Raw genomic sequence first — 143,026 nt, 5'->3', positions numbered from 1 at the left:
AAAAGTGAATTAGCAAGTCTGAAAGAATATTCTACATGAGTGCTAGGAGTGGAGGTGTCACAGGAATACATGAAGTCACAGGGCCTCACACAATAACATGTACACCCATACCCAACCTACACACATATTAAAGCCCCTTCCATAGCAGCCAGCTCTCCCCCTCATTTCCAAAACCACAGCTCCCCTTTTCAGAGTTTGGTTAGCCTGGGCACAGCAACCTGATCCTGCTGAGAAAGTCTTATAAAAGAAAGCAAATAAAACAACCCAATCAAAAACACCTCTCCTCCACAGAGCTGAACATGAAAGATTTCTGCAAACAGACCAACCCCTGCCCGAGGTCTTATTAGTGTTTGAATATAAAGGCTTGGTGAGGCTGCATCATATACACGCATTAGAGGCTACAACAGCCACGTCAAAGCACTGCACAGTCTAATGCACAGCAGCTCTTATTCACATGGTGCTGAGGCACAAGTTGTGCAATATCAGAAAGCAACTTGGACAGCATCTATTAATCTGTTTTCCAGCTCAATCTCCTGAGAGGGATCTCTGTCAGAAAACAAACCTCTCTGTTTGAAGCATGGCCTCCAGTTAAACTTGTTCAACTTTTGCCTTTCTCTGTACATTTTATTCTCTCCCACTTTCCCCGCTCCACTCCACTTTTCTTCCCCTGCCATGTCTTCCTCCTTCTTTCACTGCTCTTTGCTCTCATTTGCCATCGCTTTGTGTTTCTTTTCTTTACACTCTTACATCCCAGTGCTTCGATGCTGGCGTAAGTCTCAGTTTTAAGCTGGGCGAACCCAGGGTAAGCGTGTCTTGTTACAGCAGTCAAGGCCCTCTGATAAAGCCCTGTATTGTGAAGGATAATCCCTCAGAAACAATCCGGATTTTTATACAGTGCCCTCTGTTATTTCTGTAGCCTCATGCACACATAGAATACAATTCAGCTCAACTCACACACGCCATCTTTTTTTCTGACAAATAAACAAGTACATATGCAAGCACCGGCATGCACTGCACAATAAGTGGATGAGAAAGTATGCACATATTTCACATCAAATTACCCTTTTGGTTAATTTTGTGCATACTGCTTTCTGTCATTAACAGCAGAAGCCAAGACGGTCTCACCTACAGCTATGATAACATGACTGGAGTTTGAGGGGACAGGGATTTGTAAATGGGGAGTTGCTGCAGCGCTGTAAAATGTCAGTTAAGTCAGTATGTCTATCACTGTCATGTTTTGTTAAGGCAGCCCTTCTGTAGCTGTTCACACTTGGCTGAGCCCTATTGTTAAATAAACAAAGCCTTGTGTTTGGTTGTGCTGCGGATCAGTGAGGCGATCAGGCACTCACCTGAAAAATTGGAGAGAAGAGAACGGAGAATAGAGCAGCAGAGCAGCACACTGCAAGAAATGTACATAACACATTTAAAGACATAATTAATACCATTGAAAAAATAGACCATTTGCACACAGGGCTCGACAGCAACAGTTGCCCGGATGCCATTGGCAACCATTTTTTTTTAAATTGGCAACCAATTCTTAGCCCTTTGTTGCCATCAGTTCTCTTTAACACAGAGAAAAAAGGGAACGCACGTAGCAATACATGTAGCCCCCATTTTTTAAAATTGGTTACATTAAGAATATTTGAATATTGCTACAGTCAGTTGGTGTGTTTACTGAGTAAATTAAGCTGTTTGACTGCAGGGTGAAAGGTTTGACATTTACAGTGATGTGTGAATTGATTCAACTGAAGAACCAGATAAACCTGAAGGAATACAAAAGGTTTTGAGCATTTGTACATTTTTGGGTCTTTTATGTCACATTTTATTAGGCTGAAGTATGAAAGTATAAATTCATAGTATATTAACTATTTACAACATGAAGTAACTAAAAATGTCAACCATATCTTAAATGACTGCAACCATAAGCTGATGCCTGGCCGTCAGCCTGGCTACTACTTTTAAAGGTTAGTGTTGAGCCTTGGTAAAGCAGGATTTGGTTCATCAGCAAATTTCACAAGTGAAATGAGTAACACTAATGCCAATTAGGTGTTAAGGGAACCTGGTACCTTACTGGGACACTAAAATTGAAGTTTATTAATTAAAGTTATTTGTTCCATCTGGGATTTTCTTTTTCCATGACAAGTCAAAATACTGTATATCCTGCAAAGAAGGCCTGTTGTGTGCAGTCTCACTCTCCAGTCTTTGATGTCAGGCTGGCCACTCATCAGCACTGTAAACAAATTAAAGGTTCCATATTATGCAAATTTTCAGGGACATCCTTGTATTTTTGGTTTCTACTAGAACATATTGTAACATAACATGTTAATCTTCAAAAAATGCATTCCTTTCTTTCTGCATACCTGTCTCTTTAAGCCCCCTCCTGAAAAGGCGTAGTCTGCTCTGATTGGTAAGCATTTCCAGGTCTTCCGCATCTGCACTCTTGCCATCCTTGCACGGTCATGGCAGCCTGGGAATGACTGTAACATCACTGTAATGGCACTTCCTATACTGCGTCGGTATCAGATGCCAAGGCCTAGGATAAAGCGTTGGTATTTGACAAGTTCTGTAACAGTCTGTGAGTGCCCTGTGTAAGCATTGTCTTTTTTTTCCTCAGTATTTAGAATTACATTACATTATTATCTATTTTTTGACATTGTTACTGACTTGTGAAGCTTTTATCTTTTTTTGCAGTGTGTGAGCTCAAGACAGCTGTTCAGTGTCTAGACGGGTAGATATACCACTGTGGTTCAGGTCTGGGATTCTCTCTCTGTCACTGCCATCATTCTTCATCTTACAACAGGAGGTTTCCTTCACCGGCTTTTCCCACTGCTGGCATCATCTGTCACCACAACCAAGGGGAAGGAGAAACATAATTACAGGACAGAGGTAACCGTAACTCCACCCCCCCCCCCCCCCCCCCCCCAAGGTTAGCACTAATAACAATGTTAGCCTGCAGCCGTGATTGTCAGACTGACATTGTTCAACAATTACACCAAATAACTGTAAACAATACATCGTAAAAAAGCTGTTGTATTCACCTGCTCAATAGTTAGGTGGAAATTCATTTATTTTAAAAGACACTAAGAAAATAATAATGAGTTCTTACTGTTGTTAAAGATAATATCAACAGAATGAAGGAACTTATTGTCCTCTATCTACCAATTACACAAGTTCTCTTTGTCAAGTGATGTTAGCATTACACACACAAATGACGCACTAGTTTGCCTCATTCATAAATAGGAATTACAGGAATATTGTCAGTTGTCTGCTGTGCATGCTCATTAAGCTTCTAAGCTATATATCATCGCACTTACATACAGAAAGGTGTAGATGAAAGAATGCACACATAGCAGCAGAGAGAGAAAGGCTTGCGCTGTATTTAACAGTTTCATGGGCTTCAACAACCACGTTTCATTGGCTCTCTGATGAGCTACAGTGTTTCAATGTGACCTCAGCACCTCAAGTTTTTAAATTTTCTGTATTATTCATGCTGGTTCCTGGGGAGGACTGTAATTAGGGGACCACTGCACTGATAGCTGTGTCCTCACTACTGCAACATTCTCTGCTTCATGGTCTAGCACATACACCCGTTTTATGTCCCCCATGCAGTACTGTACTATAAACTCTTACATGATCACTCTTACACATTTATACTTACATTACAATACAATACAATTCAATACAATACAATACACAACAACATTATACATCAAGACGGAGACAAGAATGAGTGAATGTTAAATTTAAAGTTCCTTAAAATGAGAATATGCTATTTTTGCTGGATTACAGGAAAATGGCACATCAGATTTCCCTTAGCCTGTAGCCTGAGCCTATATGGCACTGCATCATGTTTTCTCCACTGGAAAGGCACCCTATACAGGGCACTTAATCATATTTTATCCACTATAATAGCACCATAGATGGCGCTTAATCACGTTTTCTCTACAAGAAGGGCATCCATGATCATATTTTATTTACCATAGGGCCCCTTTTGCTACCAATATAGGACTGGTTATATCAGATCAAGCGAGACTCTCACAACAAAATCCCTGAGATTATTGAAAGGGGCGTGTTTCTATTTTTTCAGTACATATATAATCTTATTCTATTTCACATGCAGACAAGCATAAATTATTCTCACATAAAAATGGATTGTCTTACCAACATTACCATACTGTCCACACACACACACACACACACACACACACACACACACACACACACACACACACACACACACACACAAACACACACACACACACACACACACACAGAATTTCATTAATTCACACACCACTAGTTTCTTTCTCACAAACACTATCATTCTTTCTCTTTGAAATACTGTATATGCAATCCTACTCCCATACACAATAATGCCCTTTTATATACAACATCCATATTTCTCATACAGACCAGTGCTCTCACATGTATTACAATAAAAGGTAAAGTGGTATATTGCACTCCCACTACAGGGGAGTTGTAGTGTATATGAGATATTATAATGGTATGCTAAAAGTAAAATGCGTGGCCTAAACAAGCCCTTAAATACACACCCAGATTTGCATACAGGTATGTGTATGCTCATACATTTTAACGCATTAACATGTGGGCAAAAACACAACTAAAACATACACATGGATGCTAATACACAGACGAAGACACATGCGTATACCAAGTGTTTTATGCACATTAGATGTTTTCTGAAGACATACTGCTTACAGTATGAGATCATCTCCTGAGCGCTTTAGAGTGAGCGCTGAGGTCAGTTGTATACATCTAACTTTATGAGGTTCACTTGAGTAATACACTGTGGATTGCTGAAGTGATGAATAGGCTGTTTTCATGATTCCCCGGCTTGTATTAACATGGGCTGAGTGTCATGTCACTATTGCATTACCACTGCATGTGAATGTGTGTGTTGCGGGAGGCTTAGCTCGTTGACCTTGGAACCCGGGATCGTCCTCCCACTTCTCTGCTGCAGTCGTCACTGACACCTCACAGGTCCTAACTATTGTTTTTATTCCCAGGATCTTGTTTTTGCACTCCAGTCTGCCATCAGCAGCCTGCGGGTTAAGGAACAAACATGAACACACACACACACACACACACACACACACACACACACACACACACACACACACACACACACACTCACACGCTAGACATCTCTCATCCTTCAGCCCCACAATATAAACAAAGAGGTATCTCTATCGACAACGTGTCTTGTCTAGGTTCTGGTAGATAAGCTTGCTTTATTGAAGAATGTTATGTCAAAGTCTAACTTGCTTGTTATGATTCCTGCTCAAATCTTTCAGCTGTCAGTTTTACACTTGTACCTGGAAAGACTATTTAAATTACTTCTGTTTTGTTTTCCAGGTGACAGAGAGATCATTAATTGAAAACACCTAATGCTCAACAAAGAGAAGCTGCAGGTAGCTAAGGTCACCCTCCCCTAAAACATTCAGCTTGACACTAAAATAAACACACCACGCATTGTGGCGCCAGGTCTTATCAAGTAACCTTTACCATAGTATTGTAGTTTCCGTAACACCTCACCCTTGCAACGACAACAATATGAACTCTGAGATGGTAAATAGTGGCATGTTTTCTGCTCAGTCTGATGTTTGTCATGACCGGTTATACGAGGCAAGTGAGAAAAGATCTTAAGCAAGATGGTTGCTTTTCCTCAAGCCCAAGAACATATAATTAAAAGTAAATGCTTTATATTAAGGTCCTTATAATAAGCGTTAGTTAATAGACAATAAGGCTGTATGAGTCCTATAAGTTGCTTATTAACATTATTATGTTACCACGATGATGTGATAGCATCATAAACAAATTTATTGTTATTAGACTATAAAAAATTTATGAGCATAAAAAAATGCGTTATTATGCACATATACGTAACTGTTCAAAAGTACATGGAGTGCCCCGGTAACTCACCTGGTAGAGTGCATGCATCACCGCTCTGTTCAGAAATCTTTAAACATTGTAAATAATTGCATCATTAAGGAATTATTAACCCTATCAAGAGATTGTTCTCACTTCATATCCCGTAGCTGCAAAGAGCTAACCTGACTCACCAGATGGTATTTATGATGCTATTGTTGACACTTATATAGTCTTATTGACACATACTAATGTCAATCAGCATCTTTCGGAATTATAAGACCCTTATAACATATACTAGCGCTTATTACAAGGACCTAAATATAAAGAGTTACCAAGGATTTTTCTAGCAAAGAAATGTTCAATTCTGCTTAGTAAGTTTGATTGTCCTTTTACAAAGCTGACAGAAGATTGTTTTCTATAGATTAATGCTACTGTTAATCTTGTAACCAAGACATTTCTGAGAATTATTCTTCCAGGGAGGTATTTCACAACACTCTCATACATGCTCACACAGTGACCAACTCAAATATGAGTCTCTCATTCCGGTGTTGTTGCCAGAAAAAAAAAAGTTGGAATTGTACATTTCTACAAACCACAGAAACATTATATTTAACGTTTTTGGCGCCCTTCTACGTCTGTATCCAAAGTACTAGGCTTTCAACTGACTCCAATGTCAAATTATTTACTTTAATATTAGACTTTCAGAGCAAGTGCTCCGGAAGTCAGGTGACGTAGTATAACAAGCCTCAAGCTCCACTTAGGGAGGGGTGGGCTAAACACACAAAACTCTTTCGCCTGGGAAGTGAAACTTAATAACGTAACAGACGTACTTATTTTAACCCAAACCACAATCTTCTCCTAAACCTAACCAAGTAGTTTTGATGCCTTAACACAACCATGTAGTTTGGATGCCTCAACCTAAGTAATGTTAATAGTTTTTGTTTGAATTCACAACATTAATCATGCATTGAAAACTGCAAATGTGACATCAAAAGTCAGTGTGTCGGTATGTGACGGGTACGGAATGAGAACGGGTTGCAGGGGTTCAGAAACATTGATATTCAACATATCTGTGGTCTGCAGAAACGTACAATGCCAACAATTTTTCTGGCGACTGGGTTGCTCATTCTTTCTCCCTCTACAATTCAAATCATGTGCGCCTCAATAATATACTACAAACTAAAGACCATCTTGCAAACACCAAATCTGTCCAGGGGAAAAGTGATGGAGCTTCCTCAGACTACACCCATATTTGAACTCTGCTTTCTTTTTTTATCTCAACTTCACACCTTTAAAGTTCCGTGACTGCATCTTGCATAGTCATGGAGCCAGGGGAGTAAAGTTGGGCAGAGTCACAACTTTATATCCCCCTACTTCTGGCCCCCTAACGTTTTGGGACTGTATCTGCAGCAACCTTGCACGGTTTCCACATTATCACAGTGATGGAATCTGGCCACAAACATATAAACATCTGGCAAAATACTCAAAACCACCTCTTTAGATAGTTCCTTCTATAGTAGGTGTCTCCAGGACCACATTTTACCATGATGACACACACAAAGAAGATGAAAACATGCAGCATTACTGTTTGTATAACCAGTCTTGATTTGCTAAGTGATGCTATCTGTATCAGATAGGACAATGACACTGTCCTCATCAGATAGTATGTTTACTATCTCATCTGTACATACCATACCATATGCTGGACTGATAAATTAGGTATGTGTTAGGAGCTGCACCAACATCACATGTCTACACAACTACATATATTTCCACATATGGCAGTGATGGTGGTCTTGCTGTCCACTTGCAATTTCTATCAGTTCTTTGTAAATCTGTTTTGGGGGTAGATCTCTTTGGTTATTTAATGAGCCAACATGGCGTATTGAAACATTTTAATCCCTGAAAAGCAGAGGGAGAAGACAGGGTAAGCTGGAAGATTAATCGAACCAGGAACATGCAAACGAATGCCTTTCACAGACTCATATCAGGACACAATGTGTTCACATTCAGTCTTAATGGCTGCAGCTAGTGTATTCACTGAATAATTACTATAGGAGATTCAGAAAATATGCATAGCAGTTCAGGCTGGGGGAGCAAGTCTGCACTTGAGCATACTAAAGAGCCGATTAATCCTTTTTAATTCTATTAAGAATTGGACTACAGCTGGATAAGAGAGCAGCAGAGTTCCAGAGACTACGTTTGTAATGCCTTAGAGACCCACAGCGAAAAAGCTCTTACTTAACAAAAAATCATTTGCAAAGAAATTTCTTTTCCTCTACACAGTTGAATCAATTCACAGCCTTAAGCAGCTTTTACTTGGTAGTAAACAGAAAAGGCTGAATTTTGTGAGAGCTGCAGGAAGAGGTGTGTTTTACATCTCCATCAAAAGGACTATTTCCTCACTTCAAACAGGGGCAGAGTTCTGCAAATGGAATTTGGCTGAGCTGCAAATGCCTTGATGATGTTATCAATGTCAGACAAAAATATGTGTAATACAAGTGTCCTTTCCACAGACACAGTAGGTGAGCTACGTGCCTTCCGCCACACACTTATCTTATCCGTGTTGATTTGGATCAGCACTTCCGAGCATCCGCCTTGCTATTTTTGCACCTGTCCGATTTCACAAAAGTCATAATCTAATGAAGGAATTCCCCAAAGTTAAGTATGAGGAAGAGGGAGAAAGTGAGCTGTTTCATTCACAGTGAAGCATATGGACTGTAATGGCTTTCACCTGTTGAGATAAGAGTTCAAATATGCCCCATTCTAAATGACCACAGTGCCGGCCTACTGTTCCCACTGTGTGCACAGTCACAGCAGTGTAAATAGTGAGGCCCTTCTGCCTGGACCTCAGTAATCTGAACATACAGAATTCTCTGCTTGTCGACCCCCATTCGTTTCCATTAGGGCCAAAGGGTTAGAGAGGAGGATGCCAGCCACAGTGTAAACAAGATGTCATGTTTAACAGGGTGTGTAAGCTCAGCTCATTGGAGCAGCCTACCTCTCACTCAGCTCAGTCACACACACCTAAACATTAGACAATAACAAGGAGTGCGGCAGACGCAGATAGACAAGAACCTGTCACACAAGCACAGGCATATACGTTGTTCAGGAATGAAACGTGTCTCCTTAGTTACAGTATTATGAAACAAAACAGGCCTGAAAACCACGATCACATTCCTTCCCACCCTGACACCCCACGCCCATCACCCTCACTTTCCCATATCTGCAGCCGCCATTTGTTCTGCCAACTTCTTCAATTAATTCTTCCCTTTATTACTGCACCAGTTTTCCTGCTCTTCTGACCCCCCCACCTCACCCCCTACCCCCTTAACTCAGTGATATGCACAAACCCATTACTGACGCTCTCCCTGTCATTCTTTGCCCTCTCTGTCTGTTCTGGGCTGCTCTTTATTCTCCTTCCACAGCCTGGAAGCGCGAAAAAAAAGAAATAAAAGAAACTGCCTCAGACGCCCCGACCTGTATCTGGCTAAGCATCTCCATGGTAGCATAACCCCCTGAAACAGCCAATCACGCTCCATTGCCCTCAAAAAGGACTGAGAGAAGGGAAGGGGCAGAGTGAGGATGAGGGTGTGAAGGAGAGCTGCAATGAAAGAAACCAGGAGAGCACTGGAGTGGAAGCCTCCAAACAAAACAAGAGGTTAAATCACTTATCATTTCAGTGTTTACGTTTTGTTTCAGCCCAGATGTCCTTACCTCCCCACAGAGTCTGGTATCCTGTTATTAAAAAATAATTGTAGCTGTATGCTGACTGACTTAATGGCTAAATGGCTTACTTTACCAACTCTGCTGCATGTTAGTAGTTAGAGACAGCCAAGATGACATAAATATAGTGACATTATTAAGTGTGTGTCGGGTGGGCATTACTTTTCATTTTGCAATATCAGAGGACAGAAGAAATTAGGAACATTCAACATTTATTTTATTGGTTTGGTTTTTTGAGTACAGTGGTTATTTCTGCCTTTCTGGCATTCACAGACGAAACAAACAAATAACAATAACTGGGAGGACAAAAAATATAGCTTTCTGATATCTGTGGCTCAGTCTAGTAGTTACAACAGATACAATAGTAACGCTCGGTACCTGATTGACATAAACGTAAATACAAACACTTAATAAACATGTAAAAACTGTCCAAAACTGGAACTAATACTTTTGAAATTCAATGTGGTTTATAAAATGGCATAGCTATTTACATTCATTTTGAATAATTATCATTTCAAGAAAAAGCAAATATAGTGTATGAGTCTGACACAATAAACACTGATTATTCAAAGTTGTGACACAATATATATAATGATTATAGTTAGAAGGTTCCATTATGTACGTTCAAGTGCTATTAATGAAGATGCACAGGAGGGCCGCTGGGGTTGCAGCCACGTCGGCTCTCCTGTCAAGAGTGGCATAAATCAAGGTGCAGCTCAGAGATTGGAGTCCGGGGGCAAAGGTCAGAGGTTACAAAATTCAGTCAAACCTCCACCTCTGAGACAATGTCAAAGTGGTTAGTACAGAAAAGTTGCAGTGGTGAGGAAGGGAAGTTACTTGGTCAGATTCCTCCCCATCACTACCTCAATTACAAAGAAAGAAAGATAACATTGTATTACAGCTCAAATACTGTTTTTTTTTTCTTTGCTTACGTACAGGTTTTTGTTAAGTCATAGCAATGTAGGGCAGTCGGATTAGAGCAGTGGCACATCAGAGGGTAAAGATGGTTCGAAATTGATGCCAGTCCTTGTTCCTTATCACTTGTTACAGAGCTGTCTTTATATCTGAGGTCTAATGGTGCCAGTTCACAGCTGCTGGGTGATTTATTCCAAGCTGAGAGGAAGATCAAAACAACAGAGGAGGCTGGCGTTTTTTCCTCTTTCACCCAAGACCACAGTGACCAGTTCTGCTTAGAAACTAACTAAGGGCACTGACCAAATGCCTCCATCACAGAAGAAAACTATCAACATTAGCAGCTTCTAAAAGTCCTCTTGAAAAATAGACATTTTTCTTCTTTTTTTTTCACATATAAAAAAATATCTGTAATATTACTATGCAGTTCTTTTCACTGGACGGGTTTGACTTAAAGTCAAATGTGCTTCTTGTGTTTCACATGTGTGAGAGTTTGAACATTAGATTACTGTGTGAATGTTTGTATATCAGTATGCCCATGTGTTAGAGTACTCTTTTATCATATGCTTCTCTTAGACTGATTCCCTTTCTTAAAAACTCTCCTCTCTGCTCCGCGCCTGTGCTATCTGACATTCTCCCTGTCTTCCTGCAGTCCATCTTCTCTTCTTTTCTGATTCCTGGAATGATTGCACGTGCCTGCTAACAGACAGTTTGCTGACTGGACAGTGGGCTCTCCAGGGACATGCTAGTTGGAGACAGGTCTTGACGGGCGCAGGGCTTAAACATGGAGGAGATGTAGAAGGCCTGCAGGCACAGACACAAAGCATGTCAGGAAATATACACAGACCACACACGCTGTCAATCATTCACTGTTTATAAACTCCATGAAAGATCAGAGTGAGGAAAATGAAGAAGAAAGCCTATTGTTTAAGCTCCAACAGAGAGCAGAGAGAGACAAATCCATGTGAAGACAGAGACAACTGTTATTCAAGACGATGTGATTTTCCACGTACCACCCAGTATGCAGTGAGCCCTCCTTGGATGAAGCCTGTGAGGACATCAGTGGGGTGGTGACGATAGTCAGAGATGCGGCTCAGGCCAGTGTAGATAGCGATCATCACTAAGAGGAACTGTATTAGTGGGCGCAACAGCCGAGCCCCTCGCCATGACAACCGTGCCTGCAGGTAGAACTGCAAGAAGGAGGATAAATATTGTTATTATGTTGTTAGTGACTTTCTGAGTCATTATTTCTACAGTAAAGTGAATACATGCATGTGGGTGATGCGGTTTAATGTATGTCCCAAAAACATAATTACATCTTCCAATTGAATTTCTATAAATAGAGACAGCAACATGGACATCCTCTCAGTCTGCTTCCCAGAGGCTAAAGAGAAGCTTGGCACGAGTCCATTAACACAATCTAAATCCCGTTTCCTCCTTTTGTTCATCCTCATCTCCTGCCTCAATGCTGCAGAACAGAATGGATGTTTGTGTCTGTAAAAATGGGGTCACGGGGCGAGCGCGATGCTGATGCAGGGCTAGCTTTATGAGGAGGCCCAAGGTCTGTCTGGACACGTCAACCACCAGGGAGCACGTGGCCTACATTCCTGCAGTGATGCAGACCCTCACCAGGTCCTTTTCTCCCTCTCCTATCCCAACTGAGAGCAGGTGTCAGTGTTGCCGCCTTAAACACGAGCAGCTGGCCACGGTCCGGGTGGCATGTAGCTACAGGTTTGACACAATCTCTCCAGGTTGTCTACAGTTACAGCTTGCATACGAAGCTGTGAGTTTGTGTCTGCAGCGTGTGTATGTGTGTCGAGAATCAACAGAGTGAGGTGAGGAGAGGAGAGGAACAGGGGTAACAAACACTGAAATGCTTGTTTTTTCTCACACCACTTCTTCCCTTCAATACTTTACCCTTTTACCCCTCTCATTCAGTCTCCCACTACTCATCCTTGTTTGTCTCCTTCTGGTCAGAGAGGTGCTGCTTTTCATTTGGACTGATAGCATACAAGTGCAAATAGGGAGGCAGTTGTTTTCTTTCGTCCTCTCTTTGCACAGCAACATCCTCTCTTCTTTTCAATAGTTTTGCTATCCAGTACACATAAAGATATTAAAACCACCTAAAATGATAATTTAAGGGTTAATGAGGGGGGATACATGAGGAATGTGGACATTTTCTGTTTAATAATGTGCTTTTGTCTCTCTCTAACTGTCGTTTCTCTCCCACAATGCACCCATAAGTACTGGGCAGTGCAGTGTGGGAGCAAGATGGGGGGGTTGAGAGGGTGTCTCTTGCTGAAAGAAGCCTGTCGATCTCTCAGCAGGCATATTCAGCCCTCCGCACCCTCCTCTAAATGAGACCCACAACAAGGCCTCCTCTGTCTGCGTAGTCTCTTCATCTATTCATGTTCCCCGTGGAAAAAACATTCTCCCTCATTCTCTAACTCCCCCAGCCCTCTCTCCCCTCCTCTTTCTGTCTCACCGGCTCTTTCAGCATGGAGCAGGATGCCTTTGGAGAATTGCTGCTCTCAAAGATCTCCTCCCTCACGATCAGGAAGTGTGAATATATTTAACAGCACATGTGCATGTTTGTGCATGTTTAATTAGCTCATCTAGTAAATAGTTGCATACAGTTTTCTTGGCCTCTAAGGAGTTGGTGTTGTTGTTTCTAATAACTGAAATGAAAGTTGTAAAATTCCCTCAACATTTCTAAACACAATACCAAATACTGTAATTATACAACAAAAGCTCAGGTGAATGTGAAGGTCACATTCTACTGTAGATGTGTTTGTGTGTGAGTATTTAAAGGGATATGTGACTTACTGCCAAGTAGAGCATGGTGTACATTGCAAAGGAAGCATGGCCGGAAAAAAAAGACTTCCTGAAAGAGAAGATCAATAAAAGATGCAGAAGGTTACACATTAACTGCATAACTCAAGCTATTATATACCCCACCCTTAGTAAAGAAACCAAATCATTTCTGAACAGAAACACTCATGCGCACACACCTCGCTTCCTCCACCATCTTCTGATTAGGCTCCCTGCAGGTGACCTGGGACACGTAGCTGCCCGGTGTGCAGTTGATGGACGCATAAGTGATATTACAGACAGACAGGAAGTTGGGTCGCAGGCGTCCCACACTGAGCTTGGCCATATTGGTTAGAGACTGACCCACACAGCAACCAAACATGAAGCTTCCCAGCTCCTTGTATAGGCATGAAACATAGCAGTTTCCGACAAAAGCCCGCGAATGTACACCTCGGAAACGTACCCTGTAACATTCACCCAGTGCGATCTAAGAAGGAAATAAGACAAGAGAAACTGGTTAAGATTTGTCATACAGTACAGCTACACAAATACTGGAACAGTGAAGGTATATTTGCTTTTGGTTTAAAACAAACACATGCTGCGTTAAATCATATTAAAGTGAAGACAACTTTAACTTTAAAGCTGTGCCACTAGTCATACCGTGAGGCCAGTGATGACAATACCACCAGCAATGAGCAGGCCGTCGGGGATGGCCTCTCTCTCCAGGTAGGGATATGTAATGCTGGAGTCTCCACAGAAGAAGCCTCGCTTGTACGGAGTCACTGCCTTCAACTCACACGCAAAGAATGGGATGGAGGCTGATGAGATGTGGGAGAGAAAGGGAGGGGAGGCAGGCAAAAAAAATAAGAACATGGCTTGATGAATGTCTGTGAGCAAGATACAGAGATAGTTGGTACAGTCAGCGAACATAAAGGTGGCCTTCTCCTGTCTCACAGGAGCATAAGGGGAGCAGCTTTAAAGAACATCAGTCATCTGGTGACATGATTTCCACAGTCCCGGGGGACGAAGCATTCCACACATAGCTGCTTACATCAGAGGAGCAGCGAGAAGGAGAGATGACAGAAAGATAGACAGACGAGGAGATGGGCATGACAGTGGAGAATTAAGATGAGGAAGAAGGGAGATATTAGAGGGTGTGTTACACAAAGAATTTCAGTGTGCAAATAAGAGGACAATAAACTCACTGTAGGAAGAGCAAGGTATTGTTTCACAATAACTTTTTGTTCTAGTGGAAAGCAGTGACTTGTAGTTCAATCCACCTAATCCTACATTAACATTTGTCCTGCATGTGTGTTCACTGCATTTCCTGGCTAGTCACTGATTATAAGAATTCTGTATCAGGTGAAAGTGGGTCAAGGTCCGGCATGCTTAAGCAAACACGCCTCACAGCCTGATGGGGAAAGTTTATTGAGTAAAAGTTGTGTAATATTTTAATGATGACATGAAGAGAGACAGTGTGTTTTAATTCCCAGGAACGGGGCTTTTATTCTGTGTTGTACTAATAACCAAATAGCTCTGTAAAAGCCTGGCTGGCCTGCTCAATTTCTTTGTACCGTATCCCATGTCCCCTTGTCACCCCATGGAATGCAGAGAGAACATGGGACTAATCATTAACCTCTGTGCTTCTTCCTGTCATCCCAGGCCTGCTGGTTGGCTGGAACGCACCCAGGCCAAACCACTGCTCCTGCCAGGGAATCTCTCAGACTACGTGACTGTGTAGTGTACAGGGTACACACACGAAATTAGGCCAAAAGGAACAACACACAAATACACACTCAAACAATAGCACGCAAACATGTCTTCAAGCATGATAAAAGCATGATAAATCAGCAATTAACTGGTAAAGGGCAGGGCATAAATATACCTGCTATGCTGTAGGTTACTATGTTCTATTTAAGTTTAGTCCACACACTTTGTATCAGTTTCATTATTATTCTGTCTGTTTGCTATCACAATCATACAGTCATACTGCTCATTCAGCCTTACTGAGCTGATAAAGGATAACAAGGAAATAATCTATACGTTTGAGGCTATCGGCACAGAAAACACACGAGGAAGCAACTTTTCAACAGTTATATGACTACAGCTGATTAAGAATGTTATGCTGTAGTTAGAAATGTGTGTTAGTGACCTCTCTAGTCAAAGTCATGCTGCCCTAACAGAAGGACAAAACACAGATAAAAGCCAGCCCGTGTCCATTTAATTTAAGAGGGAGGGAAACACGTTGCAGGCAGATAGCAGAGACTGTGACGCCAACAAAGAGAGAGAGAGAGAGAGATAGGAAACACCTCTCATCTGACCCTTATCTCTCACTCATCTTATTCAGTCGCCACGTCTACAGGCGTCTCACACACCTAGATGAATTGCATAAATGTACCTTATGCAACACACACGTCCAAATACAGGTCACATATGGCTGTTGTTTGTTTTTTAGACAGAGGAATTTATGATAATATAATGAGAATACTACTATGAGTCAATTCTTTAGTCAAATATTATATTGTTAGAATCTTACAATGTATTCCTATTGAATTTTCTGGACACTGAGTTGCCACCATAGTTGTATTATACCAAAATGTGTTCTTAATGTACATTACATTTTAGGAACAGTAATATTACAGAAAACTCCTAGCTTTAAATAATTCTCATTAGTTTATATTAGCTAAGATTGTTGGAGTATTAGATGAGTACTTAGGAACAGTCTTTTTTCTTGCTGATTTAAAAATGAAGGGTTCTCTGGTTCCTTTCTGCCACCTGCATAAAAAACCCACACATATCTTAATCTCCCAAACGTAAGCCTCTTATCTGTATATATCATACATTGGTGGAGACCTGCAGAAATATGATCTGGTTCATCTCTGGTTCAAATTGAGTGGGTGTGGATATTTTTTATTTGGTTCTAATGCAATATACACTCCAGTATGAAAATGTTTTAACTGACAAACAATACACAGTCGCACCTTTCTGGCTTGACAAGACTCCTGGTGTGCTGTGCATGTGTGTGAGTATGTGTTTTTCTATGTCAGTATATCAGAATGGGGGACAGAATGATTGTGTGTGTGAGTATGAGTATGCACTCATAACGAAGGGCTGACAACACTTTGTAAGCCATTTTTGAAACTTTTTTACAAACATGCTGCATTTTCTTCTGAAATTAGTTTTTTGATCATATTATTTTTGTTCTCAAATGTTATGAAGCAAAGTACAGCATTTGACATTTATTCTGCAATAAATGAACATCTTTGGATATAATGAGGTCAATTTTGTGGCAAATATTGCTTTCTGTACTATCCGTTAGCTGGCTTTCTCTGCCCTCTTCACAATCCACAATATGGACCATCCTCTCTCAATAATCAATATTTTGCTGCTCTGGCAAAGAAGTAATGGACAGATCCTCCATTAAGGGCCAAACACTCTGCGGTTACAGTAGGAACATGGACTTTTTAAGGGATCATTTTCAATACATATGGCGGCCTAATGGGAACCATGAAGTGCTGAGCCAGATAGCAGCTTATTTTATGACCTCAGACCTGCCAGCGCTGCTGATGGCTTGTGTTGCTTTCCCATTTTTTGCATGAAGTCAAATGGACAGACTCTGCACTAATGGCCTGAACCAAAGATCACTCCACTGTGGCAGAGCATTTGCAAAGCTTCTGAATAAAACTAATCCACCAAATTTACCTCGACCTGAGTCGAGCCACAAATTATCCGTGCTCTGCAACAAAATAAATAAAAATTGTGCGACAACCCACATGCAAAGCCATCCAGTATCTGCACAATCCCAAATTACCAGCTCCTGTGTCACAGTCAACCTCTATCCTTTACAACTACATTAAAACAGTTTTCACAACAAGACATGAAATCACTCCAGAGACCCTCACATCATCTGTCAGGCAGCTGTGAGCAAACCTCTGCACCTGGCCAAGACTTGCTCAAAAGAGAGCCAGGCCACGAAGGCCTGCGAGGGGACCCAAAAGGAGAAGGAGGAGTGGGTCGGCTCATACAGCCAGGCCAAAATGTGCTGCTCGCTGGGCCTGACACTCAAAGCAGGAATGCTTTCAAAATAGTCAAAAGGGACAGAGAGAAGGAAGGGGGGAAAGAAGAGAAGGAGGGAGGGAGGAGAAGAGAAGGAATGAGAGCAGAGGGGATATGTGCCTCACTCTGAGAAACTCTGCTGGTTCTAATTTACACATCTATGACCACAGCCCAGAATGAGCTCACTGTGAGAGGAGAACAACAACAACTAAAAAAGACATTAAAAAAAAAACTATGGAGAAAGTGATTAAAGACAGAGTGCAAAAAAAGATGACAGTTATTCATCAAAATGCTTTATGGTCAAACTTAAAACTAGGCTAAAATGCATGGCCAGGAGGCTCGAAAATTGACAAATGGGGGTGAGGGTGGTAATACGGGGGTGAGAGAAAACTGGTAAGATTGAGCCAATAGAGATGCGGCAAGGGTTTCTCTACAGAGAACAGCAGACGGAGGCGATTAGTGGTGGTTCTGGAATGTGAGGGTCAGAGATCTGGGCTCTGCTGGGACCCGCTCTGTAAACACGACCCCACGTCAACCAGCAAAATATCCTCAACACACATACAGACTCAACACACACATAAAAACCACACTGGGATGCAAACAAACCAAAGCCACAGCCACATAGACTAACAGACAACCAAACAAACCGCCGAAAAACCACCAGTACATAGAAAAAAAACTAACCAACCAAATAAACCATGCAAGAGCCAAACAATCCAAAAGACAAGCATTGAGTCAAACAGCCTCATTATCGCAGACTTAAATGAACTGCAGCTGTCAGACAAACAGCCTCATAGATTAGCATGACAGTCAGCCTAAAGCTATATCTAAGCTACAGTAATGAGCATCTGCTTCATCAAACTCAATAATGTTGGGACGGTGCAGGCCTCGTTCTACATTTGCCCTTTGATAGAACTGGAGGACAGACTATCACTGTAGTGACCTGTCAACATAGGTCCATTTGGCCTGCAGTTTAGAACAAGGCTGAGCCTGGGCATCAGCCCAGCTTTCTACAGCACCCTTCAGGGGTGGTCCACCCTCACTGGGCCCCTCACCAGCTTGCATGGACCAATGTTTCCCAGCTAAATTTCAAGCTGCTACTTACAAGTCAGCCTTGCAACAAAAAAAATTAAGCTGGTTAACTGAACCCTAAAGTGTTGTAATTTGAATCTTTGGGAGCGTAATTCCTGTTAACAACATTACAAGGAGCAGTATGATGGCCTGCCTAAAAGGCTCATAAATAGCAGTTTCCAGTTGGGCTAGGTAGGCTTGTATAATAATTGATGCAATAATGGCATAAACGACACAAAGCTGTCTGGATGAGCTAGTCTTTATCTGTTCTTTCTTCTAATCACTATTCAGTTTAAGTCAGGTAAAGGCAAAAGCCACGTCTTTCATTCAGCTGATATATAAAAAAGTCTTTGTTTGAAGACGTAGTCCGGGTAGAGACTGTATGCACCATCACACAGGCTCAAGCACATAAAAGAAAACACAGAGACTGTTGTACTGTCAGGCAGGTAACACTTAAATGGGAGGTGAAGTCATCTGCACTAAGGCTGTGATTATGATTGGCAACCATAAACTACCACAAACCCAATTAAAGTACTGTGTGTGTGTATGTGAGTATCCTAGGCGAGGCACTGCAGTTTTATTTAGGCTATAAAGCATGTTTCATAGACAGAGGTAGGTTCAGAAGGTGGTGCTAGAAGGTGGTTCTTCCTGTGCATCCTCGCTGGCCATATCCAGGTAGTGGAGAGGTGGAATAAGGGTTAGTGGTGGCCACCTGCACTGACACACATCCGTTTTTCTTCCCATAATTAGCTGGATTGTTCTGAGAGACTCATCTGTTTTGTCTGCCCTGATGGCACCACAAAGATGAATCAGAGATGAACAAAGAGGGATTGAGGAGCCACAACAGTCTTCGATCTTTGTTGACCATCTGCTACCGTCAGCATCTCTTGCTGCTGGACCAAATACCCACACTTTATTTGTCATGGCACACCCAAGCTTTGTAATAACAGGCATATTTCCCTTTCCATCCAACACTCAGGTCAAATCAGCTGTTTATATGAAATTCAAGTGATCTATGCTCACAGATTCGTCCTATTTTAAGACACATGGTGGTGCATAAATCCACTTCTTATACTGTGGCATGTCCAACTGCCTTTATATGGCTTTACCTTCCACGGACGCACCAGGAGAGTTCTTGCTTGCCCCTTTGACTGTTACTGTTACAGCTGGTCAGTGGAGACACTTCCCACAGCTGCTTCTGTTTTCTCCACACTTCACCGACCTGCTTCCTGGAGCCCGGCTCTGGAGTTCAGGGCAAAAGCGGTGAGGTCTGAAGTGGGCTGTCTGTCTGCCTGTCTGATTCAGCAGGAACATAAAAGACCCGCCACTCTGGTATGTACCTTGGAAACTTTAAAGGGAGCTCTCCGGTGGGTTTCGCGGTGGGAAGGTAAGGGTGTGCACAGAGAGGTGTGGGCTGGCAGTCTGCAATGTGAGAACGACACAGGGTTGTGGTTGAGACTGCAGGGGAGGTATTTGGCATGGAGCAGCCTCATTGTGGTAGTACTGTATGGCAAGAGTTTAGGGCTGCAGAGCTGTTTATGTGTGTGTGTGTGTGTGTGTGTGTGTGTGTGTGTGTGTGTGTGTGTGTGTGTGCGTGTGCGTGTGCGTGTGCGTGTGCGTGTGTGTGTGCGTGCGTGCGTGTGTGTGTTTTGGTTTGCAGAGGAACATGCAGTTGGAGTAACTTCAGAGCGGAGCTTGAGAGAATGAAGGGAGGGACGGCCCCAGCAGGTGAGATTTGACACAATGATAAAATGGTCCCGATGATGGGTAGCCATGCCTTGGCGCCAAGGGGGGCTGTCTAAGTCTCCTTATGGGGGGACAGACTGAAGAGGACGAGTCATTAGTTCTGAGAGACGCAAAGGCGGGGCAACAGGCTGTGTTCAGATTCAGGTAGATACTTCAATGGTAAGCCTCTCCAAACTCATTCTAGCTAATGAGCAGGATTAGAGTACTATACACATCTTTGTTCACTCATTACGGCTAATACCTATGGACCACCCTGAGCACTTATGGAACTGTCATCCAGGAGAAGATTGCAGCTGCCTCATTAAAAGTACATTTGAAGCTATTTTCTGTCTGAACCGTCTATCCTTCTCAGTGCTACTTCCTCACTAGGACATAAACAGACAGCTGTGGTTTAGATCCCTTAGGTGCCCCTGGTCTGACCTCTGACCCCTACTGTAGATCCTCAACCCTTTCCCCAAGCATCACTCTACTCTCCCACCCCGTGGATGTTCACTCATTCAGGCTCTTACTTGCCCCTTCAGCCTTAAGGCTACTGAGACATTTAAGGCCTGAGCTGGCTCTGGTGTGCTAATGGTTGAAGAAAGAAATATAGACAGCAGAGTATGTGTGCCCTGTCCTTTCAAGGAAAGGTGCAGCTAATGGATTCATGAATCTCTGCTGCAGTGCTGTCAAATGGGAAGAAGATGTATTCGTACACTAACGAGAGACATAGAGAGAGTAAGCAAAATCACTTCTTCCACTGACTAATGATTTGACTGAGCCATTTTTAATGGCTCTCCATCTGTCAGCCGCAGAGTTACGCCAGTGTGTTCCATAACTTCAGAGTGTGTTTGATCAGGGCCTAAAACACGCAGCAAAACAGGACCGGCGAATTTGTCAACAAACAGCACGCACATGGCAGCTGTAGTAGGGTGTCCGCAGTAGGAACCGCAGTAGGATGACACATACACACAAACACCCACACCCACACTTTTACTCATAAGCACGCACTTACATAAATACACACACACACACACACACACACACATAGGAGACAATTTAATATTCCTGGCCCTATACACAGCGACATGCTGTGACGTGTTGGCCTCTTGCTGTCTCGCTCACTTGGCAGCTTTCTCTGCCAAAAGAAAAGAACCAGGAATCCTCTAACATAAACCCGCCATCCGCCCAAAACACACATACAGACGTAAAACCCACACACATACATGCCTTTCTACATTGCTGGAACACCTTCGGTCTCAAAGTGGAGTTTGTCTGAATAAGAGAAAAAGAAGGGGACAAAAGCAGAGATAAGCTGGAAAAAGGGAGACCTTTTAGAATTCAGATCACTTAGGTAGATACCAGTCCTTTTGTCCTGGCATGCTGCTTCACGTCTAACACAAGAACACACACTCACACTTAAAAGTGATCAACCGATTCTAGCTTTCTCTTTCTATATTTGATAGTGTCCAAAAGCTCCACTTACTATGTAATGAAATCACTTTCTTGTTTTAAATAGAAAAATGCTGTGTTAATCAATGTTAATCAAATGTGAATCATATTTAATCTTTTTTTTATTACTTTAACCCAGTCTGTGCAACATCCTGTGCATATCAAGTATGAAACTATTTCCCAATTGACCTCGACAAGAAGGTCAATAGTGGCCATCATCAGGTCCCTCTAAGCTGTATAAGCTAATTGTGGGTTTCCAAGTGCCACTTCCAATCATTTCCCAATTACTCTTAAGAGGGGCAATAACTGGCTTTATTGGGGTGATGACAGAGTGAGGACCACCTGTGCAAGAGGGAAACAGCAGTGCAGGCTGGAAGGCCTGTCCCTGCATGCTCTGCAGATATGACAAACACCCGACGACTCCTGACCTCAGGGTGGCTGGACGCTAGATCTAAAATGCAGCCACAGGGCGCAGAATCTGTCAGCTCTGTCCTGGTCAAACCCCTACAGTCCCACCAGGAACGCACACACACACACACACACACACACACACACACACACACACACACACACACACACACACACACACACACACACACACACACACTTAGACACACAAGCAAACACTTCTGCAACTTACATGGAACTGACACTAAGCTGAACCAGAACCATCCATCTCTGTGCAGCATCCATCACGTAAATGTCAGGACAGCATCGTAAACAGCACTGCCTTATGCTGGTGTGCAACAATGTTAGGCAAGCCCAGCGTTGAGTAAGAGTATGATCAGGTAACCTTAGCCAAAGCCTCAGCTAATGGCCTCAGTATCCCAGCATTCCACAGACAGATTAAAATTCATTCATAATACCACGCCATACTAACTTTATGTCGCCACTTAATTGTGAAGTAAATACCGAAGACCTCAGATCACAGTGGAATCCCTCTTCAGCTGATAACATAATGAGGATGCTTCAGGGTAAAATTCCACAGTTACAGTAGTGAAAGAGCCCCTTCAACAGGGTGAATAATGCCGACGGGTCAACTGTCTAAGGGAATCTGATGATGGCATTTTTAAGGGAAAATTGGGTTAGTCAGAGATAAGAAGGTTTAGCTTAATAAAGGGCCCAATTCATCTTCAATAAGTGATGGCATTTACTGTTGAAAGCCCACAGATGAGTCAAGGCTAGTCTACTGCTGATAACTGACATGATGGTTAACAGAGCAGAGACAGGCAGGAAGCAGTCAGACATTTAATAATTAATATGATCTCCCAGTAGCAAGAACGAATGCAACAATACATTTTATGGTACTTTATCTTAATGCTGTCATTACTGTAGTGATAAACAATTGACCACATGTGATCTTTAACAGGAAGAGTTGCAGTAATTGATCTGAGACGATAACTAATTTTTTGGTCAGCACATCTGATTGTGCTTAAACTGTAAAGTGCTGTTTTTGTTAACATTACAAAACATTGTTTTCATCTCAACCTCTCAATAATTTTAGAATGTTGAGTCACACATTGAAAACGAAAACAAAGCAACCTATCAAATCAAATGAGAACTTTTGTGATTGTTAAATTGATAGCTAGAAGAATAACTAATTTAATTTTACAAAAGTCACAAGACACTAAATCCTCTCAGCTCTTAGCAGCTTGAGGCTCAGTGACTCAGTCTCAGTGTTGTAATCTAGTCAGAGGGGGGAAAAAGAGGGGTCAGCGCACGCAATTTTGTGAGAAAGCAAGTGGCGTGCTTAGTGGTTCATCATCGAAGAACTGAGAGAGACCATTTCCTCTGTTGTGCTGACAGATGCTTGGTCACTAGCCACTTCCTTAACCCAAAACAAAGCTGCTGAGAAGTGTGCAGCGTGAATAGCTAATAGCATACCTGCAGGGGTTAAGAATAACACTGAATGAAACAAACTGCCGCACACTGTTGTTGTGTCTGCCGGCTTACTTCCTATACTTTAACTGCCAATGAGGCAGAGACCTGTCAATCTGCCTGGACGGGTTCTGCCTCTCTCGTATTTGCTGCAGGTCCGAATAAACACACAAACACAACACCGATGTTCCCTATCATAGTCATGTGAGATGACGGCATGAAACTGATGTAATAATACAATCTCACGCTTCACCGAATATCAGAGTTGTTGTTTTTTTTACTTCTAAAGTGTCCAGTACAATTCTGAGGTACTGGCATTCCCATTTTGTCAGTAATTTCTGCTACAACCTTCAAGAGAGAAATATTACTTCTCTACGTTTCTGTGACAGCTCCTGTCACTAGATCCTTGCCAGATTGACATTTCACATGAATATGACACTATCCTGTAGTTTGAACTAAACACACAGATCAGTTCTACAAAGCACAGCGTAAACACACTACAGTGCACCATTAAAATACTGCCTACAGGTATATGCAAATAATATTTGACTTTGGCCACTTCTGATCATGTTACTGCTAATAATTCTTCCTTTTGGTCTTGCCACATTTATGTAACTTAAAGGATTTTTCTACCAATGAAAAGTTCAATCTCACTATTACAGTACTGTAACGTGTAAGTATCAGCTAGTAAAACCATGGAAAACCTATCTAACATAATTACAATTATGCGGCTCTATATTGAATCAAAACACAATTTGACCAAATCCTAGAGGTCTCTGATATTGTGTGAGCATGTTATGGATAGTGCTGATTATGATCAGACAATTTGTATCATCTATATAGTGTTTGCCGCAAGCTTGTTTTTCTCCATTATAAGTTCTTGTATAAAGTCTTTGGATTTTGTGAGTTTGGGTTACACAAAATAAACAAAAAGGTTATCAGCATTGTGATACAAAAGTAGTTTCAACCAAAGTATAGACAGTAAAATGTCAAAAAGGTTGATGGATTACTTCGTGACCAAAACAAGAATTAGCCCATATGTCAAATAGAATCTATTGGTGGCCTATACTTTCGATGTTAACAGAGAAACTCACTTTGACCACTCCTTTATTATTATTATTATGCCTCAGAGTTGTTGTCCACATGTTGTTACTGATGTGAAAGCTGTAGGTTCATTTAATTGAGTTATAAACCTGCACAACATCCCAGCTGAGCACTACATTTCTTGAGTGTCTGTTTTTCAGTAATGCTGCAGTGGGAGAGGCTAAAGAGCTCAGTGAACAGAAGTAATTGTCGTGCACTAGAACACAGACATGTGTTTTATCCCAATTCCCACGTTCTTTCTCCCGGGAACTTTGGGAGAGTTACCATGGGAACAGATGAATTCCCGGGACAACTCTGCTCCTGCCAGCTGAGCCCCCCCCCCCCCCCCTACTCCCTCCCTCCTGCCCCCACGTGCACCGAGGGGAACGAGCTCAAAGTTTGAACACTTTCCATTTGACTTCTGGAAAAATGCTTTGCAGCTTCATTAACTTTAACAAATCCCCATGCAATGTGCTTTTTTCCCCTCCTTACCCCCCCCCCCCCCCCCCCCCAACTTTATTTAACATCCTTATAACCTTTACTGTCTATAGGTTAATGATCTACACAGCTCGTGTTGGCAAAACAAGACAAGCTGACACAAGTGTGTGGGGCATTTACATTGGAATTGTGGCAGTTACACTGCAAATAACACAACAACTGTCTGTTTAAGGTCAAAACCTTTTCACAGAAGTAAAAACATCGGTATTCTTACCGACAAAAAGGCATATTACATCCAAACCGACAAGCATCTTCCTCTTGGTGCAAAACGAGCTTTCCTCCTCAGGTTGGGAGAGAAAATGCTTCCCACCGCCGTTCTCCTTCCCGTCACCGGCTCCTCCACTGTCAGCTAACCGCAGCTGGAGCTCCGCGTCCCGGGGCAGCGTGTTGCCGTGGGTACCAGTGGAATTGAACTTCTGCATGTCTTTAGCTTAAAAAAATGACAACTTGTTCAAAAAAAAGTAGTTGCAACGGGGTCCCTTTAGTTGCAGTAGCTCGCTGGTGAATTGTGGTTAATTCCAAAACTTTTCAGTCCGTCCGTCGTCGGTGCAACAAATCCATGTCAAGGAAAGTTTGACAGCAGCAGCAGCAGCAGCAGCAGACCCCGGTGGAGGTACACGGCTGTCATTAAAAAGCAAAGGTGCAGAGAAAAAGGAAGATAAGTGGAAATAATGGGGGAGATACACAACCGAGAAAACTGCAACTCAGTTACACCTCTCAACAAACTTCTCGTGAGTGGGGAGCGTGTTGTACTCTGCTCTCAAAACGTCCCGAACAGAGCAGCATTCACGGCAAACTGCACGAAGGTAACAACAAAAGCGCTCGCTTCAGACTTTCAAAATAAAGCTCCTGTCCGGATGAACGTCGGGCTCGCCGCTGGTCGGTTTACTGTGACGTTAATTTTGGTTGAAAAATCGTACTGTTTTCGGTGCTGTCTGGTTTAACTTGACACTAGCAGCAGTGCGCGGTAAAAAGCCAACAAAATCAATGTGTAACGATGAAGCCCGGAGCTCACAACAACATGTTCGATCCAGCTGACCTGACAGCGGTGTAACGACCGGTCCTCTTTACGGAGATGTTCCCTAAGCTTTCAAACGGCCCCACCCATATGAGGGTAGGCTACGGCCCAGTTTCTAAACCCTCTCCAGGCTATTTGTATGTAATTTAGTGTTTTTAGGTATTTTATTATTTATTACTGTTTGTTTTTTATTTACTGTTTGGGTCTTATATTAACATTTTTTCACAATTTTCATGTGAAGCACTTTGTGACTTTGTCTGCAATAGGTGCTATAACAAATACACTATTGTTATCATTATTATTAATACCAATGGGGAGTTATGAGATTATTATTATTATTAATCTATTTTTCTTTTGCACAAAGCAACACATTTCAATATCGGTATCTAGTGTTACAATTAATGTAGGGCAACATAAAGGTGGTTTCATTGTGGTTTAGCTTGAGAGAAAAATAATAGTAGTGTTAAAAAAATTAAATCCTGTTTATTTAGCCTAATTCACCTACATTAAAGACTGCCTGCTAATTAGATCTTTCCACAATACTGACATGCTGTTTGATTGACTGCCAATGCAGAAATACCAGACAAAAAACACAAATCACAATCTAAACAACAATCTTTCCATTGGGAAGGTTCTGAAAAGTTTCTAAAAACCTTATGAAATGTTGCTACAAATTGAATTGCTTAATTCAATCAAGCAAGCAATCGAATGCTAGGGGCTGACTATGCTGACTTGCCAATATAAGTGAAAACATTTGATTTAAAATTTGGTTCTACGCCTATTTTCATTAAATATTACATTACATATGTGTAATTCATTTATTTTATATAAATATTTGAATGCAAAATAATGACTTCTTTTTCAATAACGTCCCTAATTAGACCCAATGACTTACATTAAATACCAAAATGTATCAAGCACACACAGAACATACTTCTTCAAATAGGATTTTAGTGAGTCATCTATTTTATACGAATATTTTTAATGCTTTTTCTATACATATTTTTAATGGGAAATCCCCATTTTTTAATGACTCCCATAAAATGTGACCCATTCAAACTGAATAACAGAAAGTATGTCATTAATTCACCATGAATATAAAATAGAAGAAGCACTAAAATCCAATTTGAAAACGTCAGCATGGTAGCCTATTAAATATTTAACTTAAAATAACTCCACTGTGGTTCTGTGTTATAAGTAATACCTTGCTCTGTGTGTGACTGTGGGTAAGGTGTTTCCTGCCACCTGGTGTAAAGACAGAAACACAGCGGCTTCAGCTTCTCAAAGGTTTCTCAACATTTTAAAATCACAACTAATGATTATTTCAATTGTTGATTAATTCATGTATTGTCTGGTCTATAAAATGGCAGAAGACAAGAAAACAATAGCGTTTCTCAGAGTTTCTGAATTACATTCAATGCCCAAAAATGAAGAGGGGTAAATTAAAATAGATTTTTTTTTTCTGGCACTATGACGATTATTGGACCATTATGAAACACATAGAAAATTTAAATGGGCATTTGATATTTGAGTGGAAAACAGATAATATTAAATTGCAAATTGAGGATTCCAGGCGAACAACACTTCAATTAAAGTTTAGATTTAAAATGGGAAAAGAAAATTAGTATAATTATATAAAAGTGTCCTTTTTTATTGAAGTGTACAACTGATGAAATGTGTGTTGATATTTACACAAACCCAAAATAGGAAACAAAAGTGACAGATGGAAAGAAAAAGAAGGAAAATAAGTGAAAAAGGGGCAGGTTATTTTCATTTTAAGTCATTCCATTCTCCATTGCAGTTTTTAGACACACTAAAGACATGTTTACTAATGTCATTTCCAACAGCGACGGATTGGATGTCAGAGTGGCCCACATATTAATTAGTAATGCAATATAATGTCCTTTCTATCATTTTCATGTAAGCACCTTTGAAAACATTTGCCTTCTTCACCAGAGCTGTTTCTTTTCCTGTGGCATGTCGGTGGAGGATCCCTCAACAGACAGTGGAATACCAGTTTCACATGTGTTTTAGGATCATACTGCGTTACAGGTTTACATTCACTCAAGTCAAGAGCGATAAAGCATATTGTAGTTGAAAGCCTGACATTTTCTGCTCTTCTTTGTTTATCTGTCTGCTTTGTGCATTATTGATTTACATCCACTAGATGGCTGTATTTCATCATTTAGTGGCCAGAAAATCAGGGTGAAGTAAACGCACTGTATATCAACAGTAGTCAATGAAGAAGGATCTAAAATGGCTGGAGTCCCAATGATTCCTCCTCTACTGATTTAGTTTAATTGTGTGATGTGTTTAAAAGACCCATATTGTAAACAGTGAGAGTTCAATTTTATATATATATATATAGCATATCTAGGTGTCGAGAAAAGTGAAAAAGAGTCATAGTATAATATGTCGAAAAAAGTGAACAAAAAGTCAGTATAGTATGTCGAAAAAAAGTCGTAGTAAACAGTATTAGTATAAAGTCAGCGTATCATATGTGAAAAAAAGTAATAGTTTACAGTATAATGTTGAAAAAAGTGAAAAAGTTATAGTAACATATGTGAAAAAACTGAAAAAGTCATAGTATCATATGTGAAAAAAAGTCATAGTATACAGTATTATGTCCAAAAAAGTGAAAAAAGTCAGTGTATCATATGTGAAAAAAGTCATAGTATACAGTATTATGTCCAAAAAAGTGAAAAAAGTCAGTGTATCATATGTGAAAAAAGTCATAGTATACAGTATTATGTCCAAAAAAGTGAAAAAAGTCATAGTATCATATGTGAAAAAAGTCATAGTATACAGTATTATGTCCAAAAAAGTGAAAAAAGTCAGTGTATCATATGTGAAAAAATCATAGTCACAGTAGTATGTCAAAAAAGTGAAGAACGTCATCGTATAGTAAGTCGAAGTTTTTTTCATTTTGTTGAAAAAATGAAAAAATGTCTGCGTATGGCGAAAAAAGTAGAAAAAAGTCAGCGAATCATGTGTGGAAAAAGTCATAGTATACAGTCTTATGTCGAAAAAAGTCATTAAAAAAACTGTCATAGTATAATAGTATGGAGTCCCACTGATTCCTCCTCTGCTGATTTGATGGCATTGTGTGGTGTGTATAACAAGACTCATATATTAAAAAGTGAGATTCTCATTTTTATTTTAAGCATGTCTAGGTGCTATATAAATACTGTGAAAGAGTGCACAGAGAAATGCACAAAGCCTTTCTTCAGAAACTGTGCCTTAAAACAAGCCACCAGGACTTACCAGGACTATACCATATACAGTGCTGCTACAGCCTTGAACACTAAAGCATGTAAACATGTTCTAGTAGAAACCCCAAACACAAGTATGAAAATTAGCACTAGGTGTTAAATAAAGGATTTTAACATTTGGTATAGTAATGCTTTGATCTCCACCATCACTGCTATATGTTTAGTTTGCTTGTGTTCATGTTTATATTTATGTAGGCCCTGTCAAATCAAGTCAAATTCCTTGTAATGAAAATTGCCTGGCAATATACCTGATTCTGATTCAGATTCTGATTTGTTGTGTTCACTACATGTATTGTAGTAACTGACAAATCAATTCTGAACTGATTTTCCACCCTACTTTAACATTATGTGTCATTGTTTCCGCTATGAATTTAGCCCACGAAGGTATCCATCCTCACCCCATCTGATAATTTTGGATGAAATTTCCTTTTGAATGATTAATTTCACTGGATTTCCTCTGTGCCTCTCAAATGAAACTGTGATTCATTCAGGGCCTATGCTGTTAGGCCGGGCTTTTGTGCCAAAAGTTTTTCATTACCCGAAAATGCATAAACCATCGTATCTCTCTCTCTCTTTTTTACACCGTGTTTGTCATCACATGTGAAGAACCACTGATTATGTTTCAAATTTGCGCATGACTCGATATTGCTGATTCCCAAAAAATACAATTGCTCTTCTGCTTTTCCAATCCGATTATAATATGTTGTGCAATATGTTGTGCCTGCCATTACTGAACTACTGTAAAATACTATCCTACTATTCTGTAGAGCACATAAAAGCCCCCAACCAGTGTAAGCTACAGTCAGTGACATGCCTGGGAATGTTGTTTGTTATTGTGTTGCTTGACCATTGTCAGTCATAAATGTCCCCTACCACAGGTACAATTTTGTCTTTGAGTCCTCTGTTCAGACTGATGACACATTCTGAACCAAAGCCCATCCTGTTTTGCTGCCATGAAACTTTCCCCAAGCAAAGTACAGACAGAGAAAGCGAAACCACATTTATTGACCTCAACCAGAATTTAGATACAGGTGGGAATTTTCAAGAAGTGCAAATAGTAAACAACATATCATGACATTTTGTAAGTTCAACTGTGAATATGACAGTTAGAGACACTTTTACACACTAAGGGTGTTATTTCCTCCTGTGATGGAAGAGATTATCACATCCTAATGCACATACATTTCATCCTAGTTTATTTTTGAATACTTTGTATTCATTTTATCTCCACAGTTCCTGGTCTTATTAGCCTTTTTACACAAGCTTTTAATGGGTAAAAATGGGCAGAGAAAAGAAGTTGCCAAAATGTAGCATTCCTGTTAAAAAGTGTCTCCACTTAATTGTGATTATTGCTTAATTGTTCAAATAAACCCTTTCTCACACCAATACTCAGTATGTTAAATATAATTATTTTACCATACTATAAACACACAGAGGGAGAAAAAAGGGGAAATCTGCCAGCCCCATCCAAACACGCAAAGTGTCATCATAAATAAGGAACTGAATGATTCAAGTTCTTCACTCCTTCCTTCTCCTCTTGGTCGAGAGCTTTGTTCCTCCTTTTGGTGTGAAGTGTAATGAGTAGGAGTACAGGGCCAGCCCCGATAATCTGGGCCTTGTTTTCAGTAACATTCAGGGGAAAGTACCACCTGGATTCCTCTTTCTTCTATAGATAACACGGCCACGTTAGAGCAGAGTCAAACATCAAAACGTCCTCATCACATGCACACACTGAGCTCAGGAAGCGAACATACACACACACACTTATTTGCAGAGGAAACTCAGGACCTGTGCAGTCGTCACTCTTAACATCTGTCTTCCTGCGCTGCCCGGGCTCAGGCTGCTCTGAGCCTTGTCGGACTGACGATGCCACAGCATACCCAGCATTCCCTAATCTATGTCCTCCTGTTGTGGATTGCCATCCTCTCCGTTGTCCAGGTTGTGTTCATTGTCTTCTTCTTCACAGCTGGACATCATGGCCTGGTGAGGACTCTTAAAATGTACACAGATGTGATTTTTAGATTGTTACAGTATCTTATGGCTGTTAAAAATGAGTTTTACATTATTAAATTGTACATCACTTTTACCATAACTGCTTCACTTTTGAATGATTTAACAGAGTATAGGATGCATGTCAGTAATGGTATGGTAAAACACCTGTGCAGTGCAGCTGTGCTTTGCTTTCTTTTGGGGGTAGTGCAGCTGGTGAGAAAGACACCCCTGCCTGCAGCTGGTTGCAGAAACCACTATTATGACTCCCAAACAGTGAAAGCTTTTGCGTAATGCTCAGATAGAAAGTCAAAACCCCCATACTCAATAATACCCAATGATAAAACAAAGAAGGACAATAATAATATTAACAACAATAATAATAACACATTACAACCATAGTTATGGCGGCATAACTTGTACATTTAAAGCAAATATAAGTCTAAAATTAAGCAAATGTGTTGCTGTTAGTGTTTAGCATAAATATTTTGCAGGAGAATGCTTTTAGTAAACACTGCTTTGCATTCAAATCTTTTGATTTGATTCTTCAAATTCAACAATGACAACCTACATTCACTGGCACTTTTGTTTTTCAAAACCATCTTGTCACACTTTTTATTATTTACTTGTTATTATGAGTATATTTTTGACCGTCTGTTTCCTTCTCCAGTCTCAGAACAGTAGTGCTGCAGCAACAGTGCGTAAAATGCCATTCCAGGCAAACAATACACCTTTGGTAAGACAACCGCAGCTTCTCCTGTTGACCTCATTGTGTTGTGTCATATATTCTCACAGTCCAAATACACACGCTTTGGTGATTGAGATGTTTTGCTATTGCTATTAGTATTTTATGTTTTGCAATCCTATTATTTCAGAATGAACATAAATAAAAGAAGAAGAAGAACATAAATCTTGAAGACCAGGCAGCAAAATAATTTTCTTTTGAAAATGTCAGACAGTCTAACCTCTTTCCTCACTTCTTGGAGGAAACACAGTGACGTCAAAACCACATTCGGGGAAATGCCACTAAACTAAACTGTTGTGTCTTTGTTTTCCTCCTGAAGTGTATGATCTATTCTGTTTTCACTTTTAAGATGGATGTGCTCGTTTAAAAGAACAAAAAAAAAAAACAGACTTCTGTGTAGCTGGTCTGTGTCACAGCCACGTGGGCTATTATAATGTATACAGGTATACTCAGACGATATAAGAAAAATAATGTGTTTTTGAAGGTAAAAGCAAGTTAACATGTTCTTGTAGAAACCTAAAAATACAAGTATGAACCTGAAAATGAGCATAATATGTCCTCTAGTAGTTTGGGATTAATGGATCTCTTGCTCTTTCAACAGTGTCCCTCTGAGCAACGCAAATGGTTAATGCTCAGCTATGAGGCTGAAGAAGGTAAAGCTATTTTAAGTATTTCTATACGCAGCGGAATTTGAAAGGCTGCAAACGAATTGTACACAATGAGTCACTCACCACAGGATATTTTGAATACAGTTTTAGAAAAAAAGTTACTATAGCAAGTTTTATGTCATCAACAGGGAACAACAGGGGAATTAAATGGACAGAAAAGACTGAAGTTCAAGGCCTGGTCTCATTGGAAAAAGGAGGAAAAAGTCTGAAAATACAATGCGATGGATCTTACTTCCTATATCTTCGGGTGACACTGACTTCATGTAATGCAACATGGGGATCGCAGACCAAAGTCAGTCTGAAGTGGGAAGACAAAGATACGCTACTACAGGGTGGCATTAACAGAGACACATGCAGCACAGGCTTCCTCGGCAAGGTAAAGGATTTGATTGCCGGAGGCACCCTGGAGGTCTTCGTCAACCTGCCAACTGATGAAACCATTGATGTAGATGAAACTCACCTGGATATCATTTACATGGCCATGTATTAAATGCAGCTGTTATACGATACTATATTCTTTATCCCTGGCATGTGCCAGGGCATCTGTCCATCTCTGGGGCCTGTTCAGATGCAAAGATAGTAGAGTGTACTTATTATTCTCTTGTTACCAAACAGTCCTCTATCCTTGCCTTTGGATCGCCAGATCAGCATTTCACTTTACTGTCCTCAAAGCAATTTCAGTCAAAAGCAACTGGACTGGTCATTTGTCTAGGAAGACGTTTCACCTCTCATCCAAGAGGCTTCATCAGTTCGTGTACGCATCTGACCAGGCTGGGACTGGTCCGACCCAGCCTGGTCAGATGCGGCCTGGACGAATGAGAACATTCACAGGTTCACTTTACTGTCTTCCTGCAGTCAGAGTGAATGACGCATAGATTCCTGCATGCATGATGAGAGGGCTGAATTCAACTTTGAACACCATCTTTTACTTGCAGACTGGGTAGAAACCTCACCCATTTAAATTCTGCTCTATTAAAAGAAAAAAATCCACCCTAAAACAGAATTTACACTGATTGAATGTCCATTTTTTTTGTTCATTAAAGTAAATATACTATAGCGGCTCCAGGAGTGGACTATTGTTGACGTCATCACTACAAATCTGCTTCTCTGCCGTTGTGCTTAAGGGAAGACATTTTCAAATTTAAAACTCAGTTGTGTAACAGTCATCTCATTGAAAATAGTTATGCTCAAGGAGCACATTTTAGTGAGTGAAGCAGGTATTTAAAGTGAACCAATTTTCTTTTTTCCCCACTGGAGTTTCCTACATATAAAATGTGTAGTAGTCAACTACAAGAAAGTTTAATTCTGAGGTGACAGACCTATGTACCATAGCTTCTATATGCTACTTCATTTATTTCTTGATATGTTTTGAGATACATGAATTATATTATTTATGCTGTATTTATTTATTGTTTGGACCTAAAATAGCATATAAAGATATAAACTGTATTTAACAAGATTCCATGGGCAGGCGAGCAAATAACTTATGAATGTATGTCACTGTGTGGCAATGTATGTCATTGCGAGGCATATTGTAAGTAAGTCACTGGAATGTATGTTAAGTATTTCCTTTATTAATTATTGTCATTATTTAAAAAATGATATTATGGAATATAATGAACCACGTTTACATCCTATTTAGATAATCTTAATTTGAAATGCAAAATGAAAAGGCTGGACAGAATTGATCTCCTTCACTACCTGTGTCACACATTATGACACCTGAAATTCAGTGTGGTTTTGCGGAGTTTCATGTCTTAAGAGATTTTGAAAGGAAAATTTGGCTTCGTCAGTGGTTTTCAGTTGTTTATATTGCAACAAGGAACTGCTCGCACGCGGTATATTAGTGTGAATATGCATTCAAAATAGCCTTTCTGGGAAAACAACATATTTACATTTGACTACATCGGCATACTGTAACTGCTGCCCTGATAACATTTTCTTATTAAAAGCTAAAGCTGTTAATGCTCTTGTTTATCCACACTGAATATTTGCACTGATGCTGGCATCATTTCCGTCTGTACAGTTGTTTGGTTCTTTTGTGCTTTGTTTTGTTTGTGTTTTGTGTCGTATGTACAACTACCCTACTGAATTTTAGTTGAGGAATCCTTTGAGTCTACCAAAGCAGAATGCCTGTTTTTCCTTTCGGAGGAACACTCGGCTCAGATTGCTGCAATATAACTGGCTGATTGATGAGGGCATATGTGACGCCAGAATACTAAACAAGTATACTGTAATAGCGTAATATATTATAATAATATATTATACTATATGGTGTACAAATAATGAAAATACAACATGAATATAACATGGAAGAGTTGTTCTTAAAAAGACAAGTTTTATTTAATTTAATTTATTTCTTTTTTCTCTTTTCATTTTTCATTGATTTACAACTTGATGTTTGTTGTTGCTCACATTTTGTTTTAATAAATAATTCAAATTGTGATAATGTAATTTGAAAATATTAATAAAATAATGATGTTAAAAAAAGGTACTATATTGTCATCATACTGTTTATTTTACTTTAAGTGTTTAGAAGCCCCAATATGGAGCCAAACAGAGTGAATGAAATTACAATGAGGTCATGAGTCATTTCCATGACCCTGGGTATAAACTGATAGTGAGAGTTAACAGTGGGACCCCGCAAATAGTGAGACACTAATAGAAAGACACAGCGGGACCCTCCCCGTCGTATGCTGTCGAAGAATATTCCCTTCAGACTCTGATAAAGCAAAATAAAAATGTGTACCTTACACAAACATCAAACATTGTATCTGACCTACATCACAAGAATAGATAGATAAGGCACACAAAAGTTCATTGGAACATGATGTTAGTCATCACTGCCAAGATATAAACTTTCCACGTTACTGAGGTTTCTTCTGAAAACTTCTTTTACCCGACCTCAGCACATAGTCCCAAATGTCTATTAGCTGTTGCCACCACAGCTTTCGATTCCTGAGGAGGAGAGGTCCAAGATGTTGAATTCAAATGCACATAACAGACCCATTTACCACCCACTCTGTCTCATTTATTAGAGGCAGCTGCAAGTTTGTTCCCACCTTTGCTTTCCACTGCCACACTTATGAGGCATACAAACAAGATATCCACGTAAAGATTTGTGGCAGCTTCTGCGAAAACCCTCATTTCCACCCAAACGACAACTGAGGGACCTTGTGTGTGGTGTTAGACATGTTTAATAACATGATCTTTCAAGCTCACGAGTAAACTGCCAGTAAAAGAAAATGTCATATATAATAAGACAAGTGACATCAAGATATGTGAGACTGTTTTTGGGAGAGGATATCAGAACTCCAGCCACTGGATGTTTTACCTTGATCAAAAATGGCATTACTATCAAAGATATGTCAGTAACTCGGACCGTAGATGTAACGCTTACAGATAATGTCTCAAATTTCTCCACTGTTTTCTACCTCATCTAGACACAAGGGGCCAGTATTTAGCTGTGGGCTGCATAGCATGACCACCTTTCAGTTTTGTTGCAGAGAAATCTCAAAGCATCACACATTCATTGAGAAAACGAAGCTTCTAAGTGAGAAATAGGTAGTGATAGTAAGGTATTTGTAAAACAATATATATATATATCTGCTCTATCAATGGAAACTTTTTCATATATGGAAGTGTGAAAAATGATTTTGAGATCATAGGCAAATGTTTACTGAGTACTGTCATCCCACACAAATGATCAGTGTAATGTCTAGACCAGGAGAGAGAAAACCCAACAGCATGTATCCCAACCACAGCTGATACAGCTCCCACTCTTTTGCTACGACAGTCTCTCACACACCTCACAGGTCAGCCAGCGCTGGAAGAAAATGACTCACGCATGCACAGAGAAGCGTTCATGAAAGGAGACTGTATAAAACGGTGCCAAGGCCACCCGTGATTTGACAGACAATATGTTTACTCATGAATTCGGACTATGTATAGCAGAAGCCTGAACTTTAATTGGACTAAACTCAGAGTGCTTTTTTTTTTTTTTTTTTACAAAACAAATACAAATTTGAACAAAACTTGCAGTAGCCTACATAAATGCCTGAGGGGAATTTAATTTGAGGTTTACTTAGTCACAGTCCTGCTACAGTAGCCTACATGTTCACCATCTACCGCTCTCCGGGACTAGGGTTGGAAAGTGAGTCAGCCCCCCACTACCACTTCCTTTTCAGTTTACAAATATACAACACTGTGGGTGTTTTCAAGAGTGGCTTCTTCGAACAGATGCTGCTGAAGGGAAAGCGTAACAGTGAGTACAAAAGAGAGAGAAAAAAAAAGCTTCCAAGAGTGATAAGGCTTTTTGTTTGTGCCGAGCACATCAGCGTGCTTACCACTATGGTGATGACTAGCAAACCTTTATCTATAGCATTACAGTATGAAATAGTATCAGCAGGAAACCTTAAACTGCTATTACTGTTGTTTTTTACTTTACATTTGTTTAAATGTATTTACACTACCTGAATGATGTTAAATCTATATTTTTCTATTATTGCACTACATGTTTGTCATTGCAATATATGTCTGTTTTTGTATCTTGTTGTTTGCACCCTATGTTCATTCAGTCATTCTTTTGTTTCGCACCAGGACCAAGAAATTTTGCTGCTCTATGTACTGTGCTGTAATGTACTGTATAGATGCGTAAGAATAAAGTCCGCTTATTTTGTCTTAAATATGGTGATCTAAATGTGTGGAATACACTTTTAGCAGCTATTGTCCCTCTCAACCCTCAAGCTCAAGTACATTTGTGTATAAGTTATACTGCTGTACTGCAAAAGTGCAGATTCTGTTCAAAGGTGGTAGACATATTGAAACTTTGCTGTTATGTGTCACTGTGCTATTTAAAAAAATACTTTCTCTTCAGTGTGAGTCGTGTGGTCGGACTGGAGTGCTGTTACTGAGAGACAACTCGGCAACGGCTCCTGCATGGCCTCAGCTGACACAGCAGCAGGAAGTGAGTTCAATTCGGCTACATGACGGCCTTATAAAAAACAATGGGATTAAGAAAACCAACAAACAGGAGGTTTAAATCATTATTTGTTTATTTGTATACATTATTGCACATAAATAAGGCAGTATCAAAGGGATTATCATTCATTCTACCACTGGAGGAATAAATAAATAGTGTGCAGTGTGTGTTACAGCAAGAATGAAAATAAATGTGTAAGGTGACAGTATGTATGTTTTTAATTTTAGCATGAACATGACAACGATATGAAGATCAGGAAGACTGAAAAATCTACCTACGGTATGATTAGTACTTTTGTAACATTCAGATGATTATGTTTAAAGTAAGAAACTGAAAAAAACCCTGAAAAGCTTTGTAACCCTGTAAAAAAAATACTTTAACAACTGAAGGGTTTCACCCCTCAATAGGAAAGCCACCAGCATGAGGTCTTCACAACTGCCTGGCCTTCCACACATGACCTACTTTTTTACAAAAACAATCATTCCTTCTTGAGAAGAGTCTGTTACAATTATTCTTATCTTTTATTTACTGTTAATTCAAATGTTCAGATTCATGGTGAAAAATCAATTTGATATTTATATCATATATGCACCGAAGATGTTCTCAAAGGCTTGGTGTCGCAAAATGTTTGAGGTATTGCTCACTTCCACAAAAAGGGCATCATCTCTGGTGAGATGAAACACTCCACCCAGGTAACTGTTGGATTGTATTTGTTTGCTTTGTTTGTACTTTGTTGAGTATTTTCTAGACCTCAGGAGGGGAATACTATCTCCGGCATATAGTTTAGTTTTCCTATTAACAGAGTGATGAAATGACGCAACGTCTAAGAAGGAAACCTTGGAATAAACATAGTAATAACCCTCCTTCTGAATGACAAGACTTCTGTTTTTGTAGTCCATTTCATAGAGGAGAGGCTCTGCGATCCTGCTCCATGCCATGATTTTCTTTCCATGAACCACATCTTGTCCATCTGGGGGTGAAAAACAACAACAATGTGAAGTCTACGACAAAAGCTACAACAATATATGTCATTTATTTTCTACTTTGGTAATAAATTGAACACAGTGGTAAAGGAACATCAACACTGGCCTCACCTGTAAGATGTGCAACCGGTTTGGAAGGAGAAATAGTGAGACTGGGATTTTGAGTGGGAGAAGTAACAACTTGACCTGTGTGGGGAACAGACATAATGTCACTGATACAAAAAAAAATAACTGTAGTTGTATTTATTTCTTGAGTAAAAAAGTGCTGGGACGTACCTGCACTGTGCTTGAAGAATGATTCTGAGGTGTTCTGCAATAGAAATAAAAGCGGTTTATCTGTCTGTTGTGAGTATGCAAATGCACATGCAAAAGCAATGATATGTGACCAATGTGTAAAAAAACAACAGTCTTGCTAAATCCAAATTTTGTTGAAGGACCCCTTTTTGTTTTTATATGATGTTATCTTCCTGCAGATGAAAGTAGTACAGGTCTGTCCTTCGGGTGAGGAGCAGAAAGTAAATCACAATCATGCAACAGGAAATAGATCACTTCCTTTTCTCCACTGCCCCTTGTATATACGGTATGTATATAACCTTGTCAGTGTCAAACCAAGAAAACCATGTCACTCTCCCCCTGTCCCATGACTGCTGTCCTCACACACACAGCATCAAGCGAGGACAGGAAACTGAGTCACAGCAATACAGTCAAAATACTGACCATTAACCATCCTGGAACATAGAGTCTTCCGTCCGAGGACGTCAGTGTTTTTTTACATAAATGGGCCGTACTTCTCCATCTCTACTCTCTTCCCGATAATAGTGATATTAATTTCATTGTCAGCAGTTTTTGGGAGAAAAACAATCATTCATATGATTAGAGTAAATGTCAGTTTCTATCACTAGACTCCTTTGCGTCACTAAACCCAAATAAGATCCTCACACTTAAGAGAAGTGTTGTATACTGTAACGTGTAGGCCTGCCCCCCCCCCCCATTTTTGAAAAAAAAAATCACACCATAACTCAAGACACTATGGGAACATCTGTAACCACAAATTGACATTTAGACAGTGGAACTTTCCACTTTGGTTATAGTTGGCCTATGTATGTCGGCACAGCAGGCACTTTCCCACACAAAGCATGTGACTCTATGATATACAAAATCATGTGAATATTGGTTGGTAATTAATAAAACTCCCAATGTTGAAATTTTCGTTACTACAGTAGCTTTCATTACCAACACAAGAAGTGCGCTGCTAATATTTCATGATCCAAAATGTGAAGTTCCGAGGTCACCAAACATTGTATGTTACTATCTTTGTCGAAAGATTTTTTTTACCCTAAAAGCATTAAATTCTCTTCAAGTGAATCCACTTTGTGCATTGAAATATTAAAGCATATAGAAACTGAAGATGTTTAGGAGAAAAGTAGAAAAAGTCCCATTATGAATACTTACAACTAGTGAAAATAAAAAAGTGATTTGGGTTGAAGGTCACGGAAAACAAGTGTTAGAAAATAGAAAAACTAAAATTGAAAGTGAGAATAAACTCAAGCTGAATGAGATCTTATGGGGAAAGTGAGATTAGAAGGGATTCAAGAGAAAAGGAAATGAATACAACACACGATGAAATGGTATTGTAAGCAGGTGTAGACTCAAGAGACGGGGTTGATACTCACAGATTCAGGATGGTAGAGATTGTAGATGAAGCAGGCTTCTATGGCCATGCCACACAACGCCATGCTCACCAGCAGAATCAGCACGGTCTGCGTCGGCCCGGCACGCTGTCGCCCCTGACTCATCCTGGGTGGCACTGGAGGCTTGGTAGCATGGGTGTCCACTACATACACAGAAGGATATCCACCTGACATGGACATACCTACAGTTCTGTCTCTCTGTAACTATACAACTATTCTGTGAAGAAATATCTTCCAGAAGTTGTCAGAGCGTGTTGCTTCAAAAGGGCGGCAGAGACAAATAGACTTGAGAGACAGAGAGGGGTGAAAAAGTAACAAAATGGGTGGGCTCACTTGTGGTTGGTTCAAGTGGAGATGGCTCACGAGTAGTCAGATAAAGAACAGAGTCAGATACAGAACACTTGAGATGTATCACCACGTGCCTGCACTCTGGAACATCAAAATGATACTGTACTTGATGCACATTTTTCCAATGCCATTGCAGAAGCTGACAATCGATCGCTCACAAAACCATAAGGTAGAAGGCGAAAATCACTATGTGGGTGTCCAAGCATTTCAATCTTCCCTTTACACCCTCCCACTTCACTGCATGTTGAAATATCTTCATTCACACTTCCTCTCTTTTATACACTCTTTCTCTGTAGTCTGACAGAAACAGATATTGACTTAGAGTTGTGGCAGAAATGTGAGGCACAGGCACGCAAAAAAGACAAAATACTGATGTCACCAGACTCAGCTGGTTTAGGGTGAGGTCAAGTGGCTGATCTGATCATATATGTGTTTGTTAAATTAACTGAGGATGCATTGCAGGGTGTTTATGCTGTACATGTTCTTCTGGATCACACATATGGGACCATTTATTCACCTCCAAAAAATAATTGTCTTTGTTTGATTGTTAGAAACATGTAGGGCAGTACATAGTAAGTACATTTTTGATGATTTGATGATTTGATTATTTGAATATTCGGATGTTCGTTCGTTAGGTAGGTAGTCAGATTTCAATTTTGAGATTCGGATATTTGTTTTTCTGAAAACTGTAGAATAACAGAATACTTAAAAAAATGCCTATAGTTAAACCAAAAGACGTGTTGCAACGGTGTTTCCATTTCAGCGCGAGTGTGAGGGTCTTTACTTCGTTTTGCTTTCATTTAGTTCAGCATGTGGGTTGTACCCATACCAGATTTTCTGTAAATTGTTCACTTACCCATACAGTATAAAGTTCCTCTTCTCTTAATACATCCATGATGACAAGACTGTGCGTAAAACATTTGTTAGAAGATATTAATAATGTAGAAACAAGTTCATATTTTGTGATTTAGATTTAGTAAGAATCTGTTAAAAATGATTAGAAGTGATAAAAATAAAAAAGTAAAAACTTAACTGTACAAGCCTTCCTACTCCAGGCCTCAGCATGCATCATAAGGTTCATAATAATGTGAATTGCACCTCACCCCACCTTAGTTTGCATGTGGCTGCGGTCCAGACTGCAGAGTGCTAATGGTCGACACAGATAGTGGCTCCACTCGTTCAGCTTTGATCCAGGAACTTTACTGTGAGACTATTTAACAACTGTTTGAGTATGAGTTGGCAATTGCAGATATACAGTTAACCTGTTTGATTGTATATGTGTAGCAAAGAACAAAGTTGATGAAAGTGGATTACATGGACTATGCACTGCGAGAGGATGATGAGTGTTTCTGCAGAGCTCTGTTTGCTGGCGTGTTTAATTGCGACTGTAGATTTGACTTTCGGTTTGGGGTCAAACAAAGACATGCAGTTTACATTTCTATTACCTGCTGGCATCACAGAGTGTTTTTACCAAACCGCAGCGAGGAACGACAGCTTGGAAGTTGAATACCAGGTAAATCTAATTTTCTCTCTATCTTTCTGTCTCTGTTTGTCAGTGTAATGTTGTGGTTAACGTTTTGAATTGCTTTATTTTGTAAATGAAATTTGTGAATAATGTGTAACTGAAAACTAACTGAATGGGCTTTGGACTTTGGTCGTGCATGCGGAGAGATAAGAAAACTGCTGTTGTTGTTGTTAAAGACACTTGTCCTGAGATAGGGCAAAGAGGTAGAACAAATCAAAATGATACTCCTGCTGCTAGACATACTGCAAACACACAAAGTACTTAACATGCATTCTGCACACGGACAAACACACCTTTAAATGACAAAGACATCATACATATATAGGCAGCATAGTTCATTTCAAATGCAAATTACAAATACTTTTTTTTTTGCCAGTTGCGGGCTACAAATTCAAAAGCACAAATGCTGTTAAGTCTCTTGTTGTGCAACCTCAGTCATTTTATGGCAATGACCTTTGCATTGCTTCACAACAATGTCATCATGCTGCTCTCTCTGGCAGCTGCAGTTACTGTGAAGTCACAGTACTGTGGTTTCTGCACATGAAGTCAGAGAAGAGCCTGATATCATCACTGAAACAGTTCATACATGATGCTGCGAGGGCCACAGCATTGATGTGAAGGCTTTTTATCACCTCTCTGCTGCCTTTTTCCAAGCAATTACAATAATAACTGCCTGTGAGGTTGAAGGCTGCTTCGTGATGTGAAGCTGTACTTTCTGCCACAATATTGTAAGAATATTGCAGTCAAAACCTTGAGAAAGTCAATGAATCCCTATGATGACAGTCAAATCCGTGTCTGACATTGAGCTTTTCTTTTACTGCCGGGCAAAGAGCAGGCAGTAGTGGGTAACAATAAAAATAATTTCCCTACTGTACTATGATGGAGTTAATTTGAATATTAGCAGTTGCCTAGCTAGTCTGATTAAAGCTTGAGCTGGGAACTGCATGTCTGAAGTGAAAAATGGGAGTGAGTTCTGGGTATCTGTGACTTGGAGACTATATTCTGCTCTCCTCTGTTTCTTTTACAGGTGATAGCTGGATCGGGTCTGGATGTTGGCTTTGCCCTCGTCTCACCCAGCGGATACCGGCTGGTCTCTGACTTCAGGAGATCTGATGGCATTCACATGTGGGTCACCTAAATGCTCTCCAAGAACCATCTGCTTTTGATGTGATGCTCAATCTCAGTAATACTCTTTACCTGTATTGATAAAACTTATTACCGGGTACAGACCGAGGGGCCCAAGGGGTCAGGGGTCCTCACTCACAAATTGTTGCTGAAAACCCCCCCAAATGACCCACAAAGGGATGCTAAATGACCACAAACATACAATACAGACAACCTAAAATTACTACAAACAGACACAAAATGACTAGAGAGATGCAAAACTACAACGAAAAGACGATCAAATGACAATAGACACAGAACAATCAAAAACATAGCAAGTACAAACGACCAAAAATGATTACAAAGAAGCATTCAATGAATAAAAATGGATGTGAAACGACTAAAATCACAGAGACGCAAAACAACCACAAAATAACCACAAGGATGTACAAAACGTCTAAAAATAGACGTAAAACAAGAACGATGAGACACAAAACCAAAACAAACTACCCAAAATGATTATGAAGAGACACAAAACAACCACATAGAAAAGTAAAACATCTAAAACTAGATGCTAAATGACTACAAGAAGATCCAAAATGACCTACATAGACATGCATAGACTAAATATAGAATCAAAACAATCACAGAGATGCTAAAAGTCGACTGTTTCTTGTTCCTAGTATGGGGGCCTCTTACAGTACATGTCTGTGCCCAGAGGACTATTGTCTCATAACCCCATTCAGTGTGTTGTTTCAACCATGATACTGTTGAGAGTAAACGTCACCTGTTTCCAAATTGACACATTCTTTTTTTCTGCAGGGTGGATCCCACCGAGGATGGAGACTACCGGTTGTGTTTCGATAACAGCTTCAGTAAATACTCAGAGAAGATGGTCATCTTTAAAGTGGTCATTAATAGTGTGAGAAGTGCAGACGGAGGCCAGAATGAGTGGGCGGAGGTCGTGGCCCTGGCAGAGAGCATGGTGGACTACAAACTGGAGGACATCAGGGTGAGAGAGAAAAACAAATCTGCTGCAGCTTTGATTCCCCTTCAGAAAACACTTGAATATCTGATGTCATCTCCTTCTGTCTGCCCTCCTGTTCTTCCTCTTCCAGGCGAGGATGGACTCTGTGTACCAGCACCTGGAGGGGAGCCGTCAGGTCCTGGCTGTCTTGCGGGCCTTTGAGGCGAGGGACCGCTACCTTCTGGAGGACAACCTGTGGCGGGTGTCCTTCTGGTCCTGCCTCAACCTGCTTGTCATGCTCACTGTCGCTGTCACTCAAATCTACACCCTGCAACGCCTCTTTGATGACAACAAGCGGGTCTGCAGGACATAGTCACAACAAAACTGTGTCATTAACGTCCAGCCAAGAGAGTGCAGAACCTGCACATGCTGCCTACACTTGAAAATGCCCTGCCAGCTGATTTCAGAGGATTTCAGTGTGATTTCACAGCTTTGGAAGTCTGATTCATTATTGATGATTTGTGAAATTTTGAATTCCAGTAAGCGGAAGTAATATTTGAATCATTCCTGTTGTGGAGAAACATTTCGGCATTTCTTTTGCATTATGGGAAAATAGTGGCATGTCCAATCTCAAGCACTGAAATAATAATTCTTATGAGTGGAGTTAGCCATACCTTTTGTGAGTTATCAATTTAGCTAGCTAACCTTCTAGACAACTTATGGCTATATCAAATACATGTATGTTTTTACAATTTTTATCAAAGCATAATTCTTTATAATCTAGCCTAACAGGTTGGAACTGTAGAGTGTGACAAACAGATTAACGACATTAAACATGAGGTTGAAGACATGGTCTCCATGGAAGTGAGGAACTACAAACTAACAGGCTGGAAAATGGCTTCAGGGAAACACAGTAAATAATGTAAGTGGTAGAAGATACCTTTAGTTTTTCTATATCTGTCTATCTATATATATATATATAGTACTATATACTATATATATTTATATATATATATATATATATATATATTAAAGTTCTTGTAGAAGTTAATTACTTTGGTAAAATAAAGCACATTTACAAAACAAAAATATAGAGTATAAATAATAGTTCTTAATTATTCTGTGTTTATGTGATAAAGGTTTAATCTTTAGTTTAAGCCTTTTATTATAAATATTGATGACACATTTTAAAGAAAATATAAGGAAGTGATTCCTGGGGACAGGAATGACCCATGTAAGTACTGTAATATGCACACACAGAAACACATGGCTATGACTGTGCCTATATAAAACGTCACAAATGCAGTACTAATGTTTGTTGATAAGCTAGAAAACCACAGCTGTTCTCACAGGAAAGTTGTTTTATTTGATTTCAGACTGCATTTCACATGGACATTTATGACTCTAGGCTGTTTTATCAAACCACAATAATACCTAAAAGAAACCTCACCTACTGAGTGTATTTTTTTTGCTCAGCCTCAGGCTGCTAAAATATTTATTTCACACAGTCAAAAAAACACAAGAGTTGATCTCCCTGATCCGGTTCTCCATCTGGAGGTCAAATAACGCAGAAGTCATGCAGATGGCAGGTTAGTTTGGGCAGAAACATTCACTACTGGACCATTATTGGATGTATTGTAGTTGTTTGGTTCATGAAATAGCACTTATTGGTTAAAAACAACAGTGTTTAGGCACATTTAAATCACTATTTTCCCACACTGTTGAAACTTCCTGGGACTGATAAGCCTCATCATTAACATTTTCTGTCATTCAACATAGTTCACCGGTCATGCTCCACCACTTGAGAGGCATTTTTCTTGACACATGCTACAGTAATAAAATAAAAAATAAAAACATTCTCGTCTTTATGACTTGGCATTGTATCTATAATGTATCCTTAAGAGTTCAATCATAATGTATCTCAAATTATTTTTTGTTCAAATAAATATTTGAGTCTTCTGGGACATTACATGAAATAAAGTAAGAATCAGAAACTACCTGGATTAGTTCAATTAGATTTCACACAATATCAACTGTAGAAATGCAATACATGTGTAGTGCACATAGCTATTTTAGACAGCATCCTCAAATAACTTATTTTGATACCTCAATAACTAAAGCTTATATACGGACAGTGTCAGATTACGTTTGTGGCCCTATAACAGCAGCTTTAGTTTTTTGGACTGAAAATAAGATGTGCAGCTCTTCTGTAGTCCTGCCGTTGTCACGGATTGAAGTCATTGCACGTCCACTTCAGGCTGGTCAAGGTCACCACTGGTTTCGACGGGGAGCTGGGCGCCTGTTCAGGAACAATCAACCAACATTAATCTCTTAACCTTGTGACATGCACTTTGACAAGTAATACTGCAGGAGTCAGTCACTGGAACAGCAAGGGCATTTGTAATGAGGCAATCTGTTAGCGAGGGCTTAGAGATCATCCTCCACACCCAATGTAGGATATGACTAGAACAATCTCAACAGGGGCTTTCTATGCATTTGGGGGAAACTGAATATGTGCCTCTAGAAAAATCCCCATTCCCTTGGAAGTTGTAATGTTTTGTTTTCTTACAGCAGCCATACCTTTGACTTAAAAGGGTCTCTGCTAGGAAGCCCTTTTTCTTCTGGTGATCCATTTTAAAAGTCTGATTTAAAACGTTTTCCCTGTTTATAACTTTAGAAAAGGTGAACAAAGTTTTGCCAGGATCATTTTGAATATTTTTTGTGTCATCTGTGAAAAAAACTAGTTGTTTTTTTTAGTGTTTAAGATTTATAAATAGAAGTGTTAGTGGTGCACTCTTGTGGGTGAAATGAGTATTACAGCATACACAAAAGGTATATCACAGATAAAAATATATCTATTTGGAAAAACAATCCTAGCAGAAGCTTTTCTTTCATGTTTTTTAGTCATTTACACAGGAGAGAAAACAATTTAGATCATATTTAGAAAACAGATCACCTGGGGAAAATAATTCTCATAGCCTCTCAGGGCTTCCATACCCTTTTGATCATTGTCAAAAAAATTCCATTAAATCGCTTTTGACTCAATGCTGTAAGACAAAACAATACAAGTTACAAGATGGGTAGTTCATTTTAAAGGCAGTGTAAATGTTGATACATAAACAGCAGCAACAAAAGGCTATTACTAGGACAAGGTTTGAATAGGATGAGTCGAGAGTAAGGAACAGCTGCCAAGCCTTCCAGTAGAGGGTTGCCATAGGAACATTTGCAGGCTTCTGTCAGTCTATATTGGTTTAGATGTAGAGATGGAGGCAAGTGAGGAGAGGAAAACCAGGAGGAACGCTACGCTATCTCCAAGAGCGAGAAGATGAAGCGGATCACACAGGACACAAGGAGACACCAACCACCAGAGACAGTCCCTTTATTGTACACAACACCTCTTTATTTACTCTCCACCCTAAATCAGTTCATGTTGTTTATTCAAATCAATTAATTGCTACAGAGGCACTTGAAAAGGGTTTGCAAAACAAAAAGAAAGGATTTTTACAGGTTGGTTTCCAACCCCTTCCACCAGATCCTAACAGAGGAGGGGAGGGGAGGAAAAGAGGAAGGAGGCAGGAAGAAATGCAGTATTACCACAACCTATTGTATTACAGGGCATTACAGTCAATGCTTCTCAATGGCAGGCTGAAGTGACAGGCGCAAGTTTTATCGCATGAACCTGTTTTTTTTTGTTTCAGGGGTTATATGTGAAGGTAAATATATCTAAAAATTCCGGGCTGTTTTATATGGTTATTTTAATCTTCTGGCACTGTCACTTGAAGCCAGACCTGTAGAAAAATACAGGGGAAGAAAAAGCACACTCTGTCTCAAGAGTCTGTGGTTTGGGACAGTTTGAGTTCTTTACAGTTACTTCCATCTTGTCAGGTTTAATTATATTTCTATCCTTTGCTGTCGCTTTTCCAGACAGAGTGTGCTTTTATACACCACAACTCCCACCACCACTACTGATCAAACCTAAGAACAGAAAACATCCAAGTAGCCCAACGTCACTCCCCCCTTGACCAGTTTCCCCCTAAATTGGTTTTAAACGGTCAAATACCCTCAAAGAGCAATCAAAAGATATTCATTATCAAATAATCACAGCTGTGTAGACTGTGTCCAGCCCCAGGTACCCTCCCAACACACAAGACATTTTGACAGCTACTCCCTGTAGCAGAACCCCAAATAAAAGTCCAGGAGAAGCTGTACAGATGATGTAAAGAGCTGATACAATTGGAACCAAAAATATCAAAAGAAATGATAAATGCCCAGGTTATAAATAATGCATCAGGAGATTATCTCTTTTTCCCTACATCCAAAGTTGTTAGTGCTTCCTTTAATATGACAACTACATTTTAACATGTTGGGCTTTGATTAAAATCAATAACACGTTTTTGTCACCAACCCAGCAATTAACTGAGATGCAAGCGCCATCTCCTCAGTATAGGCCAGCTATATACAATGATATTTTTAATGCATGGAAAAAAAACTAATTGCAATAATAAATGTCCTTGACATCTAAGCCCTGAACGAGATGTGCCAACTCCTAAATGCTCAATACCATCTTTATACTCTAAATCACGTCCTTGTCTACTACACCCCACCGCTTCACTGAGTTTTATCCTCTCTGAGAGGAAACTGAACTGTGCACTCTGCTCTATATGAATCAGTAATCAAGGAATGAACAAAGTCTACCAGAAGGCTGAAGTTCTCATTGGGGTTCAACTGAGATTTAAGGGATTATAATGCAAGACTTTAAAAACTCAAAAGACAGCATCTCACAAAGTGCAGACAGCCTTCAGCCTGTCGCTCTCCCTCTCACAGGTTTTCTGTGCATAGTGTTCTGTAACGGTTTACAACATCCCCGTTATGAGTGGCTTGTTGTGAGGCTACATGGCTAGAAGTGCTTGGATTATAATGGTCAATCTGACTGACATCTTTTCATTGTGGAAGGATAATTCACAGGGTGGGGGGCTGAAGCTACTGTCAGTCTCTTGCGACCCTGCCCTGCGTCTTTTTTGCGATTAGGATTTCATTTTTAAAGCTACATTTATGATGGTCATTAAAAAGGACAAAGTCACTCAAATAAAATAGCACAAGGGGAAAAACGTAATCGACACCACCAAAGTAACAACAGTGATAATAGCTATTGTTTTTCAGCATGAATCAGTTAGGAAATGAAAAGCCAGTAAAACATTAACAACATGTTAAATGTGTATATTACACAGCGATCTAGACTTGGGCATCTTGGCCAATCTAAAAAGGGGGAGGGAGGGGAGAGGAAACCCAGCCTGTAACAGTTAATAAGTTATTTAATGAGCGCCTGCTGGGAACCTTGTCAGAAGAAATAAACCAGTTATTATGATAAAAAAAGGCTCTCAAACTGAACTTGACACATCATCTTCTAGCGAAGCTAAATGCATCCCACAGATCAGCTGGGTAGTATTTTCTATTACACAGTTTCCACAGCAGTCAAATGTCATATTCAAGTGGTAAAGGGCTTTCCGTCGTTCATGTGCACTGATAAAGATGGTATTAGCAGCTTATTACATTGCTTGAAGAGACATATTAATATGGCTGGACGATGCACATTATGCACCATTATAAGTCAGCCCCTCCCCTCGAGCCCCCGCCCCTGGCCTTTAGTGTGCAGATACACACTCCCACACACAAACACACACACACTTAGGTGGGCTTGGCCACAGGTCTAGTCTAGCAGGGAGGGCTCGGCAGGGCGGATAATGGTGGGCCGATGAGAAGGAGCACCAGGGGGTCTTCGGCTGCAACGGGGAGAGATACAGAACAAGGAGTGAGACTTGCTCGCCAAGAGACAGCAGAGAAACCAAAACAACCCGACAGAGGGAAAAAAGGAAAGGGGAGGACAGAGGGAGAGTGAAAGGAAAAAAAAGAGAGTGAGAGGGGATTGAATGCCAAGGAATAATATTAAATATAGAGACGGGATAACTGGTGATCTTGAGAAATGACAAACCATGCCTGTGGCTCTTGAAAGACAGTGGATGATGAGATGTCAGGGGCATAACATTACAATAACATTGGGAAAAAATTGCATAATATGCACAAAAAGTATTGGTAATGGCATCATAACAGGAAGTCGTACCTGGGTACGCCGGGTGGGACGCGGGCCGGCCGGGAGGGGATCTGTGGGGGTGCGCTGAAGGGATCTTGGTGGCTGTTGAAAGAGTTGATGGCTGGGCCTGGGCGAGAGGGGATTGGTGGTGCACCAAAGGCGGGCGAGGGGTTGAGCGGAACTCCAAAGGCAGGGGAGGGATTCAAGGGTGGTCCTGGTGTTGGGCCCCGAACAGCAGGCGGACGGCTGGGGGCCGGGGCAGCTGCAGGAGGCGGCCTGCGCTGAGGGGTTGGACTAAGAGGGGGGTACAATTAAATAAAACTGACGTTGTAATAATCATCTAAAATATCCCATCAATCCCATTACACTTAAAAAAAACCTTGTTAAATTCAGTAAGGCAGGCATAATACTACAAGGTAAAAGATTTGTCTTTTTCTCACTGTTTCTAATCTCATATGTTTTCACTGTTTAAAACTGTGTGTTATTAGATGCTGTGTTTTCCAGCTGATATGCCTGCACCTCAAATAAATGTTAGTTAACACTCATCTCACCTGGCGTCTTGGATCCAGGTGTTATTTATGGGCGGGGGTACTGGGGTGGAGATGGTGCTGGTGCTGATGTCACCAATAATAAGTAGTGCCTCCTTGAGTGCATGATACATGCGCAACATTTCGTCTCTACGCTGGGCCTGGTCAGCCGATTCCTCCATGAGGCTGCTCTGGTCCCCAGACGAGTAGAGGTAGGCCAGCAGCTCAGAGTGGATGAAATCCTTTGCCTGAATGGAAGTTAGTAGCATCAAAACACAGAGGGTGGCAATGCAAAAAATGGACAATTTCTACTGGTGCAGTAGAAGTCAAAAGTGAAATGATCAGAAGGTTCCGAAATTGTGTTTGAAAGAAGCAACTATATAAGCACAAAAGTGAAAACAACGAATCGATTGAAGATATTTAATCCTTAAATATAATATTGCAAAACCATGGAAAAGGAGCTGCTGGATTGCTAGGAGCCATCGAGTGAGCTCACCACAACAATAAAACCTAATAAATGGACAGTGGACAAGTCAGTGTGAGCATGCACCATAAATCCTGTTAATTAGTGTCTTCAAGTTTTTTGACCTTGGGCGAACATGAAATGCATGACCACTGCTGCTACTAAAATGAACAAGAAAACAAAACACTTAACTACACTGCACGGCTCTTTGGTGCAATGACATTTAGACCTAATTAAAAAGCACTTTATTTGTTCTCAGCTCAGATCACAGGTTTATCAGGTGCTGTGTTACTTTTATGAAGAATATAGTAATAGGATTACATCCCAGTGTGCATAGCTTATGGCATATTACCTCCATATCTATATTGTTTGTATAAAAAAGTTTTCCAGGCAGAGATCCAGCTACAGCTAGCATTTAGCAGAGCACACAGCCTTATGTGTGAGAAGATACACTTACACAACTAGGATATACTCTGTACTATAAAAAGTGGTGGCCATGGATCAATAAAAGCCTTCTTTTCTGTAAATTGTCCACAGGTGAAATGTGGATCTGAAAACACTGTCTGTTAATGACTCACACTGTTGATCATGAGATGCATGATGGTCTTGGGCACGAGATCTCTGGTGGATTTGTTGATGATGCCGATGTACGAATCCACGAGGTTGCGGATGGTTTCCACCTGTCGCTCCAACTGAGGGTCCATAGAGAACGTGTCTGCAGGGGCAGCATCTTCATTCTCCGTCTGACAAACACAACACACGAAGATGAAGTATAAATATATCATAAATACATCTGCGTAGTTTCTCTATGTAGAAGTAGGAAATTATTTTATGTTTTCCTAAAAGCGCATACATGGAAATACAGAGGTGCAGGTGTTAATGAATGTAATATTAAGTTATTTTTGGCTTTTGGAGAAACAGATAGCCTCACCCAACCACCCACATACCTGGTCCTTCTCCGGATAAACTCCTGCCCTAAGGAAGGACGCTTTCCAGCTGTCCACATCCTCTTGAGAATCACAGGCCAGTTCTACTTGGCGAAGATCCTTGTACACGTTCCTGTTAGGACAAACAAAAGAACATGAGAACACACACAAAAGGTACATGTGCATTCACACAGGTTTTCACTTCTCAACATAATCCTGACCTCTGTTCCGTGTTGAAGATTGCAAAGATGTGTTTTGTGGACATAAAGCCTTTCTCCACATCTCTTATCTTCAGGTTATCCAGGGGCAGCATATACTTCTTTTCTTTTTCCTAGCATGAGGCATACAGAAGAAATAAGTTATATCTCCAAAAAGTGACTAATTGTATATTTTAGTAATGGAGATGGAAACAGTTTTCCACCATTGAGTAGACATGATGGAATGCATTTCCTCTGTGTGGACCGCCACAAAGCGGGTGGGATGCATGATGGGGGAGAGGAGGAGGAGGAGAAGAAGAGGGAGAAAAGGAGGAGCATAAGGGAGTTCTGGGGGGGATGGGGTACCAGCTTTCACTGTTGAGCAGAGACATCTGGAAGCATTTACGTCTGCACTAACACAGAAAGCAGCGCAGGCCCAACAGTTACATCACTCCCGGCTCCACACAATCTCGACCCCCGAAACACACACACGCGCGCACACATATACACACACAAAAGATCAAATACATAACTGCACATGCAAACACACATAAACGTACAAAAGCCTGATTGAATTAAACTACATCTTGGGATTTGGGTCTATGCAAAAACATGTACTCATACAGATATGACCAAACACTAATTGATAGAGGACTCATGTGCACAAGCTCCTACACACATGCACACTTCTAAACACACACACACACACACACACACACACAATCACACCCCCCCTCCCCCCTCACCCCACCCCCCGGCCCCCGTAACCCAGTACGATTTCCTGCAAATTCCAAAGTCAGAGCCCGGCTGGAACATTTCAGCCCGCCTGCCACGTCAGTTTGCCTCCACCATCCTCCCTCTCTCATTCTCTTTCTTTCTCTTTGCTTTTTCGCTTAAAGTCAAGCGACATAAGAATGCACGTTTCCAGTTGGTGTTTGGACAAACGGAGGCCACTGGATTGGAGTTCATCTTTAGCTGTGGTTTGTAGTGGTGTCTTTTAGTGGGTCTTTTTTATTTCGCTAGAAAAATGGATATGACTGAGGCCTTAAGAAGAAGATCAAGCGGTGAGTAAAGCAAGTACAATGCTATTTGCACTTATTTCTTATTAACTAAATCATTAACTGGATCATTTTATTTTAAATCACATTAACTTTATTCATCAGTGCACTGGCATGTCTGTTGCACTGAAAGATCTTCCCCGAGTCCTGGAACACAACATTTAAAAAGATCTAAAGTATTAATAAACTGTAGAGTAGAGTTTGCTGAGTGTGCACATAGTGTAGATATTTAACCAAGAGTGAACGCAGTCCAACTGTGATTGCATTTATTTGCTTGAATTGGTTGAAAGCAATGTTAAACAAGGTTAGATTTTTCCTATTAAGCTCCATTTGAAATAATAAATGTATAAAATTTATTGTGCGATTTCAGCAGTCTGGGTTTCAGCCATTTCATGTACGTGGCTTTTTCATACGTGCAATTGTTTCACTGGGGTAATATTTGCTCTCTGTGCCCTTTGTCCTACTGTCCTAGGGTAGCGACCTGCAGCCGTAATGACCTCGAGGTCCTTCCTCCCATCGGAGTCCTCCTCACCCCCCCGCCTGCCCAGTGTTCAGACTACCTGTTCATCAGGCTACAGCTGAACAGTAGTCTGCACATTGGTTAGGCTGGGCCGGGACTCACACACCTCCAGCTCCAAATCTCAACTTGGGATAGTTTATCCCAACACTGCCAAATGCAGTATCTTAATTTTTATGCACTCCTTTGGTGCTGGGTCATCTTATCTATCCATAGTGAAATACAGTTCTGGAACAGAAATTCCTCTCACCTCCTCATCTTTGTACCAGGAAAGGGACTCCGCAGTCAGGACAAACCAGTACTCCTTGGATCCTCCTTTCATGATGCTGATGTTGATAGTTAGCCAGCCTTTCCTGATCACCTGCACAGCGAGGAGAATATGTGGGGGAAAGAAAAGGGTGGTAGAGAGAGGGGGATACCAGGAGGATGAAGGAAAAGAGCTTTGTCAATCAGGCTTATGCACTGGTGACATAAGGGCCCATATGTGTTACTGGGATGTGACTGACATTAATAAAATCTTACCTGCTTACCTGCTAGGTTACTGTCAATTTTCTATTTTTATATTCCACATTTTTGTGTCTATGCGTGTAATATAAATATGCACTAACAACACAGACGTATGGAAACTTATTGCGTGAAGATTATAGAGTGGCAAAAGGACATTAATACATGCAAAGAAATATGGCTAAATGTATACAGAAAGCATCAAATTGTTTAATTGAACATACTGAAAAGGGACTTAGTGGTTGATCTTGTTCAACTCAACAGATAATAAATCATGAAACAAACAAACAGGACCTGATGGTGTCCAGACAACGCCCAGAGTCAAAGACCAAAGGTCGACGGCGGTATGTTAGTGTCAACGGGTCAGACAAACCTCGCCTATGTACTAGTGTTTTAAAACAACAGGGTTGGTGGGGTTAACTGGACTTGGATATACAACTGTTAGGTAAAAGATGCGGAGAAGTGAGCGAAAAAGACAGGCGTAAAGGAGGAGGAAAGAATTGCAATGGCTAGATTTAGAGTTAGCTGAACTACTAGAGTTCATAGAGGGAGATACAGCTCAACAGCAAAGTGAAAATCTAAAGTGCTGAGATGGAGAGAGAGGAAATGCATCAGACTCCGAGTTGAGTGAATAACTCTAAGGGATATAAGCCAGGCATTTTAGAGGAGCCCTCTTAGCTACTATGTCTCTCCATTTGTTTTTCCACAGACCTCCATACAATTCAAGTACAACGGGTGAAAAGTGTGCTCTTACGCTAAGTGAAGCTAAGAGGAAATTCCCATTTCAAAACGTCTGCTCTAGATCTCTCTTCTGCATTCCCTCTCCATCCAGCAGAGAACTGGAGTATGTTATGGGGGGAAAAGGTGAATTATTTCAAAAACGCCAGCATAAACACAGGAGAGGAGGCAAAAATTACATAGAAGCTAGACTTGTAGTTTGCCTTAGCGAGGAAACAAGGACTTTAAAATCCCTTATGTTAAAGTTAGTTGGAAATGTTATAACCAAGTTTAAACTAAGAACGCGGACACAATGTGAGGTGAGGTTTTCACAGATGGAGGTTTTGTTTCTACAATATTTGCCAGTAGCAGACAGCTATCGAGACATTTTCAATATCTGTAAATGTAAGTGTTGCAAGTGGTTAATTAACAATGTAACAAATTGAGATGAACTCAAAGGAGGCAAAAATAGTAAAATGAATAGAATGATACATGCCAAGTTCAATGTGTCAAGATAGTAAGTAGGTAAGTAAAGAGATCTTAACAAGCAATTTTGATCAAGTAATTTGAATACATCCCAAAGCCATGACCAGTCACCACACAGAATAACTTGGAGACAGGTGGGTTTTTGGATATGTACGTATTTTCAGTAGGAAAGTATTTTAACATGCAACATAAAATAAGAAAATAAAAAAACACAGAAAATTTCAAAGAATCAAAACATTTACTGTATTGTTGATTTAATCGCTCCCCACTCCCTTCCCGTTTTGTCCCCGGGGACGTTTACGATGATTCTCACAAGGCAAACTTTTGAGTCACCATGCATGAGTCAGCAGCAGAGGTATAAACCCAAAGACATGAGAACTGACGCCATTTCACAGTCAGTAGTGGAGGATTTCCCTGATCTCTCTGTGGTCCTTGATAGAGAACACACTGCATTGCGAAGTGCCACAATCTTTTGAGCGAGTAAAAGAATTAAGGTCTTGTTTAAAATATTTGGTGGAGAAGAAAATAAATGTTAGTAGCAATCCAGATGTGTGCAATTAAAGAAAATTACTGTCTTATTCAATTAAAATTACAATAACAAACCTGCCGTGTGTTACTGTTAAGTCAGTTCCAAATTACTGGCAACTGCATGCTAATGCTAGAATTATAATTGATATCAATTTGATCAGTCTGGAGACTCTACCTTCTCCTCGTTGACCTCTCCCAGTCCGCCAGGCTGCAGGGGGGTAGAACAACTGATTATGCGAGGTATTGACTTCTGTATTTGCAGGGAACTGTTAATGCTGTTATCTCACAGCATTCGGTCTTTTCCACTCTAACCATATTGGCTGACCTGTGTGTGATTGCCTCAGTCCTTGTGCATGGCCTACCCCTGCTGCCCCCAGGCAGGGTGCGGTTTAAATCTTTGGGGTACTTACCAGTATCTCACCCTGCAGTAATAGGAAGGGGAGGGGGAATTACAGCAAAGGGGGCAGTATCATATCAAAGCCAAAAGAAATGAGAAAGCGAGCAAGCAAAGATGAGGGACAGATGAGACAGGAAGAGGGAAATGGGTAACAATGGGAGAGTTGTAAGGAGAGAAGAGGACTCAAGAAGTAAGACAAGGTGAGAATAAAGGTGAGAATGAAAGTATCACAAATAGGAGAAAAGAGAAGGCAATAATCCATGAAAGAACCAGAGAAATACAGATGAAGAGAGAGAGAGAGAAATAAATAGAGAGACAGAGAGAGGGAGAGAGCAAGAGAGTTACATGCAATTAGAATAAATTCAAGTTTACCACAATTTGGTTTTATCATATTTGTTGCTCAGTTGATGGGTGCAAAGTTCCATGCACATTCAGAAATGCTTGTGAGTTAATTGGAAGGCAACAAAACAACCAACACAATTCTTTGATTAATTGTTGTTTCGCTGTAGAACAACATGCCTGGGTCACATGCAAACAGCAATTAATAATAGCCATGGAAATAAATGCTTGTTTCAGAAAAGCAGGGTGGGAGGGAGTCTTCAGTTCAGTTCATTAACTCTCCCCTCACTGAAATTGCAATCTCTAATGCTGATTAGCAGTATTATAAATATACTATATAAATATAAATATCAGTCTGTATAAAAGGTATGAAAGTATCAGCTTTACAACATTGTCGACAAAGTACAACATGAGGATTAGAAATAAATGTGACTGGGTACAGTCAGTAGTTAAAATGACATACAGGAGAGGCATCGTTAACAATTACATAGGTCAAGATAGATTAATGGCTATGGGCTAAATCATTGCTGGAGTGAGTATTCACAGGCTTGACTAATAGGCTGGTAATTGGAGACATCAATCAAGGGAGATTAAATCTGGGATTGGTGAAAAGGCCAGAGCTGAGTGATAAAACGTACCTGGTTGGGTATGGCCCTCTTCTTGTTTGCAGCTGTGTTCCTCTGCTGGGCGCTGTCATTGCACAAAAATGGATAAAAAAAGAAAATAAATATTGATGACAGGATTCCAAACTCAACCTTAAAAATATACACACTCAATATCCATGTGTCACTTCTGTTCCAATAATATGCTATTCATTTACAATATTGTGTTCCATATGTTTTACAGCCTTTGATCTCAACTGTCTGGTTTTAGTGCAAAAGTCCACGGTATTGCTACAAATAAACTACTGCACACATACATAAAGGTTAAAGTGGCTTGTGGAGGAATTTTAGCGACATGGAGGGTCAAACTGTCTCTCACACATACTTTACACACAACCCTACATCCTTTCTGTTCGCCCACCTGTTGTTGCCGTACCCCGGGGGGCTACCATCATCCAGCCTTCTGTAGTCAAGACTGAAAGTGACGTCATGAGAACCGTTAAACAGCCCTAGCTGACCTTCGACACAGTACAGCAATCCACTTGCCATGCAGAGGCCTGGCATAAACCCTCACACACGCACACACGGGGGCTTGCTTTGTTACTTGGTCAACGGCACGATTCACACAGAGGATGAGAGCTCAAATCAACTACATGCTACTGTAACAATAGGGACTATGTGAGTTCACTCTTATACACTAAACCCAACCAAAAAAAAAAAAACAGTGAGTGCTTTGCAGTGTGCAAATGAGTTTCTGTTTCACAACAGCAGCTACAAGCGAATGCAGTGAAGCACCAACACTGCTCTGTCCATTGGTACAATAAGCACAGTGGCAGTCAAACAGCCTGCAGCAGACAGGAAGTGTATCTGTCAAGCAATCAAGCATGCTCACTTGACTTTGTTTGGAGGGGGAGCAGTGTGGTTGCATGCAGGGTGGAGAGAGGGGCAACCAATGCAACCTTGATCAGTGTGGCATCCACCTCCCCCACAGGGAGACACATGCTCTGATGTGGCTGGATCACTAATTTGCATGCTACTTCACATTGATACGCCGCTGTTTACAACATATGCAGTGTTTCCTCTAGTTTGTTTTCAGTCAGGAAGCCAAAGCAGGAAAAGCTAACACTGAGCTACTGTAAGCTGTTTTATGTAGTTTCCTTTTAGTGAAATGATCTGAATTAATTTGAGTTCCCTCTGGTTAACAGTTGTAGTGTGTGTTTAGAGCATTTATTTTGAAAACTAAGAAGAAAGAACTGGAGATATCTGTGCTGCCTTTGTCGAGGTTGAAGTAGTAAAATAGTTTCCTGTCTGTATGAGGTCAAGTAGCAGATATCCACGTTATTGTCTTATAATCCTCATAGGTAAAGAAACATCACGCTGAAAAATACAATTTGATCCAGAAAAAAACAATAACAATGCTTTCTTGCTGTGTTATAATTGTGTTCTGTGTAAATACAGTCAAAAAGAAAACAAAAGTTTGAAAAACTACATTGACGTGCAAATTAATTGTATGCAGTCCGCCGCCACAGAATGTACATAGAGGAAACCCTGATATGACAGTTTATAAGCAAGGCACGGTAGCTGGGTTCCACATGTATTGGTGGCTGAGAGTTACAGGATTACAGGTCTTTTCAGTGTACCTCAGACAACAGGCAAAATGTAGTTAATTGGAATCACGATGTCTATGCTGAGACTGGGGGCCCAGCAACAAGCTGTAAGTGCAAAAAGTTGTGGGAGGTGGGGGGTACATACTTAGCAAAGCCTATGAAGTCCTCATGATTGGTGTTGATGTAGGACAGCTCAATGTCAATCAGCAGCAGAACCTTGATAAGAGGCAGAAAATCGTGATTAGGATGGAGAGTCTCAATTAAACACCACTTAGAGAAGGCAAGAAGGACGAAGTGCTTGGACTCACTTCTGATACTTTGCACTTATGAACTAAAACAACCCGTAGAGAGATTACATTTAAAGCTACATTTAGCGAGCAGATAGTTACACCTGTATAAAACGACTGATGATCAATGCTGATGATTTATTCTAAAGTTTCAGTTTATAAACCCTACAATTCAACCTGCCTCCCTTCCTGCCTGAACAATGAACACTTGCTCTGTTTGCATGCATGGTTGTGTGTGTATATACTATAACAGTTCTCACATTTGGGCATTTCCCTAAGTAAATATGGGAGTTTCTCCCTCTCTTGTGTTTTCAAAATCCATAGCATATTTATATTATATTGTGGAAAATATTGATTTGGAAATGTAGTTGTGACTCTATCTCCTGTCTGTTCCACTAGGAGCAGGTGCTCTGCTCCTCTGTTAGCCAGGCTGTGCAAATAGTCAAGGCTTTTCTTTTTTTCAAGATTATTTTTTTGGCAGTTTTTCCAAGCCTTTTTATTACAGAGGACAGATATGAAATGGTGTGAGAGAGAGCGGGAGACATGCACCATAGGGCCGCAGGTTGGAGTTGAACCCGCAGCCGCTGCCTCAAGGACATGAGGCGACTTCTCTAACCACTGAGCCACTTGTCAAGGCTTTTCTTAATTTGAGATCTTTTAATGTGGCCATATCATTTTCACATGGGAAGTCTCTTTAAGAGTCAGGTTACATTGTATTTTTATGTTTTAGTTGTTTCCTTCCAATTCGTGATACAGTTTTCTTTTTGCTTGTTGATAATAAGGTTTTGTTTGACTGGGTTGATGTTGTGGTCCCAGAGGGGACGCTTCTCTGGCTGGAAGAAAACTGGTTTCTCATTAATTCTTTTTCTTTTGATGTCTTGACATCACTGAATGCTCTCTGATTTCAATTTCTGCACACTATTATATAAACCTCAATTTTCACAAAATGGTTCTTCAAAGTGGTGCCAATCAAGGAACTGGTAATACTGACTGACACTGTCAACTTAAACCTGAAACAAACAGAATGAATCATACAATAACACATTTTCCACCATGATGCAGAATTGTGCTTAGCTGTGGTATAATTCTAACAATGATTAAAAACAAGAAGTTGGAAAATATGTTTGTTGCATCTGTGGTTGATACGTTATTTTTCTCTAGTATATGCAGATAAGAATCTAACCACTTGAAACAACTTGTTTTGAACTCATTTGTTCAAACTATTCCTCATCAAAACACCTGAATTGAAACCTAGATGGATTCCCACTTTTTAAGAAATCATTTCATCATTCATCTTACTTTATTATCCCTGCATAGGAAAAAGATAAACATCAAAGGCAGACCTGAGTGCACTTGACGTGCTCAAGAGCCACTGGTCTATCTAACAAACCTCCATGCGACTCACCTGGTCCTTGGTCTTCCCTTCTCTTTCTCTGACGTGGGTGGTGACAATCCTTTCAGTCTCCTCTCTCAGTCTGGGGTAGGAATTTAGCTGAAAGGTAACACAAGACATAACTGCAGCACTGAACGGACACACACACGTGCACACACACACACGCACCTACATGTGAGCTTGCGCTTAGTAAGACTTACCAATAAGTTTCAGAGAGAAACAGTAGTGAGAAGTGAGAATAAGTAGAGAACAAAGAAAAGGGAAAGAGGTAGTCAAGTGACATTTCAGTGTCACACATATTCAAACAACCACAAACCAACAGACACATAAAAATAGACATTAAATACATAGTGACTATCTGTTTTACAAGGTCATAAGGTATAAACAATCAGCCAGCGATGACATTTTGACTTAAGAATCAATGTGGCAATGCTGTGAGTTTACCATTGCCTTAATCATGCATTTGTTTTTTGAATATCACATTTTTTTTAAAACAAAACATTTAAAGGTCCCATATTATGCTCATTTTCAGGTTCATACTATAAGTTGGGTTTCTACTAAACATGTTTTTAATGTTTTAAAAACACAGTATTATTTTTTTCTCATAATGTCTACCTGAATATACCTGTATTCAAACTCGCTCAGTTTTAGCACCTGTCTCTTTAAGACCCCCTCCTAGAAAAGCCCAGTCTGCTCTGATCAGTAAGCATTTCCAGGTCTTCGACATATGTCCCTCTGCACAATCTTTGCAGCTGAGGAACAACTGTAAAGGCACTGTGTTCTACTTATATTTAGTATAGTTGTGGCATCACAGTCATACAGTTTCTGAATAGAGACTGTATATGTCTCTGTGGATTGACTGTTTCATACTTTCACGGTACTTATATAACACATCGACATGCTTTGTAATAAATAAAATAAAAAACACAATGAATTTTCACGTTTTACAATATGGGACCAATCAATGTGGTACTACTGTAAGTTTGACAATGCCTTTAATCATGCAAATTTTTTAGAATATTAACTGACCAACTTTATATATTTTAAACAGAGTGATGCCCAAATATATCAGTATAGTCATCTCTAGCTGATAGTAGAGTATTAATAGTATTAATATTAGTGAAGGCAAGGGAAAGTGACCGAATGGGGGGAGGCAGCAATAAACCCCAGAGACGGAGGGGAATGATGGCTGTGTTACTGTGTGTGCATGTTGAATAATTCAGCGCAGTCCTCTGTCCACAAGATGGCAGTGGAGCACAGTTGCTATGGAAACCCTCCATTCAAGCTGCCATTGCACCCACCACAGAGCTCGCGGGCTATTCGTAGCCCCCCCTCCCCTTAACACATCACTCCCTTTCCATCCGTTTCAGCACATAGCACTCAGCCATGTGGGTCAGTGAGGGAGCTTAGCTGGGCTCTGCCCACACTGACAGACCAGGGTCTTGGGAAGAGAGACGGAGGAAGCAATGTGGCGGTGGAAAAACATGCTGTAATGAGTTGACGCTGTGTTCAAACAGCATGTGAGAGCTGGCTGATGTAAATTTCAGACGTGATGTGTAAGTCAATGCTCAGTCTGAGTGGCATGGAGATATCCAGAGGTGGGACGAGTGTACGGATGGGACAATACACACATTCGAAGCAGTGGGCATGGATGGCATGGGTGGGGATGGGACTGATTTCACTGGGGTGACCATTTTACTGGGACCACAGAGATAGACATTTAGAGAAAAGGAATCTCTTTTCATGCCGTAATCCCAGCAGGTGTCCCTGGTTACCTTAATGGCGCACTTCATGACGAGTGCGGTGAGCTCAGACACCACAAGGTCCACACATTTGAGGCTGGGCTCTTTGAGTTTGAGGATCTGCTTTTTGACTATCGCCTCGAAAGCCAGGTCAGGGGTGAAGAGCCCTGTCCTGAAAGGTCATGGGGTCAGATTGCATGTTGTTGTGGTGGTAAAGAGAGAGAGTGATAGGCAGAAATTAAGGAAAGAAAAAAAGTGGACAGCCAGGAAAGAGAAGAAATAAAAAGAGAGCGTTTGTTCAGTTAGTCATTTCTAGTTGCTGACAGTAAAATCAAGCAGTGGTGAAGGACAAGCCACAGGTCTTTCACATCCTCTTCCCTTACTAGCCAGTTCCTCTCAAACAAGGTCAATATGGTAAAGATGGACATGTCAACTCCAACTCAAGGCCAAATTACATTATAATACCATACCATGTTTTCCTGGCTATGTGTAATGTGTACTGAGCTATGAGACCTGCAGCTTGTCCAGGAGAGACCAAAGATGCTCAGACAGGTTGAGTCTCTGAAACATCTCATATCCACGACGACACGTCACCCGTCACAACACTCCACAACACGACAGCGCTGCCTGCACAAAGGGCTAATCGGGCTGGGTTGGGCTGAGGGTAAACCACAAAGAACGTTTCTTTTTTTAAATACAAGAACTGATCTTTTCTGGATATTATAGGAAGCTGTTGGCTAATGTTCTGCGTCAGCGTACCCTCTGCCACACCCATGGTTGCCCCCGCCCTATGTCTGGGCTGGGTCGGGAGATGCTGGACACCTGCAGTACCTTGTTGGAGCACTGCCTGACTGTGTTGATGAGCTCCTGAATGACCAGATCGATACATTTGAGACAGGGCGTTTTCAGCTTAACGATCTGCTTTTTCACGATGACCTCAAACGCCAGGTCTGGAGTAAACAGCCCCGTTCTGAGGATTCACAGAGAGACAGAGGCACAGCGGCAGACAGATGGGACGATTAACAGACATGTAGGTCAACAAAACAAATGAATAGACAGATGATTAGGTACACAAAAAGGTGACTGAAGAGATTATAGACAAAGACAGAGAGAAATAACATACGGTTAGGCACAACAAGGGGGAAGATAAAGTGCCAAAGAAGGCCATGTATAAGCACACAACTACAAATGATATAGGACAGACAGGAGTGTATCAGTGAAGAACACATAGACTAAGATATCAAAACCTCATAATAATTGAATACCTCAGCAGAGAGAAACATAAAAGGAGTGGGTGGTGTTGCAGAAGGTAGATAAGGGGATTGGAAGAACACTGAGACAAAGTAGAATAGAGGGAATACAGTTCACATGCAACGGAAAACACTTGGCACTTTGAGTCTGTGATGTCAAGACTTGATTATATAAATTTGAATAATAGTAGAAACAGCTTTCATGAAGGAAGAAAAGTTAAGCATGTGGGTACAGCAGTATTTCATTATTGAACTCTGTGGATGGCTACTTTTAGAGGTAGGCAGGTTTTTTGTTTCTGCTCCACTTGCCTGACACCGTGGACGTTCTTGATTGCGTGACTGATTTCTCGTCTTAGCTCCTTCTCGTCAAACACAATCTAGGAAACAGAGGGAGAAGATACAAAGTATTCTTTAAGAAATCTAACAATCCTTCAGTCTTTGTGAAGACCAAACAGTATACTATAACAATAATACTTCATGGCACACCAACCTTGACGAGTTCGAAGGGGAACCGTTCATGGAAGATGCGGTTGATCTTGGCGCCACCTGACAACTCATTAGTGTCCACCTGGTCCCCAGAGCCCTCAATGCACTTTTCGAAGTCCACACCAAATTGCTGCACCATTCTGATAGGGGTCAAGCACAAAAGATATGTGGTCGGTGTTGATGATCCCCTTGCAACTACATTTAGAACATTCCTGGAGATCCACTTAAAATAAACTTTGTTCAGGAATGTTATTTCATCTGTACAGTGATGCTACAGATAAGGCAAGGCATCTTTATTTATACAGCGCATTTCCTACCAAGGCAACTCAATGTGCTTTACATAAAGACAAAACATTTTTTTTAAACAGAATAAAAACAATAAGAACAAGCGTTCTGAATGAGCTGCAGCTGTTTGATACTTTTTTGGGGGGAGTCCTGTCAGAAGACCTTTACAGTAGTTGAGTCTATTGGAGATGAAAGCATGAATCAGCTTCTCCTGATCAGTTTGGGACATAAAATCCTTAATTCTGGCTATGTTTTTAAGTTGATAAAAGGCTGATTTGATATGGCTGTTGAAGGTCAGATCTGAGTCTTTGAGCACGCCAAGGTTTTGGACTTGGTGTTTACTGACAGCTGGTTGGTAGAGCGGGTCGGCCAATGTCTTAAGGGTCGGCGGTGCGATCCCCGCCCTGCCCTACTTGTGTCATGGTCGTTGTGTCCTTGGGCAAGACACTTCACCCACCTTGCCTCGTGTGAATGTGTATGTCTGCTGTATGTTTAAGGAGGTGGTTGGAGGGGCCGTAGGCGCTAACTAGAAGCCACGCTTTGGTCAGTCTGTCCCAGGGCAGCTGTGACGACTATCGTCGTTTACCACCACCATGTATGGTTTTGTGAATGAATGGAACCTGGACTCTATAAAGCGCCTTGAGTACTGCAAAAGGCACTATATAAATCCAATCCATTAAAAGCAATGATCTCAGTTTTTCTTGATTTAACTGAAGGATATTTTGGGTTGTCCAATTTTTGACTTGCTCTAAACAGTGACATAATGACTCTATTGGACTGCAGTCAACTGGAGACAGTGCGAGAAATATCTGTGTTATGTCATCTGCATAACTATGATAGTTGACATTGGAATTCTGCAGAATTTGACCCAAAGGCAGCATATATTGGTTGAACAGAAGGGGTTCAAGGACTTACCCGAGGAACAGAGGTTTCTGTTCTCACATCACAAATTTTGCTGTCGCTATTTACCAATTTATTTTATTTCGTGTATTTTACCAGTTTAGTTGTGTTTATTTACCAAAACTGGTAATAGATACGCAAATCAGCATGGCATAGTTGGGCTCGGTGCGGCCAAAAGTACTAATGGAAAAGCCCTATGAGATGTTTCAGTGCACTTAACCTCAATACTATAAATTGTTTAGCTTCATTAGCAGACTCACTACTCAGCGAGTTATGCAAGGGTATTAATGTTGATGTCACAACCTCTAGGCACAAAATTAAAACTATTATTTGCTGCTTAAGTGCTGTATAAATTAAAATATGATACAGTCAAAAACAGCCTTCATTTTACCAGCATTGAGTTACACTGTTTTCATGAAACCCTTGAGTTATTACAAATATCTGCTTTCAGGCGCAGTAGCCCTGTTCAGTTGGCATCCAATATGGCTGCCACAAGTTATATCACCCTCAAAATCTGCTATAAATACGTCATGTATGCTGCATTGTAATGAGCAGCAATAGTCAAATGCACTCACTGCAACAAGGCCTTGGTCTTGCGTGTTGGGTCATCTGGACGGAAGTTCTTGTACTCTTCCACCTCCTTCTCCAGGGAGAGAAGCTGACTTTGCAGCTTACTGCGCAGACCAGGCAGAGTGTCCCTAATGTGGTTGGTCAATTGCTAGAGATAAACAGAGGCAGTACTATTATTTTAGAGAATCAATAGCAATTATATTTTACAATTTATGAACAAACAATTGAGAGCAGACCTGGTTGAGTGTCTTTTGTAAATGTGGTGTTCCCATACGCTCTGCCATATGTCTGTAGCCAGGGTGGGACAAAAAGAACTTCCTCTCTGCAGCCATAGCAGCGCCAATGTCTTTTTTCCCATCAATGTCTTTCTGACTGCGGTTCACAACACCAATGTAGCCTACACACAACAACACAAAGTCACTCTAGAGTCAAAAATCAAGTCTTTGAATGTGTTGTTGTTTGTATAATCCTCACCTCTACGCAGTGGCAGGAGTTTATTTTCTAAGATTTCCTTTGCATCTGTTCCTTCGTCCATCAGGTCCAGTTTTGTTATAACACCAATGGTACGCACACCTGCACAAAATTATAGTGTAACTACAGTTAATCAATTCAAAGTGATGTATCTCAGACACTTCATATCATGCAATGTTTTTTGTTATTATGCCTTTGATGCCTTTATTTGGATGGAACAGCTGAAGGTTGACAGGAAATGGGAGCGAGGGAGAGAGGCAACATGCAGCAAAGGGCCACAGGTGGGAGTCCAACCAGGGTCGCTGCTGTGAGGACTTCTAGCCTCTGTATCTAGGGCGCCTGCGCTAACCAGTGAGCCACCGGGCACCCCATCTCGTGCAATGTTTAACGTTATTTTACAGTTTCATGGGATAGCTTATGAAAGTGTTACATTGTGTTTGAAGGCCTGCCCTTTGACATCTAAATTACTAGACAGTTACATGCTTACCCTGTGGGTCCACCTCCTTGGAGATCTTCAGAGCATCTGAGTTGGCCAGGTCAGTGTTGGCAGGGGTGACAGCCAGGATCAGACAGCTCTCCTTGGTGATGAACTGCATCAGCATGTCCCTGATCTGATGCTCGATGTCTACGGGCTGGTCTCCAACGGCAACCTTAGTCATTCCCGGAAGGTCGATCAGGGTCAGGTTCAGCACTGAGTCACATGAATGGAGAGAAGTCATAAAAGAAGATGGGAAATGCAAATAAGATTATTTTTCCATCGGCTGAGTTCAGGTAAATAATCCTGAGTGCAGAACCTAAAATAATCCTACATCATTTTTAACAAAGCAGTATGTCTGGTTTTATATGACATATCATTAACTCAAGCTTTGATTTGAGTGGAAACACAGCTAGTGATGGATGTGAGGCGAACAGATGTTTGATTAATCAAGAGCATTCTCAATAAAAGGGCAGTCACTGTGTTGGCATACAACAAGTCCTATTCATAGTGTTTGCATGGCAGGATAAAGTATTGCATGTGTCAACTTAGTTTTCCTGCCTTTTCATAAAACATCAGACATCTACACCATCAGCCTCAATCTTACATGTTAGTTGTTGTCTGTGGTGGTAGGGGGACTTTCATCTTGCACGTGAGACACTTGAGTAGGCAGAATTTTAAGTTTAATTTGTCGGTTGTATTACTTCATGAACACAGAAACACTATTGTTTTATTACTTACATGTGTCACATCTACTTGAATAAATAAACCTTTTTTTGGCATACCAAGATATTTCCCTAAATTTATTTCATACAATTGTGCTTTTATAATCTAATACAAGCAGAGATATTAAAACGGATAGATACCACAGTATAAACAGTAAGGGAAATCTCTGATGGTTGACAAATTGTCTTGTCATTGTAACATCCAAATGTAGTTTTCATAAGAGCCGTGTTGTGATGACATTGTGTGTCTTTTGCAATAAGACTTGCAATTACCATTTGGGGAGTAGACCCTCAGGTTAATGGGAATGGGAGAGATGCCTTTATTGGAGCCAGTTATCCTGTCGGTCTCTGCCTCAATTTCTGCTCGCACCTCATCAAAATCCACAAACTTCTTCCCTTTGCAGTGCAGGAATTCAGCATATTCTACACAAAGGGGAAAAGTGACGGACACAAGGGAAGGGTGGAGGGAGAGAAATGGACAAAGACAAAGACAGAGCAAGAAAAAAGAAAAAGAGAATATTACATTAAAGAGATGAAGGCAGCAAATAGCAGACAGTGAGCTTAGCTTGAGGCACTGTGACAGAGAGGCCATGTGCAGGGCATTGATGAAAGGAGACTGAGATGTGGCTGTGCACAGGACTGGTACACTCACCTGCTTTATTGTTGACCAGCTGCAAAATAAGAGGTCTACGGGTAACAATGCCGTTTCCACGTGGAAGAAAGTCCCTGAGGGCGAGAGACAGACAGAGGAAGCAAAACATCAATACCAGAATTGTACAGAGTAAAATGAAAGGAGGAAAATCAAAACAGTGGGGAGCATGTTGGGTAAATAGGAGAGGCTCAGGACCAAGACAGACAAAGCAAGAGAAAGACAGAAAGAAAGATTGATTATTCATTAAACTCAATGTCCTTTTCCCCACAGCGTGGCCTCTGGTAAATTGATGGACACAGGGGAATTTCACGCCTCCAACTTGTCTCATAACAAATCAAATGTGACAAATTCATTTTCTCTCATCATTAGAGCTTAAGAGATCAATTCATTCACACCTTTCCCACCGTAAGAGTGGGTAAAATCCACCCTAAAATAGAAGTCACAGATGGTTTATCGACAATATTCTACACTTCAGTCCACTTTTGATTTATGAATATGAACAAGTCTCTCCTTATTGCTGAACTAAACAGACTGTAATGATAATGTCATCTAAGGACATATCCTAAAGACAGTGAATAATGGAACAACTTATATGATACAAGACAAACAAACTTCTACACACAATAAACAATTTTGTGATCACAAAAATATTTTCTTTTGCTGCAGCAACTTGGAAATGGCTGCTGGTTCACATGTAGTGTTTATGGACAATGTTTCAATAACAATTGTATACCTGTTCAGTTGCCTGACAAAAGAAAAATATGTTAATTTAAACTACTATATAGTGAGTTAGGAGCATTAAAGCACAGTATAGGTGACCACAGGGCACATGACACTGAAAGGCTGTGTAACTGTCCGATTTTACAACACAGCTGTTGTCATTAACCTGTATTCATGTTGATTTTGTCAGATAACATAGCAACCATTAAATCATGTTCTGATTTGGTCAGCTGGGCTGTCTGTTCCAATCTTTACCAGATTTTGGCAGTGAGTAGCAAGTTTTACTGCCTGCTAACTGAAAAGAGATTTAGCCAATGTTCAGGTGTTTTGAGAAGGTCCACCTGCAGCCCGTAGCAGCTCACGCAGCGTCTACGTCACGCTTACCTTATCCTGTCACCCTAGCCCTAAACATAGCCAAAGGGCGCACTGTGTGAGGTGCTACAGGCCATAGCTAGACCATATTTGTTGTGGACGAAGGTGTATAAAAATGACCTGGAAACACTCATTTCGAATTTGGGGTGAATGTTATTCATGCCTGGAATTGCTTTTTCATTTTAATTCTGATTCAGGGTGAATTCATCCTTTGTTGTTGACATTTTGTAATGTGGGTGTTTTTCAATTGATGAATTTGTTACCTGTTGCTCACTTTACTGCCTGTTCCAAGGCAAGGCCCATGGTTTCGGCTAGCCACTGTTAACTTTCGTGTGCACCCAGGCTGTGTCAATACAATATCACCCATGATAACGCCTTAACCACACGAGCCTCAGGCCTGAGACTTTGACATTGTCTTACTATGTGCACATTCTTAACTACAAATAATGTGGTGTGATTACACAACGTAATGCATTTTCACAAAGCATGAAATGACCGTATATAAACATGGGCAAGTACTATTGGTGCAACGGTGCATTACTGAGACACCAACAATGAGACCTTTTTCACAGTTGGCTTGTTTGTTCCTCTTACTGTGACAGGGTACCTGAAGAATTTTTAATCACATGACCAAAGTTGCTTTGTCAGCCCTCAGATTAGGCTCCTCCCCCAAGTCGTCTGCACTCCCCTCCCAATTCTGAAGGCCCTTCATGCTCCACAAACATGCTACATCTGGTGGTAATCACCAGCCCCAGTCCTGGAACAATCATAGCAGAGCATGTCACTAACCCACATTCTCCTTTTCCTGCCTACTGCCAGACCTACAGGCCTGGGGGGACTATGGCGATGCTCAGCCTGCCTGCTGACTCCAGACTGTAAGCAATGTGTCAGCCACAGGACAGGAGAAAAGAGAGGAGATGACATACTACATACTGCCTGCTATTCCCAAACTGTAGTGATGTGGTGAAACAGTGGGGAACATCCTGGATGTTCCTTACATCAGCAGAAATCCACAGGTCTGTGGTTCAGCACTGGTGCTGTGTCATGCACATTATGTGAAGCATGCAGGCATTTGTTCCCACAGCGGACGGACAGTATAGAAAGCTCTGGATGAGGACTGAGAGTGAGGGAGATAGAGATAAAGAACAAAGTGACTAAAGGCTGAGGGAAAGGACACTAAACAGACATGGAGAATGGTGAAGCTGCTGAGAGGTCACATCAAGAATGACCTCTTTAAGAAACTGCTACTGATGCATCTCTGCAGTTACAGGGGACTCAATTCAAACGGTGTCTCATTGGCTCTAGAAGTTGCAACTGGTTAAGGATTCCCAGCAAATAAATAAAAAGTCAATAAAGTTTTTTTTCAAAAAGAAAGCAAAAAAGTTCACATGTTCACAAATGCTCTTTTGAGAAGACGTAACACAGTAACACAACAGCAAAATTGTACCAGTCAGTCTTTGCAGAGAGAATTGGATGACAGCAGAGGCATAATGAAAAGAAGCAAGAGGGCAGGATTCCATTATTGATGGGCTGTAAATGATAGACGAGGCTGAGCAGATTGTGTATCATTTCATGCATTATGGATGGCCAAGCAAAAAGCATCAGTCTGTGAGTCCACCCCCCCCCCCCCCCCCTCTATTACAAGAGAAAGCAAAAGCAGAGAGTAGGGCAGGGAGAGATGAGGAGAGCCAACTCCCCTCCCCTGCCTGCGTGCCCTGACAGCCTCTGCCTAGGACAAACTGGCAGAGCAACTCTGAGGAGCCACAGCCCTCAGCTGATCCTCCTTTTCCTCGATTCTACAGAGGCCTGGCAGGGCTCTCTTTTAGAGATGGAAATCAGTGTGTGAAACTCTGAGGTTGTAGTATGCTCTCACAGGAGGGTGAAGTACACAAAATGTGTTTGTGGTGCTGTGGGACTTATCCCATGGGTCTCTGGTGTGGCAACGAACGTATAATTATGGCTACCCACATTCCCGCACCACATTCTGTCACTGTGGGTACCAAGAAGCATCACTAGGCAGCAAAACGTTTTCAGACACTACCAAAATCCAACTGCCGGGTGGAAAATCATTTTGCTCTCTGTCTCTTGACTGTATGTATTTCTTGTATTACACCAAAGCATCCAGACATTTCTGTTCAAATTATTTTATGTATCCAGAGAACGTCCACTGCTACAATGCAAGGCATTAAATTGATGCTAAAACTCATCAAATAGGCTTTAATAATGGTCATGTTTTGGTAGAGGTGGGACAGCAAGACTGAAACATGTTATTCTTTATGGACAAACACCGTTTTTAAATAATATCTCATACAGCTTAGGACAACTATTCCAACACTTCACTCCTAGTTGCTCAGTAGTCTACTTGTTACAGATCTGATAACAACCTCCACCCAGTCCAGCTTGCTGTGATAGATATGACGCCTTCACTCCCCGCTGGGACAATGACATCGCATCACAGCCAAAAATTGAGAAATGCTACTTGTTTCTGAACTGAAAGTTATTTATGATCCAATAAGGCATATATCAAACTGCAAACAAGTAAAACAATACTGATAAGTTGTTGTTTTTTTTAAAAGTTCCCATATATTGCATGTATTTTACGGATCTATTTGGTTTTGTCACTAGCCAGTATGCAGTATGCCCCATGAATTGAATGCAGTCACTACTGTTGTTAATACTTACACCTGCGTGTCTCATGAGAAAGGTGTATTAAATGCTTGTCACCAAATGTATAGGTTAAATGGTTTTGTTGTAATATATTCAGAAAATACTCAAACTGTCAGCAAAATGTAGGGTCCCTCATTAAGTTGCCTTGATGCAAGCCTAAACAAAGTAACAACACACAAACACACATGGCCCTACCAAGAGACAGGCACATTGACTAACACAAGAGGCTCTTGAGCCAGAGTGATTTGATTAGCTTCTTCCCAGCAAAGTATGCAGACCAGCCAGCCGGTGTGTTAACAAACTTGGAGGGTACAGAGGCACAAATCACATCAACAAGATGGGTCACACAGGACAGCAAGCAATCTCAATCCATTGGTTAAAAAAGGACTATGACAACTGAAAGACATTGCATTAAATATGGTCTAGCTCCAATTTCCCCCATCTGATCATGACATCAGCAGTGAGTTCAGGTGGGAAATAAGCAGCATTTATGCTCTGAGTCTGAGTCATGCAGTCTATGTGTGAAATTTTCCTTTGTTGTTGGTGCCGCAAAAAGAGAAAAGGATTATTTTCATGCCTGGGGGGGCACAGGGATAATGCCAGGCTTTCACACACACAACATGCACATCACACACACCAAAGAAAGAGACCATTGCTGGCAGTAACAGTAACTCGGTGCTCATGGTTAAAGACTGCTGTCACCTTAGAGAATTTGCTAATCAATTATTGTTCAACACTAAACACTCATGGTTATGTGCAACAGATGACTGAACATGGTATTGGGATTAGGTACCGGCTGCTCCTGAGCTCAAACAAGCCCTTAGATCAACAATGAGTCACCTCTACATTAGCGGGCCTGTTGCTATAGTGATATGCAGCACCTCTTGAGTGCTTCCAGGTTAAAGCAAGACTCGACTTTGTAGTGTTTGACTTTTCTACTGTTCCACCTTGTCTGACCTAAAATTCACCTACACAACAGCAAAAGGCAAACAGAGTAGCAGCTGTAACTTTTATGTTTGTCTAGAAAGACGGTAAACACTAAAGTGCACCACTCACATACTACAAGTGTGCGCATGCCATACCAGTCCTGTCAACGGGCAGGAGTGAGGGGCCTGCACAAGCAGTAAAATTGAGGTCACCATGAAAAGTCTCATGTTAATTACAGCCGATATGTGTCAAGTACTGTCACCGTGCAAAGTCCCATTCATTTGAATTAATGTGCACCAAGTGGTAGTCTAATCTGTGTGTGCGTTCTTGCCTGAGAGCAGTTACAACATGCTCACGCCAGTGTGTTTATAACCGAAGGTGGCATGTCTGCATGCCATCGTAACAGCAAATGTACTTCCTCTTCTCTGCCCGCTGGCCTGTGTGTATGTGTGTGATTGTGCGATCCCTGTATGGGTTGGGTTACACACACACAGACACACTGGGCGTCTCTCAATGGGGTGGAAACCTGCTAAACAAGCTGCTTTAGGGAGAGCTTGTTTTGTTTCTTTATCTGTAGGGTGATCATTGCTGATGTTGGAGAGAACAACAGGACCAGCCTGTTTAGGACGACAGGACCGGCCTACTGAGGAGCAATGTTGCTTAACCTTCACAACCACAGAGAATGAGGAGACATCAGTCGTATTTCCTTCATTTCTAACCCTTTAGTCAAAAACAGTACGAGAAGAGGAAGAAGGTGAGGGAAGTTGTGTCTCGTTTGTAAGAACTTTGACAAAAGACTGTGTGCACTGTGCACTAAGGTCAAAAACCATGCATTGTATACCATACAGTGGATGTAAATTCAGCTGAAAAAGCCACATCCCTAGGCAAGGGAGGTGGCTCCAATAACATGTTTGTACTCCCACATCTGAAGGAATAAACATATTGATCTAACAACAAACTGCTGTTATACTAATAATACCAATTACTGCTAGTAATAATAAAACTCCCATCAACAGCTGTGAGCTACAGACAAAATAACAATTATTGGTAGATGCAAATCCTGTAGGACTTTCTGGGTGGGGCATGGAAACCACCACAGGATGAATAGATTGCAAAACCAAATCATCTGCACCGTGATTTAATGCAAAAGAAGTGCCACAGTGTGCACTATGTAGACTCAAACATTACTTGACGCCATTCTTTATAAAGGTCTTAGTTTGTCATGTTCAAAATGTCAGGGTATAAAGGGGAAACCAGGTACAAAATAAATTGATTGACAGTTTTAACAGGGCATAAATACTGGGCAAAGCATTGACAAAAACCCAATGAAGCAAAGGGCATGTTTTCTGTCTTACTTTTATACCCATCATCGTTTGAACATTTTCTTGTTTTAAAAACTAGGAAAGTCTGCACCTATGTACACACACCCTAGGCACACAAAAACGTGTAAGTTTTCCACCGGGCAACTGGTTTGTAAAGGGCGTATGTAGGATACGTCAAGTGGAGGAACCTGCAGCAAATTTACGTCAAGTGCGTAACTAGCTAAATATTGACGTAACGTTCTGGTAGAGTAGCCAACGGTCGCTTGTATTTTAAAACAACTCGTACCTGCTGGATAATTACAAACACAGCTTGATAATGTGAGACTGAACAAGAAATAAGAGAAACTTTAAGATGATTGAAAAACGTTTAGTTTAATTAGCCATAATAATCACTTAAACTTACCTGCCAACAAAATTTTCCAAGACTGAGCTTTTCCCAGCGCTCTGTCCGCCGACCACAGCGATCTGAGGAAGGTCTAAATTACAACTCTGACCGATGGAGCTGAAGGCATCTTGAAGCTTGTTGATCAGGGGAATCAGGTCTTCCATGCCCCGGTTCCCCATGGCTTCGTTAGCTCGGAGAGAGCCCCCTTCAACACAACGTAAACCAGAGCCTTGACGCTAGCCGCCGCGCCGACTTAGCTGGGTAACGTTAGCTTTTTAGCAGAAGGGTGCTCTCGGGTTACTCTGAAGTGTAGAGTTCAGGCTTTTATCCTCTCCTTTGAACACTTGAGCGGTTAACGGCAATGCAATTCACACTTATATCATTTCGTGTTCTTTTAAGCGCATTAATTGAATACCCAAGTCAGTCGACACGGACGGAAAAACTCGCAAAACAAAACTTCCTCTACACCAAACAGCATCCGGTGAGAGGAGACGACATCCGATCGAAACCGGTGAGTTTAGACCCGCCCCCTTGTCTGCAAAATCCACAGATTCTATTGGCTGATTTTTCTGCCTCTCAACCAAATTCCAACTACTCACTCTCACAAGAGAACATATTGTTTGGTGTCATTGTGTATGGAGACCTAAACATGACTGAAGTCCCAATAAATAAATGTAAAAATAAATAAAGACATGAATAAATAACGAAATGCTGAAATAAATGAATAAATCAATGCATGAATAAATGGGACCTCCTACCTCATTAATATATGCAAACAGAATTAAATAAATAAATGTAAAGCTTTTAATTTATTTTTTATTATTTTTTATACATGATTAATTTAAGCATTTATTTATTATTTATATTTAATTTAATTATAAATGTATTAATGCATTTATCCATTCATTTATTTATTACAGCATTTATTTGTTAATTTGTTTATTTCTGTATGTGTTTATTTTATTACTGTTATTGTATTTTGCTGTATTTATTGAAACATTATTTCTTTATGTATTTATTTATTTTTTAAACTTAGGTCATGTTTAGTCCTCCATAATTATGAAACACATTAAGAGTAACTTGATATTGAACAATATGATACTTGTGGCAGTGTTTTTCATCCATGCCTCCAAATGAAGGAAAACAAAGCCTCTTTTTCTGTGTATGAGGATATCTAGCATCTACAAACTAGTTTAGATTAATTATCATTAATTACTTATTTATTCTCACTGTTATTTTTTTCTATTCGCTTTCATTTATTACATGTTATTTTTTATGCAGTTTAAGTTATCCTTTTAATCTAGTGTGCCTTGTATGTATGCTGAGACTTAAATGTGTTCCTATGTTTTCCATGCCATGATATTGTAAATTAATTTCTTCTCAATAAAAAAATGCTGCCTGTCTCCAAAGCTAACAGTCTGATTGGATATTCAAAAGGGCGTGTTCTTCGACTCTTAACAAATCGCTCGTTTCTCATTGGTCAAAGCGATTATCAATATGCAGCCCCCCCCCCCCCCCCCCACACGTCACGTGTTCACTGCAACATGGCCGCTACCACAGTGTGTGAATGCGTTGCGAATACTTCAGAAAACAGCATGTCCCTCAAGAAAGCTCTATCTGCAGCTTCTCCCCTCACTCTGAGAGTCGTTGCTGAGTGTCCAGTGACAAAAGCAAGAGCTTGTGATCTAATGCTGCCACATTTTGCCGTCAGCACCCCGGTTTTCATGCCTGTGGGTACTCAGGGGACCCTGAAAGGAATCACTGTGGATCAGCTGGAGGGTCTTGGTTGTCAGATTTGTCTTGGAAACACATACCACCTTGGCATGAGACCGGTAGGCAGCTCTGCAATAATAGCAGTACAGTTTTTCGATTCAGTTTACTTTAATAACTTTCTTTTGTGAATGTGTTTTTCCATCTCAACTCTACTGCCTGCAGGGGCCAGATCTGATAGAGAAAGCCAATGGTTTACATGGATTTATGAACTGGAAGAGAAATCTTTTAACTGTGAGTGTAACTCTCCTACATGAATCATAGGACTGTATCTAATATATAAAACTACAAGATGTATGTGATTAGCTCTGTGTTGAAATCGTTTGTGTCACTCTTCTCTGCTTACAGGACAGCGGGGGGTTTCAGATGGTGTCTCTCGTTGAGCTCTCGGAGGTCACTGAGGAAGGAGTGAAGTTCAAGTCCCCCTATGATGGCAAAGAAATCCTCTTAAGTCCTGAGAAATCCATCTGTATACAGAACAGTCTGGGTCTGTAAAGAGTAAAATAATTTAAATCAGCGTTAGAGACTCGCACCTCCACCTCAATTTCCCAGTAGCTAAAAGACAGCCTCTCCATGTTTCCCTGTGTTCTTCCAGGGTCAGACATCATGATGCAGCTGGATGATGTGGTAAGCAGTACTGTGACAGGACCACGGGTGGAGGAGGCGATGCACAGATCCATTCGCTGGCTGGATCGCTGCATTGCAGCCAATAAAAAGCCAGACAAACAAAACCTTTTTGCCATCATCCAGGGAGGGCTGAATGCAGAGCTGCGCAAGACCTGTCTAGATGGTAAAAAAAAATCCTGCTCTGTGGTGATAATTTTTGTACTTTTGATTACCAACCTCTGTCGCAGTATATCCTTGGATCATATTATAAGAAAACGTCATGTTTCTCTCTGTACCACATATCATTGAATGTTAATTAACCTTTTAAATGCTGATCCAACGAGGAAGTATGTGTGAATCAAACAGTTTGCAGGCAGCTCAGATAGCAACAGTCTTGCTCAAAGTATCAGGGAATCAAGAAAGTTACTGTCAAATTTAAAGAGCGGAATAATAGAAATCTGCATTTTCTGCATATAAGGAAGGCTGCTCCTGCCCAAGTGTAGGACCAACAGGCTCAAGAACTCCTTTTTCCATCAGGCCATCATCCTCTACAACTCCATATTGGGGGGGGGGGGAATAAAGAGGACAGAAGGGAAGGAGTGGTAGCCACTCACTGTGCAATGAATAAGCTACTCTTACATACCTGGGCACTTATCTTCTTCTTTTTTGTGCAAGAACTTTATCCACCACTTAAGTGCAATCATTTAATGTTGCTGCTCATTTCTGTCATATACAGTCATGCATACTTTATCTTATACATTTCCTCTACAGTTAACTTATCTGATTTCATTTTCTGTGAATTTTCTTTTGACCTGTATTCTTACATCTACCTCATATATATTTGACTAAGAGTTTATTGCTTACTGTTTATCGTTTTTTTTTTTCTTTCTGTATTTATATAGCGGAGAGTTTATTGGTGATCCTATACTGTATTTTTTTTTTTTTATACGTCCCTTGTGTTTTTGTAAGGTGCTGGAATCTCAATTTCCTTGCGGGAGTCATCCCAAAGGATCAAATAAGAGAAGTCTAAGTCTAAAACAGAAATGCACTCTGATGGTCAGTGCTCAAACTTTACTTATCCCCTTCCTGCAGAAATGACTCAACGTGATGTCCCTGGTTTCGCCATCGGAGGCCTGAGTGGAGGAGAGGAGAAGAATGACTTCTGGCGGATGGTCACATTGAGCACTGACTACCTGCCAAGAGAAAAGCCTCGATACCTCATGGGTGTGGGGTACGTTATGCCTAAATATCTCATGAGAGCTGTTGTGCTTGTGTACTTTGTCTTTAAAAATTGACATAAGCGTGCGTATGATCCTCATGTGCTGCAGGTATGCCGTGGATTTGGTTGTGTGCGTAGCTCTCGGTTGTGATATGTTTGACTGCGTGTTCCCCACCCGCACTGCAGTAAGCTCTCTTTACCGCACAAACTGATAATCAATTTTTAATGATATATTTCACAGGATTTTGTTTCATATCGTCATGTTTTTTCCCCGCAGAGGTTTGGTTCTGCCTTGGTGCCTTGGGGCTCTCTCCAGGTAAAACAAAAGCAGTATGCCAAGGACTTCCAGCCCATAGACCCAGACTGCCAGTGCCCCACCTGCAAGAGGTAAGTCAGGGAATAAACAAAAAAATCACGGCAGGCGTTTCGGATCACATGAATAAATCCTGTTGTTTTCTAAAGCACTGAAGTGCCCAAATAGACTTTGATTTGACTTGTTTTCCCAGCAGTTAATTACTTCTTTTTTGGTATAAAAGAGGGGTGGGTCAGCGATACAAAATTACCTCAATCTGTGCATTTGTTTTTAGTTCATGCTTCATGTATTTTTATGATGTAATGTATCTGCAATAAAACACCAGAATGGATTTGCAGCTCCCTTCAGTGATTGCTTTGAAATCACTTGGCTCACAAACAATAGGCAGTTTCTGTCAGTGCTGCAATTTGGTGCCTGGTGTTTAGACATTTTGTGCCGCATACATGTTGTAAAGCTTCATTACTGGAAGAATTATGTACACTGGAGATTAAAATTAGAGAACAAGTTATTATTACTTCATTTATTCTGAAATGTTGTTATTCTTTATTGTTCAGAATTTGATAGAATATTAGCTGTGACTATACCACTGCTGTAATAGCATTTTTTTTAAACAAACAACCAAGGCCCTTCAACAGAAGCCTTTCATTTATTTAGTTTTTATATATACCGGTGTATATATATGCCTGTTTTCTGTTTCAGACATAGTCGGGCTTACCTCCATGCTCTGTTCAAGAGTGACACTGCAGCCATGCATCACATCACCATCCACAACATTGCCTACCAGGTCAGTATTGGAAATGGTTCTTAGCCTGAACAACAACCAAAACTATTTTACCTCTTAACTAAATACTTTCCCTTAAAGAAAATGTGTTTTTTATGAGAAGTAATTGGAACAAAGTGGCAAGTTTTTTGTTGCACTCATTATAACTTCCACTGTCATTGTTGTAGTAATTTGTAGAAAGTGTGTGGAGAGGGCACAAAATGAGAGAGAGAGCGAGAGAGAGAGAGAGAGAGAGAGCGAGAGAGAGCGAGCGAGAGAGAGCGAGAGAGCGAGCGAGAGAGAGCGAGAGAGAGCGAGAGAGAGAGAGAGAGAGAGAGAGCGAGCGAGAGAGAGCGAGAGAGCGAGAGAGAGAGAGAGAGAGAGAGAGCATATGTCCCCTTTCAGCCTGCCACTGGAGAGCAATAATCACATTATTTTTCTTCCATTAATCAAACGTTTCTCTTTGCAGCTCACCTTGATGCGCTCTTTGAGACAGAGCATTGTGGAAGGCCGCTTCCCTGAGTTCATTCAGATGTTCATGAAGAGAATGTTTCCCTCTCGTGACCAGTACCCCAGCTGGGCTGTGGACGCTCTGGCCTCCGTCAACGTTACATTGGACTAGAACTTGGCAACCGTCATGCTTTTTAATGGAGATATCAAACAGTGACTGAAAGATTTTATATCTTTTAAATTGCTTTTTTATGGTCGATTGTTTTCTACTCTTTGTCTATATTTGTATATTGCCTGTGTTGTTGGCGATGAAAATGGCTTTTGATCTGAAGGGATGAAGCCTGGTTGTCTTGTGCTTTACTCAGCCTCTGCAAATTGTCCTCAGAGTACACATTATGATAATGTGAGACTGAATGGGGTTTAAATGAGGTTTGAAACACATGAACTATCTCCTGATATGCTCAGACACTTTTTGTTGTTACCATGGCTACAGAGCTAGGCCTACCCACTGGAAATGAAATGTTTCGCCTTCCTGTCAACCTGGTATTTCATTTTTGCCAAAGGCACACAATTAATAAATGTATAATGTATCGTAGTGTTTTAACCTTCATCCCAACCGACTAGTACTTGTCAGATAAGTGTTTGAACAGCTGAGTGAATCTAGCTCACTACAGGTTGTGTGCTTGTGATGACCACCAGAGGGCAAAATAGACAGAGCAAAGTGACTATACAACTGTATATTTAAGTTTCTTAATAGGGTTAAGAACAATCCAACTGTCTCTAAGTAAAACTTCCATACAGTAAGATTATGCATATAAACTCAAATGTAGGAGTGCACAAAAACATTTATAAGCAGATTACTCACAAAGTAAAGTCAGCATCCATATAAATGGTAGTCTTCATCTTATCAACTGTTCAATAGCAGTGAATCCTTTTTGACCCTCTGAGTGAAGGTGTTGTTTTGAGCCAGAGGTGCTTCTTTATCAAGGCTGGGTAACCTGTGGGTGATTAATATTTATCACTGGAAGCTGATTTGAATAACATCTGTTGTCCTTGGCTTTGAGTCAACTGTCCTCTCAAGCACCACACTTGAATTTCATTATGGCTGTTGTTATAACCGCAGGCTTTTCACAATTAAACCGGTTAAATGTAATGACTGCAGGCAAACCAACAGTGTGGTACAACAAAATAAATGATCGGTTTGGTGCATAATAAGAGTAGGTTTCAAGTTTTTCAAACCTTAAACACGTGTTTGTTAATTAGTTAGAACAAGAGCTAACTGAAATAGTCACAGGGGGATTTGTGCTATAATTATTTACCTTTTGTCATTTTTCTTATAATAGCCCACATTCAGAGGAACTTCTAGTTTTGAATGTAATGGTTTGTTTTAAATGTATTGCAGGATTATGGTTCTTTTTTCTAGAATAGCTTCTGCTTCGACTGTGTATTTGGTTATATTTGGCTCATCGTGAGAGCAACAGTGCGTAGAACTCAATTGGTAAGCTTGCACTAAATAAATTGGATGGTGTCCTCGTGTATATTTCAGCAAGATATTTCCCAACATCTCATGTGCATCCTTAAACTGACCCTGATATAATATTTACTAGCTAGAAAAAAACATACTATTCTCCAAGCAGAAGAAAATACACATGCGGTCGTTTAGACTCACGACTGAGGGTCTCCCCGAAAGTGTGATTGACATTTATGTGCGACTGTTCAGGATTACAGAGGACAGTAGCCCATTATGCTCATATGCAGCGCAAATTCTGATGTTTTTTTTTTTTTTTTTACATTATTGTAGTTTTTTTTAATGTATGTTATGATTTTGTAACTGTTGGATTATTTTTTTTGTTATTCCTGAAATTAAAAGTCGTCGCATCAGAACACTACAGTCCCTTACGGCTCGTTACACATTTTCCTGCCAGTGCGTCCATGCAGAGCTTAGGCAGGGAGGATGCTGGTGTTGAGAGACAACCAGTTGCTTTCCAGCTGTCACAGTGGAAAAGTGGAGCCTCCCCTACGCACCGACGGTTGAACATCCTCGACCTGTTGCCTCGGTGGGAAGAAAGTAGAGCTGCGTTGTGACTGGTGCCAAAAAAACAGAAGTTGTAGACCCAGTTTTTTTATGTTTACGAGGGAGGTCGAAGACGTTGCCATGAGGTGTATCAATGTGCTCGTTCGTTTTTATCTACGTTTTGAATAGCAAAAGGAAGTGGAACGAAGTTGGTTTTGGAGGGTTCACCTCCTTGGTGTGGAGGTGCGATTTGCGGTGATATCTGTCTCTATCTCTGGGCTCTGAGGAGGAGGACAATGGTCGAACTGGAAAAGGAGGTTCTCCCGCTGCCACCTCGGTACCGGTTCCGAGACCTGTTGCTCGGGGACTGGCAGACAGACGACAGGTAAGGATGTAACAACTAGAATTTACGCACGGCGCACTGAATCCGTTGCGCATCTGTGCGCCATGAGAGCCTCGTATAATTTTGCGTATAAAGTACTCATTTGTTTTGCGTTTGCATTTTTCTACCTGTGGTCGGTGGTTCAGGTGAATGTGTTGTACCAGCTGGGGAGCGACGTTATGGAGGCTGCAACAGGTTTACTCGTTCCCGTGTGCGTGGAAACGACTGTTGCTATAATGTTGTAATTCAATATTATACCAGAAGCAAAATACTAATTAATTAATTAATCATACGAGAAATACAATTGGTGACATATTCATTCAGGACTATTTATTTCATTATTTCCATGTCGTGCATGTGGCGCATCTTCCATGTGAAACATTTGAAAAAAATCTTTGATGGCATCCACCAGGAAGGAAACGACGAACGAGCAAGTAGACCTACAGTGTGTTATCATATTTATGTTCTCCTTGTGCCATCATTTCTGAGATTTGCAGTGAACCCATCTGCCATTTGGACGGGCGATTTCAACTCGGTGCTTCAGTTACTGGCAATTAACCTTTGCTTACTCTCCTTACTAAACATTTGCAGGGCAGACGATTTGACATGCTATATGTTATGCATTGATTCATTTGGCTATTTCACTATTCTGTCTAATGAAAACCCTTAACCTCAATTTCATGCTTGGTGTCTCTTCTTGCTAAGGTGGAAATGAGGACCAAAACATAGCTTGTGGACTTGAGTGGGTGTTTTGAATCAGATACTTGGGGACAATTGCTATTGAAAACAGGGAAGAGATCAATCAATTCAGTGTTTGATAAGCTTCACCACACTGCTGCAAATTACCATAGATGCCTGCCTGCCAATAATGATTATTGAAACTATTGAGCATTGTCCCTTTTTTGTGAACACTCATATAATCTATCGGTATCCCTGACCTCTGGGTGCACAGCTGAAGCATAATCAGGCGCCCTCACTCTGGCCATGATATTTTGGCCTGCTGTAATTTTGTGAGCTATTGCCCAAGGACTAATGATTCTGAACCAAAGAAGTGTGACACCTGATGTTGCAGGGAGAGGGGGGTTGCTCCTTGTTTCCTGGAAATCCATGAGACACTAAAGATTTTTTTTAGGCCCCTCCTCTTCTGAAAGAGGTGAAGAAAAAATAAAAACAGTTGACAATGACAGATAATTTAAAAGCAAAACAAGTGTGACAGTGTGGTTGTAGTGGATTTGGTTTGGAGACTGCTGAGACAGTCTAAGAGGTGTGTGTGTGCGTGTGTGTGTGTGTGTGTGTGTGTGTGTGTGTGTGTGTGTGTGTGTGTGTGTGTGTGTGTGTGTGTGTGTGTGTGTGTGTGTGTGTGTGTGTGTGTGTGTGTGTGTGTGTGTGTGTGTGTGTGTGTGTGTGTGTGTCTAACAGATGGGCTGTAATCCCCTCTAAATACAAGTGTTTTCAGGGTTTTCCTGGTGATGATCACTTTAAGAGCTCTACAAAGAGTTTAAATTAAACTTGAGTGGGCTGCGTATGTTCCATTTATTTTGTCATTTTGCAAAGCTGCAATGTCCAGTGTACAAATGCTGCCTGTTTCATGTAGATCCTAATTATGAGCATTTGTATCTCAAAGTAGACATTTAGTCCTTTGTATCTCTGGTGTGTGTGTGTGTTTGTGTGTTTGTGTGTGTGTGTTTGTGTAAGTGTGTGTAAGTGTGTGTGTGTGCACGCGTATGTGTGCACGTGCGCGCGCGTGTGTGTGTGTGTGTGTGTGTGTGTGTGTGTGTGTGTGTGTGTGTGTGTGTGTGTGTGTGTGTGTGTGTGTGTGTGTGTGTGTGTGTGTGTGTGTGCCCGCACGCCTGTGTGTTTATGAGTATCTGCACAGATGCTTCATGAATAAACAACAATGAAAACGATTGAGATGTTGATCTCAGTGCCCCGGGAGTATGAGCGGCAATAAAATGGACTGATAAGAAGTAAAGTAAGAGTCATTAATAGTGACTGAAAGCTTAATGGCAGCTCAAATGTCTGCCGTTGTCCATTAATCCAAGAGAAGTTATAGTTTGCATCCTCAAAGAACCAGACGGTCTCGTGGTGCAGGTGAACAGATAGCTCCATACAGTATCAACGGGTCCCAGCACAGAAACTCTCACACATCAAAATGTCAAAATGCGTACGCATAATTTATCTCCTTGGCACATATGGTTGAATCTGGGGAAACATGTGTTACAGAGCCTCATATTCCCTTTTCTGTCATATCTCTTCTGAGTCTTCTCTCTGTTGTCGTGTGTGTGTGTGTGTGTGTGTGTGTGTGGGGGGGGGGGTTGGACACACATACTGTCACGCACACACTCACACAACTTGGTTTGATTGAAGTGCCTCCAATACCATCAATTTCCCCTTTCAAGAGCTCTTCTGTGTAGCCATTGAAAGGCTCTCAGGTGAGGCAATTTTCAGCACAGACTTGAGTTGGGAATTGATTTAAATTTATTTCACACACCAGGATCGTGTTATTATTACTGGTATCTATTGTGCCTCTTTTTTTTTCTTTTTTTTTTTTTTACCTCTGCCAGTGTTTCAAATTGTTTTAATGGACCTGTGTTTTGTTGTGATATGTCCCCCTTGGCCCTCAAGTATATTTATTTGATTTAAACTGCTCTTTGTCTCAAAATAAGACTAAAAATACACAAACAGGTTAGACTGTCTTTGACAAGCTAGGATAAGCTGTATCTATCTTTTTTCAAATTGGAACAAACTTAAAATTAAATTTGGCTCGGTTCACTCTGCACAGAAACAAGTCTTCTCTCCCAGACAGAATCTGAATAATGTTCTGCTGAAAGTTTAGTTGCAACTGCCAATTATCTTTATAGTTCTCATTATGCATAACCCTCAAGGTTGCACCTGATATTTGATCAGTAAGTCAATGTGTCAAGGATGGTGAAGTAGGAGCATTTTAGTGACGCTATTACACCGACACCTTCTCTGTTTTCTGGCATTTAGTCAGAGGCTTCGTTTTGAGGAAATGCCAGATGAGTAACCAGTTGAATCCAGATCTTCTGCAGACTGATGATTAGGATTTTTCTAGTCAAGGAAACTCTCTGTTTTAGATGATTGATGATGATTGCTTATAGTGGATGCAGTAGTAGCAGATTACAGTCTGGTAAAATCTGTAAAGCCTCTTTCAAACATGCACTGCAAACCTGCAATTACCTCAACACTACTCTGCAGAGTTGTATGTGAATTAGTTGCACTGGATATTAAATGGATTTTCACCCTGCCATTTCCCTCATACCAAGTCCATGTAATGTCCAATTGAGCCCATATGTAAGAACTCAAAGCGAAAAAGTGGGGGAGTTGATGTCTATCATGTGGCTTACGAGAAACCGGAAGAAAACAAACATTGGGGATTGAAGAAAAGGGAGAATTTACACAAAGACAGCAATGAAAATGTCCAGAGATGGCAAGCGACTCGATTGTTTATGACCAAATTACCGATCTGCTATGTGGCGGCGATGTAATACATGTCAGGTCGTGTCCTGCATGTTCTAGCCAGGTGCCAGCCTTTGCTTAAACCAAACACTATTTCCAGTGTGTTGTGCACTAAATGTGTGAAAGGTAATCTCCAGACTCTCTGACTATCTTTCACTCAAAATTGCTCCCATCTTCCTATCATCAGGGCTTTTTGTTGACAAATGAACTTTTTTTGATAAATCGTATATACACAAAATCATTAATTTTCTCTTTAACATACTATATACCTACTATAAACACACACATGACACACAGCACAGCTTGTATGCCTAATTTCTTACAAGTGAAATAGAATACACCAGAGTCTCCATTGCTCTACAAAAGAAAGCCTCAGTGGGGGCTTTCCTAAGTGTCCACGATTACCATACAAATCACAGCCTTTTGTCCTTAAAACAATCTCTCATTAGCTGTCACCTTCACATTTTCTCTCACTCACTCTCAGTCTCTCCTCCATCCTTTATCCCCTTGCTCCTAGTTCCTTTTCCTCCTCCTTAATTCTGCAGTCAAGCCTTAATATAGTAAGGCCAAGGTAGAGCATGATTCATCAGTATTGTCAATATTCACCAGTTTTACTATGCTTTGACTTCTCTTTCAGGTGTGCGCTGGAGTCCTTTAGTGAGCCTCTCAGAGCTCATGTACATTTCAGTCACATCATTTTTACAAGGCAGTTTAGAAAGCTGATTTTTCAAGAGTTTTAGAATCATGGATGTATGATGCATCATGTACGCAGAGCCAGAGTGGCTTAAAGGGAAGTAATTAGCAATACAAATCGCTTGTGTGATGAAAAGAGTCACTGAGAAAATGTGATTTATTCACATTTGAGGCTGTGTGATGGAGAAAGAGTGTTGTGGGAGCATGCCGAGCTCATAACCTCTGTGTGCATTATTCTGCTAGTAAACATCTTAAATGTTAACATAAAAACTTCCAGTTGCTAATTGCAATCAATTGGGGGGCTCTGCGAAGTCGATTGGAACCTGAGGGGGTCGGGGTATTTGCTAAAACTACATTTCCTATTAATTACAAAAAGGGGGTATTAAAACAACATCCTAATTAACATTGGCAAACAGGAAAGGTTGTCCGTAGGCTTGAAAATTAAAGATGGGTCCGTTTTGAAAACAAATGACGTCCCGATGTGAGGATGGAGGGCTCATATACGGTCTGAGCGTGATCCTGCTGCAAAGAATATTGTGCATGTCATGCCTGGTGAATGCCGTTCTCTTTGTGAGAAAGCTGTGTACACCTATAGGCTGAATGAGAGACACTTCAGTTTAGGCGTACAATAGGAGTTTATCGCATTTAATTAGATGTTCCTTTTATTCCAGCAAATGTGTAGATATTTATATGAAAGATACAGACACATAATGGATGTGCAACACGCCAAGGCTGTGGAGAGAACAGTGCAGGGTGTGTCCCTGAAGGTCAGAGTTTTTTTCTGCCACTACTGGGCTTTAATAAGCTAGATATTAAATTCCCTAACCAGCCCTACGGTTAGACGAGCATCGTCAACACTTGGGACCCTTCCTGCTGTGGATATACAGTAAACACAGCCATGGGGCTGACTAGCATGTGTCTGAGCACTTCTTGGGTCTAGTGGTGTTCTATGTTGCTTAAAGGCTCGTGGCATCAGAGTGGGGGCAGGGAGCTGCTGTCTCACACTGTTGTGGGTGATCACAAACACAGTTGTCCACTAATCGCAGCTCTATTCCCAAAGCATGTTAGCTTAATACACCACAGGACCTTAACATCCAAGCAGCCCCAGAGACACCAGGGACAGGCAATAGAGATGATTCCTCTCATGTTTCACGCCATCACACATCATCTGCAAAGCAGTGCTTTGACGACGACTTTGAAACAGATTGATATCTCCCATTGATTTGATCAAATGTTAAATGTCTGCGCACATCCAAGGCTAATGTAATCTGAAGGGATAGAATGTCATTGGATTGCTTTTAATAGACTTGTGCTTCACTTTAAAACATATTTCGTTTCTTAATAGAGGGATGATTGTAGCGTTCTTACAGTGAGCAAATCATGGACCCATGTAGTAGCCTACATTTCTGTGAATTCAACACTTTAACATCTGTTGTGCTCTGTTCTGAGATCCCACTATAAGCAATAAACAGTGAACGATCATTTCAGAAAAGGATGAGGCAGGGCTGGTTTACGCCAGGGAGCAGGGAAAGGACTGGCTGGAGCATTTCCACTGATGATATATGGAGAGTTGTTCAAGAAGTGGCTCAGAGTAAAGGCTACAGTGCTTGCTTATATTTACTGTCATTATACTGTGGGATTCATTTCACATTTATTGTAAATAATGGGTGTTGATTTCCTACTGTGCTTTGCCCTGGCTAGCGCGGTAGAGAGTAGGGCTGTCCTCGCTTAAAGAAATTCTTATTCAATTAATACTAAGATTGTGTCAAGTGATTAGTTGATTTAATTGACATATCTAAAAATCTGAGTTTCTCCATAAAGAATTGCGCAAAAGCACCAATTTAAATCTTGTATTTACCACAGCTCATAAGCTTCTTTGAAATAACTCATTCAACATGAAGCATTAAAAATTCCCAATAGATCAAAGAGATCTAAGTGGACTAAGACCAAACCGATTAGCCAACTAATCGAAAAATGTTGTCAGTGTTGTCACCGAAATTCCCTTTGTGTCACGTTAACTGTGTGAGTTTGATCTCTCAAGATGATATATTTCAGCTCTAGCACACCATTCACGTCTTTCACATTTCCCACTGCAAATTCATGTACGTTTGCTTTGACTTTGTTTGTAATTGCACCGTGCAATTTGCCTGAAAGCAGCAGTTAGGAACAGTGCATCAGAGGAGGAAGCCCTAGAGAGGGCGATTGTTGGAGGCTTTAGACTTACAAATGTACGTATGAATGCATGCTGCGCCCTTCCACCAAACTTCATGAAAATGGGGCCAGTAGTTTTAATCCTGCTGACAAACAGACAAACCAAACCAAAAACATAATCCCCTTGGCGATGGTAATAAAAGACAAATCGATCATGAGCTAGACTGCTTGACTTTCTACCTTAAAAGACAAGGAGAGAAAGAGACTCTTAAGAGCCCTCAGTCAGCATTAAGAAAGTACTTGCTTGTTTCATTGGAGTTTTTAAATCAACCCTGTGGCAGAAATGACTGGTATTAAATAAATGTGACATTATTTTCATCTGACTTTTCAGTCAGCGTGAACTTTAGCATTATTAGTGTAGAAAAAAAAATGTTTTTACCACAAGAAGATTATCTTTTTTTTCAGCAGGGATGCGTGAGTATATTTTCATTTTTTTTCCTCCTTTATTCTCCTCCACCTGCCATTAGTATGTGTGATGGCTGTGTATCTGGGTCGAGAACAGGCTGTCCTGTTGACCATTTGTCGAATGAAGCTGAGGGCACCATGCCTGTCTTAAGCTGTCAGAGTGGCGATGTGCAATTTATTTGTCTTGTCATCCCATCGAATTTCTCCTGCCCCTATTGAGAGTCTTTGTATATTATTAAGTTGTGTCTTTTGTCCTTTTTTATGGTCTTTGCTCTTTTAGATGCCCCATTCATCTTCAGCAATACATTGTGCTGATACGTTTCAAACTGGTTTATGGCCTTCAGCGTTTCTCCAAATGTGTTTCTTCCAATCAACAGCTTCTTTAAAATGTACTTTTCCACTGGTGCTTTAAATGGGTTAAAAAAATATGTAAAATTAATCATTTGTATTCATTTCCACCCTTCCTCACGTATCCTATGAATGTTTATGAAATAAATGCCAGAACAATCATACTTGTTCCTAGATCACAGCCGTTATTGACCTGAATTCATATGCATATTTATGATTGATTTTTCTCTTTTTACGGTGGGCTTTCAGATTTATCCCTTCTCTTTCAGTACGGCATGTTCCGGATTTGGTTTTTCAAAGGCACGATTCAAATATGAATTTCCATTTTTGCTTGCTTTCTGTTAATTAAACGGAATACATTTTTCATATAATTGATTTTACTGAGAGGTTTAACGGGTAGATTGTTTTTTCATTATTTCCTGTTTTTTTCCCCCTACTTCTTTGGTCTGAATACTATTTCTGAGTTGTGCAGGCGGTCGTGATAAGCCGGTGCTGTGTTGTTGTGCACACATAGATTTGGGTTTCTTTAGTCTCTTCTACTGTGTCATTAGATGGTCAGTGCTGTGTCATTATACAGCACAGGCATGGGTGGAAGCAGCAGGAGAACAAGGTTTAGCTCTCTCTCTCTCTCTCTCTCTCTCTCTCTCTCTCTCTCTCTCTCTCTCTCTCTCTCTCTCTCTCTCTCTCTCTCTCTCTCTCTCTCTCTCTCTCTCTCTCTCTCTCTCTCTCTCTCTCTCTCTCTCTCTCTCTCTCTCTCTCTCTCTCTCTCTCTCTCTCTCTCTCTCTCTCTCTCTCTCTCTCTCTCTCTCTCTCTCAAAGATCCTCCTCCGCATGTCCCCCTCTATCCTTCTGTCCAACTGTCTGTGTCTATTCATCTGTCTCTATTTATGTCTGCTCTCTCTCTGTCTTTTCACACTTCAACTCTCAGAGTGTACATGCACATGGAGAAATGCAAATTTCCTCCCCAAGCTCAGGTTTGAAATGTTATGCCCTGCCCCTTTCTTTATTTTCTCTTGTTTCCAGCTGTTAAAGCTGCTGTTCTTTCTTTATTAAAGCCCACGAGATGATCTTAGATGCCTGACTTAAACTAATTAGTTGGATAAACCTATATGTAGAATGTGAAGCAGAGGGGTTGTTCTCTCCTGATTAACTTGACACAATGCACTAAAACAGTTGTTCCTTTATTCCAGCAACATGGGTTTTTGATCCGAAAGCCATTTTTCTTCTACACTTAACTAATCATTTATTTCCCCTCTGCTTTTTGGAGAACCTTGGGGGCTGATATATGGCTATTGCCCAGAGGTGCCATCATAATGTGCTTGTGTGTCTTTTGTTTTGAAATAATTCTCTTTATGAGTTTTTAATGTGTTTTTCTCCTCCATCATCCCCTTTAGATTAAAGATCCCGACTCTCAATCTATCCCACAGCTCTACTCTTTATTGGGCTGTATTTCAACTTTACTTTTCATCCTCTGTTGTACACACAAGCGGAAAAGCTCTCGCGTTAAAAAAACATATCAAGGGCAAAATGACCTCTCAAATTATCTGCGTCTTCTGGGAAGTTATCACAGCTTATTCTCAGAGTTAGGAGAGGCTTTAATGAATGAAGACTTGCTCGTATGGTTGGATTTATATCACCTTAAATATCTCAAGGCAATAACAAACAGGCAGAGAAACTGGAGGTTCAGTAGGGAATAGAATAGCACTGTCATTGCATGGAGGTGCAGCTCCTGATGGATTTGGTTGTAAAAGAGGACATTAGCTCGAGGGAAAGTGAACATTAAAGGTCATATTGTAAAAAGTGCAATTTTCATGTCTTGTTTTTATCATAAAGCAGGTCGAGTTGCTATATAAATACTGTGGAATTGTTCAATTCACAGAGAAATGCACACAGCTCATATTCAGAAACAGTGCCGTTAAACAAGCTGTCGGTTTTGATGTCACAACTATAATATATATGGGTCGAAAAGGCAGCTGCAGTGTAGTTAAAATCATCCACCAGCTGCAATGACGGTGCATAAATGCAGAGAGGGCAAATGTGGAAGACCTTGAAATGCTGACCAATCAGAACAGACTGTCCTTTTTTTCAGGAAGAGCGGCTTAAAGAGACAGGTGCTAAAATAGAGCATTCAGACAGAGGGTGAAAACAGGTATTTTCAGACAGACAGTATGAAAAAATAATGTTATTTTAACATTAACAGAAGAGGGACCAAGCATGCATACATCCAGCCAAAATAGGCAGGTGCAAAGCAAAAAACACATAAACACAGGGAATAAAGAAGGTCTGCACAAATACCTGAGTATTTTGACTGAATGTGCGCAGACTTGATCCCTCTTTTTTATAACATTAAAGCATGTAAAGCTGTTCTGATAGGGACCCAGAATTATGAGCCTGAATGAACATGATATGGGACCTTTAAAGCTTGTACCCGTTACCCAGAACATGACACCTGTTAAACCTGTAACATGCGATTATCTTCTCTTGTTGTGAATATGCACATTTCTATTCATTAATCCATTCCATTTTATTTTATAACACAGGATGGCTTTAGTTCTTTAAACATTGTTGGAAGAATTACCTTAAATATTTTAATGTTTCATAAATGACTTTCTACCCTCCTTACATAGCAATAAGTAATTCAGTCATCTCAATAAACCTAGTTATATTTGATACTTTTTAAAGTTATTTTCTAATTAATTGTGTGCAAGAATAGTGTACATGTAAATCATCAAAGTTTTCACTCTTGAGTGAAAATGGGTTGTTGTACTATGTTAATTCATGTTTACTTAAGGAGAAATCAATATCCTCATCAATTGTGCCATCCTTGAAGATTTAGCTGGCTTTGTAGCTTTGTTCTAACATATCATGGCATATGTAAAACTGTTTTCTTACTCGCCCTCAACTCCCCTCAAATTTTGATTATGGACGATAAAATAGTGCTCCCTGATTAGCACAGTTACACTAATTTAGCAAAAAGATGACATTGCATGTATTCTGTTACTCTCCAACGTTTTGATATGAATGAGTAATGATATTTACTTCAGAAGCTGTTGCTAACGGGGCCTTCCACTTTTGCCACCCTGGTATTGATTGTTTGATTGCCCTGTGCATGAAAGAACTCATGCAGTCCAATTAGCTCAGTACGACTCACCTCACACAGACACACACACATGATCTTTCCTGGCTATCCCCCACTGTCTTTCACTGCAAATACTGCAGGGTGTACCATCTCTACAGCAATTCATACAAAGTCATTTTCTATCCAAAGGTGCAATTACACACCCCTGAGCTTTTTGTGTGTAACTGCTTGTTCAGTTTGTACAAAAGCCTTATTGTCAGCAGGCTGCTCAGAGCTAAGGGAGCCGCCAACGTGTTGAAGCGCTCTAGCGATGGCTCCGATGGCTGAACACACTTCACAAGTATGTGTTTGCTCATATCTGCTCATGTGAGAGGGAGGGAAACGAGGGACAATGGATCGTGCATTGCCATAGCAACAAAGAGGAAAGTTACCCCCCTCCCCCAAATGTTTTTTGTGTCTCTGACTATGCGGGGTGCTGGTATAGCGTCATCCTGGAAACCCTGGAAAGACCCCCCCATCTCTTCCTGCAGACAGAATAGATTACAGTTGTTGTGCCTCTCTTTCATCTGTCTGTATGTTGTGAGGAGACCACCAGCGAGCTGTGCCTGCCGTTTTTCATCTCCAACCTGAGTCACACACTCTTCCCTCCATAGGATGAAAGGAGAGCTACTGAGAACTCTCCCCTGAGGTGGTCAGACAGGAAATACAATCACCGTCAGTCCGTCTGATTATCTGACTTTATCCATGTAAGAGCTGAGGAGTGTGTCTCAAAGTGTCTCTTTGTCATTTTAATCATGTCTCTCCATGGGAGTCCATGTCGTATGGGCATGTGAATGGTCTAATAATCCTAATGACCCTGTTACATGTGCGTGTTTTAGGCCTGTGTGTGTACAGTAGACGAGTGTGTGTGTGTGTGTGTGTGTGTGTGTGTGTGTGTGTGTGTGTGTGTGTGTGTGTGTGTGTGTGTGTGTGTGTGTGTGTGTGTGTGTGTGTGTGTGTGTGTGTGTGTGTGTGTGTGTGTGTGTGTGTGTGTGTGTGTGTGTGTGTGTCCTGCGAACAGGAGGGTGCCAGAATGGAAAGGGAGAAAGAACAGTAATTATGGCCTGCCATGTTCAGCAGAAACATCAGAGGGAAGTAATTTGTTGCTCTATATTTAATCAGTGGAGATAACGAGACTGACTGCAGCTGTCTGGGCCTATGGGGCAGGCGGACAAGCAGGAACACCATTTCCAAAACCCATTAGTTTAATGCAGCCAGCCACAGTGTCTTATTTCCCTACTTTTCAGAGTTCAAATGGTCATTATCACCCTTTCTATATCCAATTTACTCAACTGTACACTTTTTCTTCCTCACCTTTTATACTATTCCCATTTATCTCCAAGCCCTCCACTCACGTCTTCTCCTTTGTCCATTGACTCGAATATTTTATCGCTTCAGTCACCTTTTTTCTTTTTCTTCTGCACCCTCTCTATCTTTTTCTCTGTCCACCACTCTCTTAGGGTGCAGGTAGAGTTCTATGTAAATGAGAACACTTTCAAGGAGCGCCTCAAGCTGTTCTTCATAAAAAACCAAAGATCGAGTAAGTTGCCCGTGTTTGGGATCCCATCTTCTCTGTCTGCAATTTGCTGGGTGAATTCCCTGTCTCCTGCCTGATTCTTGTTTTTGATTGTTTTTAGTGTGTGATGCGCTGTCATTCCTGCACTGCGTTTCAATGCTCAACTTTGTTACTGTCACTCTTTGTTACCCCCTGTGTGGTGATTTAGATATCTGTGGACTCATTTATAGATATCATACTTTTTTTTATATTCACTCTCTACTGCATGCAGCAAGTCATTTTACATATATGTCATGATGAAACCTTAACTTGAAGTAGTGCCAGGTGTATATGTATTCATCTATTTAGATCTGAAGTTAAACATTACAGCTTCCATCCCTTTTTATTTAGGGGTTAAATAACATACAGCACTAACATATAACACTGTGCATGTGCTTTAGTAATATAAACTGAGGTGTAAGGAATACAACATTAACTTTCGGTAGACAAGATAAATTACTCTATCAGTTTTCTGCTAAATTAAGCCAACAATTGTCAACCATGGCGCCACATGCTTTATTGAAAAGATGATGGATTTTGTTTTGGGAAACAATCTGAGGCCCTGGTGAGTTTTTGGAAGTGGTGTCTTGCTGATGGTTCCCCTTAGCTGTGTGTTTTGTTTGATTGTTTCTTGTTCTTTTAATGTGTTTATTTGTATCCTAGGCGCATTAAGCAAAGAATTCTACAGAACTTTATTAAGTGTGATATTTTTAAATCATGCATGAAGAATGTAAAAAACAACATGTTTAATAATTAAACAAGTTAATTAGAAGATTATAAATTCAGCTTCTGATATTTCTTGTTAATGACTGATTGTCTTCTTCTCTCCATTGCAGGTCTGCGAGTGCGTATGTTTAATTTTGCTCTGAAAGTACTGAGCTGCCTCCTCTACATTGTCCGAGTCCTACTGGACAACCCGCAAGACGGAAGACAGGACTGGTGAGAGAAATGGTGATAGCAGGGGGCTTAATGAGGTGAAACGACGTCTTTGTGAGTGTAGATGCCTGATAGCAGCAACAAGTGCACTAGGTCAATAGATGAGGTAACAATGTGTGTATAGAGTATCCTGTAAAAGGATTGGGTTTTGGTGGGAGAAAAAAGTGGGGTGGAGATGCAATCAGGAAGGTAAACGGATATTTGGACTGAGCATAGAGTCACACTTTTGGTGAGAGAAGCTAGCTTATTTTGTGTGTTTTGTTTTTTCTCCCTTACAGCGGGAGCGGAGTAAACTGCACCAAACAAAACACATCATCCCGTCCCTGGAGTGAGTTTGACTGGTAAGGTATATGAATCTCTAATCGAGAGTGATGGCTCAAGGACCATGTAAACCACACACCCTGGAGGACTGTGCTTCCCTAACACCGGAAACCTGGGATATAGTGCAATCAATGCAACTTCCCGTCACTGATGCACCTCACAATGCTGATATTGAACAATTCAGATCCACATTCATTTTTCACAATCCAACTGTATGGATTACCTGTCAACATAATATATATGTAGTACATGTGCAGCCTAATCAACAGCGGTCTAGTGGAGATAAAGCATGTAATATACAACAGCAGAGAGAGGGAGAGAAACCAGGAAGTACGTAAGGGCCTGAGGCTGCGCCATGTGTCCTGCTCAAGGACCTATTGATCTAATTGGTGGCTGGTGACACTGGCTAAGCTCTGGCTCCAATTGAATAAGGAGCCTGACAGGGTGAGATCAGGAAAAGGGATGGGCCGCCTCTTGCTCCAGGCGGCAGACTCGTAGGAGCAAAGCAGAGCGCAGGCAGGCAAGCGGCCATAATAAGCCCCAGGGTGTCTTTAGGGAAGAAACATCCTTTCTCTCACAATAAGGCTGTACATTTCAATTTGGCTGTGTTAATATTACTTTCTTCAACATGAGCACACTGGCAGCTGGGTACTTGTTCAGTTAACAGTATAATTTGATTTAACTTTGTGACAGGAGTTCATGGTCCCTTTTGAGTGTCATTTTGTTTGGTAGGATATCATTTGAATATTTTGTCCATTTTAGTATCCTTGGTCTAATGTTTGTCTTTTTGTTTCTCTCTCCTGTGTGCTATGTTCTTTCTGTTTCTTCCCCTCTGTAGGAAACTGATCATCTGGGTGGATAGACCTCTACCGCTGTGGGCACTGCAGGTCAGATTGATCCCTACACTCTTGTGTAAACAAGGCATCAGTCTGTTCACACACACATCCACACACACACACACACACACAAACACAAACACACACAGACACACACACACACACACACACACACACACACACACACACACACACATCAAAATCTGCATTCCGCTTTATTGGTTTATCGTCATTGCATTTACGTCAGGCCTGAAACACAAACGAAATCAGGTCATTTTACCTGACACATTTACACACACATATATGTACATAATCAGACACCAGACTGTTTCTTGCTGCTCTTAAATCTTCTCCCTCTGAAGCTCAATCATCAGCACGCCTACTCATTCCACCCACGCTCTTCTTTTCCATCTCTGCGACTCCTAATTTATCTGTGCTCTGGTCTCTCTCAGACTCCTCTCTGTGTCTGCACCTCTCCTTTTCTTTATAACACTCTCTTCTACTCTCTTTTACAGGTGCTTGTGGCTTTCATCAGCTTTTCAGAAACTATGTTGCTCGTGTATCTCAGCTACAAGGTGAGTTACTCATGGCCCCAGACAGCCAAACCACAGTCGTTTGTGATGTCTGTGGCTATCATTTCTCAACATGACCTTATGGGAAAGCATAATAAATAGCAGGCCACAAGCTTTTGGTGTGTTATTTTATGCAATATTCTCATTCACAATTTGGCACATACAGACGCTTAAATGACCCCTTTACGTCGCTCTAACTAAACTATGCCGCCTCACTGCGGTCGCAGTTTTGTACATTCAAACACAACTTACAGTGCCTATAGAAAGTCATCATACCCTTTTGAAATAGTCACTTTTTTAGTTTTACAGCCTGATATGATAATACGTAAAAAAGTATATAGTTTTCCATCGCCGCTCACCACAGTCTTTGACTGAACTCGAACAGTTCTGCAAGGAAGAATGGGGAAATATTTCCCAGTCTAGGTGCACAAAGCTGGCAGAGACATATGCAAACAGACAGATGGCTGTAATCAAAGCAAACGGTGCCTCCACAAAGTATTAAATCTGGGGACTCATCACTTTTCCAACCCTGCTATTCTAGGTTTTCATTTCTTAATAATTTTCAGAAATTTAGAAAATTTGAAAAAAAAATTCACTGGAATGTTGTAAGGCAAAATGTGTAAATCCCACTGGAAAAATAAATATGTTTTTATGTATTATCATTTCAGACTGTAAAACAAAAAACTGACTATTCCAAAAGGGCATCATGACTTTCTAGAGGCACTGTATGTTTATGCAACAGAACTAAGACATTGTGGTTTTGTTTAAAATAAGGACGTGTGCTACATAAGTTAACTTACATTACATAAGTTACAGAATCAACTCAATGTAAATTACCAAAAAAGGTTTGGAAGAGATTTTCAGATTTTACAGTTGAAAGCACAGTGCGACTAAATGGTGTAAAATGAGACTCAAAAAACAAAAAACAAACACTGTGATACCACGCAAAATTACTTAACAAACTGGCATGTTATTTATACTCCATTTTGTGAGGTCAGGCTGGAGGTCTACATGTGTACCGTGTGTTTGTGGACACGCAAATATGCATGAGGGTGGGGTTTGTCCATAGTGCACTCCTCTGCGTGTTCACGTGTTCACTCGACTAAACGGATGTTTTCCTTGCTCCCCTGGTGCTCCTCCCCTGGAAAACTCCTCAGCGAGCATTGAGGCTTCCTTAGCACCACCCTGTTATTGACACATCAGAAAGACTTTATGGGAGGCCCTGGTGTTGCTGTAGCGGGGGGGAGGATTCACCAAGGGGTTGCCCTATTTTTGATGTACCTGATGCTATAAGCCTTTAAAGGGCTCACTCTGCAGCTTGCTCTGGAAGCTAGAGGTCTTAGCATTTAGAGCTGACTGCTGCCTGTGGACATACCCCGTGCCTGTCCACCTACACGAGTCGGATTCAGGTCAGCCATATCGATGTGGCAGACACATAGAAACAACCATGGTTGACATCTAATTGAAAGGCAAAGCCTAGATGAAACCAAGTAATGCTGCTTCTTCTCTCAGGGGGCACAATAAGGTTGTATAACCCTTATATATCCCGATCAATTCTATTGTGTAAAAGCCGGTCAATTTGTCCCCTCCCTCTCTCTGTCGTGGTAATTCACGAAGGTCGCCATGACAATGGAGTTCCCTGACCCCTGTGTGTGTGTGTGTGTGTGTGTGTGTGTCTGTGGTTTGTGTTTCCAGGGTAACGTTTGGGAGCAAGTGTTGCGTGTCGCCTTTATTCTGGAGATGATCAGCGCTGTTCCCTTCATGATCACTGTGAGTGGAAGGACTTACCGCAATCAGGCATAGCAGAAAGAACACCACGTTTGACACCTAATACAGAAATGATATCACACTGTGTACATTGAGACTGTAAAAATGCAAAAAAAAAAAAAAAAAATTTAAAAAAATAAAACCGCAGACTGACACTTTCTCTTCTTGACAGGTGATTTTGCCCTCCTTCAGAAATCTCTTCATTCCTGTATTTCTGAATTGCTGGCTGGCCAAACACGCTTTGGAGAACATGATAGTGAGTGAAGCACTATCTCCATATCCTATCAATTTTTTCATTACTTGCATCTCGGCATGTTATTTCGTTGGCATGCGATTGCCCCTTTCTGTCTGTGCCATTTCAGCTCACCAGCTCTTTCTGCCATAAAGGTAAATCAGTCAGAAAACATTTAAACCTGCACCTTGGGCTTTTCATATTCCCTGCCTTCATCTGTCCCATGACATCCAAGCTTGCTTCACATTTTTTAATTAGCTGTCTCCCTTCCTGCTCTCTTCCAACACTTTGCCATTTTCATTTCCTTTTTCAGTGCATTTTTACGCCATGTTTTTATCCCTTCTATCCATTTACTGCCTTTTATCCAAATCTCACACTTGGAGCAGTGTTGGTTTCCATACTCTTACATCTGTGCGTGTCTCTGTCTAGAATGATCTCCACAGGGCGATCCAACGGACGCACTCAGCCATGTTTAACCAGGTGGTGATTCTCATCAGCACGCTGGTCTGCCTCATGTTCACATGGTAGGTGCCCTCAATGCTGACTCTGAACTGAATAGGGGGAGGCAACCAGGAAAGAAAAGAGGGAAAAGAGAGACATTAAAAGGACAGGTTGGACAGGAAGTGAAAGGTGTCACAGCTGTGGACCGGGTGAGGAAAGGAGCAAAAAGAGGGGTGAGATGGACAAGAAAAAAATTGATATAGGAGAGTAAGGCTTTTCCTCATGCTAAAAGATGTCAAGACATAGGGCAGAGAGGTAATTGGTAACTGTGGGAGTGAGATAGTGCTTTGAAATGACAACCGGCAATCGCTTCAGTGCAGTGGAGAATGTGTCAGCTTGCTGCGCATCTGGTGTGAAAGCCTGAGCTAATCCAGAAGATCCTACACACAGCATGAATTAAGCTCTCTGACCATGTCATGGTTGACATTTGCCTGTTGACTCATCTATCCCCTAAAGAATTCAATAATATGCACAGCTTGTTCTTGCACACTTATATACACAAATATACACAAAAGTGTCCACAAAAGGCGCTCAAGCATGTATTCACCGTCACACTTACAGGCATGAAAGACAGCTGCACATGTATAATGACCCCCACAGGCACCTATACTTCACCTAGCATGTCTAGTCTGATGTGAAGCTCACTTCCTCTACTTACTTTCTCCATCTATCCATCCAATGCGACCTACATAAGCATCTGCGGTATCCAACACCTCGAACGAGCGGGCAACAACCTGACCTTGTTCGATTCGCTCTACTTCTGCGTGGTCACCTTCTCCACGGTGGGCTTCGGGGATGTCACCCCCCAAATCTGGCCCTCGCAGCTCCTGGTTGTCATCATGATCTTTGTGGCGCTCATCGTGCTTCCCATCCAGGTGAGGAAACAGTGGTGATAATGCAATCACAGGCAGTAGATAAAACAATGAATATTTAGAAGAAGAAACAACTATATGGCAGTAAGCTCTGAAGGTCCCTTAGTGTAAAATGTAAGATATCCATGTGATTTTTTATTATAAAGCAGGTCAAGATTGTATCATAAATACTGTGAGAGGAACAAAAGGCTCAACCCACAGAGATATGTACACAGATGTCTATATATAGATAGAAAGTGCTGCTACAGGGCAATTACATTAAAGTGAAGTCACAGCATCCTGAGCAGTGAATGAAGTCACTATGTGTGTGTGTGTGTGTGTGTGTGTGTGTGTGTGTGTGTGTGTGTGTGTGTGTGTGTGTGTGTGTGTGTGTGTGTGTGTGTGTGTGTGTGTGTGTGTGTGTGTGTGTGTGTGTGTGTGTGTGTGTGTGTGTGTGTGTGTGTGTGTGTGTGTGTGTGTGTGTGTGTGTGTGTGTGTGTGTGTGTGTGTGTCTGTGTGTGTGTGTGTGTGTGTGGTAATCTGAGTTTCTCTGTTTGTTTGTTTGTTTTGATAGCTGGTCCGGCTGTGCATGCATGTTATCGTATTTGAGCATCTTGTGCGTCGATATCTATCTATAACAATTTGACGAGTTGGGGAACGGCCAGTGAGAACAATATGGTGACAACATTTTCGATTTTTTTTTTCGAGAATTTCGACTACAGCACCTATAAAGAGACAGGAGTGTTTCAGACAGAGGGTCGATTCAGAGAGACAGCATGAGAAAAATAATGTTTTTGAACATTTGTGGGAGTAAACATATTTGAGTAGACACCTAAAATATAAAGTAATAAACCTGAAAATGAGACCTTTAACGGTGAAAAAAAAAAAAAAAAGTATTGATTTGAGGAGCCCTGAAGGCAAAATAAAAAACAACTTCTCACCAATTTCATATTTTATTTCCAATATATATTTTTGGAGCAGCTAGGTAATATGGAGGTAGAACAATCTCAGATAAACTGAGTGCAGACTTGCCTTTTAAAGTATTTAGAAACACTTTAAAGTAATTCCTAAAATAAACAGATGGGATAGCTTTGCAGGCCGCAAAAGCCAATTCATTTTCTTTGGTAAGCTTGTTACAGTAAAGTAGCCCTAGCACAATAATGTGATGACTCATTGCATCCTACATAGATTTACAACACTATTTTTACACAGAGAACAGTGTCTTGCTTACTCGCTCAATTCCCCAAATCCCTCTCCTGTCATTTAGCTGTTCCACAGAGGGAACCTCATGACAAAGAACTACAGGAAACATTTACACACACACACACACACACACACACACACACACACACACACACACACACACACACACACACACACACACACACACACACACACACACACACACACACACACACACACACACACACACACACACTAACACGCCTTTATGGGCAGGAAATTACACTCACACACTACTGATGAACTATTCACAAATGTTTTGGTTTACTGACATTCTTATTTTGTTGCAAATTGGATTTCACCACACGTCTTTGGTAGCTTTTCCTTTTTTTAAATTGTGTCACGTAAGCAGTAGGTGTAGGGCTGCAACCTACGCATGCATTATGTTTTATTTTTCCCGTCAGCTGTGACCGGATGGTAGCAAATATCTTCACAAAAACAAAAGACACCGGCATGAAGATACTTTCACCTAACTTGCACAAAGTGACTCATAAAGAAACGGCGATCTGTGCACCACTGACACGGATCCCATGTCATCCTGCCCCCCCCATCTTTCATCCATAAATAACCCTTGACATTTAGAAACTGGCCCCCCTAACCCCCGCAACTGCCCCCCCCCCGTGTGTGTGTGTGTGTGTGTCTGTGTGTCTGTGTGTGTGTGTGTGTGTGTGTGTGTGTGTGTGTGTGTGTGTGTGTGTGTGTGTGTGTGTGTGTGTGGGCCATGAACAGTCTCCAGGCTTCACAGGGGAGCCACAATGCACATCATGATTCAGCTGCTGTGTTCTTCTTCTTATCGCTGCCTCTATTGGTTTCCCCATACCTGTCCACCCAACACACCACAGGAAATGAACCTCTTGACAAGTCATTTTGTGTAATTTTGGCCCATGAAAGGATATCGATCTGAAAACGAGATAAAAAGCCAACCATTTAGGTAATTTCTAATTCTGTTTCACCAGTTTGGAGACTTTCCTTGAAACAAATCATAGCGCATTAAAATAGTCTGACACAGTTGGTGACATCGAGAACTGGCTGCACACAAATGATGGCTGAATAAAACACTATTGTTATATAAATGTGTGTGGCCTGGTGTTTTTTTTTACAAATCTAACGAGCTGACATTATCTCAGCTTAAAAAAAAGACTTCCCAGAGAAAAACTGCACTCAAATGCACTCAGTCTATTGAATTCTGTTGACGTGTCTGAGGGGTATGTTTCGCAACATTATCAGCCGTTCATTGTCACTGTTGCTGCTCAGGAGCTGACGACCTCCATTTCAGCTGGCTGTTTAGTATCGGCTTCATGTCACTTGGAATTCTTGACAGGTGTACAAAGGGTTTTCGAAGAGAGTGAATGATGAGTGATGTCTGCCACGCGTTAGAGATGAAATGAAATCTGATTTAAAAATGACCCCTTTTGTAGTTAAGGTATTATCATTTTATTCTATAAGTTACTGTAGACAAGAGAATGGTATCAATTTTACTCTGTTGCTTAATCAGAACCTCATTTGTGATTTTTGCAAATTTATGACTCATTTTCTATAATGAAACATTCCCTGCACTCTGCTCGTTACAGGAGGACACTGTTTACTTCAAACTACAGTGATCTGTGCTATGAAAAAGTTTAAACCAATATGCTCACTGTAAAATAATAATCTGTTCTTTATTTAAATTGTCGGCACTTGACTAATTCTGAACATACTGCAGTTTATTTAGCTTTTATGTTTTCTTTATTTACTCAGTGTTCCTTTCTAGAATTGGTTTACAATGTAATGAAATAACGCATAATAATGTTAAAGTTATTTGTTTTGGAAAGCAGCCTTCTGAGTACCTTTGCGCAGTCATATCGCTGCAAAATCGGTGCAACATCTAGCTTGAAAAGGTCTATTTTCGTTCCAAAAACTCACTGTATGGGCACTCCATAAAACTGCACTTTTGCTCAAGCCTGCTATTTTTTCCATAACCTACCTTTCTCTGTTCATGTCTGCTATCATGTTCCATTCAGCCCCCATCCTGAACCACTTTTCTTAACTCCCCCAAACACTCTCCCTAATCCAACAAAATCAATCATCTATATAAGGCATTGTTTTCTTTTCTTAAGCCACCTGGCTCCTCCCTGTATTCCAGCTAACTTAATCCAATTTCCATCTGTTGAATGTGATGGACGTCATCCCGACTTTAGTTCGAGCAGCTGGCCTTTCTGTGGATGGAGCGGCAGAAATCTGGGGGGAACTACAGTCGCTACAGGGCACAGACGGAGAAACACGTGGTGCTGTGTGTCAGCTGTCTCAAGATCGACCTCCTCATGGACTTCCTCAATGAGTTCTTCGCTCACCCCCGACTACAGGTCTCACCAAATGGTTTCAAAGGAATAATAATAATGATCATTTGTACATCAATTACTCACCCAGTTATACCTTGAATTCTTGAAGAACATTTTTGTTTGGTGATTGTTTCGTTTTTCCTCCTTTGTTCACCATTCTTTGCTATATAATTGATATATATAAGTGATCATTTTGAGGGTGAAGTATACCTTTAAGTAGGACAAGAGGATGTTGTGTTTGTTTGTTTGTTTGTTGTCTTTAATCCTCTTCAAGTATCCCAAACAGCTGAGGTTAAAGCAAAGGATTAATTCCCCCTGAACACAGATAAAACTGCCGTCTTGTTTATGTTGGCGCAGATGTGTGTTTGCTTGAGGGTGCATCCATGTGTGCATATCCTTGTTCAATACTTAAAAGGGTTAGTGCACAGGGTTAGAGTGTAGGGCAGGGATGCTCAACTTGCTTTGCCTGGGGGCAACTTTTGCAAAAGGTTAGGTTACCAGGGGCCAGTTACTAAACAAAAATTAATAATATTAATCAGATAAAATGAATAAAACATTTAAAGACAAGTAACTGACAAGGATTAATGGCACAGGGATAAATAGTAGACCCATATATGACAAATAAATCTGATATTTTACTACATGTGATCACTGCAACTGCATTTTAGTTGTGAATGCTTGTATTTGAAAGAGTTTATACTACATTAAACATAGCTGGAACCTCTTTCATCATGCAATCACTCAGATATTGGAATGATTCATAAACTAGAGTGTTCCCTCTGGCAGTTACATATTATTTAAAGGTCCCATATTATAAAAATTAGAAATGTATTAATAACCAGGTTGAGGTGCCATTTAAATACAGTGAATGCGTTAAAATTCTTAAACCACAGAGAAATTCTCAAAGCCTGTAATTCTTGATGACTCGTTTAAAAGCACAGTGCCTTTAAATGAGTTGTCAGGATTTACGTACTGTTGTGATGTCACAATAATACTACTATAGATAGAAAGTCATTCTATCTATCAATGCAGCCGGAGTCATTCTCCGGCTGCATTGACCGTGCAGAGACACTGAGAGTCCAGATGCTGAAACCTTGAACAATCAGAGCAGACTGGGCTTTTTTCGGGAGGGGGGCTTTAAGAGACAGGTGCTAAAATGGAGCCTTTCAGACCGAGGGTGAATACAGGAATATTCAACCAGACAGTATGTCACTTAAAAAAAGGAGAACAAATAATGTGTTTTTGAACATTAAAACATGTAATGCTGTATGCTCTAGTAGAAACCCAAAATACAAGTATGAACCTGAAAACGAACGTGATATGGGACCTTTAACACCTTTCTCTTGAAGACTGGCAAACGAACAAATTAAAAACCTGTGACTGTATCTTGCTTGTGGTTAAACCCTCTCCAGGCACAATACAAATTGTGTGTGTGTGTGTGTGTGTGTGTGTGTGTGTGTGTGTGTGTGTGTGTGTGTGTGTGTGTGTGTGTGTGTGTGTGTGTGTGTGTGTGTGTGTGTGTGTGTGTGTGTGTGTGTGTGTGTGTGTGTGTGTGTGTGTGTGTGTGTGTGTCTGTATGTGTGTGTGTGTGTGTGTGTGTGTGTGTGTGTGTGTGTGTGTGTGTGTGTGTGTAGGACTACTATGTGGTGATCCTTTGCCCAGCAGAGATGGATGTCCAGGTTAGAAGGGTGCTACACGTCCCTCTGTGGGCCCAGAGAGTCATCTACCTGCAGGGCTCTGCCCTCAAAGACCAAGACCTGATGAGGGCCAAGTGAGTGACCAAAACTAACAGTCAAGGTTCTGATTTTATAGTATGAGTTATGTATTTTTTCATATCTATCTATGTATAGACCATCTGTCTCTACAAATCCATAAGAAGCATTATTTTCACTAAATAATTCTGCAACAATCGAGCCTTGCAGAACAGACCTACATCTGTAAGTTAAACACCTTAAATGAAAGGCCTCACAGGCAGAAGCGTGAGCTCATAATTAATACCTAAAGCACCTTCGGCCTGAAGTAACAACTGTAATTACAGTTTGAGTCATATTGCTTATTGTTTATCCCCTGGTCCTCTGATAATACAGCCGCAGAACCTCAGACTGCCTTTGTCACAGGGAAAGAAAAGGAGCAAAAGCCTTTTTTTTTATCTCATTGTCTCCTCGCCTCCTACTATCTCAACACTAAATAGCGTGGGCTTGAAAGACATTGGTTCGTTTATTGTTCTATTGTGCTGCTTTTTCTCTTTTGTCTTCTCCTTCAATAACATGACAACATCCTCCTTCTCATGTCTTCTCTCCTCATCACTTGCCTGATATTCTCTCTCTCTCTCTCTCTCTCTCTCTCTCTCTCTCTCTCTCTCTCTCTCTCTCTCTCTCTCGTTCTCTCTCTCTCTCTCTCTCTCTCTCTCTTGCTCCCATGGCCACATGCTCTACTAACTGCCTGCAGGATGGACGATGCTGAGGCCTGCTTTATCCTCAGTAACCGGTTTGAAGTGGACCGCATTGCTGCTGTACGTGCCCCACTGCTTCTCTGTATCACCATGACTCCTCACACTGCAAAACATCCATATTAAGACTGCTTACCAAAATAAAATAAAATAAATGCAATTCAATTCAGTTCAGGTTAAATTCCAATTGCTTGATTAGCATTGAAGTTTTAGTAACAGTATTGCAAAAGCATCAAAACACAACTTTTCCAAGAGTATAGACGGCACATAACAAGTAGAAAAATAAACATCAACACAACATTAAAACCAATGTATTTTATTGATCTATATTATTATACAGTATATCCTATACGTGTGTATGCATGTGTGTCTAGTTCATTCACTGTCATTTTGATACATATTGGGCAATATACAGTATGTCCTGTCTCCTTCTCCGAGCAGTAAATAAACCAATTATAAAATGAATACAATTAAAACAAAGACCTTTACTTTGCCTGATAATAATCCTTAAAATGTAGGTTTGTCTTCTTAAAACAAATTCAGATTCGTTGTTATTTGCTTTTAATAGTTTTCTGGAGGGAATTTGCTACATAAAACAGCATTGAAGCAGCTGTGGAAACAAGTGGATTTAACTCACTCTCAATAGTGGTTTAAGTTTTGTTTTATGGCTGGTGATTTTTCACACAGTAAAAATGACTGAAGCTGAAAGTAAAAGAAACACAGAAAAAGAAAAAAAATCAATTATACGAATATGAGCAAACAACAGAAAGCGATGAACTCTATTACAGTGATCCCTTATTGGTGTCTCTTGTATCATCATCAGGTCACAATTTTTTATTTGTTCAAATATCTTTATTAAGGCAAGAAATTATTTATTTAAAGTTTTATTTTTTTTTTTCATCAGTGCTTTACAGAATAAAGCAAACTTAGAAAACGGTAAAGTTCAAAGTGCCACTGTGCCAGAGTACAGTCTCACAGAGCTGCCAGCATGGCTTTAACTCTTAACTCTTGTTTTACCTTTGACTGAATCTTCAGCAGCTATCTCAGGGTCCATTTGACTTACTTTTCTGCATGGCCTCACCACGTGTTCTGTGCAGCATTGAATACGTCTTTGTAGAAAGATGTCAGAGTTGTGTTACTCTGAACTGTTGCAAGGGTCATTGGATGCTCTGTGCAGTCAGTGGTTTAAGAATATTATTAAATAGAAGCTACAATGTGATGTAGCTGATGATGGGTTTCTCTTTCTTTTTCCTCTGTCTCCTCATTCTATCCATCTCTTCTCCCCTCTGCTTCCAATTTTCTCAGGATCATCAGACCATCCTCCGAGCCTGGGCGGTGAAAGACTTTGCTCCTAATTGTCCCCTGTACGTCCAGATTCTCAAGCCGGAGAACAAGTTCCATGTCAAATTTGCAGGTGAGCAAGGGTGTGCGGGATCAAATACACTGACAGTGACTTGAGGTGTCAGCTGAGGGTATGTGTGTGTGTGTGTCTGTTCTTGTTCGGACGGTACTACTTTTATTGGATTACACAAGAATGTAGATAAAAATGTGATGACACCTACTAAAAAATGGCCCAGTTTGACAGTCAATTTGTGACTAGAGGTGTGTGTGGTAACAGATGGGTGATTCATTTTATTTAGCTGCCTTACAATGACATAAGTGAGTGGTCCTGTCTGAACTTTCATTTTGTCCATTCACTATGTCTACCCAAGTAAGTCATCTTGTCATTTGTAAGCCTGAAAATTGGCTTTGCTACGGACATCTCTCCGTCCTCCCAGCTCGGAGGAAGAGCTGGACAGATTGGCTCATCCCTTGAAGGGTTTCTGTGAGTTTTTACATTGCCTTCTGGAGAGCGTCTTGTCTTGTCCTGCTCAATGGAAGATGCAAGTCAATCAGCTGCGGGTGAAAGAAGAGGACTCAAACTCTCTCTCTATCTACTCACCCTTTTCTCTCTCTCTCTCTCTCACACACACATCTCTCTGCCTACAGCCCTTTGAGAACTCAATTCTAGTTTGCCGCCCTCATCCCAGCTGTCTCCATCAATAATTAACGTTTTACTCCAGTGGCTTTGCAAAGAAAATCCCCTTCTTTTGAGGAGTTTGCTACCTGGCTGAAAGAACTTTTCCCACAGGAGATCCTCCTTTGACCCTGCAGTGCTGTCTTAACCCCTCACTGCCACAGCCACACTGAGGCCTTTGTTATTACTCGGGCAGGAATTGTTGGGTATAAATTCATGTATGTTCATGATTACACCAGTGCTATATTATGTGATTATCAATTAGCTCCAGCTAAAAGCAATGAAAAAAGGAATGCGTCAGCTGTAACATGGATATGCGTTTTATCGTACATTGACGTCGGCCGTGTATGAAATAGACAATAACCATGATTATGAATGATAAATTCCTTGTGGAAAGTAAAGAAATATTTCACCCTCAAAGTGCTCCTTTGTGCATCAATAACTCACCCAGTGTCACCTTGAATTCTTTCTTCCTTTTTTTTCGCAGGCTTCCACGGTGAACAAGGAATGAAGACTTTTCTCAGTTCTCAGATTCTTTGTTCACTCTGGAGGCTTGTGAGAAAAAAAAAAAGTTTTTCTTCAGGAATTCAACGTACCATGACGAGAGTAATTGCTATACAAATGATCATTCTGGTGGTAAAGCATTCCTTTAAGAAAGCAACTGACTATAATGTCCCTTGGACCATGAAGTCGCCGTCTTCGACTCGGAGACCAAATCAGTATGCAGACACATAGACACCACTGTAAGTACAGATGCCATGTTTTGACACCACTTGGAATATACAGTACCCACTAAGTGCTAGTGTGGGAGGCATTAATGAGCAAGGGATACAACATTTAATCTGATCGGCAAGAACAGCTCCATAACAGCTCAGCGTTCATTAGAAAAGATATGTTGGTGTGATGCTGCAGCAGGGCAGGAAACCCTGAGGTGCTCGAGTAACAACACGGAATTGGGTGTCGATTGATTATCTCCCAACTTTATGTTTTGCAAGACTATAGCCAGTTGCCCTTTCTGAGCTTTGCTCATTGTAGCCGCACGGTGTTGATAGCAGCTCACTTACAAAAACAATAACAGCTTACTGATTTAATTAGCTTAACCTGCATGGACCTGTGGACAGGTGTTAATTGTGTTCCTGCAGAGGGTGCAAATGACCACATCTGCACACACACACACACACACACACACACACACACACACACACACACACACACACACACACACACCATATCCGCATGCCTCTTTAATAGCAGTCTGTGATAAGAGACAGCAGTCTGAGGACATGGTTACAGTCTTCTAAGCGAGGGTGGCTGAAAGAGACAGTGTGTGTGTGTGTGTGTGTGTGTGTGTGTGTGTGTGTGTGTGTGTGTGTGTGTGTGTGTGTGTGTGTGTGTGTGTGTGTGTGAGTGTGTGAGTGTGTGTGTGTGTGTGTGTGTGTGTGTGTGTGTGTGTGTGTGTGTGTGTGTGTGTGTGCGTGCATACGTGCGTGCTTGCGTGTGTGTGTGTGTGTGTGTGTGTGTGTGTATGTGTGGACATCTGTAATTGGTTTCTCTCCTGGTCTGGGTCCATGTACCCGAAGGATGGAGGGCTGTGGTGAACAGTAAGTATAGAAGAAGATGGAAAGTGAAGGGATCACAGTGGTGAAGAAGGACTTTGGAAATTGGATATTGAAAAAGACTCAATTTGGTGTGTCACTGCTGTGTCTGTGGGAGTTAGAGATGTGTTTTTGCTGAGATACTGGAATGTGTGTGTAACGATAATGAATGCTGTTGCTCCATAGATGCAGCATCAATGTTTTTTTTTTTTCTTATGCTCTGCGGGTTTTCAGAGACCCATTGGTGTGTAAATTCACAGGCTGAATAGCAAGAGGCTACTGTGTTTGTGTGTGAGCTGCATTATGATGTTTTGTTCTGCGCTAAAAGAACATTGGTACTTTAATGGAAGATCCACAATCAGCTGTTTTAATTGTTGTACCTCTCACCTGCTCAGCTTCAAATTTATTATAAATTGCATTTAAATCTCAGCTGGCTTGATGGCTGATGTTTCATATCAGACTCTGACGGTGGTCACCAATTATTTCCTAATACAGAGCACATATTGTGCTGTTAGGACCTAGCTCAACATTGTTGGTAAATAAGGCAGCCATAATATGCTTGTGTGCTCATCACTGAGGATAATGTAATCAAGAATTACACAGCTGGGGAAATGGATGCTCCCTGCACCTGATTCACTGATTGACTTACTACAAAAATTAATTGCTCTATTGGTTTTTCCTTTCAAAGAAAAGGCTGTGTGGCGACAGGTAAATGAGAGCAGTGTCATTTGTGTTTGTTCAGATCGCTTTGGTTGGCTCACAGGCAGGACTGCTTTAAGTCTCAGATGATGTGAATGAAGGGCCGTTTAATAAGGCTGACACTGAATCACTGGCTTGTTGCTGTGTCTTCATCGCCCTCCATGAACTGAGGGGTGGATCACAGCGGGGGGCATAGAATTGATCCCATGAGAGTAAACGGGGAGAGATTGATGGAGGGTTTTTGACACAGCTGTCTGCTTGACTCATTTGTGTCAGAAAAACATCAATTGACATATTTTCCAACGTCAGATAGTGACAATATTTGATTGTGTGTGTGCGCTTGTGTTTAGTGGTAAGATACAGACATATTAAAACGGTCTTCTAAATGAAATGCATGCTTCATTGTTTGTGTTTGTAACAGAGTACACAACAACAACAACAACAACAACAACAGCAACAACTGTTTTTATTTGGAATATTTTTCTCAGTAGGAAGTAGTTCTATCTGCTTAGGTTTATATTTTAGACATACATCTCTGAAGTCCATGCTCCCACCTGACACATGCCAGAGAATACAATTTCATCTGTGGTGCTAAAAGAAAGATATTATATTAAAATTAATGGTCATTAAAATGTGAAACTGTGAAAAATTCCCATCACATTTCCAGTGCCCAAGGTTCTCACCACTCAAGGTGCTTTTGACACTACTTGCCAGATTCACACATTCTCACATACAATCATACTTTGGCTGCCATGCAAGGTGCCACCTGTTCTATTCATTATTAATACACATATTCACACCAATGGTATAGCCTTCGGCAGCAATTTGGGGTTCAGTGTCTGCCCAAGGACAGTTTGATATGAAGACTGGAGGAGCTGTGCACTAAACCGCTGATCTTTTGATTAGTGGAGGGACCTGCTCTACCTCCTTAGCCAGAGTACTGTACGCACCCACGATCAAATCACCAAAATATTAAATTTATACTGATGAAAGCAGCGCATTTTCACATTTGAAAAACTATCAGCAATATATTTTGCATATTTAATTTACTGTAATTGTCAAAATAGTTGTTGGTTGATTTTACCGCTGTGGGGCTGGGGCCTTTCTGTGTGAAGTTTGCATGTTCTCCCCGTGTCTGTGTGGGTTTTCCTCCTAGTTCTCCGGCTTGCTCCCACAGTCCAAAGACATGCATGTGTTAGGTTAATTGATGACACTAAATTGCCCGTAGGTGTGAATGTGAGTGTTGTTTGTCTCTATGTGCCCTGCGATAGACGTGATGATGTCCAGGGTGCACCCCCACCTCACGCCCGATGTCAGCTGGGATCGACTCCAGCCTCCCTGGATGGATGATTTTCCCCTAACTTCATCACTAGCTCAGCAAACTAAAAACAAAAACATTTGTAAAAACCTCTGCAATACGTGTTTCTGGAAAAAATATCCCAGTCAATCCACAAAGTGAACAGTTTTCACTAAAACTGCAATCTGTACGTGTAGATATTACCAAGGAATAAGTGAGATAGCTTGTGACGCCTTCATGTTACATCTGGATTTATATAATGGAAAAGCCATTAACTGTCTCTGTCACTCACCCACACACACTGACTAAAGCCAGGAGAGTCCATTCCATTTGTATTCACTGCAGCATTATTGGAGTTGAGACTTTTATGGAGCAGGATGTGTTAATGTTTTGCTGGCCTTGGTCACTTATTGTTTTCTGTGTGTGCAGATCATGTGGTGTGTGAGGAAGAATTTAAGTACGCCATGCTGGCTTTAAACTGTGTGTGCCCTGGTACCTCTACGCTCATCACTCTATTGATCCACTCCTCCAGAGGACAGTGAGTTCACTCATTTGATTGTTCACAGTACGGTCTTGAGGGTCAAATATACATCGGATCTAGTGAAAAGAAGTGAGCTGCTTCAGGTCTCCTCACTGTCGACTTTATTCCCTGTTATTTTCAGAACGGCGCCCCAAGAGGCCTTCAAGCAACGTGTAGGAGCCTTTCAAGCCCTTAACAGGTAGGATTCATCTGATTTTTATTCACACCTAGGAATACTGTGATATGTCAACTTCCATAGTTTGATACGCTGTGCTGAGTGATACTGTGAGGAGATTTTGCTGAAGGAGGGAAAGTTTGTTATTTGTTTTTTTTTCTCATAAGTTTGATTTATCGCTAAAGGAGACATTATAAAATGCAGCAGAATGTTATTTGGGGAAATTATTTGATGCCCAAGATCTTAGATACTTAGTCAGTCCTTATGATAATTATCACATGATAGCAGAAGTGTTAAAATGGTACAAGTTTGTTGTCTTATTTGGGGTTAAAGAGTTGACACTAGATGTCCTCCGCTCCTTTTTTGGGTTACATTTTGGTATTTATTTGACTTTCCTAAAGGTCCTATATTGTAAAAAGTACTTTTTTTATTATAAAGCAGGTCTAGGTGCTATAAAAATACTGTGAAAGTATCAAAACACCAAGCCAGTATTCAGAAAATGTGCCTTTAAATGAGTCGTCAGGACTTCTGTGCAGTTTTGATGTCACCAATATTCTAAATAATAGGTAGAAATTGCCGTTAGAGTCATTCCCCGGCTACAATCATGGTGAAGAGATGTAATCTCTGCACTCCATCAGACTGGGCTTTTTCTTGAGGTTTGCACTTTCATTTTTAAACATTAAAGTATGTGAACATGTTTTTGTAGTAAAACTTAGTAGTAGTAAGTATGTACCTTAAAATGATATGAGACCTGGAAATGCTGACCAATCAGACCAGACTGATCCTAACATAAACAAAAAGGAGAGTGCCACAAAAGCCAACCAAAGATTTGTTTCAGTAAGGCTTGTACACAAGGAAGTACTGTAGACCTGCTTTTTTCAACTATGCAAGGAACACACAAATTACAGACTCATTGTTTGTGAAAATACATGAATTTATACTTTAAATAAATGCTAATTCATATAAGCTATAACTTGTGTCTGATGAGTTCAACAATTAAAAGCAGCGTGTTTCATAAGTACACTTATATATCTGGTCTTATATATCTGGTTTATTGGCCATTACACGAGTCGTCCTCCTCCTCTCCAGCCTTGCACTTACAGTAGTTCCTGTAAACTCCAAATTGGCTTTAACACTTGAATAGATAATGCAGTCATTGTCGCAGGCTACCCACGTTCACACTGCCCCCACACCCTTCATCCATTCATGCTCACCTCTTTAACCAACGCATCTAAAGCCATATTCCCCCAGAGAAACATTCTGTCCACTTAACTGTGTGAATACACAGTTCATCTGGGACCTATTGTTTAAACAGACTGGGTGTCCTTGTGTATATCCATTTGCTGATTGTAATATTGATCGGCAGCACTGACAGAGATGCAAGATGTTGAAACCTTGACTGGAAAATCTTCCAGTGTGTGGCCCTGGGGCAAATCTGGGTACTTTGTGCTGCGTGTTTTAAAGGTCAATCTTTCGCCACATGGCCAATCAATCCTGCTTGTCTGTCTCAGGGAGGGCGGTGCATGTTCAGCAGACCAGTGGCACCGAACCTACCGCCGCTGCTCGGCCAATGAGGTGCATCACATCCGCCTGGAGGAAAGTAAATTCTTCGGGGAATACCAGGGCAAGAGTTTCACCTTTGCCTCCTTTCATGCTCACAAAAAGTAAGTCATAATGTGAAAAGGCCAAGAAAAGAGAACACACACCGACCTGCACTCTTCAGAGCTGACCTTTGCCCTGCTGCAGGTATGGAGTATGTTTGATCGGAGTGCGCAGATTGGACACCACCAACATCTTGCTGAACCCAGGTCCCTGCCACATCATGGGGGTGTCTGACATGTGCTTTTACATCAATATCTCCAAAGAGGAGAACTCAGCATTTGTCAGGGGCCACAGGGAGCCATCGTGGGGCGGCACAGGAGGAAATACCAGAGGAGTTCACCCAACCATCTACCATGGACTTACCCGCCTGCCAGTCCACAGCATCATTGCCAGCATGGGTCAGTCAGATGTGCAGGCACAACGACTGTGTAACATTTACACACTGACCTTCTGTTTGCAGTTTCTATGTTGGTCAAACATGCAAACCTGTCATTAAACTGTCTTAGACATCAGCACAGTCACAGCTGTCAGAATTAATGCAGTTCTCACATTTGAAGCCTATCTGGATGATTTAAAAATATGCATAGCTTTTCAGAGGAATTAACATATATCTGATTATAAGTCACACTTGATAAGAGCAACTGCCAAATGAACCGAAATGTCAGATACTGTGGGGTTTTCAAACACACCACCTAATGGACAACAATGCAACTGTATGGCTCACTATTTTTCAATGTTTTCACTACAGGGATACTATTATCAGGGATCTGTGCAAATATATGTTGTGTTTGAACCTTTAGCTCGATCTCTGCCACGATGATCATCATGGCTGTGTATGTTACAGGCACAGTAGCCATCGACCTGCAGGACTCCAGTGACAGCAGCCCAGAAGGCCAGGACCCGGGGAGCACCGTACTGGGCAGCGGTAGGGGAAGCAGGAGCAGCTCAAGGACGGAGATGGGTGGCGCCAACACTTTGGCCCTGCCTGCCATGGGAGAGTCAGCCGAAGAGAGGCGGCACAGCATCGCCCCCGTCCTGGAGCTGGTGGACGGTGTCAACAACCCCACCTTTGACCTGCTCGGAGATCAGTCAGAAGACGAGGGAGGAGAAGAGGGCAAGGAGGACAGTGATAGAGATGAGAGCGCCCACTGGTGGGGTCGACACTGCGAGTAAGTCATAAAGATTTGAATTTTCATGATACAATATTTGAGTGTAAACTTGCTCAGATGTAACTGTGGGATTGTGCTACAGGTGGGTGAAGGGATACCCTCTGAACTCTCCATACATCGGCAGCTCACCTGCGCTGTGTCACCTTCTTCAAGAAAAGATGCCTTTCTGCTGCCTGCGTATGGATAAGGTAGGGGATTTATATCCTAAAAGGAAGATCAAGGTGCTATATACTGTGAAAGTATCAAAGCGCTCAATCTACAGTACAGAGAAATACACACAGCCCATATTCAAAAACAGTGCCTTTAAACGAGCTGTCAGGACTTCCATACGGTTTTGATGTCATAAGTATATTATATTTAGATACAAAAGTGCCACTATAGTGCTGTTACAGTCATTACCTAGCTGCAATGACAGTGCAGAGATGCCAAGAGTGTATGTGGAAGACCCAGAAACGCTGACCAATCAGAGCAGACTGGGCTATTTCTGGAGGGGGCCTTAAAGAGACAGGAACTTAAACGGAGTGTTTCAGACAGAGGTTGAATCCAGGTATATTCAGACTGACAGTATGAGAAACATAATGGGTTTTTGGACTATTAAAGTATGTAAACATGTTCTAGTAGAAACTAAAATTACAAGTACCTGAAAATCAGCAGAATATGTCCCCTTTTAAATGGCTTGCTAGCTTGATTTTACGTTTAAGTTCACATTGCTTTCATCTTCCATGACCACTCCGTTTCTCTCCTAGGCTTGTCACCACACCCTTTTTGAGGATGCCCGCTCCTATGGCTTCAAAAACAAATTGATCATTGTGTCCGCGGAGAGCGCGGGAAACGGTCTGTACAACTTTATTGTACCTCTACGGGCCTATTACCGGCCAAGGAAGGAGCTCAACCCCATCGTGCTGCTGCTGGAGAGCATGTGAGGATAATTCTACATTATTTGGTGTGATGTGAAGGCCGTGCTGAAACAAGGCCATATCTACTTTAAGGCAAAATGCTATTTTGTGAAACTGTGGGGGTGGGGGGGTTCTAACCCCTTTAAGGTGGTCCTGGGGCATGCATTTAAGATTTAAATTCCTGTAAAATGGCCTAAAATGACAGCTTTAGGGCCCCCTGGTGGCTTCAAGGTTTTATACAACCGCATAGTCTGCAAACAATAAACGGCCCAGACCTGAAAACACACCCTCACACTGAAAAAGGTTTCATGTTGGTTAAACACGAAATTCTTGCTGTGAGCTCAACAGCTACAGTACACTACACATCTAGGTGACCTAGAATGGTAAAATGGGTTCCTCCTTAAGTAACCAGTGGAGGAGAAAAACAGAGCTACTTAAGGTCACCGTAAACATAATTTGTGAAATGCTGAATGCTTTCAGGACAATGTGTTCCACAATCCTGTGTCGTGTATTGTGGCTGGTACAAAAACGCAGTCAGCCAAATGAGAGTGAAATCCAATAAAAAGGCAATACAATTCTGAGTCACTCCAGTCACAGAGTAGTGCTGTTATTTTCAGCTTCCTCTGCAGGCAGTTTGGCTGTGTTGTATTTCTTAGGCTGAATGACAGGGTTCTGTCTCTGTGGGCTGTTCGCTCTTCATCACGGCACGTATAAATCTCTAGGAATCTCAAGTGTATTTGTGTTTTGATTGGTTCAGACCTGAAGCAGACTTTCTAGAGGCAATCTGTTGGTTCCCCATGGTGTTCTACACAGTGGGCTCCATCGACAAGTAAGAAAGACAAAAGCTTCACGCGCATTTATTTATGTCTTCCACTCTCTTTTATTCATCTTTATTCATATGTGTGCTTTTGCAACTTTCAAATGACTTAAATTACTCTTTAATTTTTCCATTATTCTTTCCAAATCGTCCTTCTGTCTCACACGCTCCACAGCCTGGACAGTTTGCTAAGATGTGGAGTTACTTTCGCCGACACAATGGTGGTGGTTGACAAGGAGAGCTCCATGATTGCAGAGGAGGACTACATGGCTGATGCAAAAACAATTGTCAATGTCCAGACCCTCTTCAGGTCTGCTTTGCCAAAACTTGCTCTACCATCTCATACATCTCGTTTTTATATTACACATTATTGTCTCTTTGTCTCTGTGCTTCTTCCTCCCAGACTGTTCCCAGCTCTTAGTATCATCACAGAGCTCACCCACCCGGCCAACATGCGCTTTATGCAGTTCAAAGTCAAAGACCACTACTCTTTGGCTCTGTCCAAACTGGAAAAGGTAAAAGCTTCATACCCCCCAAACTCCCATTTTCTTTCCTTGCATTTTCCTCACACAGACTTTAGAGGTCATAATGAAAAAACAATGAGGACAAATGCGGCATACTGTTATGCATTATGAAAGGCATCTTTTATTTAGTATTCTCAGTGATTGTAGAAATACATCCACTGTAAAGTTTTGCAGTGGACATTTGTAACTCATTGTAGCCTTTTTAAATTCTCCTAATTTTGCTCTCTGTGTGGCAGCTAATGAGTTTCCACCCCAATAACATTTATCAACAAATAAGTAATTTGGTTATTGTTGAGATCACATATTAAAATGTATTTCCAGATTGAACACAGATGGACAACTCATTTCATGTCTACCAAGACTAGTGTAATCGGGGGAAATGTGTGTGTGTGTGTGTGTGTGTGTGTGTGTGTGTGTGTGTGTGTGTGTGTGTGTGTGTGTGTGTGTGTGTGTGTGTGTGTGTGTGTGTGTGTGTGTGTGTGTGTGTGTGTGTGTGTGTGTGTGTGTGTGTGTGTGTGTGCGCGTGCGTGCGTGTGTGTGTGTGTGTGCGTGTATCTTTTTGATCTGTAGAAGGAAAGGGAGAAGGGGTCCAACCTGGTGTTTATGTTCCGCCTACCCTTCTCTGCAGGGAAGGTGTTCAGTGTCAGCATGCTAGACACTCTCCTCTACCAGGTACCTCAGACACAAACTCTTCACTTTGACTGAAAAACAAAACATAGCAAAATGCCAAAGATGATATGTTTCTATTGACCTGTATGCTGTGTTCTCCTGCCAGTCATTTGTGAAGGACTACATGATCTCCATCACCAGGCTGCTGCTGGGTTTAGACTCCATGCCTGGCTCAGGTTTCCTTTGTGCTGTAAGTGCGTGGATGAAAACAGCTTGAAAATTAGTTTGTTTGGACTGTGAGGTTCCCCTGAGGCTGACTTATTGTGTTGTCTCTAGATGAAAATTACAGAGGACGACCTGTGGATCCGCACCTACGGCAGGCTCTACCAGAAGCTGTGCTCTTCCACTGGAGACATTCCCATAGGCATCTATAGGACAGAGGCACATAAGCTTCCAGTCTCTGAGGTCAGCTGATGCTGTGGCCCTGGATTGGGGCGGACAACTGTGTGCAAGACATAACTCTCAAGTCAGCCCTGCTAGCACCCTCTGGAGGCTGTAATGTTCTTTACAAGCCACAATACAAAAGAGTTGAGAGGAGTCAGATTTTAGTTTTGACATGTGTATTCATCACACGAGACAGACATAAAAGTAACAGAAAACACCTCGCATAGTCAGAAAGAAATCTACATATTAGACACGATGCAGTAACAAGTTGCCCAGTTAATTTCCCATATTCATTTTTTAAACCATAAACTAGGGGCATGGTGGATATGTTGCACAAAAAAATGCTTAATGTAATATTCATTATATGCAAGACAGTGTATCTTTTTCATCATTCATTTCAAGAATGATCAAGTATTAATTTCTCTTTATTTAAAAAAATCAGAGAACACTGGTGAAGAACTGACTTAATAAAATAGTGATGCTGAAACATGTGATAGGAAGGAAATTAAACGTGTGTATGTGTCAGTGGATATGTGATTATGATGTGTGTGTGTGTGTGTGTGTGTGTGTGTGTGTGTGTGTGTGTGTGTGTGTGTGTGTGTGTGTGTGTGTGTGTGTGTGTGTGTGTGTGTGTGTGTGTGTGTGTGTGTGTGTGTGTGTGTGTGTGTGTGTGTGTGTGTGTTGTGTGTCACAGTCCCAGGTATCCATCACAGTGGAGGACTACGAGGACACCAGAGAGCCCAGAGAGCCCCTGTTGTCCCGATCCAGTGCTCACCGTAACTCCACCTCCTCAGAGCCCATCTCCACCTCCTCCCACTCCTCAGACCACCCGCTGCTCAGGAGGAAAAGCATGCAGTGGGCACGGCGACTGAGCAGGAAGGGGGGTCGGGGCTCCAGCGGGGCCAAGGGGGGTCCAGGCAGTGCGGCAGAGAGGATCAACCAGCAGAGACTGACCCTGTTCAGGCGCTCTGAGAGGCAGGAACTCAACGCCCTGGTGAAAACGAGGATGAAACACTTGGGCCTTTCTCCAACTGGATTCAGTGAGTATTCTGCTCCTGATCTCAAGTTTATTACCACTTGAATGTTACAAAGTACATTAACTCAAGTGTGTGCTGAAATACAATTCTGAGGTACTTGTACTTTACTTGTACTTATTTTCGTTCTACATTTGTACTTCTAGTATTTCCATTTTATGCTACTTTATACATGTACATTTTCAGAAGTAAATATTGTGCTTTTTACTCCACTACATGTATTTGACAACTATAGTTATTAGTTACTCTACAAATTATGATTTACGTAAATTAACAAAGGATAAACTTGTAAAATGCAGCGCATTGTTAAAGATTAAACCAACCTCTTTTTAAGCTTGTGACACCTTAGCAAAAACTTGCTCCACTTCAACAAGCTACGACAATAAATAATGCTACATGCACAATAAAAAATCGAATAATATCACATTCTTGCGTAGTTCAAGTACACTGATGCTGATAATAATGCTGTACTGTTATTTTACTGTTCTTTTAACTCATTTGACTGCAGGACTTTTTCCGTAACAAAACATTTTTGTTGTTTGTTGTATTTGTACTTTTACTTAATGAAAGGATCTGAGTGCTTCTTCCACCCCTGCTGGTGTTTTTGCTTGTGTCCATTTTTATCTAAATGTATCTTCCTGTCTTGTGACTCAGTAACGAAGCCTCTATTCTGTGTACGGATGTTGCACAGCCTGCTGTATATCCTGTGCCTGTTTTATTTCCTGCAACACTCGTCTCTTTTCTTCCTGTGTCAGATGGGATGACAGACCAAGGGAACAGACTGTCGTATATCCTCATCAACCCTTCTCCAGATACCAGACTGGAGCTGCATGATGTTGTGTGAGTACACAATGCCATATGTAATTGATTGCACTGTAAAATAAACACAAAGATTTAAAATTGCTCCGTGTCTGTGCAACATCTGTAGGTACCTGATCAGACCAGACCCCCTCTCTCTGGTGCCCAATCAGGGTAGTAGCAGGAAGTGCAGCGCTGGGATCTCAGAGAGCCACAGGTTCGATACACAGGACAGCACCCATCTGTGAGAGACAAAAAAAAGACAAAGATACTGTCAGAACACTGCCAAGATAAAGAAGAAACAACAGCACACACTGTTGAGAGAGGAGCCGAAATCAAGAAATGGTGAGATGGAAAGGGATGCAGCCAGATGGCACATGGCCCTCAAATTTTCTCCGCATTTGGGCTCGGGTGGCAGACAGGTGCTGGCCTTGCATGGACCTTTTCTAGAATGATGGGAATGTTTTATTTATGCACCTTTCTATTTTCAAAGCAGAGCGCTGCGGACACAGAAGTGCATTTATTGAAAAACTGTTTGTATTTATATCTGTGTATGTGCATGTTATGTACTGCATCATGTTGTGCAGTGTGTGTGTGTGGGTGGGTGGGTGTGTGTGTGTAAACTGTATGTATGTGCAAGTGTGTGAATGACTGTGTAATATGGGTCAAGCAAGAAACTGCCAATTTGATCAGGACAGCGAAAGGAATCACTGCCAACTGAAAGTCAAGGGATGTTTTTTTTGTGTCCTCCTGTGTTGTAGGTGTGTTTTGTCACACTTAATGTCGTTTGACGTATTTGAAACTGATAATACAGTGCACCCATCCCGTTTTTTGGTCTTCATAAAGCCTTTTTGAAACTTTTTACTGTTGCTTACACAGTCAAACGCAAACATTCGTTTTACACTCACCAGCAGCAGAGGAATCCAAAGAGCACCAGTCTCAATAATTGACATAAGTAGACGGACAGCATTCATCAGTGCAGCACTTTTAGTAACATTGCTGTCCAAAGTATGTTATTGTTTTCAGTTATGATAGTTCTCGTAGAACAAACCTGTTTCTGAGTTTATGGTTCTCCTGTAGTTTCTCAAAGTCTCGCTCTCTCTGCTTCTGTCAGTCAGTGTATGCCCTCCTGCCACCAGCTTGCTTTTTCGACATGAACGTTAGAGATGCATGGGACGGACAAGATAACAGGAACATATACCATAACAAAAAGGCCATCGAGTACAATTATCCCTGCAATAAATACTTCCTTTGTGAAGCTTATAATGTAACATTTTTGTAATGGTAGCAGGGAGTTGTAGGCAGCAGGAAAAGATTTGTGTAGCGTAAGCGGTCTGGTTTCTGTTTTTGTGGTCCGAGAAGTATTTACCAATCATATCTGAGCAGGCTTCGGCTGCATGCAGGTAAACAGTCCGTGTGGAGAGCAAAGGAGGCAGAAGACATCGGCTGTCGTACAATAACGGAACCCATCTGTTATTGTCTGACGACGATTTAGCTTTTTGTTATTATTTATCTGCATTAATATGCAGATAAATGTTTAAAGAGAGGCTCTCTCGCATTCCAAATCCATTATGGCATCTAACTTTGCTAATCGGACTGTAAACATTGAATGCTGCTCGAAAGAGGAAGTCTTGGCCCGGATATCTGCTGGGCACACCGGAAAGCCCGAAATATTAGCCGTTGCCCCCAGAGGCTTATCTGCCGTCAGAAAGAAAGCCGTTTGGTTCCGAGATTGGGAAAGTGTTGATTCAGCTCTCAGTTCTAAAGCCGACAATACAATAAATTAGCTGCTGTTTTTATTGTATAATAAATATCCACTTTAACAAGTCAATAGTTTCCTTAAGGATTTAAATCTGTAATATAATTTGGTTTTCTGCCAGAAAAAAAAATTGAATTTCTTTGAAAACAAGTGAAAAATGTATGTGGGATATTTTAGTCTGTTATATTAAAGTACATTACATGTTAGGGTGGGCATTTATGCCGTTTGTTTACCAAGGATTTGCAAGCCTCTGTAAATCTATCTAAAATACTGAATGTGCCGTATCACACAGAAACGGTGCAGCCATGTGGTGTGAATGCTAACATGCATCCCTGCCAACACCACTGCTATAGCTATAGTGCCATTATAACAGATGAAAATATGTATATATTAAAGTCAGTCATTATAGCTTACCATTGCTTTACTGCTGTTCTGGTGTCAGTTTGTGTAGCTTTAATCAGAATCTCTTTGGATTTCACTCATTAGATTCATAATTGTAGTCATATGTAGAACAACTTGACATAATAGTCACCTAATTTATTTATCGCTAAATGAAACACTTGGTTGCCTGACACAGTAAGTATATTGTGTGGTGTGCCAAGCTCACGATCCTGAGCTATTCTGGCTTCAATACATCAACACTGTGTATGACTCACACTAAATGGCTCTAATTCATCTACTGTAATGTCTCAAGGCTCACCAGAGACTACACAATACTAAGATAAGGTAAGACAAGATGAGATGAGATAAGAAAAGAGTAAAACATAGGTTGTGGTCTCCAAAGGGCACAAATGAGTACCTGAAGTGCTCCATTTTGCAGCTCGGTGTGATGATCAGGTGGTGGCCCATCAGCCACAGCTTGTCACGGAGAGGGTCAGAGGAGTTCTCAAGGATGTCTCAGTCTTCACTCCTCCTCTTTATCTTTGTGGATGCATCCAATGATGGAGCAGTCATCAGAAAAAGACTTTCAAGGTTGAACCATAAGAGTGAAGAGTCATGGCACCAGTACAGTTCCTTCTGGTGCACCAGTGTTGCTGATCACAATTTCCAAGGCACTGCTATCCACTCTGACATGTTGTGGCATGACCAGTGAGGACGTCCAAACCCATCCCAACCCAGGAGGATGCAGTGTGAGAGCGCAGCTGCATCACTAGAAGCTTTCCCCTAGGAGGAAGGGCTGGATGGTGTTGAAACCACTGGAGAAGTCGAAGAACATGACTCTCGCAGTGTTTGCCTGCTTCTCGAGAGGGCCTTGTGGGTCAGAAAGGTGACAATGGCGGTTACTTAATCCACATTGTTGATGATCAACCTCACATTCTCCATTGTTATCCATGTTTTACATCAGTTGTGTTACATCTGTAATTTCAATGTCAGGTCACCTGACTTTTCCTTTACGTTCCTCATCAGGAAGTCGTTTGCTGTTTGTGTTTCTTTGCACAATTGTTCCCCCCACTTTGAAAAGCCAACAAACTACGCTACTTGGCTTCATCTATCATGTTGACACATTATTATCAGCATCAAATTTAATCCTTTTTTAGTATGTTTTTTTTGCCTGCTAGAAGTTTCTTTTCTTTCATTTACGGCAAGGCCACATTCTCTCAGAATGTGAGGTCTACACATGCCTGATATACAGTATGTCACGGTGACGTGCCCACTTTTTGTGGTGGAACTCTAGGATCGATGAGAACATCATAGGTGTGGCCAGGCTAAAGACCAAACATTTAACATTCTTTATGCAAGAGCGGAGACTCTGAATTGCACAAACTGAGAAGATGGCAGCTCAATCAGTCAGCGTACTTATCACAGGAGCCAACAGAGGCCTGGGCCTGGAGATGGTTAAGCAAATGGTGGAGGCCCCAAATTCAAGGAGAACGCTGTTTTCCTGTTGCAGGGATCCAGATGGACCAAGGGCTGAGGTGAGTCTAAACTTCCTCTGTCACTCACTGAGCACTTCCAACGAATAACAGAACTACTCAAGGTACTTTTTAAGGCACATTCAATCTGATGTCAGAGGCTGCCTGCCCATTATCTAATCTGATCATTCAATCCACATTCACACACTCATGTGCACCACAGGGAGCAATTTGGGGTTCATTGTCTTGCGCAAGAACACTTCAACATGTGGACCAGGGAAACCCGAGATGGAACTACCTATCTACCAGAATGAAGGACAACCCGCTCCTCCTCTGAGCCACAGCAGCCCCAATTAAGTTTCAATGATTGAGAAGATACAAGGTTCCTAGATAAATGCATTGGTGATCAGATCTTTTACTTAAGGGAGCACTTTAGGGGGCTCTATTGGCAGAAACAGAATATAATATTCCTTAATATTCTTTCATTAGAGTATAATCACCTGAAACTAGGAATTGTGTTTTCATTGGCTCAGAGTGAGCCCTTCATATATACTGTACATAGTGAGTGAAATTATTTTTTGGTTCAAACCGTTGGACGTCATCTTCAACTGCACAATAGAAGTGAGTAGGCTACAAGTGATGAACAGTGTCTTTGCTGAAGTACAGACTACAGTCTTCTGTGTATTTACAGGCCCTGCAAACATTGGCATAGAAGCATTCCTAACATCATCACTATCATCCGTCTGGGTAAAAGCTCTCTCTTATGTTATATTCTGTTAAACCGTCTGTCCTGCTGCTGCCATAGGCACACACTGGCCTTGACTCTATATGATTGCCCAGGGCTCTGATATTTATTAGACTGTCAGCTATTGACCACCACTGATGCTCCACTTTCTTTCTCTGTCTGTCAGACGCCACTGACCTTTGTAACATAAAACAGTGAGCACAGCAGGTGCGCTCTCTGGCAGGAAGGGGGGGTCTCAACCTGCTGATTAACAACGCATGCGTCCGGGCCACAGACACCGTGCAGAAATCCAGTCCAGAGGCCGTGCAAAATGCCTTCAACACCAATGTCATTGGGCCGATGAACATCAATTAAGTAGGCCTAAAAGGAAGAAGAGGTTCTATGACACACAGCAGTAATAGACCTGCAGGAAATCCTAATAATGACCACCAGCAAAAGTGAAGGCCAGTGGGATGCCAGGGATGTCCTGCAGCAAAGCAGCCGTTGTCAACAATGCTTGCCTCAATCCCGGCTTCAATGGAGTGTGCCTTGTTTCCCTCTGTCGGCTACCGCATCAGCAAGGTGACTGACAATCTGATTACACTATGACCTACTACCCGATGGCTTCTTACATCGGTCAAGTAAAGCAGTTCAGCCATCACCTCACTCTTGTCGATCTGCTCTTTTCCCTCCCTCTCTTCTCTCCTAAGGCAGGTTTAAACATGCTGGCACTGTGTGCTGCAGAGGAGCTGAAGAAGGAGGTGAGTCAGCAGTTTTCATGCAGGAAACAATGTAGAGGAAATGGTCAGCTCTGGATGATACTTTACTTTATTCATTTAGATGCACAATATTAACATCATGTTGCATGGTTTCATATTTCACACACATTTGAGTGTTAATGTTAATCAATTATACGGCAGTTTTTGTTAAATCAATACAATCCACACACGAAAAAACTCTAAGCATTGTGAAAGTAGCTTAATTTTTGGGTTTTGGTAATCAGAGCTGATTTTGAAGTTTTTACATACTAATGCTTTTAATATCTGATAAGCAATAGTCAAATATTGAAAATCAAAACAATACCAAAAACATCACACAAAGCAGGATTATCAAATTGGACAGATAACTAAATCAAGACAAACGTGTGTGTTGAATGTTGCTCAGTATTAGCGATCATAAATAAATGACAGAATCACATTCATACAATGTAATATTAAAGCTTCAGTCCCAGCCTGGTCAGATGCGTACATGAACTGATGAAGCCTCTTGGATGAGTGGTGAAACCTCTTCCTAGACAAACAACCAGTCCAGTTGTTTTTGACTGAAATTGCTTTGAGGATAACGATGACCTGGACGAATGAGAACATTCACAGGCCAATATTAAAGCTTGGTTTTCACAAATTAAAATGTACCAGGACATAGCATAACCACTGCCATAGCTACATGTATGTAGCTTCCAAACTTGCTTATGAATGCATATGAATTTCATGTGCTTTATGAAACAATTTCTGAGGAATACTTATGCAGAAATGTAAAAGTGAAAGTTATCCTAGGATGGATAGAATATCAATACCTGTAATGTGGACATGTAATGCTGTATTGGCAAGTTATTCAAGCCTTTAAACTTTGCAAATGCTTTGCACAAAGGATTATCCTGTGACGCTGTATAGCCATAGCTTTGTATTGATGCATCACTTTAAATCATTCATCAATATTTTAATGTCTGCAAGCGAACCCGTGCAATATTTGCCAACATAGAGTGACATACAAATCACATTTCTGATTCAGACTGAGGTCATATTGCCTCAAGTCAGATATTGATCCCATATGAAAGTGTCCACTTTTATCAACTTATATTGCTTTCAGTGTGAATGTTGCTGTAGAGTCTGTAACTGGGCTGTGGATAGAAACATTAGATCCTTCACTAAGAGTGTGCAAGCCTTCAAGTTAACTGTGTGTGTTTCTGACCACCAGGGGGAGATCGATGCTCCGGAGAGTGTGCAGGGGATGCTTTGTGTGATGGCCTCCCTGACTGATAAGCATAAAGGAGCCTTGCATCATGCTTATTTTACACACAATACTATGTTTTCTGTGAGGTTTTTTGCCCCAATCACCACGTGGCACTGTTCCACACAGCCACCTTTGCGGGGCAGATCTTAAGTGGGTTAGGGTTATTCCCATTGATGTTGGCTCCAGGGCAGAAGAAGGGGTACATCTTCTCAGTGAAGAAGTCGGTGAAGGTGTAGATGGGCGTCATACTGACAGGGTTTGAAAAGGTCACCTCACCGGAGTCGTAGTCCAGCTGCACTCTGATTCGGGTCGGCTCTCCTTGCAGAGGCAGCGAGGTTCTGGGCTTTGTCATGGCAGAGTACTCGCCCTCGTAGTGCGAGATCATCCAAAAGCCGCCCTCGGGACAGCCCGAAATGCGACCTTTCCTTTCAATGGACTCCTTGACGACCCCGAGCATCCAGTCCGCCTTGTCTCCCACCTCCACTTCCCAGGCGTGGCGGCCCGAAGTGAAGCCCTCTGAGCCCAGCAGGAACACAAAGTGGCCAAAACGTTCAGGATTGTCTGGAAGCTTCTGGAGGCATCCACTATTGGTGACACAGGTCAAATCCGAGGACAGAGAAAGCCACGGGTAGGCAGTGTTGGGGTCCAGGGTGATGGGTGCTGAAAGAAAAAGAGAAAAAACAGACAGGGATTCACTAAGAGAATGAATTGCACACTGCTTTGTTATATAAAACATTTTTTAAAGCCTTCATTGACAAGCCTACATGATTAAAAACAAGGCCAGTGCATATTGACTGCACACTGGTCTTCCTCAGGGTCAAACTATTAACACCTGCTCAAAAACAACTATACTATATTTACATTTACCAAACAACACATGCACAGAGCCAAGAGAGTGCTTACTGTATTTAACCAGCTCTGCCATCTTCTCCCACACGTGGTACTTGAGGGAGCCGACATGCTTGGCCACATTTATAAGAACGCCCAACACTTTTCCTGGATCATGCTGTGGGATCTGTGCTCTGTGAGGAGAAATTAACATAAAAAACATCTATCAATACTGAAGTAAGCTGAATCTGGTATACAGAACAGATGCAGAAGATAATAACACTCGTACCGTTTCTTTATGTTGGTATAATTCTGAAATCAAAAGAGAGAGTATTACAAATTATTCACATGGTCAGATGAATTCAGAGAGAACATTTTTTTTATGAACATTTACCTTAAGGAAGAGAGCATCGCTGGACGCAATCTCATTCTCGATGGCAATGACGGCGTGAGAGAAGGTGAGGATGCCTCTGGTGATGCTGTCTGACTTCTTCTTCACCAGCTCTTTCTTCTCCTCGTCCTCCTGCTGCAGGGCAGCCAGTCGAACGCTCTCTTCCATCTGCAGAAACTCCCGCAGCTGCTCAAACTCCTCTTTGATCTGCTTTTCTGTGGCCTGAGTCTGGTTCTGGCACACGTGAAAACAAGGATCAACACGGAAATAAAGAGAATGTACAATAATGTGACTATGTTAGCCTCTGTTCATCCACATCTCTAAGGAATAATTACCCTTATGTATTTAACTTGCCTATGTAAATCTTGTAAAGTTATGGTCCTTAATATTTTGTGCATTAAAAAGGTACCATATTGTAAAAAGTGAGATTTCCATAATTATAAAGAATACCAAACTATAAAGAATACCAAGGTGTTACAGAAATACTGTGGAAGTATCAGACACCCAATCTACAGAAAAAAACAAAGCCTGGTTTCTGACCGACACTTATGTCAGTAGTGCCGTCACAGTCATTCCCCGGCTGCAATGACAGTGTTGATTCTGAATGGGCAATTTTGGGAGAGGGGATTAAAAAGACAGGTGCTAAGACAATGTCTCAGACAGAGGGTGAATATGGGTATATTCAGACGGACGGTATGAGAAATATAATTTTTTTTGAGAACATTAAGGCATCTTAACATGTTCTAGTAAGAACTCAAAATTTAAGTATGAACCTGAAAATGAGCGTAATATGGGACCTTTAAAGACCCAATATGAGAAATGCAGCCTAAAAGCAAACTAGGTGGCGTTTCACCTTGGCTGGCATGTTTACACACTAACACTTAACTCTCAACTCATCAAGTCAGCGGCTATGCTGGTCCTCATGTTTTGTTGCTCTGTGTGTTTATTGATACCTTGATGTGCACAGTTGTGTCATCACACTCTTGCTTGGCTTCATACAGGCAACGCAGGTTTTTCTTCAATGGAATCAGATCTTTCTTCAGCTCTGCCTAAAGGGTGGGGGGAGGAAAAAGTCATGCAGCGCACAATCAAATTAGGTAGTTGAATACCAATCATTTGGACACAGAGCCAACAATAGGAAAGGTTTCTCATGTCCCTGACTTTGCATAGATGGGAGGTCAGGAATAACCACGTTTCTTAATTTCACTGCATTGGTGTGAAATATGAAAAAAAATTGGATTGCAAATTACCTTGAGGTCCTGCGCTCCCTCTTCCAGGGGACACACTCTGTGTCCCTGGTGCTTCTTGGAGGTGTGACACACACAGCAGAGGGCTTCAAAGTCATCCAGACAGAAGAGTTTGAGAACTTCCCCGTGTGTGGTGCACTTCACCTCCACCATCTCTTCTTGCTCCCCTGCCCCGTTGACCCCTTCCCCTGTTCCAGCTGAGGCCGTTCTGCGATTCTGCTCCCTCAGGAAGGTGTCGGCCACGTTCTTCAGTGCCAGGCTCACTGTGGGCTCCGTCAGGGAGCACTTCCTCCTGCAGATGGGACATTCGCGTCTGGCCTTCTTCTTGTTCCAGAACTGTTGCAGACAGGCTCGGCAGAAGCTGTGGCTGCACTTTAGTACCACGGGCTCCTTGAAGATCTCACAGCAGACAGGACAAGACAGCTCCTCTTCCAGCATGGAGCCTGAGCGTGAGGAAACAGCCCGTGGACGAAGGGCTAAAGCTACCTTGGGACTCTGGAGGAAGGAAAGTTTTCCAGGCTGAGAGGAAGCACGTGGGCGCAACGCCATGGCTGGTTGCTGTTGGCAGGGAGGCTGCTTTTATAGCTGCGGTTGTTTGTTGCATAAAGTGCAGTGTTAGGAAGAAGAAGTGCTCCTCTCTGTATGCAGTGAATGCACAGAGTAATCAGGACACTTTGAGCAACCAGGGTTATAGATCGACAGGGACTTGAAGAACAGGTTTTCACTGGTAGTAAATAAAGGACATGTCACCACCCCTCAGCTGCCATTCACAACACGGCTCTGTGTACAAGGGCAGGCTCCAGCTGAGTCAAAAAGGCATGTTTTTCAAGACTGTCTGGCAGTTTTTGTGTCAAAAGAATAAACACAGGAGGAATAATAGTAGGACACAGGTGAAGGAAGAAGGTATACAGAACTCAAAACTGCATACATTTTCTTGCAACATTTATAACCTAACATACTACAAAAGGTATTTAGTGTTGAACTAAACAAAGGCCTGAAGGTGACCTGGCTGAGCTTGACCAGCACTATCAAGTTTACTAATCTGTATCTTATTACAATATCTCTGATGTCCTGCTGACAGTCAAAGTGATTTCTAGTTAAAAATCATATATATTTTAGGAGGACACAGGAGTGAAAAGAAACACAAACACACCCGGGGGGGGGGGGGGGATTCTGTGATTGGTGGAAAACACTTGAGCGGATCACAACATTAACTCTCCTTTTTAAAAAGGTGCCTTGTAGTAAAAAGTGAGATTTCTAAGTTTTTTAAAAATTATAGAGCAGTCACTTAAAGTGTAAAGGTTGAATCCCCGGTGTATTCAAACAGACAGTATGAGAAAAATGTGTTTTTTGAACACTAAAGCCTGTAAACATGTTATAGTAGAAACCCAAAAATTTGCATATGTCCCCTTTAAACAGCAGAAAGCAGCCATCGGTGTTAAATACACGGATTATTCTTTGTGTGATGTCTGAATGTAATCCCAGTTTAAAATTGCAGAGGAAAGACCACAGAGAAGGAAAAACTGCCATGTCAATGTTATTATTGCATTATAATTGGACATTGACAACAGTGTAATACAAAGCCATCAATAGTGTTCATATCAGTGTTACAGTGTTCTTGCATCAGTTGCATTACATTTAGATATTCATTAACTCTGAAGAATGAAACAAAACTACAAAATAGCTTAATACATTTGGAGAAACTGAAAAGGTTAACACCAATATGTGTTTTAAGACGTGTGTTTACCTACGCTGAGTAGTTGGTGCAGCATTGCCTGTTTTCCCTCTCTGTGAAAGACACAAGTCACTGTGACACGCGATGGAATTAGTTTGGTATCATTCTGCGCCAATGACAGGATACTTGATTTTTCAGCACCATGCAACAGAATGCATACTTCTAACAAAAGGTATAAAATGCATGAAATGAAAAGAAATAAAGGCAAGGACTACCTTTTTTTTATACAGCAACTCCATCTCATGACTTTCCTTTCTTTTAATACTGCCTTCTGTAATGCTTCAAAATAAAGTAGTTGCAACACAAGATAAAATTCTTCATCCATTACACAAACCCTGTTTTAAAATAGACATCACATCACTTTATATAAAAACACTACCTATAAAAAAAATAAGTCAACACAACCCACAAAACTGGAACCACTCTGCTTCTCATTCTCACCTTCAATACGATGGTCAATGGTCACCGTTTTCCTTTAACACTGTTAAATGTATGAAAGTAAGACTGGAATGTGCTGCAGATAACTTCATTACAGAATGGAGTGTGTCAACGGTGAATAAACACCACCGATCTTTTAGTCAGAGAGCTACACGTTACTATGACCCTTTTGCAACTACAATTGTTTCTCTTACCCAAAAACTGAAGTAAAACCAGCAGAATTCATTATGAAGATAAAAAATATAACAGCACATGCTTGTAAAACTGACCCATAACAGTAACAGCGAGTGGTAACTGTAACTTAGGGAGGCCGATGCCTTGTACTGTGCAATAACTGTACTGCTCACCAGGTGAGGTACAGTGCAATCTCTGTTCACATCGGTCGTTGGTTTTCAGCGCAATGCAACACAGCACAATGTGTGTTTTTTGCTAAGTGTTTAAGATCTACTTTGTGTTAGCAGTTGTCTTTCATTTCTCCCATATTAGAGACTTTGGGCTGTGTTTGTTCCACTGCCAGCAATTACAACAATGACATGCAGATTGGTGTGATGCGGTCAAAGGGAATGCGAGCTCAGTCTCAGGAAAAAGCTGGAAGACAAATAAAAGCACTTGGGAAGTCATCACAGTCACCATCTTCTCCCATTGGGTGCCTTTATCCTTTTTGTCTAGGCAGAGTCTCCCAAAAGGGTACCCTCTAAATTAAAAATAGTAGGAGTATACACTGGAATAAAAACAAACTTGTGATGGTAGTGTTGAGTTTCCTAGTAGTGCTGAATGTTGTGAGTGTCACACACACACACACACAGGTTGTTCTGCTCCGTTAGTTTCTGTTGTTACACTCGCCCAACCTTAGCATCGCCAATGGCACCCCAGACATCGAAAACAAATTCGTCTGGGAAAGCAAAGTCCCCGAGGGTTTCATCTAAAGCCTCAGCAAACTCATCAGGGTTCTTTTTGTCTTTTCCCAGCTCCACCATAGTAGCCGCTGAGGAGATGGAGAGAGGGCAATGGACATTTAGTGAGCATGAAAACAGATACACCAACTAAATCAGATACCTGCAGAGCCAACAAACATACACTTACCCAGCTCGCTGTCTCTAATTCCCATGTAGCTCTCAAGCAGGTCATCCACCTTCTCAATGGCCTTTTCCTCAAATGCAGAAGGCTAGAGAGGAAAAGAAACCGATGCACCGACACAGAAAAGTCAAAAGTAAAATCGTTTTCTAAAACATACAGAGCAGGTGTTGTGAAAACACTCACCAGCTCCTCGACAGTAGCAGGACCTTTAGAACGCAGCCGTAGAGTTCCTCTGCCAGTCCCCAGCTGAACCCCTGATGCTGACCTGGACCCTCCAGACCTCTGGCTGATCATATCTACACACAATAATTAAACCGAGATCCCTTAACACTTTGTACAGTTCTAGAAAAAAAATCTTATTTCATCCTGTTATGCTCCAGCTTTTACAGTACTTATCATATCCTGTCATACTTCTTACCCCGCAAGACCTCCTTTTTAGACAAACTCAATCTCATTTAGCTCCCGCTGCACATTTCTGATTATCAGTGCAGCTGTGAGTCAGTAAATACAGTTTGTGATGAAATTGGATTTGATTTATTTTCAAATGAACCCAAAAGGGCACCTAAATTATTTAATATGCCATTCTATGTTTCATGTGCAAAAAGGGCACTCAATCCATTAAGTCAGACTCTATTAATGTTAGGCAATAAGATTTTAGATGAAGAATAAGATGGATTCTAAGTCCAGGAGCAGCACTAAGGTGCACCAAAATAAGCTGTAAAGAACATGTAATATGGCAAGTAAAACACTAGGAACTTGACCTAAATACCCCTTTCATAGACACATACAGGACAGTATTATTTGCTGTCAGTGATCATTGGAGTACACACTGTATGTCAGTGTGTGCTGAGTGATTGTCAACGGAGAGCAGGCAAGGCTCTGACAGAAGTCCAGGAGGATGTTGTGCTGTCACACCAGCTGCAAAAACAAATATCAGTTTCCTCCTCCCCACACCTACCAAAAGCCTTGAGAGGCTCCGTCAGCTTGATGGTGAACTCCTTCCCTTTGGGCAGCTCCTTCAGCATCTTGGCCACCTCATAGTGTCGACACCCAATCAGGCGATGGCCATTGATCGACTCAATCATATCACCAACATTGATGACCTGGATCTGGTGGATGACGCTGCCCTCACGAATTCTCTGAAAACAGAAAATAAATAATCCGATACACTGTCCAGTACATCCTCTCTCCATGCCATGTGTAATCTCTTCACTTTTCATATTCTGCGCAGAAGTTATTCCCTAAAATAGTCCAGGTTCATGCAGTCTCCTGTGGATCCTTGAGTCCAGAAGAAATCAATTTTCTGGGCTATTTGATCATTTCTCACCTTGATGAAAGCGTAGCCAGCTCCATTATCAGTAATCGTCAGCCCTAGTGCATCCTCCCCTTTGTACACTTCGATTTCCTTTCGCTGTCCTTTAATGTGGGCAAAAATAAAGTCCTCTAGCCCAATCTGCCCTCCCAAAAGTTTATCCATGTCCACCTTGTGAGTGTTCAGTGTGCAAAACATAACCTGTGGAAGGGCACAATAAGCAAGTAAGATTAAACAAAATGCATTATCTCCTGGTGAACTAAAGCACACCTATTTGTCCTCACACACACACATCACAATCAGCAGAGGAACTCACCTCAGATGGCGGTATCCCAAACGCCTCACCAATCTTGGCATAGAGCTCCCTCACATTACTGAAGCCCTCTATACGGCCTGTGGGGCTGCCGTGTGCGAGCTGAGTGTGGAAGATGAGGCGAGGTCGCATGCTGCTGTGTGGAGGAGGCAGACCTTCAGAGGTGGCACCTTCTCCCAGCCCGACAACACCTCCATCTAGGCCATCCATACCTGGCACATTGAGACCTGCACGGATAGGCTCTGCTTCCTCGTTCTCCACTAACGGGGACGCCTTCTTCCTCCTACCCAAACCCAGAGGCATAGTAGTGCTACAGGAAGAGCAGAGGGAAGGGAGGGGAGGAGGCTGTTTTGGGGACTTATGCTACAATCCAGACCAACATACACCTGTTCAGCCAAAATCAGCTGCAGGTCCGTTGGATGTTTATGTCACAGTGATAGTGTGGTCCTCCAGACCAGCTTGAAAGCTGTCTCAACCAGGCGCTGAATGGATGTATAAGTCCACACATCAGAGCAGGTTACATAGCTGGATCTGTCCAGCAGCCTGCAGTGGGTGGTCTTCAGCTGTAAAACAGAGTCAGAAACTCTTTAATGTTCCTACATTAATTAAAGTTGTGACAAGTTCAATAAAAGAAAATTATTCTCATAGGGCACAGGGATGAAGGGGTTTGATAATCATGGTTAGTTTATTAATGATTATTATTATGTTATTTATTCTTTCTTAATTTCCCTTCTTTCATTCTATTTTATTTGCCTATTTTGTTATTCTATTTATATTTTAAGAGATTATAATATATAGTTGATATGAGTAAATTGTACTTGTAAGATACTTAAACAATTAATACAGATTAATAGAAAACAATAATAAATGCATGACAGAGTAAGCTGTTAACTAATGAATTATGGAGAAGGGGGTGGTCTTCCCAATCCTTTTCGGGCATGTGTAAAAGAAAGAAAACAAATTCAAAGTTCTGTAAGATTATTTTCTGTGTGACCTAAATTGTTTTCTTTTTTTACATGCTTGAAATATATTTTAAATCTTAAAGGTTTTAATATGCTGTGTCATTAAATCTCCCCGAAGTAGCATAATGCTGGTTTGAATTATTAAATGTAATCATATTAATGAGCTATTGTTTAACATTATACCTTAGCTTGGACAGACAGGACATCAGATAGAGCTAATAATAGCTGCTAGCTATAAAGGCACATTAACACACGCCTCTCACTTGTAGCGTAAACAGCTTAGCATGTAGCTTCTACAAACGGAAGCATGTTAAATCAGTGATTGTTAATCCCTAAATTATAAGCGTGGCTATTTATGAAGTGGCTCGGACAGCTGTTAGGTTAGTTAGCTATCTTGGATGTGAACAGAAGGGAGTAAACATGGCAGGCCAGTCATTCTTACCGTAGCTTACAGGAGTTCAGCCAACTGTCGTTAGCTCTTCCTGTTAGCTTAGCCTGCTAACGGTTCTGCTGTGAGTGTCAAAAGATAACGTTAGGTTCGCAGAGAAAGTCCAATATGTTTGTTTCTGCTCTGCTCCTGACAGGCCGGTTCGGTCCGGGTAGAGAGCGTAAAAGGTAAGCGCCGTTTCTGTGTCGGTATGCTGCTGGTTTAGCTTTCTGTCAGTCCAGCAGCAGGGGTGGAACGATGACACCTTCAGGCTCCCTCGTAAATCCCCACTTCATCAAATTTATGACATAAGTAAGAAACAACTAATGCTTTTATTAGAAATCATAATTCTCCAATGTGTAAATAAAGATGGATATATTTAGATAGAAAACAATGGAACACTATATTTGCATTAACTCATAATTATATAATACCAAACAGTCAAGGAGTTTAACATATGGGAAGGTTATTGAACATGTTTTTGTAGAATGTTTTAATGTTACTTCCTTTTGGTTTGATTTACAGAAGGCATTTCAAATGTACTCCCTTAGTTTAACAGACCCTATACATTTTTGTTATTCTTCAATCCTTTTTGTATGTTTTACGGTCTTTGTACTATTTGTACTATTGTTATTATTTCTACATTTAGAAATCCATTTTTGGTATTGTGTATAAGTCTAGAACATGTAAGAAGTAATGTTTATATTGAATCTTTTCAATAAACTGATCATCAAATGACAATTTTGATCTGTTCTTCAGCAAAAGGATAAGGGAGGAAATATGCGGCATGAGTGTGCTGTTATAGGGCACTTGAAAAGGGGCTTTGCGGTTGTTCAGGTCAGGTGTTGTAAATATAATTTCATTAGAAGCATAAAAAAGTGTCAGCATGCAACTATGTCTGGCTTAGCGCTTGAATGATGTTTTCCCATAAGAGCGCTGACAGCCGTGAGAATACTGCCCTCTGGTAGCCTAGGTGCACAACTACACCGTTTCCACTGTGAAAGCTTTATTTTAAAGGCTGTTACTGGAAGTCTAATTGTGCTATTGTTTCTACATTGATGGGTAAATTACGTGGTAACTTATAAGTAAAAGAATAAAAAATATTTTACTGTAAATGGATTGTTGAACATCACAGATGTCCTTGAACGTTTGAAGGTATGAAACCTTTGTTATCCAAAATCTGCTGCATTTCCTCTGATCATCACGAGTGTTGGGTCATACTTCTGGTTTAAACCTTCCAAATCAAATAGATTTCCATTAGATGACACTGTACTGTAATTAAAACATTCCAACAACTGAGAATTAAGAAATGTGATATTCCCCCTAGCCTTTTAGTGCAACTAATTTTGTAAAATAAACAAAAGCGCTTTTAAAAAAAAATCTTCTTTTGACAAATGCATTCACAAGATAATGAAGACTACCTTGAAATTTGCTCGCAATGCTTTAATGTTGTCAATGACTAAAACGTGTAGGCGATAATTGATTAGATATTTGCCAGTATCTTTAATGTAGAAATGCAAATCATCACAGCATAGGAAGGATCTATTAAAATGTCTATATCCCATCAATTCATAAATGCTTTGTTAAGTCAAAATATCTTCAATCCCAACCTGAGGCATTTCAAAACATAAACAGGAGGTCAAACACGATGATGCTTACACCTTTTTTCCTTAAAAAGGAAAACATAAAAGAGAAAAAGCAAATACTTTTTTTAAACAAAAAAAGTTGCGCATTACAGAGATTACACATCTCTACATTCATGTTAAACCACATGTTAGAATCTTAAAACTCCAGCAGGAGCAGTCAACAAAAAAAAACAACAACATAAAATGTGGAAATGAACCAAATGATTTCCTAGCTTCCATCATCACTACAGTCAAAGGTGCACGGGGCTGAATATTACAGAGTTCAATAAATATTTTTAGGATTCCTACTGAAACTACATATTTCCAGATTCCATACATTTTGGAGTGAACAAGCTAAGACAAAATAATCAAACAAAAATATATTTCTTTCATGCTTTTAAGTTGGGAGTTAGGGAGCTTATTTTCACACTCAGGGAACAGACTTGATGCAATGTTGGGGGGGGGGGGGGGGGAGAAAAACTCACTGGCACATACTGTAGGTTAAGTATCCTACAAAAAGGTACAAATGCAGTGTACACACACACACACACGCACGCACGCACGCACGCACGCACGCACGCACGCACACACTGATTTGGCACAAAAAGTCTTACCATAATTATTTTACACGAGTAATAAGCTGTGTACTCCTTGATAAACAAGGTTTTATAACGGATAACATTTTTCCAATTATGTTTTTCTCCCGATAACATAAGTTTAGGAATCATAAGGTAACATAACTATAACTTAATATCTCTTCTTAATTGTAACTGCAGACAAAGTCCTTTTTAGGTTTGTGCAAATTTAAATTATACCCTTCTTGTTAGTTTGTTTGAGATTCACAACACCTTAAAAACTTAGTGATCCACTGTGACTATGTGTAGATGAGTGAAACACTGAATCGACAAAGAAAATATATTTTGAGCTTTGATCGCTTACATCTGACACTGATACGCTTCATAAAGTCAGTATTGGTGCTGATACTGAGGATAAGATACAATGTTTTCACTTCTGAGGATCCACACTGCCTCAACTTTATCTAAAGGCCACCGAAACATCAAGTCTTTTTGAGTAATGTAGTCAAAGCTGCATTCAAGCATGCATCAATGCACCTGAGGTATTCTTAATTAGCTGGCTGCGTGTTCCTTCAAAGCACTCCCAAAAACTGCTACTGTGACAACAAATCCTCAGTTACTGTACTATATTACATTTGAGTGAAGTGAACTAAAAGAAAAACAACACTCCTTCTTGCAGCCAAACCACTACCGATCACATATTATCTATATACACATAATATCATTTTCACTATTTTAATTCTCCTCCTTTAATCTGACCTGGCAGCAGGCTGTTCCTTAACACTGTTACTCAACCTCCGCTGAGCGCACACACAGAGCGTCAACTGCTCCGTCAGTTTCCAAGACTTAAGACGCTCATGAAACTGACTAGATGCTGGGTAAGAAAATGGGTTTGGTGTTCAGAGGGTAAAATTAAACTCAGCTGGAACCAAATCTGCCCTGAGCTTAATCGTCCAGGCTAAAATGCACAGGAGAGTGTGTTGCTGGAAATAATAATAACTTGTTAGATTTTCCGGGCAACTTTTTAAGCATTTGAAGTCATGGTGGAAGGATCTGTTTGAGTGCATCTCGCGTGCTTTGGCCCAGTTTGTCAGGAAATTTCACTGTGAAGTCCAGGATCATGTCTCCCCTCTTCTCCGGGCACTTGGAGAGAGGGAGCCCTTCTCCAGCAATTCGCTTTTTCATTCCAGGCTTGACAACGTCTCTAGAACTCACAGTGATGGTCCGGCCGTCTAGTGTCGGGGCGTTGACTGTACATCCACACAACGCCTGGAGAGAGACAGAGAGAGAATGGATGGTAATCTTTAGCCAAAATATTATGGAACAAGCAATATGTTTTGTGTGTATCGAAAGAAAAAGCAATGTCTGAGTGACTTACCTCTCTGAGTGATATTTTTGCAGGGTAGATTATATCCGAGCCCTCTCTTCTGAACACTGGGTGGGGTTTATCTTTAACTACAAACACCACATCTGCAGGAATGTTGCTGGGAGTTTCATCTCCCTCCTTGGGAAAGGTGATTTTCGTCCCCTCCTTCCAGCCGCGCTTGATGTCGACTGTTAAAATCTTATCTTCATTACGCATGGTGCAGCCATCCGGGTTCAGTCTCTTGCGGGAAATCTTCATCTTTTTGGTGCAGCCTGAGAAGACCTCCTCCAGGCTCACCTTCAGCTCGTGCATCACAGGTGGGTCCTTCTTCTTCTCGTGTGCTCTGCGAGGGCCTCCTGGATGGGATTTAAAGGACCGGCGAAACCCATCCATGCCGCCCATCCTTCCCATGCCAAATGGTGCAAAAGGGTCGTTGATGTCCATGTCATCTTCCCCATTTTGTGCAAAGAAATGATCGAAAGGGCTGCGGCCACCGAAGAACTCTGTGAACATTGCATGTGGGTCGCCGTGGAAGGTGTAGTTGTAGGTTTGACCGGTGTGTCCTCCGCCTCCACCACCGGCTGAACCCTTTAATCCTGAAGCAAACATCAGAGCACAGAAGGACATATATCTTAAATTATATACAAGAATGGGCAGTTTTTGAGCAAACTGCATGTTGACGTAAATTTGAAACCATTACATAGTGTGTCCACAATTCTCTATTATGCAAATGTGAGAGAAAATGAGGAATAAGATTGGATGTCAAAGTTATCAGACTTAAAACTCTTTAGAAATATTAATCTGCTTCAATAAATCCAGTATTGTTCGGGCTCTAGCATAAAAAGTATCTGCAGAAAGCGTGTGATCATAATTACTAAAGCTTTGGCAAATAAACAAAATAAAAAAATTGTACTGGAAACACGTTTTTATCATCAATCAATCAACCGAGAATACGTTACAACTTAACAGATGCTAATATTAACATGCTCACATGTATAATATTTACCAGTAAATTATTAATCCCCACAAAAGTTCATTGAATGGGTGAAATAGGTGATGGAAATAATTAGTTGCAAGACTAGTAATTATCCAGCATCACTATTCCTGCATAACAACATGGGCAGTAAAATTACAGCCCAAGGCTACAAATTAGTGCATTTTTGAGCTGGTGGTTAGGCCAGAATTATCATTCCAGTTGAGGGACTGTCAGGACAGACAAGGACACGTTGTTTCCAGTGGGTTCTCCAGCTCCACCAATTGTACACAAACACCTCCTCATTGTCTGGTCACCCAAGTAGAAAGATGCCAGAAACAGAAATGACCAATCCGGCGGACGCATTTAATAACAGACTTAGAAAGTGCACTTGGCTTTGCTGAAGATGATCTCAGTAAGCATGAAAAAGTAATCATACTACTACTACTACTACTACTACTAATAATAATAATAATAATAATAATAATAATAATAATAATAATAATAACACACAATGGTTTAGTGCCATAATAGAAAATAAGATGAAAATGAAACTCACTTGATAATAATAATAACAAAAATAAAGATGAAAATGTATTACATAAGACATAACACAAGATGGAAAATAAAACCCACTGAATGATAACAATGAGATATAAAAAAAATGCATATAATGAAGGAAATAGATCATTTTGAAATAAGTGCATTAGTGTGAAGCATAGTGCAAAAAAAAAGAAAAAAGAGTTTCAGGCCTGTAGGGAAAGTCATAGCTTAGTCATAGAAAGAGATGCAAGCTGTGGGGAGAGCAGTCCGCTTACCTTCTTCTCCAAAGCGATCATAAATGTCCTTTTTCTTAGCATCACTGAGGACATCATAGGCTTCAGCGATCTCCTTGAATTTATCTTCTGCTCCGGGAGACTTGTTTTTATCTGGGTGATAGCGCAGGGCCTGCTTTCTGTACGCCTTTTTGATCTCATCTTCGGAGGCACCTTTGGCTATTCCTAGCACTTTATAGTAATCTTTACCCATGTCAATAACCGGCCTTCTTCCACTTCATATAAACATGTTTAGCCCAGATGCTTCCGGTACTGTTCAATGTCAACAACACATGCAGCTTCCCAGGTTAACTGGCTCCACCGCCGCCGTCGTAGCTTCCGTCACCGCTGCGGACGATAGCTGCTGGCTAGCTCACTGTCGAGGTTAGCTTCCCTCACCTGTCACAGCCTGTTAACAACTTTCTACTGTTAACTGACCGAAGGAAGGAGAGAAAAGGTCACTTAAAACACCATAAAGCAACGCGTTCATGCAGGAGTGTCGCCGAACCGAAAAAACCCTGCGAGGAAACTTCTGGAAGAAGCTGGAAGCTGCTGATGTGATGCGTGTGTCATCACAACCGAACCAAGAGGATTCCCCTCCAACAACTTCCGGTTTTCGCTTGAACCACATCACATATATACTTGATTTTAAGTTTCTTATTTTGACTGCTTTTATTGCATGGGTGTTATTTTTACTTGTGTTTTATGTCTTTTTACTTATGTTATTTTTACTCATCTCAGTCTTTTAATTTTATGTTGCACTTTATATGTAATTTTTGTTATGTCCTTTATTTATGATGCCTTATTTATTCTTCTGTACAGCACTTTGGTCAACATTGGTTGTTTTTAAGTGCTTAACAAATAAAGTTGGATTGGAATTGGATTGGACATCAAGCAGTGGTCAGATCTCGTCTTTTAAATTTAAAGGCTTATTGAAAAATATTGATGAGAATCTGGTCTTGCACTGGAAGAAAATACTGTTTGGTCTTTTAGAAAATACTATTCAGAAGAACAATCGGGAATGTATGATTAATCTTATTATTAGTAGTAGCAGTATATACATAAATGCAATTTCACTAATAAGAAGCTTGATTTTATTCTTCCCTGTCGTGTGTGTCTATTGTTCTTATATTAAGCACATATGTGTTATTTGGAAGTTTTTTTGTATTTTGTATTAAATAAATAAAGTTTGTTTAAAAAAATAAAAAGCATGAAACTAATACTAGAACACTTAGCAGCGGCTCCTCGGAATAAAACTGCTCTTGTTTAGGCATCTGAAATGAGTTTATCGCTCAGTCGTCGACCCTTGTAATATTAGTAATATTTATTAATATCTAGTAATATTAACATTTTTAGTACGCATGCGCAGGTGCTTTCTTTCTGGCTGCTTCACTCTACGTAGACTGAAATCAGCAGTGGTGGCATGTAACGAAGTAAGTAGCCTACAATTACTCAAGTGCACTAAAGTACAATTTGGAGGGTATTTACTAAGCAATTCCACTAAATGCTACTTTGTGCTTCCACATTACATTTCTTGGATATTGACTTTCCAGATCCAGATTATTACAGCCCTAAGTCAATTGATAGGTATATTATGGCTACCCAGCGGTAGATATAATTAGCATAGTTTTACCAACTGCAGCATTAAAGTGACGTTCACAGTAATGCACCACTAATTAAATGAAGTAATATAATATTCTTCTGAAATAATTAGTATTTTTAATTACTTATAGCCTAACATTTGCATGTAAGAATTTTAATTGTAACATAGCAGCCTAAGTACAGAATATCTCCCACCACTGCAAACAAGTAAGTAATAGGCTTTATGTATTAGAAACTTACATGTATATTAGCGGCTCTACTACAGGTAGCCTACACTGGAAGCAAACAGATGTAAGACAACAAAGCTTGTGAAAACATACAGCTAGTAAGTAGGCATGGAAAAACAACAACCAAACGGTTTATACTGTCTATACAAGACTGTGTGCAAACACAGGGTAGTGGTATGTTTGAAACTGTATGTAAAAGTAGTGCTGGTGCTGGAATAATTATGGTATGGCTAATGTGATAG

General features: G+C 41.0%; 9 protein-coding genes and 1 pseudogene across 16 annotated transcripts; 4 read left to right on the top strand and 6 right to left on the bottom strand.

Moving 5' to 3' along the window:
• Positions 1-9,860: 9,860 nt before the first annotated feature.
• Positions 9,861-26,004, bottom strand: ppap2d (phosphatidic acid phosphatase type 2D). Its single transcript, XM_083930731.1, has 6 exons — positions 25,319-26,004; positions 14,002-14,159; positions 13,542-13,828; positions 13,357-13,414; positions 11,544-11,720; positions 9,861-11,334 (listed from the first exon to the last, which is right to left on the bottom strand). The coding sequence occupies exons 1-6, from the start codon at positions 25,524-25,526 to the stop codon at positions 11,230-11,232; spliced, it is 993 nt and encodes a 330-aa protein (XP_083786857.1). The 5' UTR covers positions 25,527-26,004; the 3' UTR covers positions 9,861-11,229.
• Positions 26,005-38,147: 12,143 nt separating this feature from the next.
• tnfsf14 (TNF superfamily member 14) lies at positions 38,148-40,708 on the bottom strand. Its single transcript, XM_083931282.1, has 4 exons — positions 40,434-40,708; positions 39,037-39,070; positions 38,872-38,946; positions 38,148-38,747 (listed from the first exon to the last, which is right to left on the bottom strand). Exons 1-4 carry the CDS (start codon positions 40,629-40,631, stop codon positions 38,353-38,355), a joined length of 702 nt encoding a protein of 233 aa, XP_083787408.1. The 5' UTR covers positions 40,632-40,708; the 3' UTR covers positions 38,148-38,352.
• Positions 40,709-42,117: 1,409 nt separating this feature from the next.
• tmed1a (transmembrane p24 trafficking protein 1a) lies at positions 42,118-44,823 on the top strand. Its single transcript, XM_083931841.1, has 4 exons — positions 42,118-42,312; positions 43,352-43,449; positions 44,251-44,440; positions 44,547-44,823. The coding sequence occupies exons 1-4, from the start codon at positions 42,121-42,123 to the stop codon at positions 44,766-44,768; spliced, it is 702 nt and encodes a 233-aa protein (XP_083787967.1). The 5' UTR covers positions 42,118-42,120; the 3' UTR covers positions 44,769-44,823.
• An 858-nt stretch (positions 44,824-45,681) lies between these two features.
• dnm2a (dynamin 2a) lies at positions 45,682-75,447 on the bottom strand. Of its 7 annotated transcripts, none has more exons than XM_083931613.1 (22): positions 74,999-75,447; positions 68,588-68,661; positions 68,209-68,358; positions 67,223-67,426; positions 66,739-66,837; positions 66,501-66,661; positions 66,270-66,412; positions 64,514-64,649; positions 64,333-64,400; positions 63,605-63,743; positions 61,044-61,130; positions 59,497-59,567; positions 58,166-58,219; positions 57,781-57,832; positions 56,582-56,614; positions 54,422-54,532; positions 52,621-52,730; positions 52,421-52,532; positions 52,052-52,216; positions 51,035-51,258; positions 50,514-50,777; positions 45,682-46,694 (listed from the first exon to the last, which is right to left on the bottom strand). In XM_083931613.1, the coding sequence occupies exons 1-22, from the start codon at positions 75,157-75,159 to the stop codon at positions 46,664-46,666; spliced, it is 2,649 nt and encodes an 882-aa protein (XP_083787739.1). In that variant the 5' UTR covers positions 75,160-75,447; the 3' UTR covers positions 45,682-46,663. The 7 variants fall into 7 exon arrangements, with proteins under 7 accessions (XP_083787739.1, XP_083787737.1, XP_083787736.1 ...); XM_083931611.1 differs by lacking the exons at positions 45,682-46,694; positions 56,582-56,614 and adding exons at positions 47,654-50,175; positions 56,817-56,828; XM_083931610.1 differs by lacking the exon at positions 45,682-46,694 and adding an exon at positions 47,654-50,175.
• Positions 75,448-76,524: 1,077 nt separating this feature from the next.
• qtrt1 (queuine tRNA-ribosyltransferase 1) lies at positions 76,525-80,406 on the top strand (the record flags this gene model as incomplete). Its single annotated transcript, XM_083931827.1, has 9 exons — positions 76,525-76,812; positions 76,916-76,984; positions 77,099-77,237; positions 77,346-77,540; positions 78,449-78,587; positions 78,685-78,760; positions 78,853-78,962; positions 79,588-79,672; positions 80,118-80,406. The coding sequence occupies 9 exons, from the start codon at positions 76,525-76,527 to the stop codon at positions 80,268-80,270; spliced, it is 1,254 nt and encodes a 417-aa protein (XP_083787953.1). The 3' UTR covers positions 80,271-80,406.
• Positions 80,407-82,408: 2,002 nt separating this feature from the next.
• On the top strand, positions 82,409-120,850 carry kcnt2b (potassium sodium-activated channel subfamily T member 2b; the record flags this gene model as incomplete). Its single annotated transcript, XM_083931421.1, has 30 exons — positions 82,409-82,497; positions 94,210-94,289; positions 95,141-95,243; positions 95,519-95,581; positions 96,400-96,448; positions 96,913-96,972; positions 98,665-98,739; positions 98,909-98,992; positions 99,398-99,492; positions 100,164-100,344; positions 103,740-103,904; positions 105,515-105,651; positions 106,329-106,392; positions 107,635-107,743; positions 112,367-112,475; positions 112,600-112,656; positions 114,144-114,296; positions 114,379-114,632; positions 115,079-115,403; positions 115,486-115,591; positions 116,150-116,322; positions 117,057-117,128; positions 117,292-117,426; positions 117,520-117,631; positions 118,211-118,312; positions 118,416-118,499; positions 118,586-118,714; positions 119,388-119,733; positions 120,483-120,567; positions 120,656-120,850. 30 exons carry the CDS (start codon positions 82,409-82,411, stop codon positions 120,771-120,773), a joined length of 3,714 nt encoding a protein of 1,237 aa, XP_083787547.1. The 3' UTR covers positions 120,774-120,850.
• A 3,206-nt stretch (positions 120,851-124,056) lies between these two features.
• LOC310959804 (retinol dehydrogenase 8-like) lies at positions 124,057-125,236 on the top strand (annotated as a pseudogene). Its single transcript has 4 exons — positions 124,057-124,200; positions 124,829-124,843; positions 124,943-124,952; positions 125,049-125,236. The product of its transcript is annotated as a retinol dehydrogenase 8-like (transcript).
• Positions 125,237-126,856: 1,620 nt separating this feature from the next.
• Positions 126,857-129,886, bottom strand: LOC310959462 (E3 ubiquitin-protein ligase TRIM35-like; the record flags this gene model as incomplete). Its single annotated transcript, XM_083930814.1, has 6 exons — positions 126,857-127,531; positions 127,775-127,893; positions 127,989-128,011; positions 128,094-128,324; positions 129,044-129,139; positions 129,341-129,886. 6 exons carry the CDS (start codon positions 129,884-129,886, stop codon positions 126,972-126,974), a joined length of 1,575 nt encoding a protein of 524 aa, XP_083786940.1. The 3' UTR covers positions 126,857-126,971.
• A 977-nt stretch (positions 129,887-130,863) lies between these two features.
• Positions 130,864-135,836, bottom strand: gipc1 (GIPC PDZ domain containing family, member 1). The gene is made up of 7 exons (XM_083930596.1): positions 135,617-135,836; positions 134,216-134,775; positions 133,915-134,100; positions 133,546-133,726; positions 132,771-132,883; positions 132,594-132,675; positions 130,864-132,495 (listed from the first exon to the last, which is right to left on the bottom strand). Exons 2-7 carry the CDS (start codon positions 134,513-134,515, stop codon positions 132,344-132,346), a joined length of 1,014 nt encoding a protein of 337 aa, XP_083786722.1. The 5' UTR covers positions 134,516-134,775; positions 135,617-135,836; the 3' UTR covers positions 130,864-132,343.
• Positions 135,837-137,140: 1,304 nt separating this feature from the next.
• dnajb1a (DnaJ heat shock protein family (Hsp40) member B1a) lies at positions 137,141-141,516 on the bottom strand. The gene is made up of 3 exons (XM_083931707.1): positions 140,959-141,516; positions 139,180-139,763; positions 137,141-139,070 (listed from the first exon to the last, which is right to left on the bottom strand). The coding sequence occupies exons 1-3, from the start codon at positions 141,167-141,169 to the stop codon at positions 138,840-138,842; spliced, it is 1,026 nt and encodes a 341-aa protein (XP_083787833.1). The 5' UTR covers positions 141,170-141,516; the 3' UTR covers positions 137,141-138,839.
• Positions 141,517-143,026: the final 1,510 nt, after the last annotated feature.

This window comes from Echiichthys vipera (genome assembly GCF_963691815.1).
Source record: "Echiichthys vipera genome assembly, chromosome: 17".
In the NCBI taxonomy this organism is placed as follows: domain Eukaryota; kingdom Metazoa; phylum Chordata; class Actinopteri; order Perciformes; family Trachinidae; genus Echiichthys; species Echiichthys vipera.
The sequence above is the reverse complement of the archived record's forward strand: the minus strand, read 5'-3'. Positions and strand labels throughout refer to the sequence as shown.

What these genes read in the sequence shown, in the direction of transcription:
- ppap2d (XM_083930731.1), bottom strand. Translation starts at nt 25,526, where the DNA reads ATGCAGAAGTTCAATTCCACTGGTACCCACGGCAACACGCTGCCCCGG. An exon ending in TTGTCATCACTGGCCTCACG is followed by an intron (nt 13,829 to 14,001) that starts GTATGACTAGTG and finishes TTTCCTTCTTAG; the next exon opens with ATCGCACTGGGTGAATGTTA. An exon ending in ACACCATGCTCTACTTGGCA is followed by an intron (nt 11,721 to 13,356) that starts GTAAGTCACATA and finishes TCCTTCTTGCAG; the next exon opens with TTCTACCTGCAGGCACGGTT.
- tnfsf14 (XM_083931282.1), bottom strand. Translation starts at nt 40,631, where the DNA reads ATGTCCATGTCAGGTGGATATCCTTCTGTGTATGTAGTGGACACCCAT. An exon ending in ATCTCTACCATCCTGAATCT is followed by an intron (nt 39,071 to 40,433) that starts GTGAGTATCAAC and finishes TTTCTATTGCAG; the next exon opens with AACACCTCAGAATCATTCTT. An exon ending in ATTCTTCAAGCACAGTGCAG is followed by an intron (nt 38,947 to 39,036) that starts GTACGTCCCAGC and finishes TTCCCCACACAG; the next exon opens with GTCAAGTTGTTACTTCTCCC.
- tmed1a (XM_083931841.1), top strand. Translation starts at nt 42,121, where the DNA reads ATGCACTGCGAGAGGATGATGAGTGTTTCTGCAGAGCTCTGTTTGCTG. An exon ending in GCTTGGAAGTTGAATACCAG is followed by an intron (nt 42,313 to 43,351) that starts GTAAATCTAATT and finishes TTTCTTTTACAG; the next exon opens with GTGATAGCTGGATCGGGTCT. An exon ending in ACAAACTGGAGGACATCAGG is followed by an intron (nt 44,441 to 44,546) that starts GTGAGAGAGAAA and finishes TTCCTCTTCCAG; the next exon opens with GCGAGGATGGACTCTGTGTA.
- dnm2a (XM_083931610.1), bottom strand. Translation starts at nt 75,159, where the DNA reads ATGGGGAACCGGGGCATGGAAGACCTGATTCCCCTGATCAACAAGCTT. An exon ending in GCTGGTCAACAATAAAGCAG is followed by an intron (nt 68,359 to 68,587) that starts GTGAGTGTACCA and finishes CCCTTTGTGTAG; the next exon opens with AATATGCTGAATTCCTGCAC. An exon ending in GTCCCACCCGGCGTACCCAG is followed by an intron (nt 50,176 to 50,513) that starts GTACGACTTCCT and finishes TCCCCGTTGCAG; the next exon opens with CCGAAGACCCCCTGGTGCTC.
- gipc1 (XM_083930596.1), bottom strand. Translation starts at nt 134,515, where the DNA reads ATGCCTCTGGGTTTGGGTAGGAGGAAGAAGGCGTCCCCGTTAGTGGAG. An exon ending in TTGGGATACCGCCATCTGAG is followed by an intron (nt 134,101 to 134,215) that starts GTGAGTTCCTCT and finishes GCCCTTCCACAG; the next exon opens with GTTATGTTTTGCACACTGAA. An exon ending in GGAGCCTCTCAAGGCTTTTG is followed by an intron (nt 132,884 to 133,545) that starts GTAGGTGTGGGG and finishes TATTGTGTGTAG; the next exon opens with ATATGATCAGCCAGAGGTCT.
- dnajb1a (XM_083931707.1), bottom strand. Translation starts at nt 141,169, where the DNA reads ATGGGTAAAGATTACTATAAAGTGCTAGGAATAGCCAAAGGTGCCTCC. An exon ending in TGATCGCTTTGGAGAAGAAG is followed by an intron (nt 139,764 to 140,958) that starts GTAAGCGGACTG and finishes TGTTTGCTTCAG; the next exon opens with GATTAAAGGGTTCAGCCGGT. An exon ending in CAAAAATATCACTCAGAGAG is followed by an intron (nt 139,071 to 139,179) that starts GTAAGTCACTCA and finishes GTCTCTCTCCAG; the next exon opens with GCGTTGTGTGGATGTACAGT.